General features: G+C 43.8%; 1 protein-coding gene and 1 long non-coding RNA gene across 3 annotated transcripts; one reads left to right on the forward strand and one right to left on the reverse strand.

Moving 5' to 3' along the window:
* Positions 1–27,129: 27,129 nt before the first annotated feature.
* On the reverse strand, positions 27,130–53,510 carry LOC124124593. The gene is made up of 4 exons (XR_007220545.1): positions 53,346–53,510; positions 42,493–42,651; positions 38,203–38,204; positions 27,130–27,140 (listed from the first exon to the last, which is right to left on the reverse strand). It is a non-coding gene; the product is annotated as an uncharacterized LOC124124593 (long non-coding RNA).
* A 4,370-nt stretch (positions 53,511–57,880) lies between these two features.
* LOC124124592 (sialin-like) lies at positions 57,881–92,819 on the forward strand. 2 transcript variants are annotated; one of them, XM_048394953.1, is made up of 13 exons: positions 57,881–57,959; positions 58,480–58,578; positions 59,925–60,145; positions 67,010–67,101; positions 71,159–71,252; positions 73,320–73,465; positions 75,345–75,432; positions 78,901–78,990; positions 80,212–80,345; positions 80,679–80,828; positions 86,978–87,110; positions 89,225–89,463; positions 92,654–92,819. In XM_048394953.1, the coding sequence occupies exons 3-13, from the start codon at positions 59,947–59,949 to the stop codon at positions 92,813–92,815; spliced, it is 1,527 nt and encodes a 508-aa protein (XP_048250910.1). In that variant the 5' UTR covers positions 57,881–57,959; positions 58,480–58,578; positions 59,925–59,946; the 3' UTR covers positions 92,816–92,819. The 2 variants fall into 2 exon arrangements, with proteins under 2 accessions (XP_048250910.1, XP_048250911.1); XM_048394954.1 differs by lacking the exons at positions 57,881–57,959; positions 58,480–58,578 and adding an exon at positions 58,582–58,643.
* Positions 92,820–108,342: the final 15,523 nt, after the last annotated feature.

Below are 108,342 nucleotides of genomic sequence, written 5' to 3' on the forward strand. Positions count from 1 at the left end.
ACATCTTGTACTGTATAGCCAGGGTAACATGTATAATTGCATAGCCAGGGAAATACAAAGTACTGCATACCCAGGGTACATCTACTACCACATATCGACGGTAACATGTAGTACAGTTGATAAATAAATGACAGTGTGCAGGGGGTTGGGAACAGTTGATTAAAAAGGACAGTGCTTTGGGGGTTGGAAACAGTTGATTCAAAAAGGAGAGTGTGTTCGGGGTTTGAAACATTTGATTAAAAAAAGACAGTATGTTGGGGGTTGAAACAGTTGATTCAAAAAGGACAGTGCGTAGGGGTTTGGAAACAGTTGATTCAAAAAGTACAGTGTGTTGGGGGTTGGAAACAGTTGATTCAAAAAGGACAGTGTGTTGGGGGTTGGAAACAGTTGATTTAAAAAGGACAGTGTGTTGGGGGTTGGAAACAGTTGATAAATAATTGACAGTGTTTTGGGGGTTGAAACAGTTGATTGAAAAAGGACAGTGTGTAGGGCGTTGGAAACAGTTGCTTCAAAAAGGACACTGTGCTGGGCGTTGGAAACAATTGATTAAAAAAGGACAGTGTTTTGGGGGTTGGAAACAATTGATTTAAAGTGTTAAACTTTTGTTTTAAATGGGAATGTCCTGAAAAATACAATGTAAAGGTTTGATTTTGAAGATATGAAGTGAATACTGTGACACCTCGTTGTAAACGAAAATGATCTATTTTTAGTCACGATGTGCCGAGTTAGAATGGTGGGCTGTGTGCGGTTCTCCATAAAGTACAGCAATAAATGGTAACATCTCATGGTAAAAGACATTGACTATTGTTTAAAATGGAATTCCTTGAAAACAATTTTTAAGATCATTAGTTTTCAAGATATGAAGTAAATACTGCGAAACCTCACTGCAAACCAAAATTGCCTTTTTTCAGTCAAGATGTGCTGCATTAGAATGGTGGGCTGTGTGCGGTTCTCCAAAAAGTACAGCAATAAATGGTAACATCACATATAAAAGAACTTGACTATTGTTTAAAATGGAATAACTTCAAAACAAATTTTTAAGATCATTAGTTTTCAAGATATGAAGTGAATACTGTGAAACGTTGCAAACCTAAATTGCCTTTTTTCAGCCAAGATGTGCTGCATTAGAATGGTGGGCTGTGTGCGTTTCTGCGAAAATAACAGCAATTAATGGTTGGTTGGTAAAAAAATTGTAATTTTGTTTAAAATGGAATTGCTTCAAAACGATTTTTAAGATAAGTAGTTTTCTAGATATGAAGTGCCGAATTCGAATGGTGAGCTGTGTGCGGTTCTCCAAAAGGTACAGCAATAAATGGTTACATTTACTGGTAAAAGAAATTTATTTGCGTTTAAAATGATAATGTCATGAAAAATAGAATGTAAAAGTTTAATTTTCAAGATATGAAGTGGATACTGTGACACCTCGGTGCATTGCAACTGGCTCATTTTCAGTCAAGATGTGCAGAATAAGAATGGTGGGCTGTCTGCGGTTCTGCGAAAAGAACAGCAAATAATGGTAACATCTGTTGGTAAAAGAATTTTACTTGCGCTTAAAATGATAATTTCATGAAAAAATATAATGTAAAAGTTTAATTTTGAAGATATGAAGTGGATACTGTGACACCTCGGTGCATTGCAACTAGCTCATTTTCAGTCAAGATGTGCAGAATAAGAATGGTGGGCTGTGTGCGTTTCTGTGAAAATTACAGCAATTAATGGTAACATCTGTTGGTAAAAAAATTGTAATTTTGTTTAAAATGGAATTGCTTCAATACGATTTTTAAGATTAGTAGTTTTCTAGATATGAAGTGCCAAATTCGAATGGTGAGCTGTGTGCGGTTCTCCAAAAGTTACAGCAATAAATGGTTACATTTACTGGTAAAAGAAATTTATTTGCGTTTAAAATGATAATGTCATGAAAAATAGAATGTAAAAGTTTAATTTTCAAGATATGAAGTGGATACTGTGACACCTCGGTGCATTGCAACTGGCTCATTTTCAGTCAAGATGTGCAGAATAAGAATGGTGGGCTGTGTGCGGTTCTGCGAAAAGTACAGCAAATAATGGTAACATCTGTTGGTAAAAGAATTTTACTTGCGCTTAAAATGATAATTTCATGAAAAAATATAATGTAAAAGTTTAATTTTGAAGATATGAAGTGGACACTGTGAACCTTAGTGCAAGCCAAACTGGCCTATTTTCAGTCAAGGTGTGCTGCATTAGAATGGTGGGTTGTGTGCGGTTCTGCGAAAAGTACAGCAATTAATGGTTACATCTGTTGGTAAAAGAATTGCCCTTTTGTTTAAAATGAGAATGTCCTATAAAATGTAATGTAAAGTTTTGGTTTTCAAGATATGAAGTGGACACTGTGAAACCTTAGTGCAAGCCAAACTGGCCTATTTTCAGTCAAGGTGTGCTGCATTAGAATGGTGGACTGTGTGTGGTTCTGCGAAAAGTACAGCAATTAATGGTTACATCTGTTGGTAAAAGAATTGTCATTTTGTTTAAAATGGAATTTCTTCAAAACGGTTTTTAAGATTAGTAGTTTTCAAGATATGAAGTGGCGAATTCGAATGGTGAGCAGTGTGCGGTTCTCCAAAAAGTACAGCAATAAATGGTAACATTTACTGGTAAAAGAAATTTATTTGCGTTTAAAATGATAATTTCATGAAAAATAGAATGTAAAAGTTTAATTTTCAAGATATGAAGTGGATACTGTGACACCTCGGTGCATTGCAACTGGCTCATTTTCAGTCAAGATGTGCAGAATTAGAATGGTGGACTGTGTGCGGTTCTTAAAAAAACACAGCAATAAATGGTAAATTAAAACAGGAACTTGGCTTTTGTTTGAAATTGATTTGCTTCTAAAATATTATTTAGGATATTAGTTATCAAGACATGACGTGGATATTGCAAATCTACGTTGCAAGCCCAAATGTCCTATTTTCAGTCAAGGTGTGCTGAATTAGAATATTGGGCTGTGTGTGGTTCTCCAAAAAGCACAGCAATTAATGGTAACATCTGTTGGGACAAGAATTATACTTTTGTTTAAAATGAGAATGTCCTGAAAAATGTAATGTAAAGCTTTGGTTTTCAAGATATGAAGTGGATACTGTCACACCTCATTGGAAATGTACTCATTGAGTTTGGTGGGCTGTGTTCGGTTTTCAGAAAATCACAGCAATAAATGGTAAATTCCGTTGAAGAAAAGGATTTGGGCGTTTGTTTAAAATGATAATGCCTTGAAAAGTATAATGCAAAGATCTAGTTTTCAAGATATGAATTGGATGCTGTGAAACCTCGGTGCAAGCCAAAATAGTCTATTTATAGTTAAGATGTGTTGAAATACAATACTTGGCTGTGTGCAGTTCTCCAAAAACCACAGTTTACAAATGGTAACTACTGTTGAAACATGATCTGGCTTTTGTTTAATATGGGTTTGCTTCAATACTTTAAACTTGGATATTAGTTTTCAAGATATGAAGTGGATAGTGTTCAATCACTTTGCATCTTTAGTTAAGATGTTCCAAATTAGAAGGGTGGGCGCTGTGTGGTTCTCCAGAAAGCACAGGTAACTTCTGTTTGTAAAAGAATGTTCTTTTGTTTAAAATGAGAATGTCCTTAAAAAGTTTCTAAAGTTTTGATTTTTTTATTATATTGAAGTGAATAGTGCCAAACCCATGTTGGAAGCCCAAATGGCCTGTTTTCAGTCAAGATGTGCCGAATTAAAAGGGTAGGCCGTGTGTAGTTCTACCAGAAGTACAGCAATAGATGGTAACGTCTATCAGGAAAGGAACTTGACTTTTGTTTAAAATGGGTTTGCTTCAAAAAGATTATTTAGGATATTAGTTTTCAAGATATGAAGTTGATACTTGCAAATCTGCAACAATGGCTATCCCTGATCTCAGGGTGTGCAACACTGCCTTCCCCTAATCTCTGCACGTGCAACACTGGCGTCCCCTTATCTCTGGACGTGCAACTCTGGCTCTCTTCACATGTGCACTGTCAGCTAGGGGATTAAGACGTGTTCTACAGATACTGCTAGCGTTAAGGGAGTGAAGAATTGTGTTCTACATAAACCATTAGCATCAGGGGGTTAAGAAATGTGTTCTTCATATACTACCAGCACCAAAGGGTTTAAGAAATGTGTTCTTCATGTACTACTAGCATCAAGGGGTTCAGACGTGTTGTACATGTATTACTAACAGCAAGGAGGTTAAGACGTGTTGTACATATACTACTAGCATCAAGGGGGTTCAGACGTGTTTTACATGTATTACTAGCAGCAAGAGGGTTAAGACGTGTTGTACATGTATTATTAGCATCAGGGGGGTTAAGACGTGTTGTACATGGGCTACTAGCATCAAGGAAGTTAGACGTATTCTACATGCATTCCAAGCATCAATGGGGTTAAGACGTATTTTACATGTACAACTAGCATCAAGGGAGTTAAGACGTGTTTTAGATGTACAACCAGCATCAAGGGGATTAAGACGTGTTCTACATGTACTACCAGCATCAAGGGGGTTAGGAAGTGTTGTACATGTACTATTAGCATCACAGGGGATAAAACGTGTTCCAGATGTACTATCAGTATCAAGGTGGTTAAGACTTGTTGTACATGTACTATTAGCATCAAGGGGGTTAAGACGTGTTCCAGATGTACTACCAGTATCAAGGTGGTTAAGACGTGTTGTACATGTACTATTAGCATCAAGGGGGTTAAGACGTGTTGTACATGTATTACTAGCATCAGGGGGTTAAGACGTGCTGTACATGGGCTACTAGCATCAAGGAAGTTAGACGTATTCTACATGCATTCAAAGCATCAATGGGGTTAAGCCGTATTCTACATGTACTACCAGGATCAAGGGAGTTAAGACGTGTTCTAGATGTACTATCAGTATCAAGGGGGTTTAGACGTGTTCTAGATGTACTACCAACATCAAGGATGTTAAGACGTGCTTTAGATGTACTACTAGCATCAAGGGTGTTAAGACGTGTTCTAGATGTACTACCAGCATCAAGGGTGTTAAGACGTGTTTTAGATGAACAACCAGCATCAAGGGGGTTAAGACGTGTTCTAGATGTACTACTTAGTATCAAGGGGTTTAAGACGTGTTCTAGATGTACTACCAGCATCAAGGGGGTTAGGAAGTGTTGTACATGTACTATTAGCATCAAGGGGGTTAAGACGTGTTCCAGATGTACTACTAGTATCAAGGTGGTTAAGACGTGTTGTACATGTACTACCAGTATCAAGGTGGTTAAGACGTGTTGTACATGTACTACCAGCATCAAGGGGGTTAAGACGTGTTCTAGATGTACTACCAGTATCAAGGTGGTTAAGACGTGTTGTACATGTACTATTAGCATCAAGGGGGTTAAGACGTGTTGTACATGTATTACTAGCATCAGGGGGTTAAGACGTGCTGTACATGGGCTACTAGCATCAAGGAAGTTAGACGTATTCTACATGCATTCCAAGCATCAATGGGGTTAAGCCGTATTCTACATGTACTACCAGGATCAAGGGAGTTAAGACGTGTTCTAGATGTACTATCAGTATCAAGGGGGTTTAGACGTGTTCTAGATGTACTACCAACATCAAGGATGTTAAGACGTGCTTTAGATGTACTACTAGCATCAAGGTGGTTAAGACGTGTTCTAGATGTACTACCAGCATCAAGGGTGTTAAGACGTGTTTTAGATGAACAACCAGCATCAAGGGGGTTAAGACGTGTTCTAGATGTACTACTTAGTATCAAGGGGTTTAAGACGTGTTCTAGATGTACTACCAGCATCAAGGGGGTTAGGAAGTGTTGTACATGTACTATTAGCATCAAGGGGGTTAAGACGTGTTCCAGATGTACTACTAGTATCAAGGTGGTTAAGACGTGTTGTACATGTACTACCAGTATCAAGGTGGTTAAGACGTGTTGTACATGTACTACCAGCATCAAGGGGGTTAAGACGTGTTCTAGATGTACTACCAGTATCAAGGTGGTTAAGACGTGTTGTACCTGTACTACCAGTATCAAGGTGGTTAAGACGTGTTGTACATGTACTATTAGCATCAAGGGATAAAGACGTGTTCTAGATGTACTACCTGCATCAAGGGGGTAAAGACGTGTTCTAGATGTACTACCAGCATGACGGGGGTAAGACATGTTCTAGATGTACTACCAGTATCAAGGGGGTTAAGACGTGTTCTAGATGTACTACCAGTATCAAGGTGGTTAAGACGTGATGTACATGTACTATTAGCATCAAGGGGGTTCAGACGTGTTCTAGATGTACTACCAGTATCAAGGTGGTTAAGACGTGTTGTACATGTACTATTAGCACCAAGGGGTAAAGACGTGTTCTAGATGTACTACCAGTATCAAGGTGGTTAAGACGTGTTGTACATGTACTACTAGTAACAAGGGGGTTAAGACGTGTTCTAGATGTACTACCAGTATCAAGGTGGTTAAGACGTGTTGTACATGTACTATTAGCATCAAGGGGGTTAAGACGTGTTCCAGATGTACTACTAGTATCAAGGTGGTTAAGACGTGTTGTACATGTACCTCCAGTATCAAGGTGGTTAAGACGTGTTGTACATGTACTACCAGTATCAAGGTGGTTAAGACGTGTTGTACTTGTACTACCAGCATCAAGGGAGTTAAGACGTGTTCTAGATGTACTACCAGTATCAAGGTGGTTAAGACGTGTTGTACATGTACTACCAGTATCAAGGTGGTTAAGACGTGTTGTACATGTACTATTAGCATCAAGGGGTAAAGACGTGTTCTAGATGTACTACCAGTATCAAGGGGGGTAAGACATGTTCTAGATGTACTACCAGCATCAAGGGGGTAAAGACGTGTTCTAGATGTACTACCAGCATGAAGGGGGTAAGACATGTTCTAGATGTACTACCAGTATCAAGGTGGTTAAGACGTGTTGTACATGTACTATTAGCATCAAGGGGTAAAGACGTGTTCTAGATGTACTACCAGTATCAAGGGGGGTAAGACATGTTCTAGATGTACTACCTGCATCAACGGGGTTAGGACGTGTTCTAGATGTACTACCAGTATCAAGGTGGTAAAGACGTGTTGTGCATGTACTACTAGCATCAAGGTGGTTCAGACGTGTTTTACATGTATTACTAGCAGCAAGAGGGTTAAGACGTGTTGTACATGTATTACTAGCATCAGGGGGGTTAAGACGTGTTGTACATGGGCAACTAGCATCAAGGAAGTTAGACGTATTCTACATGCATTCCAAGCATCAATGGGGTTAAGACGTATTTTACATGTACATCTAGCATCAAGGGAGTTAAGACGTGTTCTACATGTACTACCAGCATCAAGGGGGTTAGGAAGTGTTGTACATGTACTATTAGCATCAAGGGGGTTAAGACGTGTTCCAGATGTACTACCAGTATCAAGGTGGTTAAGACGTGTTGTACATGTACTATTAGCATCAAGGGGGTTAAGACGTGTTCCAGATGTACTACCAGTATCAAGGTGGTTAAGACGTGTTGTATATGTACTATTAGCATCAAGGGGGTTATTACATGTTCTAGATGTACTACCAGTATCAAGGTGGTTAAGACGTGTTGTACATGTACTATTAGCATTAAGGGGGTTAAGACGTGTTCCAGATGTACTACCAGTATCAAGGGGGTTAAGACGTGTTCTAGATGTACTACCAGTATCAAGGTGGTTAAGACGTGTTGTACGTGTACTATTAGTAACAAGGGGGTTAAGACGTGTTCTAGATGTACTACCAGTAGCAAGGTGGTTAAGACGTGTTGTACATGTACTATTAGCATCAAGGGGGTTAAGACGTGTTGTACATGGGCTACTAGCATCAAGGAAGTTAGACGTATTCTACATGCATTCCAAGCATCAATGGGGTTAAGACGTATTTTACATGTACATCTAGCATCAAGGGAGTTAAGACGTGTTCTACATGTACTACCAGCATCAAAGGGGTTAGGAAGTGTTGTACATGTACTATTAGCATCAAGGGAGTTAAGACGTGTTCCAGATGTACTACCAGTATCAAGGTGGTTAAGACGTGTTGTACATGTACTATTAGCATCAAGGGGGTTAAGACGTGTTCCAGATGTACTACCAGTATCAAGGTGGTTAAGACGTGTTGTATATGTACTATTAGCATCAAGGGGGTTAAGACATGTTCTAGATGTACTACCAGTATCAAGGTGGTTAAGACGTGTTGTACATGTACTATTAGCATCAAGGGGGTTAAGACGTGTTCTAGATGTACTACCAGTATCAAGGTGGTTAAGACGTGTTGTACGTGTACTATTAGCACCAAGGGGTAAAGACGTGTTCTAGATGTACTACCAGTATCAAGGTGGTTAAGACGTGTTGTACATGTACTACTAGTAACAAGGGGGTTAAGACGTGTTCTAGATGTACTACCAGTAGCAAGGTGGTTAAGACGTGTTGTACATGTACTATTAGCATCAAGGGGGTAAAGACGTGTTCTAGATGTACTACCAGTATCAAGGTGGTTAAGACGTGTTGTACATGTACTACTAGTAACAAGGGGGTTAAGACGTGTTCTAGATGTACTACCAGTATGAAGGTGGTTAAGACGTGTTGTACATGTACTATTAGCATCAAGGGGGTAAAGACGTGTTCTAGATGTACTACCAGTATCAAGGTGGTTAAGACGTGTTGTACATGTACTACTAGTAACAAGGGGGTTAAGACGTGTTCTAGATGTACTACCAGTATGAAGGTGGTTAAGACGTGTTGTACATGTACTATTAGCATCAAGGGGGTAAAGACGTGTTCTAGATGTACTACCAGTATCAAGGTGGTTAAGACGTGTTGTACATGTACTACTAGTAACAAGGGGGTTAAGACGTGTTCTAGATGTACTACCAGTAGCAAGGTGGTTAAGACGTGTTGTACATGTACTATTAGCATCAAGGGGGTAAAGACGTGTTCTAGATGTACTACCAGTATCAAGGTGGTTAAGACGTGTTGTACATGTACTACTAGTAACAAGGGGGTTAAGACGTGTTCTAGATGTACTACCAGTATCAAGGTGGTTAAGACGTGTTGTACATGTACTATTAGCATCAAGGGGGTTAAGACGTGTTCCAGATGTACTATTAGTATCAAGGCGGTTAAGACGTGTTGTACATGTACTACCAGTATCAAGGTGGTTAAGACGTGTTGTACATGTACTACCAGTATCAAGGTGGTTAAGACGTGTTGTACATGTACTACCAGCATCAAGGGGGTTAAGACGTGTTCTAGATGTACTACCAGTATCAAGGTGGTTAAGACGTGTTGTACATGTACTACCAGTATCAAGGTGGTTAAGACGTGTTGTACTTGTACTACCAGCATCAAGGGGGTTAAGACGTGTTCTAGATGTACTACCAGTATCAAGGTGGTTAAGACGTGTTGTACATGTACTACCAGTATCAAGGTGGTTAAGAGGTGTTGTACATGTACTATTAGCATCAAGGGGTAAAGACGTGTACTAGATGTACTACCAGTATCAAGGGGGGTAAGACATGTTCTAGATGTACTACCTGCATCAAGGGGGTAAAGACGTGTTCTAGATGTACTACCAGTATCAAGGTGGTTAAGACGTGTTGTACATGTACTATTAGCATCAAGGGGTAAAGACGTGTTCTAGATGTACTACCAGTATCAAGGGGGGTAAGACATTTTCTAGATGTACTACCTGCATCAAGGGGGTAAAGACGTGTTCTAGATGTACTACCAACATGAAGGGGGTAAGACATGTTCTAGATGTACTGCCAGTATCAAGGGGGTTAGGACGTGTTCTAGATGTACTACCAGTATCAAGGTGGTAAAGACGTGTTGTGCATGTACTACTAGCATCAAGGGGGTTCAGACGTGTTTTACATGTATTACTAGCAGCAAGAGGGTTAAGACGTGTTGTACATGTATTACTAGCATCAGGGGGGTTAAGACGTGTTGTACATGGGCTACTAGCATCAAGGAAGTTAGACGTATTCTACATGCATTCCAAGCATCAATGGGGTTAAGACGTATTTTACATGTACATCTAGCATCAAGGGAGTTAAGACGTGTTCTAGATGTACTACCAGTATCAAGGTGGTTAAGACGTGTTGTACATGTACTATTAGCACCAAGGGGTAAAGACGTGTTCTAGATGTACTACCAGTATCAAGGGGGTTAAGACGTGTTGTACATGTACTACTAGTAACAAGGGGGTTAAGACGTGTTCTAGATGTACTACCAGTATCAAGGTGGTTAAGACGTGTTGTACATGTACTATTAGCATCAAGGGGTAAAGACGTGTTCTAGATGTACTACCAGTATCAAGGGTTTTAAGACGTGTTCTAGATGTACTACCAGTAGCAAGGGGGGTAAGACATGTTCTAGATGTACTACCAGCATCAAGGGGGTTAGGACGTGTTCTAGATGTACTACCAGTATCAAGGTGGTTAAGACGTGTTGTACATGTACTATTAGCATCAAGGGGGTTAAGACGTGTTCCAGATGTACTACCAGTATCAAGGTGGTTAAGACGTGTTCTAGATGTACTACCAGTATCAAGGTGGTTAAGACGTGTTGTACATGTACTATTAGCACCAAGGGGTAAAGACGTGTTCTAGATGTACTACCAGTATCAAGGTGGTTAAGACGTGTTGTACATGTACTACTAGTAACAAGGGGGTTAAGACGTGTTCTAGATGTACTACCAGTAGGAAGGTGGTTAAGACGTGTTGTACATGTACTACTAGTAACAAGGGGGTTAAGACGTGTTCTAGATGTACTACCAGTAGCAAGGGGGATAAGACGTGTTCTAGATGTACTACCAGTATCAAGGGGGATAAGACGTGTTGTGCATGTACTACCAGCAACTATAGGACTAATTAACAAAGTAGGACACAACGTTTTTAGCCAGTGTCCTGGTGATTAGGAACGTACACCCCACGCACATCGCAGTCGAACATTCCCGAGAGCCGACTACCAGAATATCTCGTCACAACAGTCTGATTACCGCAACAAAGTGGCTTGTCTTTATTTATTGTAGTTTCACCGTATGCGTGTAACGCGCATCTTTATATATGTCTCCGTAGCAGTGCACGTGCATTAGTTATGTCTGTCCCTCATCACTGCTTCTTTTGCGACTTGCCAACACTTGGTCTGTAGAACAGCGGCTCCATCAAGGGTGATACGGAATTGCACATGTAGGCTAGTAACAGGCTAGTTACAGACTAGGTTCAAGGTTAGTACAGGCTAGATACAAGCTTAGTATAGACTAGCTACAGGCTAGGGGCAGACAAGTTACAGGCTAGTTACATGCTACGTACAAACAAGTTACATGCTAGGTACAGGCTAGGTACTACAGACTACCTACATGCTAGGTACAGGCTAGGTACAGTAAAATCTTAATAAGCTGGTTACAAGCTAGTTGAAGGCTAGTTACATACTAGTTACAGATTAGTTACATTAAAGTTACAGGCTACTTGCAGGCTTGGTACAGGCATGTAACAGGCTAGTTTAATACAGGCTAGTTACAGGCAAGGCAGAGGCAAGGCAGAGACCAGTTAGAGTCTAACTTAATTCGTGCTTACAGGCTAGTTACATGCTAGTTCCAGGCTTAGTAAAGGGAAGGTACAGGCTACTTACAGGATAGGTACAGGCTAATTACAGGCTAGGTATAGGCTAGTGATAGGAAAGGTACAGGCTAGTAACAGGCCAGATAAAAGCTACCTTTCGGTTAGGTACATGTTATTTTAATACAGGCTAGTTATAGACAAGGTAGGTGCTAGGTGCATGATTGTTTAATACAGGCTAGTTTCAGGCTATTTACATACTAGTTACAGGCTAGCTATAGGCTATCTTTAATAGTTATAGGTTTGACACACGCCAGGTGGAGACTAGTTACAGGCTAGTTTAATACATGTTACTTACATGCAACATACAGGCTAGGTACAGGGTTAGTAGAAGCTAGTTACAGGCTAGTTACAGGCCAGGTACAGGACACCTATAGGCTAGGGACAGGCTGGTAACAGGCTGGTTACAGGAAAGTAACTGTCAAATGTACAGGCTTAGTAGAGGCTAGATACAGGCCAGTAATAGGCTACTTACAGGCTAGATACAGGCTAGGTACAGGATTAGTACAAGCTAGTTACAGGCTAGTTACAGGCCAGGTACAGGACAATTGCAGTCTAGTTACAGGTCAGTTACAGGCCACCTATAGGCTAGGTACAGGCTGGTAACAGGCTGGTTACAGGAAAGTAACTGTCAAATGTACAGGATTAGTAGAGGCTAGATACAGGCCAGTAATAGGCTACTTACAGGCTAGATACAGGCTAGGTACAGGATTAGTACAAGCTAGTTACAGGCTAGTTACAGGCCACCTATAGGCTAGGTACAGGCTTGTTACAGACTGATTACAGGAAAGTTACTGTCAAATGTACAGGAATAGTACAGGCTAGTTACAGGATAGTTATAGGCTACTTACAGGCTAGATACAGGCTGGGGACAGGCTAGGTACATGCTTAGTACAGGCTAGGTACAGACTAAGTGCAGGTTAGTTACAAGAAAAGTTAGTGAGAGGCCACTTACAGGCTAAATACAGGCTAAGTACAGTCTTAGTAAAGGCTAGGTACAGTCTTAGTACAGGCTAGTTACAGGCTAGGTAAATAAGTGGTACAGGCTAGGTACAGTCTTAGTACAGGCTAGGTACAGTCTTAGTACAGGCTACTTACAGGCTGGGTATAGTATTGGTACAGGCTAGGTACAGTCTTAGTACAGGCTAGGTACAGTCTTAGTACAGGCTAGTTACAGGCTAGGTAAATAAGTGGTACAGGCTAGGTACAGTTTTAGTACAGGCTAGGTACAGTCCTAGTACAGGCTAGTTACAGGCTGGGTATAGTATTGGTACAGGCTAGGTACAGTCTTAGTACAGGCTAGGTACAGTCTTAGTACAGGCTAGGTACAGTCTTAGTACAGGCTAGTTACAGGCTGGGTATAGTATTGGTACAGGCTAGGTACAGTCTTAGTACAGGCTAGGTACAGTCTTAGTACAGGCTAGTTACAGGCTGGGTATAGTATTGGTACAGGCTAGGTACAGTCTTAGTACAGGCTAGGTACAGTCTTAGTACAGGCTAGTTACAGGCTGGGTATAGTATTGGTACTGGCTAGGTACAGTCTTAGTACAGGCTAGGTACAGTCTTATTACAGGCTAGGTAAGTCTTAGTACAGGCTAGGTACGGTCTTAGTACAGGGTAGTTACAGGTTAGTTACAGGAAAGTTAATGGCAAGGTACAGTCTTAGTACAGGCTAGGTACAGGCTTATTACAGGCTAGGTAAGTCTTTGTACAGGCTAGGTACGGTCTTAGTACAGGGTAGTTACAGGTTAGTTACAGGAAAGTTAATGGCAAGGTACAGTCTTAGTACAGGCTAGGTACAGTCTTATTACAGGCTAGGTAAGTCTTAGTACAGGCTAGGTACGGTCTTAGTACAGGGTAGTTACAGGTTAGTAACAGGAAAGTTAATGGCTAGGTACAGTCTTATTACAGGCTAGGTAAGTCTTAGTACAGGCTAGGTATAGTCTTAGTACAGGCTAGGTACAGGCTCATTACAGGCTAGGTACATGCTTAGTACAGAATAGTTACAGGCTTATTACAGGCTAGGTACAGGCCAGGTACAGGCTTAGTACAGGTTAGTGAGAGGCCAGTTACAGGCTGATTTAGTCTTGGTAAGTCTAGGTACAGGTTAGTTACAGAACATTTACAGGCTAGGTACAGACTTGGTACAGGCTAGGTACAGTCTTAGCACAGGCTAGGTAGAAGCTTATTACAGGCTAGGTTAAGTCTTGGTACAGGCTAGGTACAGTCTTGGTACAGGCTAGGTACAGTCTTATCACAGGCTAGGTACGGGCTTATTACAGGCTAGGTACAGTCTTGGTACATCCTATTGAGAGGCTACTTACAGGCTAGGTCCAGGTACAGGTTTAGTTACAGGCTAGGTACATGCTAGATACAGGCTTAGTACAGGCTAGTTGCATGCCAGTTATAGGTTACTTACAGGCTAGATATAGGGTAGATACAGGCTTAGTACAGGCTAGGTACATGCTAGATACAGGCTTAGTACAGGCTAGTTACAGGCCAGTTATAGGCTACTTACAGGCTAGATGCAGGCTAGATAAGGCTAGGTGCAGGCTTAGTGCAGGCTAGGTACAGTATTGGTACAGGCTAGGTGCATGCTTATTACAGGTTAGGTACAGTATTGGTACAGTCTTGGAACAGTGTAGGTACAGGCTTAGTACAGGCTAGGCTCAGTCTTAGAACAGGCTAGTTTCAGGAAAGTTAATGGCTAGGTGCAGTCTTCGTGCAGGCTAGTTACAGGCTAGGTACAGTCTTGTTAAGTGTAGATACATGTTAGTTACAGGAAAGCTAGGTACAGTCTTAGTACAGGCTAGGTACAGTCTTGGCACAGGCTAGGTACAGTCTTAGCACAGACTAGTTACTGGAAAGTTACAGGCAGGGTACAGGAAGTTTAATGGCTAGGTACACTCTTGGTACAGGCTAGGTACAGCTTAGTACAGGCCAGGTACAGTATTGATACAGGCTAGCTACAGTATTGGTACAGGCTAGGTTAAGTCTTGGTACAGTATTGGTACAGTCTTAGCACAGACCAGTAACTGGAAAGTTACAGTCAAGGTGCAGTCTTGGTACAGTCAAGGTACAGGTTATTTACAGTCAAGGTACAGTCTTGGTACAGGCAATATAGGAAAGTTAAAGGCGAGGCACAGTCTTGACACATGCTAGGTACAGTCTTAGCACAGACTAGTAACTGGGAAGTTACAGGCAAGGTACAGTCTTGGTACAGTCAAGTTACAGGTTATTTACAGTCAAGGTACAGCCTTGGTACAGGTTAGTTACAAGAAAGTTACAGGCGAGGTACAGTCTTGGTACAGGCTAGGTACAGTCTTAGTACAGGCTAGTTACAGTTTAGTTACAGGAAGGTTAATGACTAGGTACAGTCTTGGTACAGGCTAGGCACATCCTTATAACAGGCTAGGTGCAATCTTGGTACAGTCAAGGTACAGGCTTAGTCAGGCTAGGTAGAGCATTGATACAGGCTAGGTACAGTATTGGTACAGGCTAGGTACAGTCTTGGTACAGCCTTGGTTAAGTCTAGGTACAGGTTCGTTACAGGAAAGTTACAGGCTAGGCACAGTCTACGTACAGGCTTAAGTTCATTCCCGTAACACGCGTTGAGAACGCGTGTAACACGCATGTGACACGGGTGCTCAACGGGTTGCACACGGGTTGAGCACCCGTTGTACACGGGTGTGCAACGGGTGTGCAGCGCGTGTGCAACCCGTTGAGCACGCGTGGGTCACTCGTTGCACACGCGTGTGCTCAACACGGGACCGGGTTTCAGTTGAAGTTGACAAATTTATGAAATGAATAGTGAGATCAAACAAAACACTGAGATGTGAAATTTGAGTTAATGAACGGCCATTGAGCTGTGTTCACCAGACCATATATTTAAGGTCGGCCCTTCTTAATTAGTGTTTGGTTGCTAGACTTTTATGGCATGAACCATTCCACGAGGGTCCAGTCTAGCCATTGTGGCTAGCCGACAGTAGAACCGTAGTGAATTTAGATGCGAGTTTATTGCTAGGGGAACCCCCGTGTTGACACGATTGTCGCGGGTTGGTAAATGTTCGCCAGTAATAAAATGATCGTTTGTGGAACATATTCATTTTGCCCACATGAGCCATTCCACTTGATTGCAAATATAACGTTTCTCGTTCGACAAATTTATGCTTTAGACAGTACAATTATGATATAGCCGTCACCACTACTAATGTCTTATTATTTCACGTAGGAATATGTCCCGTTTCCCCACGCCCCACTTTCTGCTTTGTATTTTGAAAGAATTAATAAAAGAAAGTTTTGTGTGGGACACTTTTATACTAATTGACACTAAGAGGATGTTGGAAATGAATATGAACAGCCATGTTGTCTGACTGTTGATAGAATTTGAGATCTTCACAATCACCGGGTGTGACCATGTAGTCAGAAACTCGTTAGGGTTTTTGATTTTTACATTTGCCCAATGACCATAGTGAGTATTGCTGGGGATACCAAACGTAACAGTTTATGATTAGAGGTTGTGAGTACCTATACCACGTAGATAGGATATATTTAGGATTTTAATCCTTCTTTGAAACATTTAGTAGTTGGAGTACTACGTTAGGATAAGATTTATGGGTGACTGGGTGTTAATCTTCTGCAGTTTGCTGGCAAAGTGGGGATAAACCTCAGTGTCAAAGACGATCAAGCTTAGTTCGAATCCTTGTTTATATGTGACATCTCCCAAATGGGGACATGTTCATAAACTTGGCAAGTGATGATGCCTTTTAATATTAATTATTATAGTTTATGAAATTGTTAATAAAACTTTAATAAAATTGTGCTTCACACTCACGAAAAATATATTGTCTGTGAGTAAGTTTATGTCACGTTACAATTACCAGATTTTGGGACTACATGAAACATGGCTGGTTTTACATTTCTGATACAGGTGCTTGACTGACTGAGTAGTTCGTGATCAATTAGATATTTTTAAATCAGTCAAGTTTGCAACAATAGATGAATAAGTTGATACATTTGGACCTCAGTTACCGATTAAGAACTTAAGACATAGAGACAGGGAGGAGATATATAACCAAACCTATGGTCCGGTTGAGACAGTTGACAGTTGGAACGTTGGATTATATGACAGTAACTAATTTGAACATTCCCCAGTAATATCATAAAATACATCATAACTCATAACAGTCCGAGAGACAGCTACCACCTGTATACTAGTATTGAAGGGACACTCGCTTTTGACAGTTTAAGAATAAACTCACCTTAAGGTGCTTGGCAAGTCAAAACTGACCTCCCTGAATATGTTTTTTAGGTTTGACAGCAACTATGCTTGTGGATTTCAGAGATAGTCATTATCTGTTACCTAGATGTTATTACAATAAGCGAAAATGTCTTAAAAGTCCACAGTTTGTTTAATAGTACAAAAGGTGTGTTATAGATCTATGAACGTTTTCTTTTATTGAACATAATATTTGCACTATATTGCTGTAAGCTGTAAGCTGTAAATAATCTAGCCTTTCTCCATGCAACTTACATATATTTATGTATGACCAGAACAGCAAATGAAATTCTTTGGTATGACCTCTCTTATCCCTGCTGACGTTATCCTAATGTTCAATTTCAGTCTGCCTCACCAAGCGTAAGAAAGCATTGTACATGTGTTGATAAACCACACTGATTCAATTAAGCAAATGAATATTTGCTGTGGGCAAATATTTATGTTGTATATATATTTGTAGATATGAAACATTCTGGTTAATTGTGGATACACTGGGCACACATACATAACAAAAATGCTTGACAGGTGATTTGGTTCCTTGTCAACAAGACAGAATTGTGTTTATTTTCAGGCCATCCTGATCGTCGTTTACTACTATTAGGTGTATGGTTGGGGGCAAGATCAAAGGCGCCGCACAGCATTCTTTAGACAACAGGCGGGGTCGCCCGTTTCGCTTCGAATAACCACCCCACCCTGTCTGTAGGAGTTATATAATCGGTGCGCAAATAACTGTGTCAAGTCCACTGCGGGGCTGATGCGGTGTCAGTGTCTTACGATTTTGTGATAGTTATGAAAAGACATTCGTTATATATCGTATATCTTTTGTTACTAACTATCATCCTATTTGCTAAAAGAAAACGGATTTTACCAACAACAAACAAACAGACAAATAACGGCGAAAGTTCATCGGATGTCGTTATTTGGAAATACCCCTGGGCCCCGTTCCACAAAGCGATCTTAGCGCTAAGGTGATTGTAACTCCCATTCTTTAACACTGACTTACGACAGTCGTAGCGCTAAGATTGCTTTGTGGAACGGGGCCCTGGTGGTTACAGTTTAATAATAAACAAGTATCCCTGAGTGAAAGCATTTGCGAATTTCGTATTGCGTGGATGATACAATTACTACTCCCTTGTTGTCATCCACATTTTCTGGTATAACCCTACACTTGTGTATTTGTCATAATTCACTTGCTGCTCAGTTAATGAATTTATAACATGTATACTTAGTTGGAGCACCACTCAGATTACGCGATAAAGGTTCCAAGTTGGTCTTTCTTGTACCTGGGGTAATTATTCAATCTAAATCCAGGTTTGGAGTGAGGTGGAATGTGAGTTATGTGATATGCACGTGGCAGCCCACTAAGAGATGTATGATCAGTTGCTTTACTTTTTTGTAAATCAACGGATCATTCCCAGCCATCAAAGAATCAACATGAAATACGTTGATTGATTAATTACTGTTGTCTTGCACAGTGGATATGTCAAAAGTGAGTGTTTACATGTGAAGGTAGGTTTACTAAACCTAGGGAATACACTCATATCATGGCGTGAAGTGCAGATGTAAAAACAACATACTTTGTTCAAAGGGTAACCGATAATACACTGACTGGTTGTTCATTGTTATCTAACTCAATGGATTTTTTTAAGAACCGTGGACATTAAGAAAATAGTTGTCACATGGGCTTTCTCAGCTGACTTGGCACCTACATGAAACAATTGAAACAAACTAAGTGATCAGTTAAGAAACGAACACGGGTTATAATATCCCGGAACGATATATACAAATATTTGAATATATTTCATATATATTCAAATATTGTTTCCAAATAATTATTATTAAAGTATTTAATTCTCACAGAGACATTTGACATCGAATAAGTATTTTTGTACAGCTGCAGACGCGATGGATATTGTTCCTTTATGTTGATATTCACGGATACATTATAACTTTGGTAGGTTGTAATAATGATATTTGCATTTTGTTTTCATTCATTCGCTGCAGCTTTGAACAGAATCATTCTTGTTCCTTTCCGTTTGGTTGAGAAGTTCTTCGATGCGCGATAGACGTTGTTTTCACAAGTATTTTCTTTTGTAAGCGTGTATATGTTACAGTCAATGTGTAAAATATGATTCACTCAGGCAATTTATAAACTATCTAAATATTTCAGTCATTTTACAAATTGACTGAATAATATGTCCATTTATTTAACCGACTGACTAAAAATGATTAAGACGATCAAAAGAGCTTAAACACATCACAATATATTAATTATGCAAAGAAAAGAAGCCAAACAATACAGAACTGTACTTGGTGATGATGTTAAACATAAACAAATATTTGGAATTCGTTATCATATTCATAAAGATGGACATATCTTTCAGTCAATTTGTAAAATAACTGAATATTTAGGCGTTTAATAAATTTCCTTAGTTAAATATATATGTATGTATGTATGTATGACTAATTACCGTACTACAGGAAGAGACCTGTAGACGTAAGCGCGGGGTTGTGTTTTAGCTGGCCGTTCCATAATGGCTGCCAGGAGAAGTAAACAGACCAATATTGTAGACCAATATGCTGTTTAGTAAGTGGGCTCGTCCACCCAATTTTGCCACGGACTGATAAATTTGGAGTTTTGTTGTTAACCGCAAGGAAGAAACGAGCAGCTCTGTTTTGAACAGAATTAATACACCTGAATTGCTTAAGGCCCCAGATAGCAGAACCGTACGAAAGTATAGGCTGAACAAGATTATCATACAGTTTATTAAAAACTGGAAATGACATACCACCCGCTAATTTAAATTTACAGATAAGAACACCAAGAGCTCTATTTGCTGATTTTGCCAATTCCTTAACAGAATAAGTGATATCCAAATGTTCATGAAGCCAAAATCCTAAATATGTATAGGCGTTAATAATGTCAATGTGAGAAGAGCCCATAGTAAAGAACAATTCCGATCTTTTAACAGATGGCGGCCTGAAATGAACAACCTTAGTTTTTTTCACATTTACTTTTAAACGCCATTGTGCTGCCCAGCGAGAGACACAGTCTAACATACGCTGTAAGGAAATTTCGTCTGGAGCAATCAAAGCTACGTCGTCCGCGTACAGTAAAATACTTAACATATTATCGTCTACCTGAATACGAATTAGTATTATCTCCCTCAAGTCAAGTGTATCCTCAATGATACTCTCATTAATTACATGCTGCTCTTTTCCAGCCTCACGTCTTTGGAGCTGAGACAAAGAGTCCCAGTCATCATAAAGTAATTAAGGCCCAATAAAAACAATGCGCCGCCAAACCTCATACATATAATCACTGAAAGTCGTACTACAGACGGTTAATGTCAAATCACAATAAAGCATTTCAATGGCAATAACATGTTCCAGGACCATGTATTCTCTTAACACCATCGCATTTAGAAGAAATGGTCGTATAAAACAAGACAGATCTATTTAATCACAACAATATTTATGTTTTTCCCAAAAAATCACATCTAAAAAAGAGACATTAGCAAATACATGTGTATTATCATTTTTCGTCAGGATAACAAAATTTTATCTCCTTGTTACCACTTCAAGGTTCAGCTTAACACGGGTCCTCCTTTGGTCAAAAGTTCCCCCTCTAATGAGTGTGTCACGCGTTGCACACGAGTGGCGAACGGGGTGCACACCCGTGTGCAACACGTTGCACACGGGTATCACACGCGTGGCGAACGGGTTCCACATGAGTTACCAACCTGGTGCACACGGGTTGCGTAACGCGTTGCCCATGCATGTAAGGGGAATGAACTTCTAGGCAGTAGTGTAGGTACAGTATTGGTACAGGCTAGGTGCAGGCTTAGTACAGGCTGCTAGGTACATGCTTATTACAGGCTAGGTACAATCTTGGTACAGTCTTGGTGCAGGCTAGGTAGTCATGGCACAGCCTAGGTACAGTCTTGGTAGAGGCTAGGTACAGTCTTGGTAGAGGCTAGGTACAGTCTCGGCACGGGCTAGTGAAAGGCTACTTACAGGCTAGGTAAAATCTTAGTACATGCTAGTTACTGGCTAGGTACATGCTAGATACAGGCTAGGTACAGGCTTACTGCAGGCTAGTTACAGGCTTGGTACAGGTTAGTTACATGAAAGTTACTGGCTAGCTACAGGCCAGTTATTGGCTACTTTCAGGCAAGATACAGGCTAGGAATAGGCTAGGAATAGGCTAGGCACAGGCCAGGTACAGGCTAGGTACATGTTAGTCACAAAAAAAAGTAACAGGCTAGGTGCAGGCCAGGTACAGTCCAGCTACAGGCTAGGTACAGGTTAGTTAAAAGAAAGTTACAGGCTTGGTACAGGACAGGCTAGGTACAGGTTCTTTACAAAAACGTTACAGGCTAGGTACAGGCTTAGTACAGGCCAGGTACAATATTGATACAGGCTAGGTACAGTATTGGTACAGGCTAGGTACAGTATTGGTACAGACTAGCTAAAGTCTTGGTACAGTCTTGGTACAGTCTAGGTACAGGTTCGTTACAGGAAAGTTAGAGGCTAGGTACAGTCTTGGTACAGGCTAGGTTCAGTCTTGACACAGGCTAGGTACAGTCTAAGCACAGACTAGTTACTGGAATGTTACAGGCAAGGTACAGTCTTGGTACAGTCAATGTACAGGTTAGTTACAGGCTAGGTACAGTCTTGGCACAGGCTATGTACAGTCTCGGCACAGGCTATGTACAGTCTTGGTACAGGCTAGGTACAGTCTAAGCACAGACTAGTTACTGGAATGTTACAGGCAAAGTGCAGTCTTGGTACAGTCAATGTACAGGTTAGTTACAGGCTATGTACAGTCTTGGTACAGGCCAGTTACAGGAAAGTTGCAGGCTAGGTACAGTCTTGGTACAGGCTAGGTAAGTCTTAGTACAGGCTAGTTACAGTTTAGTTACAGTAAGGTTAATTGGTACAGTCTTGGTACAGGCTAGGTACAGTTTTGGTCTAGTCTAGGTACAATCTTACTACAGGCTAGTTACAGTCTTGGTACAGGCTAGTTACAGTTTAGTTACAGGAAGGTTAATTGGTACAGTCTTGGTACAGGCTAGGTACAGTTTTGGTCTAGTCTAGGTACAATCTTACTACAGGCTAGGTACAGTCTTGGTACAGGCTAGGTACAGTCTTGGTACAGGCTAGGTACAGTCTTAGTACAGGCTAGGTACAGTCTTGGTACAGGCTAGGTACAGTCTTGGTAGAGGCTAGGTACAGCCTTGGCACAGGCTATGTACAGTCTCGGCACAGGCTATGTACAGTCTTGGTACAGGCTAGGTACAGTCTAAGCACAGACTAGTTACTGGAATGTTACAGGCAAGGTACAGTCTTGGTACAGTCAATGTACAGGTTAGTTACAGGCTATTTACAGTCTTGGTACAGGCCAGTTACAGGAAAGTTGCAGGCTAGGTACAGTCTTGGTACAGGCTTGGTAAGTCTTAGTACAGGCTAGTTACAGTTTAGTTACAGTAAGGTTAATTGGTACAGTCTTGGTACAGGCTAGGTACAGTTTTGGTCTAGTCTAGGTACAATCTTACTACAGGCTAGGTACAGTCTTGGTACAGGCTAGTTACAGTTTAGTTACAGGAAGGTTAATTGGTACAGTCTTGGTACAGGCTAGGTACAGTTTTGGTCTAGTCTAGGTACAATCTTACTACAGGCTAGGTACAGTCTTGGTACATCCTTGTGGGAGGCTACGTGTCAATGTAAATCAATCTTGTGGGAGGAAAAATCAAATTATATTTTTGTTATAGCACTTTCTTAGCAAAGTACTTTTTCGGGTCCCGTCCGGGATTCGAAACCACACTTCCAGAGTAAGGCACTAAATCGACAGCTGGCGATTTGTTTCCAAACAAAGGCAGATAGCTCGAAAGGCTATAGAGTTGAGCTATGACAGTTTGGCGGTTGTGTGACGGCAACTGGCATTTCGTATTTTTTTTAAATTGTCAACTGTCGATTTCCGTTTACGTTTTATTTGGATTGCTTTGTTCTGAATATCTTCGACAAACACATAGACAAACCGGCATTTGTCCTTGTAAGTCATTTAGGTGTCGGTTTTTTATACATGTCTTTCAATGGAATGACTCCTGACTGCCTGTAAGAAGCGACCAGTGCGACTTAAATCTAGGATTGGAGACCTATTTTTTCTACTGTTAGTGTTTCTGATACGAATAGCGTCGGCACTGGGTAATGTATTGCTGTGTACTTGTTCTGGTTTACTAAATATAGGTCCTGGAACTGGTCTTCAGCAACCCATGCTTGTCGTAAGAGGCGACTCACGGAATCGGGTGGTCAGGCTCCCTGACTTGGTTTATGCATGTCATCGTGTCCAATTGAGTGGATCGATGCTCATGATGTCAATCACTGGATTGTCTGGTCTTGTCATATATCCGTAATATTTCTGAGTGCGGCGTTAAACAACAAACAAAGGAATCAAAACAACTGTCCCTGCTGCAGCTGTCATGACTAATACTCTACTGCTACTGCAGCTACAGCACCTACTACCCTTCTGCTGCTACTGCTGCTACTGCTACTCCTACTCCTACTGCTGCTGCTACTACTTCTACTACTACTACCCTACTGCTACCATTACTACTACTACTACTGCAATTGCTACTACTACTGCTGCTACAGAACCTACTATTAACGCTGCTGTTTCTACTACTACTACTACTACTACTACTACTACTACTACTACTACCCTACTGCTACTGCTACTACTACTACCCTACTGCTACTCCAACTATGGCACCTACTACTACTACCACTGCTGCAACTGCCATGACTAATACTCTACTGCTACTGCAGCTACAGCACCTACTACCCTTCTGCTGCTACTGCTGCTACTGCTACTCCTACTCCTACTGCTGCTGCTACTACTTCTACTACTACTACCCTACTGCTACCATTACTACTACTACTACTGCAATTGCTACTACTACTGCTGCTACAGAACCTACTATTAACGCTGCTGTTTCTACTACTACTACTACTACTACTACTACACTACTACCACCCTACTGCTACTTCTACTACTATTACTACTTTTACTACTACCCTACTGCTACTACTACTACTACCCTACTGCTACTCCTACTATGGCACCTACTACTACTACTACTGCTGCAACTGCCATGACTAATACTCTACTGATACTGCAGCTACAGCACGTACTACTACTACTACTACTACTACTACTGCTGCTGCTACTGTGGTTTTGCCAACATCGCACAGATAACTGTTAACTTCTGTTATGAAGGGACCTCTGCTGTTGTTTAGAATGAGCATTTCCTAACAAATATGATGTTAAGTTTTGGTTTTCAATATACTAAGCCTGTTTATAGTCGAGATGTGCCGAATTAAAGGGTGGGCTGTGTGCGGTTCTCCAAAAAAGCACAGCATTAGGTAGTCACTTCTGTTAAGGAAGGAAATTGGGTTTTGTTTAAAATGGGTTTGCTTCAAAAATATAATTTAGGATATAAGTTTTCAAGATATGAAGTGGATAGTGCAAAACCCATTTCAAGCCAAAATAGTCTATTTTCAGTCCAGATGTGGTGAATTAGATGAGTGGGCTGTGTGCGGTTCTCCAAAAAGGACAACAATAACTGGTAACTTCTCTTTGGAAAGGAACTTGGCTTTTGTGTAAAATGAGAATTTCCTGAAAAATAAAAAGTAAAGTTTTGGTTTTGAAGAAATGAAAAGGAAAGTACTAAAACACGATGCGTGCCAAAATGGTCTATTTTCAGTCGAGATGTGCTCACTTAGAATGGTGGGCTGTGTGCGGTTCTCCAAAAAAGCACAGCATTAGGCAGTAACTTCTGTTAAGGAAGGAAATTGGGTTTGTTTTATAATGGGTTTGCTTCAAAAATATAATTTAGGATATTAGTTTTCAAGATATGAAGTGGATAGTGCAAAACCCGTTTCAAGCCAAAATAGTCTATTTTCAGTCGAGATGTGGTGAATTAGATGGGTGGGCTGTGTGCTGTTCTTCAAAAAGGACAACAACAACTGGTAACTTCTCTTTGGAAAGGAACTTGGCTTTTAAGTAAAATGAGAATTTCCTGAAAAATAAAAAGTAAAGTTTTGGTTTTGAAGATATGAAATGGAAAGTACTAAAACACGATGCGTGCCAAATGGTCTATTTTCAGTCGAGATGTGCTCACTTAGAATGGTGGGCTGTGTGCGGTTCTCCAAAAAAGCACAGCATCAGGTAGTAACTTCTGTTAAGGAAGGAAATTGGGTTTTGTTTGAAATGTGTTTGCTTCAAAAATATAATTTAGTATATTAGTTTTCAAAATAAGAAGTGGATAGTGCCAAACTCGTTCAGGCCAAAATAGCCTATTTTCAGTCGAGATGTGCCGAATTAGAATGGTGGGCTGTGTGCGGTTTTAAAAAAAGCACAACTATAAATGGTAACTTCTGTTATGAAAGGAACTTGGCTTTTGTGTAAAATGAAAATTTCCTGAAAAATAAAGGAAAGTTTTGTTTTTCAAGATATGGAGTGAATAGAAATAAACCATGATGCGTGACAAAATGACATGTTTTCAGTCAAGTTGTGTCAAAATAGAATGGTGGGCTGTGTGCAGTTCTCCAAAAAGCACAACAATATCTGGCAACTTCTGTTAAGGAAGGAAAGTGGGTTTGGTTTAAAATGGCTTTGCTTCAAAAAAATAATTTAGGATATTAGTTTTCAAGATTTGAAGTGGATTATGCCAAACTATTTTCAGTCGAGATGTACTGAATTAGGAGGGTGGGCTGTGTGAGGTTATCTCAACAGCCCCCCCCCCATTAAGAACTGACGTCTGTTGGGAAAGGACCCTGACTTTCGTTTTAAATGGGTTTGCTTCAAAAATATAATTTATGATATTAGATTATAAGATCTGAAGAGGATAGTGTCAAACCCTGCTGCGTGACAAAACGGTCTGTTTTCAGTCGAGATGTGCTCAATAACACGAGTGGGCTTTTTAGGGCTCCTTAAAAAGTACAGCAATAACCGCCAACTTCTGTTTGGAAAGGACCTGTATTCTTGTTTTCAAAGAGAATTTCGTGACAAAAAACCCACATACAACTGATATCGTCATCAAGTCGAGATGGCTACCACACCAAACAAAATTAGCATACAGCGAAGTTGGCTACTCCACCCACCACTAAAATATGCATCCAGTCGAGATGGCTACCTCACCTACCACCATCAGTATACAGCGAAGTTGGCTACTCCACCCACCACTAAAATATGCATCCAGTCGAGATGGCTACCACACCTACCACCATCAGTATACAGTGAAGGTGGCTACTCCAACCGCCCCTGATATCTGCATCCAGTCGAGATGGCTACCACACCTACCACCATCAAACCTCGGCTCGAGTAGCGCACCCAAATAGCCAAAGTGAATACCCAACCCAGCACTGGAAGCTACAGTCAGTTGAGATGGCTACCACACCTAGCAACATCAGCATACAGTGAAGGTGGATACCCCGCCCACCACTGATATCTGCATCCTGTTTATGTTTCTCAGTGTTAGGGAACCTTAGCAAGGATAGGGAACCCCTTTAGGTGTCTTAAGGTTAGGGAACCTAAGCAAGGGTAGGGAACCCCTTTAGGTGTCTTAAGGTTAGGGAGCCTGGGCAAGTGTAGGGCAACCCCTTTAGGTGTTTTAAGGTTAGGGAACCTAAGCAAGTATAGGGAACCCCTTTAGGTGTCTTAAGGTTAGGGAACCTAAGCAAGTATAGGGCAACCCCTTTAGGTGTCTTAAGGTTAGGGAACCTAAGCAAGTATAGGGAACCCCTTTAGGTGTCTTAAGGTTAGGGAACCTAAGCAAGTATAGGGGACCCCTTTAGGTGTCTTAAGGTTAGGGAACCTAAGCAACGGTAGGGAACCCCTTTAGGTGTCTTAAGGTTAGGTCACCTAAACAAGGGTAGGGAACCCCTTTAGGTGTCTTAAGGTTAGGGAACCTAAGCAAGGGTAGGGAACCCCTTTAGGTGTCTTAAGGTTAGGGAGCCCGAGCAAAAGTAGGGAACCCCGTTTAGAGCTTTCGGGCAAGGGTACCTGAGCAAGGGTAGGAGCCCCTTTAAGTGTCTTAAGGTTAGGTCACCTAAGCAAGGGTAGGGAACCCCTTTAGGTGTCTTAAGGTTAGGGAACCTAAGCAAGGGTAGGGAACCCCTTTAGGTGTCTTAAGGTCAGGGTACCTGAGCAAGGGTAGGAGCCCCTTGAGTGTCTTAGGGTTTGGGAACCTGACGTGACCCCTGCAAGTGTTAGGTTAGGGACCCCAAGTAAGGGTAGAGCCCCTTTAAGTGTCTTGGGGTTAGGCAACCTAAGCAAGGTTAAGGCAGCCCTTTTAGTGTCTTAGGGTTAGGAAACCTGAGCAAGGGTAGGAACCCCTTGAGCGTCTTAGGATTAGGGCCCCCGAGTAAGGGTAGAGCCCCTTTAAGTGTCTTAGGGCTAGGGAACCTTAGCAAGGGTAAAGCAGCCCTTTTAGTGTCTTAGGGTTAGGAAACCTGAGCAAGGGTAGGAACCCCTTGAGTGTCTTAGTGTTGGGGAACCTGAGCAAGGGTAGGGCAGCCCTTTTAAGTGTCTTAGGGTCAGGGAACCTGATCAAGGGTAGGAGCCCCTTTAGGTGTCTTTGGATTAGGGACCCCGAGCAAAAGTAGGGAACCCCGTTTAGAGCTTTCGGGCAAGGGTACCTGGTCAAAGGTAGGAACCCCTTTAAGTGTCTTAGGGTCAGGTAACCTGAGCAAGGGTAGGAACCCCTTGAGTGTCTTAGGGTTTGGGAACCTGACGTGACCCCTGCAAGTGTTAGGTTAGGGACCCCAAGTAAGGGTAGAGCCCCTTTAAGTGTCTTAGGGTTAGGAAACCTGAGCAAGGGTAGGAACCCCTTGAGCGTCTTAGGATTAGGGCCACCGAGTAAGGGTAGAGCCCCTTTAAGTGTCTTAGGGCTAGGGAACCTTAGCAAGGGTAAGGCAGCCCTTTAAGAGGCTTAGGGTTTGGGAACGTGAGCAAGGGTAGGAGTCCCTTGAGTGTCTTAGGGTTTGGGAACCTGACGTGACCCCTGCAAGTGTTAGGTTAGGGACCCCAAGTAAGGGTAGAGCCCCTTTAAGTGTCTTAGGGTTAGGCAACCTAAGCAAGGTTAAGGCAGCCCTTTAAGTGTCTTAGGGTTAGGGAACCTGAACAAGGGTAGGAGCCCCTTGAGTGTCTTGGGGTTAGGGAACCTGAGCAAGGGTAGGAACCCCTTTAAGTGTCTTAGGGCTAGGGAACCTTAGCAAGGGTAAGGCAGCCCTTTAAGAGGCTTAGGGTTTGGGAACCTGAGCAAGGGTAGGAACCCCTTGAGCGTCTTAGGATTAGGGCCCCCGAGTAAGGGTAGAGCCCCTTTAAGTGTCTTAGGGCTAGGGAACCTTAGCAAGGGTAAAGCAGCCCTTTTAGTGTCTTAGGGTTAGGAAACCTGAGCAAGGGTAGGAACCCCTTGAGTGTCTTAGTGTTGGGGAACCTGAGCAAGGGTAGGGCAGCCCTTTTAAGTGTCTTAGGGTCAGGGAACCTTAGCAAGGGTAAGGCAGCCCTTTAAGAGGCTTAGGGTTTGGGAACCTGAGCAAGGGTAGGAGTCCCTTGAGTGTCTTAGGGTTTGGGAACCTGACGTGACCCCTGCAAGTGTTAGGTTAGGGACCCCAAGTAAGGGTAGAGCCCCTTTAAGTGTCTTAGGGTTAGGCAACCTAAGCAAGGTTAAGGCAGCCCTTTAAGTGTCTTAGGGTTAGGGAACCTGAACAAGGGTAGGAGCCCCTTGAGTGTCTTGGGGTTAGGGAACCTGAGCAAGGGTAGGAACCCCTTGAGTGTCTTAGGGTTAGGGAACCTTAGCAAGGGTAGGAGCCCCTTGAGTGTCTTAGGGTTAGGGAACCTTAGCAAGGGTAAGGCAGCCCTTTTAGTGTCTTAGGGTTAGGGAACCTAAACAAGGGTAGGAGCCCCTTGAGTGTCTTAGGGTTTGGGAACCTGACGTGACCCCTGCAAGTGTCTTAGGGTAGAGCCCCTTTTAAGTGTCGTAGAGTTAGGGAACCTGATCGAGAGTAGTGAACCCCTGTAAGTGTCTTAGGGTTAGAGAACATGAGTGAGGTTAGGGAAACCATTTAAGTGTCTCAGGGTTAGGGAACCCAAGAAAGGGTAAGGCATTCCTTTAAGTGTCTTATGATTGGGGACCCCGAGTAAGGGTAGAGCCCCTTTTAGTGTCTTAGGGTTAGGAAACCTGAGCAAGGGTAAGGAACACCTTTAAGTGTCTTAGGGTTAGGGAATCTAAGCAAGGGTAAGGCAGCCCTTTAAGTGTCTTAGGGTTAGGGAAGCTGAGCAAGAATAGGGAACCCCTTTAAGTGTCTTAGGGTTAGGGAACCTAAACAAGGGTAAGGCAGCCCTTGAAGTGTCTTAGGGTTAGGGAATCTTAGCAAGGGTAAGGAACACCTTTAAGTGTCTTTGGGTTAGAAAACCTGAGCAAGAGTAGGAACCCCTTTAAGTGTATTAGGGTTAGGGAACCTGGGCAAGGGTAGAGCACCCCTTTAAGTGTCTCAGGGTTGGGGAAACTGAATAAGGGTTGGCTTCCATTTTAGAGTCTTCAGATAAGGGAACCATGGCATAGATACAATTGGTAGATACAATACATTGGGTTTAAAGCACTAAACTTGGCACACTTGGCACGAAAATCCAAGATGGCCACCAACAAGGCTGAGCTCTCTAATGGTATCAACATATACTCAATATATCATACTTATCTGATCCATTTATGCATGTATCCGTACTAATGCATGCGAAATGTATTGCAGCAGAGCTGTATATAATTCAAATATAGTTTGCAGCGCCCCCTGTTGGTAGAAAATCCAAAACGGCCGCCAGCATGGCTGAAATCTCTAATGATACCAATCTATACTCAACACATCATAGTTATCTGGCCTATTTACACAATTATCATTGTAATGTATTTAGGAGTAATCACAACAATCCTGTATATAATTCAAACCTAGTATGCAGCACCCCCTGGTGGTGATAATGTTCCAAAATGGCCGGTTAAAATCTGTAATGACTTTAGTTTATACTCATTTATTGTAATTACCTGGTCAATTCATTCAAATTTAACACAGTATCATTTTTAGGATCAATTGCAACTATGCTTTATGCAATTCAAATCTGGTATGCAGTGCCCCCTGGTGATGACAAAAATCCAACATGGCCTCCAATATGTTTTAGTTTTCAGTAATTGTCTATTTCTGCAGCAGATATAAATATCATTTTATATCTTTGGACTAAGGATAAGTTGATAAGTTTTTTTATGAAAGTGAAAGTGATGAAACATTTTTAAATGACATTGTATCAATTTATATGTATTGTCAATGATCTATTCTCGGCATATTATTTTATAAATGGACTTCTGAGAAATGTTCCACCTAGTTTATTTTAGATCACCCCCAAATCACTCATCTGGGAATGGATTCATATCTTAAAAACAGGAATGAATGTAAAAGCATTATTTACATTTTTGGCATGAACCTACGACATTAACTTACTTCCTACTTAAGTAGGACGAGGAATATCAGTTCAGTGTATGTGTTTACGGTACTGTAATTCCCTTACAGTGAACACTTTCCTGCAAAGTATCCCATAGCACTGTACTCAAGACAGGCAGTGTAAAGTTTACAAAGGTTTGCAAGACTTCTTACAGGTGTAGTGTTAGTTTATAACACTTCTTTGTGCCTGACCAAGTATTGTCCACTTGGGTATCTATATATTACTGCATGGCCTCTCCTAACCCCTGACAACAAGATTCTGTAGTTTTTGGACGTTTGTCAAGCACCTGTCCCCAAATATGCATTGGTGCTGTCTCTGGGTTGAAATGTCAATTGTCTGATATCTTCATGACCAGAGATTTTGCCTTTCATTGACCTTCCAAATAAACCAGTGAGAACGACAAACCACTCAAGAATCTGCATTGTGTTGTCAGAGATATCTGCTGATGATGGGAAAGCATTAGTGACTTCAGGAAATTCTTGACACGTATCCCAAGCATATGAACCGGTGAAGGCATGAAATAGTGACAATGTCTTTGAATTCCGTGGGCCTCAAGAAGAAAACTCTCGGCTTTTTCAATCAATCTAACTGCACCTCCATCTCCTTTCATACGGCTATTGAATTGTTCATGTGTCACACAAGAGAATGTCCAACGGAACAATATTCTAAGTACAGCGGTGCTCGTCCTCTACTGTAAGAGGGACACATTTGCGAAATGCAAGCCATTAATATCACAAGTGATGCTGCAAACTTTGGGAAATCTGCTTTTTGGATTGCACACACCAGGCACAATACACAAGAACAAGGGGCCAGTAGTGAAACGGGCAGAGGAGCTTACTTCGGTGCACACCAGTTTCTGAAAGGATCTAATGTGTTCGCTTCTGTTTCCTTATATCGCACATATGTCTGATGTTGTAGTGAGATGGGTACACATGATGAAGGAATCAGCAAATCTGCCCGAGCCACTTCCAGCAGCACATATTGCAGTTTTCCATCTACTTCCTTCGGGACAGCTGCTGAGAATCCTGAAAGCAACTATTTCCATATGCACATCTACCAAACATGATAAGGAAGTTCATCCTATAATTCAGGACAGTTCCACTGTATTGTTTTAGCAATTGTGTATAGTGGTTCATCCAAGGCACGCACATGCACCTGACAAGGATTCAAATGCTCAATGCCCTTTTTTACCACATTAATTGAATGCTGTATTATAGCAACAGAGTGTGCACATTCTAGAACATTGGCATATGGGCAACTGGTTTTGTAGGCGATGTTGTCTTGTTTCCCCAGTACTTCCTTTATGTCATACCAGTTTTGATCATGGTCAGGCATTGTTTTAACACTTTATACATCCTGGGTGAAAGGTCATTTTTTTAGACACATAATTACCCTTCTTGCGAAAACAGGATGGGGGTACATTAGCATATACTGTGGGCTGTTTGGAAATGGTTTTCCTTGTGTGTGTGTGTGTGTGTGTGTGTGTGTGTGTGTGTGTGTGTGTGTGTGTGTGTGTGTGTGTGTGTGTGTGTGTGTGTGTGTGTGTGTGTGTGTGTGTGTGTGTGTGTGTGTGTGTGTGTGTATGTGTGTGTGTTTTCTTCAGCTGTTGAACCCTGCTGCAATAGTGAAATGGTGGTACCATGAAGTGGATAGGTTGCTGTTGTAGAGCAGGTATTATGATAGTTGTTATCTTTTGAGAATGTTGGTGGGTATACCACACCTTCGTCTTCATAAACACATCAAACTGTGATACATCTGTTCAAATACAACATAGTTTGAAATGTGCCAACAAGATCACGTTTTCTTGTTTTATACCAAGTAAACTGGGTCTTGTATTTCTCGGTCTCTGTGGTGACTTTGTCATGATGAGCTGGTGCACCGAAATTTCACGCTTTGAAGACAAGATGTTCTGACATACAGTAAACTACATTTATAACGAACACGCTTATAACGAACTTGCGGAACTGTTTTTTTGGTCCAAACCATTTGCTTCTATATGGTGTATAAATGTTTATAGCGAAAATTACGGTTACAACCAACTAAAATAAGGGGTCCCTTCGAGTTCGTTATAACCCTAGTTTACTGTAGTTCGGAATGCTTGAAGATTACTTTTTCATACCTGGTCCTACAAATGTCATACTGACTAGAGCTTTCAAAGAGGCAGGTACATACTGTTTATCTCAGAAGGAAATGTTCCTCTGAATGTTTGTTTCAACCTCAAATCACGTCTGTGTATAGGTTAGTTAGCCTTAATGATTTAAATTTAAAAAGGCATGTTTCAGTGCTGCTCCAATATCTTTAGCACATTCCATGTTCAGTTACAGAATCTTAACCAAGTTCATGCAGTCCAATATATCCCCCACATCAGCCTTATGGAATACATATCTTGCTTCAAATGAATGAATTTTAGTTCCAAAAGCTTATACATTCAAAGCATTACTTGTAATTGTGTTAAAGCCATATTAGATTGAAATGATTGCAATGAGCAAATGATACTGAGATAGTATACAAACATTTGACCTTTTTTAAGATTAAGTCATGTGGGCGGCCATCTTGTATTTTCTTCGCCACCAGTGGGCGCTGCATATTAGAATTATATACATTGACGCAATTGATTTTATATGAATGACTAAAATGGACCAAACAATGATGATATAGTGAATATAAATTAATATCATAAGACATTTTAACCATTTTTGCGGCCATCTTGCATTTTCTACCACCAGGTGGCGCTGCTGAGGTGACTCCATATCAAGAAATGTTCTGAATGTTTCAATGTATAAGTGTGGCAAGTTTGGTGCTTTTAACCCAAAGCGCACAATTTTGACTGAAATCGCCTTAACCACTAGCCATTGTTCTTTGTTGTATGCATGCTTACCAATGCATGATTAGCAATATTAACACAGGCACTCGGTCATTGTGAAGACTGTATTAGGGTTTACCTCAGTTTTAAATATGATATAGTACTCCGCACTTCAGACCAGCTGACAAGGCTTTGTATCCTGCACTACTTTGTCATTCTAGATGTCTGGCCCACTGAGATATGACAGAATCTGTGGCTTTGACTTTTGTCATATTATCAATCGTGTTTGTTGTTCTTTAGTGTCTTTTTATAGATAGATATTTTATTCGGTAATTTCATTGTACAGTGGACATTGTCAGTTTCATGTGTTTATTCACGTTATACACATGATACATAAAAAACTATGTGAGAGAGAATATATGTTTCAACAATATGGTTAATGAACGTATAACAGCAGCGTTGTTTCATTTTCTAATACTGATCATCAACATCTTGTTTTTATCCCTATTGTTAAACATTGGAACACATCTTTCTCAAACATGTTCATACTTATCACATACAAATAAAACATGAAATTAATCCTCAATCTCCTCTAATTTGCAGCGTTTACACATACCCATTTCAAATTCGCTTTTTTCACATCTACGTCTAAACTTTACATTGAAATTGTGTAAAGACACTCTGAATTTACATAATGCCTTGACAAGCCATTTATCATCTAACATACTTATATACTTCTCTGTATCTATAGCAGACTTGATATTGTAATGGCTGAGGAAACGTGAAGAAGACATACCATCATGCAAGTTTTCACTTAACACTTAATTGCATCTTGGCTGTGTTAGTCTGCCCCGGCATGTCAGTGAACAATATAGATCTAGTGGTTATTCCAGGGTCACTCATGTACCTATGTATTTTAATCCTGGGGTGCCTCAGGTGGCAATCAAAATAACACATATTATTTTCCCTTTTTGTCAATTATCATATCATATCATATCATATCATATCATATCATATCATATCATACCTGGAACCACAATTTGTATATTCCCGCCCATAGCCATATTAAATCGTGCTGACTCCTTTCGTGTACCTCCCAAAATGTTTAGGTATGGCTAGGAAAATGACAGACCCATTTTCAGAAATGTGTGTTGTGAACTCCTTTATCCACACAAGTTCTTTTGCCGTTCAACGGCTCTTCCGTAATATTCTGTATTTGATCCACACTCTGATAACAATGATATTTCATTTTTGGACGTGAAAGTTATTAAGCAAGCAGACCCATTGAAAACACATATTTACTACAAGCCGACGGACACAAGCCTACAATTCAATTCATGTCATTCGCGGCAGACTCAAGTTAATATTCCATATTCGATGGCAAGAAGAGTGTGTACTATTGTTTCGGATGTTGAAACCAGAAACCGGACATTGGAAGAATTAAAGACATATCTCCATCTACAAGGATATCCATGTAGAGTGGTAAAAGACGCTGTAAATAAAGCAATGAAAATTCCACGAGAAACATTAATGAAATTAAAAGAAACCCATACAGACACGGACATTCTTCCATTTGTGTGTACCTACAATCTAGAAACTGTAAAATGATGTCCCTCATAAAAGCCAATCTTCCAATTTGACAGTAAGTAAAACTATGAAACATGTGTATCTAAGTGTAAGCTACTACACAGCCTAAAAATGTCAAATAAATTCTTTGTCCATCCAAATCTTCACAAAATACCAATACCGTCAGTGTAACAAAGTGTAACACACCTCGATGTGGAACTTGCTGGATAATAATTGAAGACTGCCAGTTTCAGTTTTGCCCAGATAAACTATTGACTGTTAAAAACATCATGGACTGTCGCAGTAACGATGTTATGTCTGTTTTAACATGGACGGGATGTGGTGAGCATTATCACTGTACACAGACAAATTCGAGATCCAAATGTACGTTGTATAAATGTAAACACATTGATGAATGCGGCAGTGGTCATTTTACTGTAGGTCCGTTATATAAATTGTTTAACAATGACAAACATTTACGAATGTAGAAAGAACAGATGTTCAACTCATTTGATACATTGTCGCACTTTCCTCTCTCGTACTGGCTCAAGAAAATTAAATTGTAGAACAATTTCATGTTCAAGACCGATTGTGTCACCTCGGATACGAACGTTACACATTGTAGACATAAACGCAGCAGCGTTACCTCTCTGCTATCAAGACGTGCATGGTGACATGTGTATTTGAAGACTATTTATGTTTTAAGAAATTGGTTTTTCCGAAGGTCTTGTGCGATGCAGTTACTTTAATTCCTGTCGTATCTATACAGAGGGGTGTGGTATAACCTACTGATCATTCCGCACTTGTTGTTTTGTCCAATGCACGTACACCATTCTATAACTTTCTCGGCTGACAGCTGTTTTAGCGGCAACACAGTAGAGACGACACCGGACGTTTGAAGTTTTACAAATCGGAATATTCCTACTTGCAAACACATTTGGGACAAGACTGTGCACAAAGAGGAAAGTCCCCACATCTTTCAGCTTGTGTTTCTACAGAAAGTTAAAAAAATTCCAACCTTTCTCGTCCAATGTACTTTGAGTACATTGCAATCATAACCTGCAAAATTCTTCCTCTGAAGATCAGTGGCCATGTGGGCAAATGGGTAGCGTGTTGGGCTTACATTCCACGTTTATGGTGGAGTTTTGAGTTCGATCCCACTTGGATATTTTGTAAAACTTGTATTTTAATAAGGGTTTATTTAAAGCTTATTTAAGTTTATTTACTTGTATTCATATCACCAAAGGCTGCATGACGATAATTAAAGTCAAGCAAAGTGACACTCATCATATCGTCAGAATTAATGGAGTGAGTGAGTGAGTGAGTGAGTGAGTGAGTGGGGTTAACGTCGCTTTTAACCGTATTCCAGTTATATCACGGCGGCTCAGCTTAATGTGGGCGGAAAGCCCGAGGTGATGCAGGTCTCAGACGTTTACCACTTCGGTGAAACCCACGAGCACGGGTATGGTGCTGACAAACCTAGAAACATAATCGGGGGAACCGGTATTCGAACCCACAATCATAGGTTTCTGGCGTGTCCAAGGCACGCAACTCTGCACAGCGAATAGCGGCGCCTCACGCGACTGGGCCACCGTCCCCCCAGTTTTCGTGCACTTTGAAAGGAGCTAAAGAGAAGTGTTCCCGCCCATTATTAGTTATATATCAATATATCTCTTCATCTGTCAGTCAAGACTTTAAGGCCTGGAAACTTAAGGTCAGTCAAGGACTTTAGGTCTGATGACTTAAGGTCAGTCAAGGCTTAAGGCCTGAAGCATATTTCCAACATCAATGAAATGACGTTTTCATATGCGTTTTATTTGTAATGGCAAGACCGCTAGGAAAATTTTAATTCAAAGTCAAAATAGCTCCCTGAGAAATGGTAGAATATATATAAATATAACACACCATGTTCGAGCTAAATATTTCATAATCAACAAAAAGCTTTGCTCTTTTTGTTTTCGGTTCTATCAATCGTATTTGTCTTTGTGGTTTAGGCTTCTTTACAAAACTTGAGCTATTACGTAACCAGTGGCATGACTTCTGCCATGTTGCCAACTAATCAGTATAATGAGTATATACTCCTATGAACTCTTATACATCAACATAGGGGTACGATAGTCGGGGGGCAACGACCACTTTGTGGAAGGGCCCCTGGTAATAAACCAATCTTAGCGCCAACACTATCATAAGCCAAATTTGGAAGTATTAGGAATTTATCAAGGATCTAAACAAAGTGTCCTTGGAAGGCAATTTTGGAAAAAATTGGAATGTCTTAAAAGTTGTTATTTTCCTAAATTCTGAGGTATTTTAACATAGCAATGATGTATAAATAAGCATCTTCCTCTTTACTGGTCCTGTTATCAGTGACATACAGTCTACTCTACTATACTAACATGAAGTGGTAAATACGACATTCGAATTTGGGAATTTTTCCATACATTTGCTGCAGATTTAGAGACAAATATCGGCTTCTGAGCAGTATAGTAGTTATGATTGTCTCAACACTGATTGGCTTTTGGGAAGCAGGTAATATTACCATAATTGACTTAATCAGGGCTCTGGAAAGCAACCAAAAGGGTCACTTATTGGGATACCATCTACAATTGGTGTGACAGAGAGGATACCAGCAACAATGTCATTGAGACGGTTCATAAGACAAGAAATGACCTGTTGGACAGCAACACACTAACTTAAACAATACCAGTGTGCAAAAACTCAAATCCAGCTGTACTTTCAAGCAAGCTGGCCAACATGGATGTTTCTATACAGACAGTTATACCTTTGTCAAGACCTGTGAAGATCTGGGACGGAATAGGTCTTCAGCAACACATGTTTGCCTAAAAGGCGACTATGCTTGTTGTAAGAAGCGACTAACAGGATCGGGTGGTCAGACTCGCTGACTTGGTTGATGCATGTCATCATATCTCATTTGCCTAGATCGATGCTCATGATGTCAATCACTGGATTATCTAGTCCAGACTCGATTATTTACAGACTGCCATCATACAGCTAAAATATTGCTTAGTGGGGCATTAAACAACAAACAAACAAACCTTTGTTAAGCTATCAAAATAAGGAAGTTTGTCATCCATAAAAAGTGTCAATTTCAAAGAGATGCTTAGCAAACAATTCTAAATAATTATGCCAAAACTTTCCAATGCCCACCAAAGGGGGGGGGGGGGTCAAGATAAGTTTTCCAAAAACCAAAATTGATCATCCTCCAGAACAAAACATTTTGCATAGACACAAGGGAAACTTAAACTACATTAAAGAATCGTTCTAACTAGTTTTCTAATACTGGCACAGTTCAAACATGGCTTTGATTATTCAAGCATCTGGAAAGTAACAACTACATCTCATAAAATGCCGCACTAGTCTATCTTAATCAGCCGAAAATCAACACACTGAACCCAGCCAAGCATACACAACCACCACTCCAGTTTGATTTTGAGCCCATCACCCACCATTTATAATGTTATGATCAACTGAATTTAATCGCACTAATGGGAAAGTTATCGACAAGTTAGCCACCACATGGACATAAAGAAGGGGCATTCCTCTCAGGATCAATAACCTAGCCTTGCTGTTAGGCTGCATTGGAGTCAGAACCCATATCATTATGTTTAAGGTAACTTGGTGATGAGCAAGTCTACATTCTGTTTACGAAAATTGATAATCAGAAAGTGTATAGACCCCTCCACTTGAAACAGAATCAGGAAATATCACGAAGATTAATTAATGAAGATAGCTACATGTGTGCTTATACTTTTAAAGTGTAAAACAAGCCATTCCGGCGATAAGGAATATTACTATTATATTGTTTGTTTGTTGATTAACACAGCACTCAGCAATATTCCAGCCATACGACCCGTGGTCTGTAAATAATCAAGTCTGGACCAGACAATCCAGTGATTGACATCATGAGCATCGATCGATGCAATTGTAATCGAAGACATGCATCAACCAAGTCAGCGAGTCTGACCACCTGATCCCTTTAGTCATCTTTTACGGCAAGCATGAGTTGCTGAAGACCTATTTGATCCCGGAATCTTCACGGGTCGTTTTCAACTGTGAGGAAGATCAGGTCAGAGTTGGAAAATTCAACTGTTTGTGTCCTGTTGAGTTGCAAAGCGATTTGTATGGACTTCACTTCAGTTGAGACACCAAAGCTAAATGTGCAACAAAGCTGTACAGTTCACAGCACACTAGAAAACTTTAACTGAGCAGAGCAGCCCAAAAGAAATTTGTTTTTGTTTGTTAAAATACATTTGCATAACTCTGACTTAGTTAATAGATGCATCTAAAGTATGATGCTTTATCTGAGCAATCATTAAAGTTTGTTTTTTTCTTCTTCAACTTTGTTCAAATATTGTCCCTATTGTTAAAATCTGCCCTTTGGAGGCAAATCTCCCCCATTTCAAAGTCAAATCTCCCCCATTTTTAAGTCAAATTACCCCCAATTGTCATGATGAGGGGTTGAGAGGTCTGTAAATGGATCGGGTGGTCAGGCTCGGTAACTTGGTTGATGCATGTCATCATATCCCAATTGTGTGGATCGATGCTCATGATGCCAATCACTGGATTGTCTGGTCCAGACTTGATTACTTACAGACCGTTGTCATATAGCTGAAATATTGCTGAATATCACAACAACAATGAGGGAGGGAGTGAGTATGGTTTTACGCCCCTTTTAGCAATATTCCAGCAATATCACGGCGGGGCACACCAGAAATGGGCTTCACACATTGTACCCATGTTGGGAATCGAACCCGGGTCTTCGGTGTGACGAGCGAACGCTTAAACCACTAGGCTATCCGACCGCCCCTCACAACAACAACAAACAATAAAACATATTTCACTCACTTTGCAACGTGCATACACGTGTGTGGTTGCCTGTGTTCCAGACTTATGCTGGTCTTATACCACAAGCCCACTGAGATACCATACAACAAGAGTAACATGGATCCCCCACTCAGACACATTACACATCACCAGACTCTTGCATCATGAGTTAAATGTCATTATGTTCAATAAATTAAACCTTATTTCATTTAGGAAAAACACATTCACAAAAACAAAACCTTTTCTCGTCTTTATCCTTAGCGCTTTCAAAGAGCTTTTGTCCTTATTTTATTCAATGCTTAAAGATGTTCCTTTTTACCCAAATATTCAAAGAACTGTTTCGTCCACAAACACCATTCATCTTGGTCTTGGGGCACATGTATGTCACCATTTCATTGACAGATCACAGAGAGGGATATTATTCCTTCCGAGATCGTTGCAAAAACGAGGACGTGTTCCTTTAAGACTTGCAGCCTGTTTCATGTGTGTTGGGAGAGCTCAAGGGTGGCGGAGATTTGCATACATTGTCATTCACCGCTGGTCTGCTTACATCAGGCTTTGTGCCTCAATCATTGGATCTTAGCCAGATCTCCTAACACCAGTTACAAACTCAATCAATTTCCCAGCCATCTTATCGACTGGGTGAAAGAACTATCCCCAATATTCATGTAATTGATTTGATCGCCATAGCAACCATTGAAGTTGTTGGAATGTCTATCCAGCAGGAGGGCCAAGGCCAAGGAAACAGAGGCATTCATGACACATGGAGGGGATTCAGGGGACATGGAGGGGATTCGGGGGACATGGAGGGGATTCAGGGGACATGGAGGGGATTCAGGGGACATGGAGGGATTCAGGGGACATGGAAGAGATTCAGGGGACATGGAGGGGATTCAGGGGACATGGAGGGGATTCGGGGGACATGGAGGGGATTCGGGGGACATGGAGGGGATTCAGGAGACATGGAGGATTCAGCGGACATGGTGGGATTCAGGGGACATGGAGGGGATTCAGAGGACATGGAGGGGATTCAGGGGACATGGAAGAGATTCAGGGGACATGGAGGGATTCAGGGGACATGGAGGGAATTCGGGGGACATGGAGGGGATTCAGGAGACATGGAGGGGATTCAGGAGACATGGAGGATTCAGCGGACATAGTGGGATTCAGGGGACATGGAGGGGATTCAGGGGACATGGAGGGGACATGGAGGGGACATGGAGGGATTCAGGGGACATGGAGGAGATTCAGGAGACATGGAGGGATTCAGGGGACATGGAGGGGATTCAGGGGACATGGAGGGGATTCAGGGGACATGGAGGGAATTCAGGGAACATGGAGGAGATTCAGGAGACATGGAGGGAATTCAGGAGACATGGAGGGGATTCAGGAGACATGGAGGGGATTAAGGGGACAGAGGGGCTCTCGTCCTTTAGTCCTTGCCAAACTGCCCAATAGTCAAGGTATCATTATAAGGACGAGTGGACTAGAACTGTTTGTTTCTAAGCTGTCTAGACATGCAAATGTAACAAAACTTGCTTGCATATTTTGATATTTTTGTTTAGAGACAGGTCTCCTGATCAATGTTTGAACCAAGGAGTATTTACTCACGTTATTATTCACATTGGGTATTGACAGTCCTCTCTTGGTATTCAATCTACTTTTACTCCCTGCGAGCCAGTCTATTGGGCTCTTTTCAACAATGGTAAACATTATTGTAATTAATTTGGCTTGAAATGCTGTTTCAGGTGACATCTAATTCGTATCTGTTCGTGTGCTGTCCCAAGTGGGTAACATAGCGTTGCATAATCTCACAACAGCGATGTCCACTTAACAATACGTAGAGCCTTTTCTGTGCATTATTCACTGCAGCAGAGTCCATGCATGTGTGATGACTACACTTGATCAGTAAATAAAGATCTCTCAAGACATACATCATGTAGGCAAGTAGAAAAAGATACACTGTTGTCACAACACTGCTCGGTATTACCAGCTTACAACAACACGGTTTTCTTTGTTACACCATACTGGGTAAAAAATATACACCACGCTTCGTTATTATTCGCATCATTTACACTGAAATTTATTTTCAAATGATTTTTCTCTCACATGATTTGTTTGTTCGAGGCTGGACCAGACAATCCAGTGATTGACATCATGAGCATCGATCCACGCAATTGGGATACTATGACATGCATCAACCAAGTCAGTGAGTCTGACTACCTGATCCCGCCTCTTACGACAAGCATAGTCGCCGCTTACGGCATGCAGGGTTGCTGAAGACCTTTTCTGCCCTGGATCTTCACTGTCAGTTACTGTCAACCACATTAGCTCCAAACATATCGCAACACTTATTGCAATAAATATATCTGTATCACAAAGTACCGTATTCGACGTAGTAAGCGCCCAGGGCGCTCTCAAAATTAGAAATAGGGGGCTCTTATTAAAATATTATTGTGGTGAAATAAAACAGAGTTGAAAGATAAATTTCGTGTTCATGTACGACAGATATATTTTTCCAGAATTTACGCGAAGAAATAAATCTTGTGAACATTGATCAATCGGAAGGGGTGCTAATTGGGATTGTTCACTAGCCAATATATTCGCAAATATCGCCGTGGGCGCTTATTAGAGCGGGGCGCTTATTACGTCGAATACGGTATTGCAATAAAAAAACAATTGCCAATATACAGCCCTAGTGCTGTTAAACAAAGTGTACAGCTCAAACAGGAATTGGGTAATGGTGACATATTGTGCATATTTGATGCAAATAAAAGGTCTGATGAGAGACATACCTGTTGGCAGTACTTGAGGATAGCAGGCTTCTTCTCTAGACAGTCGGTAGTGGTGTCGTACTCCCAGCCGTTCAGGACACGGTGCATGGCCGGCTTGTTGCACATGAATGCAACCATTGGCTCATACTTCTCGTCAACATTCACGGTTGCAGTCAAGGTCTGAAAGAAATCATTTTAATTATTGCATAATTTCAATCATGCACATGTGAACTTAATGTCTGTAACTTATTTCAAAACGACCGCCTCCGTGGTCTAGTGGTAGAGCGTCCGCCCTGAGAACGGAAGGTCCGGGGTTCGATCCCCAGCCACATCATACCAATAGACGTTAAAAGATGGTACTTGTTGTTACCCTGTCTGGTGCTCGGCATTCAGGGGCTAAAACAAGGACTGGTCGGCTCGGAGTCAGTATCAGAGTGGGGTATTCATGTTAAACTGTGGCATGGTATCTCAGTGACATAGCACTATAAATCGGCCTCAGGCCGGAATAGTACAAGCAGCCACACAAACACACACACGTACATGCACGTCGCTGTATAAGTACAATAATCTTGGACGCGATGTTAAACCCAATTTCAACTCACCTCACTTATTTCAAATATATTTAAAGTAAGGGATCATGAATATTTTGGGAATATTTTTTCGCAGAGAAGACTGAGAACAGAATTTCATGAAAATATCCCAAAAATATTTGGTCTCTAACTGTTTTTGTTTTGCACATGTGATATGGGGTGTCTCTGTAAGACGAGAAATCTTCTCCACACAGCTGTAATCTAAAGACAGTATGGTTCAGAGTTCTTCAGTTTCAACATGTTCAATGTACAAATTGGCTACATGTATGTACCGTAATCACCATGTTAAGCACTCCCCCAATCAACTTCTAGACCAATCTGTACGAAGTCTTAGAAGCACGAAAATTCACATATCAATCCATATTTTCTTGTGTTTATTACAGATCTTTGAACAGTAAACATGGCAGTATAGAAATGTGAATGTGAATGAGAGTGAGTGAGTGAGTCAGTGAGTCAGTGAGTGAGTGAGTGAGTGAGTGAGTGAGTGAGTGAGTGAGTTTATGCTTTACGTCACATCGGCAATATTTCAGCCATATCATGACGAAATGTGAATGTGAATGCCTAGTAACTTATCCAAACAGTTTAGTTTCACGGATGTTTAAAAGTCTGTTCTCTACTGCTCGATCTATGACAACAAATTTAACTTGTTTATAGATATGTTATTTATTACATTTTTTTTGGTCAAATTTGTTAGAGCCCAGGGCGCTTATTACAGTAAATATGGCAAGTCACTAATGACATGAATATAATGAGTTATTGCTGCTGGGTGTAATCTTTGTACAGCCTAATTAATTGGATCTGGTTTCATAACAAGGAAGGGAATTACGCTGCTTTCAACATAATTATGTGAATATCATGAATGGGAGAACTATGGTTTCAAGCAGCACCAGAGCAACTGAGTGAAAACTTCAACACCTTGTCATGCAGCATGAGCAATGATCCATGTCTCCCTGGAAGGAACACGCATCGTCAGGCATTTTAGCCGCTTGTTCTCCCTATCAGTGGACTACACTACTACAACAAGTATGAAGTACTGTCCACCTATTCTGCACAGGTGTAAGTCAGTTCAGCCAGTGTAACCATCTGATCCCCAATTTAGTACACCAGCATGACATACTGTCAACCTATTCTGCACACAGTAGATCATGGCATGCAGACGTCCAATCACATCAAGGGAGGTAACTCTGAATCTCCAATCACATCAAGGGAGGTAACTCTACACCTTCAATCACATCAAGGGGGGTAACTCTGCGCCTTCAATCACATCAAGGGGGGTAACTCTGCGCCTTCAATCACATCAACGGAAAAACCTCTGCACCTCCAATCACATCAAGGGAGGTAACTCTGCACCTTCAATCACATCAAGGGGGTAACTCTGCGCCTTCAATCACATCAAGGGAAAAACCTCTGCACCTTCAACTGAGGACACTTAAATTGCTAATACAACAAATCATGAACTCCCAACAAGCAAAGAAAACCCCACCTCAAGAAAATCAGAATGAAGACACATTACAAGCTGAAAAGACCTGTTATACTTCAACACAAATCAAACACTCAATAACAGGACTAGCAATCAAATCGGACAGCTATCATGAAATAGAGCTTGTTTGCCAGACTCAAGATATCAAATACTTGGCATAAACGTACGTTAACAAATGTTCCTATCCCAGTTGTAATTACAAAGCTATTTTCTCAGATGTTGATATATGTCCTGGGCGAGCTCCAAATTGACATTGAACAAACTGAACATGTCAGTGGAAAGGCCATAGCAATTTACTCAGAAACTGTACTCCTTCCCAGCCCGGAAATGTCAAATTTGCAGATTGATAATGCTTCAATTATGATATTATCTTTCTGTGTGTGGTGCATAAGTGCTTCAGATGCCTGAGAGCTGCTGGAACAAGGCCTTCTTCCACAAAATGATATCAGCACGATGACGAAATGGCCAAGTTGAAGGAAAGAAGTTACAATAGTTAGCTCATCTTGAAAGGAGCTTATTGTAATTTTTCAGCCACTGTTTGTTTGTTGTTTAACGCCCCACTCAGCAATATTACAGCTATATGACGACGGTCTGTATATAATCAAGTCTGGACCAGACATTCCAGTGATTGACATCATAAGCATCAATTCATACAATTGGGATATGACATGCATCAACCAAATCAGCGATTCAGACAACCCTATCCCGTTAATCGACTTTTATGACAAGCACAGTCGCCTTTGGTTGCTAAAGACATGGTCATTTAGAGATGTATTTAGAGTTTCAAGGCCCAAAGACTGTTATATTACAAGATACGGAACACATAGGAATGACCACCCGATCCTGTTAGGCGCCTCTTATGGCAAGCATTTCATATTCTTCCCTGGATCTTCACAGTTGTTTAGCCACTCACATATTATTCAGTTTTCTGTAGATATTAATATATTTTTACTACCTGCCAGGTGTGAAGTGAGGTGAATGGATTTTATTGTCACGTTCCAAGCTTATTGCATTTAGTGATGTGCATGCACGTGTTTGTGCGGATGCTTGTACTTGTCCTGACTGGTGCCTGTTTTATAGTGCTAGCCTTGACCGGTCGACTCAAAGTCAGTTTTCTGTGGCTGAGTGGAGTATCCATGGAAACAGGCAGGGTAACAACAGGTACCATGTTTTAACATCTTTGGACCATGGAGACAGTCCTCCCTGCATGGGGCCCAAAATCATAACATGGAGTGAGTGAGTGAGTGAGTGAGTTGGGTTTAACGCCGCTTTTAACTGAGTATTCCAGCCATATCAAGGTGTTAGCTTAATTTGGGAGGAAAGCCCGAAGTGATGCAGGTCTCAGACGTTTACCACTTCGGTGAAACCCACGAGTATGGTGGTGACAAACCTAGAAACATAATCGGGGTGAACCGGGATTCGAACTCACGACATGGGGAGTCCACACGACAAACCAACGGAGGCTCCAAGGTAAATCCTTACTCCATTGGTTCAAGTAATGCAGGGAAATGAAATGCATACCGAGTGTGTCACCTGGCACTCTTAAAGATAGTTCATTGTTTCCTTTGGAATGCAAGTGTGATCCATCTGCAAACTTGTGTGAATATCATGTCGCTGAGGCTAGATAATACTAGTGGTGGGACGATCCACCGATACATTGGGGATTGCAATATTTTACTTCCCGATACATGTATCCATCTTAGTCGCGCACTAAGTACAAATTATCGATTCATACCTTAAATGTTTACTTTAATGGCTGTTACATCAAATACTAATTAGTAGTGAAAATTAGCAGTATAAAAGTTATACTTGACACTGCCAGCTGTAAATCGTCAGTGTGCCAGGTATTTGACTATCCTGTCTATGAAAAAGAGGGCTAATACACCACAGATAAGAGCACTTCCAAGTATTGTGATACGTATCGGATCGTGAACAAGGTATCGTGATACGTATCAGATCACACAGTTGGTATATCGTCCCAGCCCGAGATAAAAAGCAGTCATAGAGTCAGTTAACTCCCTTGCCTCGGGAAAGATGTGTTATGCATGCACAACAGTGTAATCATTGATCTTGAGGCAACAGATGTGTGACACTGAAGATGTTATGTCTTATCTCAAAGCAAGGGATCAACGTATTCCTTATTGACTTTATTGATTAACTGACTAATGAATGTAGTATGATTTAACAGTACAATACTATGAACTAGATCTACAGATGACGAGTGAGTGAGTGAGTGAGTAAGTGAGTGAGTGAGTGAGTGAGTTAGTGAGTGAGTGAGGGAAGCAGGAGTGTGGCTGCATTTATGTGTGGGGTTTCATGCTCCCATGGGGGCAGTCGGGTAGCCTAGTGGTTAAAGCGTTTGCTCGTCACGGCGAAGACCCTGGTTCGATTCCCGACATGGGTACAATGTGTGAAGCCCATTTCTGGTGTCCCACGCCGTGATATTGCTGGAATATTGCTAAAAGCGGCGTACAACCACTCACTCGTGCTCCTTTGAACAGTATTCCAGTCATATCACTGCGTGTCACATAAATGAATATGGGAGGAAAGCCCGAAGTGATTTGGTGAAACCAACAAGGATGCTAACAAATGAAGAATCACAATGAGGGTGAACCGGGATTCGAGGCCACAATCATAGGTTCCTGTCTCCGAACCTCTTGTACAAAAATATGTATGGCAGGAAAATATATGTCCAACCACAATATCCTGTATGCAATATAACAAAATGAACAGTAATTACAGCCAAATCAATCGTGACACCAGCGGAAATTACACTTAAATCCTTTGACAATGAATGCTACCTGTTACAGCACAACACATTCCTCCTTCACCATGTTCACCTTCAGCCTTCACTGCACCAGTGGGAGCACATTATGGTAATTCTACACAAGGACCACTGGAACGCTACAATGGTCTCATTGTCCGGAATGACTAAGCGAGGAATTACACCATTCCATGTCAGAGTGGTATATTAGTGCTATGTTTAAAGGGTGGAAGTGCACAAGTATGGTATATCGGTGCTATGTTTAAAGGGTGTAAGTGTACAAGTATGGTATATCAGTGCTATGTTTAAAGGGTGTAAGTGTACAAGTATGGTATATCAGTGCTATGTTTAAAGGGTGTAAGTGTACAAGTATGGTATATCAGTGCTATGTTTAAAGGGTGTAAGTGTACAAGTATGGTATATCAGTGCTATGTTTAAAGGGTGTAAGTGTACAAGTATGGTATATCAGTGCTATGTTTAAAGGGTGTAAGTGTACAAGTATGGTATATCAGTGCTATGTTTAAAGGGTGGAAGTGCACAAGTATGGTATATCGGTGCTATGTTTAAAGGGTGTAAGTGTACAAGTATGGTATATCAGTGCTATGTTTAAAGGGTGTAAGTGTACAAGTATGGTATATCAGTGCTATGTTTAAAGGGTGTAAGTGTACAAGTATGGTATATCAGTGCTATGTTTAAAGGGTGTAAGTGCACAAGTATGGTATATCAGTGCTATGTTTAAAGGGTGTAAGTGCACAAGTATGGTATATCAGTGCTGTAGTTATCGCTTAATGTCAGCAGTTAAATATGAATTTAATACACAGAAAAGAAAAATAACATATAACACCAATTCTCGAACTCAGTAAGCTAACTTCAGTAGTTTCTGAGAAAACTTTCATAAAACCTATGGCCATGCATGGTGCTGACAGAGATAGAGTTAAAATCAGGGTGATCCAGGATTCAAACCCACTATCACACCAAATGGACACAACCCTGCACAGAGAACTGTGGCTCCGTAGACGAGCTCAGGCAACCTGTACCTGCCTAGTTTACAGACAGTAGGGCTAGGATGGGTAACTCAGGTACCTGGGTACTCGGGTCGGGTGGGTCCTGAGTAGGACCCGGGAACCCACAAGACTACCCGGACCCCTGGTAAGTCACATGATATACTGTTTGATGACAAAAACTCACTCTAGCTCAGTGGTTACACAAGTCCCTAATGTTCTTTCTGACGATGCACACATTCCTTTTGACTTGTATATGCTTGAGTAAAGATGAAGCTTCAGTCAACTTCTGTGTACACATGATCTGGGCCCACTTGCACAAAGCGATCTTAGCGCTAAGATGATCTTAACTCACATACTTTAACATAGGCTTACAATAGTCTTAGCGCTAATATCGTTTTGTGCAAGTGGGCCCTGATCATTAGATTCATGTATCTAAAATAGTTTTTGCCAGGGCTGCGATAAAACAATTCTCAGACATCTTGTTCACAACTCTTGATACCTTCAGTGGATTCTAAATACGTTTTGCCAGGGCTATGCTAAAAATGGTCCCAATCGGACATTATGAGACATCTCCTGAGACCTACAGTGGGTACCCGGGTTGGGTCGGGTTATTGGGGGCTGGGTGCCCGGATAGTAAATTTGGACTCTTCCCAGCCCTAACAGACAGGTAGGTTATTGTTGTCTCCATCCCAGCACCTAACAACTGCAGTGAAGGGGTCATTAAACCCACACACTACATTATGCAGCCTAACCTTTACTGCCATTGTAATCCAGTCAGATTGACAGGCTGGTGACACCGAGCCACACAGTGAAGATCGCTCACTGTGAAATTATGCCCCGCTAGCTAAACTACAATTACAAACACTGGTTAGCATGTGGATAGCAAAGGCAAGTTTCTGAAATGGTTAAGCATGTTTAAGGCAATTTGTTCTTCTGGGTTTGTTCTGTTCAAAGGTGTTTTCCTTGGTTGTTTGTTGTTTAACGCCGCGCTCAGCAACATTCCAGCTGTATGACGGCGAACTGTAAATAATCGAGTCTGGACCAGACAATCCAGTGATTGCGGTAGGAGCATCGATTTACGCAAATGGGATACGATGACATGCATTAACCAAGTCAGCGAGCCTGACCACCCGATCCCGTTAGTCGCCTTTTACGACAAGCACAGTCGCCTTTGGTTGCTGAAGACATGGTCGTTTAGAGATGTATTTAGAGTTTCAAGGCCCAAAGACTGTTATATTACAAGATACGGAACACATAGGAATGATTTCAAAGTCAAGTTAAAAGGTTCAGCAATAAACTGTTAGATCATTTTAATATTAGAATGGCAACCGGAGTTTCACATTAACGAGTGATTGAGTTTTATTCTGCTTTGCATTTCCACGGTTTGTACATACCAAAAGCTTATGAAGCTCGTTTCAAGAATTTATTTATTGCATAAACAGGCATTGCTCTTTCTGCTTCACTTCTAAAGAAATCATACACATTCAACATCAACTGTTTAACATCTGCTGAGTCGCGCATCTTGTCATTGAATGAACATGGTCACTGTGTAGCATGTGCAGACCGTGCTTGCGCTGTTCCTTCCACGGTTTGTCCCCCTACGTGTCATGTACACATTTCTATACAAAATTACATGATAGTTTCTTAAAGAACTTGATCCGTCATGGGTCTTAAATTAAACAAAATTCAGATTTTGTTGAGTACAGGGTATTCATGGTCAAGTACCGTATTGATGTTTCATACACTTTTCTGGATTTCGAGTTATTTTGCAATTCATCGTTCTCATTTGGAGTCAAACGGACTGTAGTTGCTGAAGATCAATTCTAACCCGGATCTTTACAGGTTTACTAATTCAGACACCACCTCTGTATACAACATAGGGGCGCGGAAAATCAATGTCTGACTTGCCCAACTCATTACACGAGATCGCCAGACGAGTAAAAACATCAGTTGCCATTGCCCACGGACTATCTTAGAATATAGAAGTCCTTCAGTCAATTTGGATAAAATATTCATAACAAGTACTTTCATTCATAACAAGTACTAAAAATAGCTTTAAAATATAGCAACAATTTGCTGTATATTTCATCAAGGACTGTGACATAACTTGTTTATACACCGGTAAGGGTTGATAAACACAAACATGATCGGCAGCAGCTGCATGAACAGATTCTGAATGAGTACCGACATGAACAGCAACACCAGGGATTAATCAGGCTTGATTATCTGCTGAAACAGATTTCATTGGGCAAAAAGGCAAAAAAGGAGTAAAAATTACAAGAATGGATCACTGAAAATCAGTGATGACAGCAGTTCCCATACAATGTACTTAAAAAAATTTAACGTCTCTTTGAACATGTTGAAAGGTTTTGTATCACATCACATTGTGCGGGAGGAAGATAAACGTTTACCATCCCGGTGAAACCTATGGGTTATTACTGCTGAAACTTCAAGATCTTACGCAGCAATTCTGTTCATAATCAAGTCTGGACCAGAATTTTAGAGATTGACATGAGCATCAATCCCACAATAACAAGAGTCTGACCACCTGCCTGTAAGCATAGGTTGCCGGGAACATATATTCTTAACAGGAATCACAAGACAGACATGACCTGTATCATAATGTTTATTCGGTAGGAAACCCAAGTCTGAGCATGCTGAGAGTGTATTTTACTTCAGTCATAGTTTTGAGTACAACGTACTGTGAGTTGGAATGTTGTGTCAAGGAAATATTTTTGGGTATTTCCAGTTTCACAAATAACCCTACCTGCAGAACCTGACCCCCAACCTTTTTTATTGCTTTTCTCATGTTATCCACAACTTGGTATCGTCTGTATTTTAATTATGCCACATTTGTCATGCTTCACTAGTACATAGTCATTATCACCTGAACACCGCACGTTTCAGAACAAAACACATGACGTCACACCAGACATCACAGTGGTCGTGTTGTAAACATTCCAACAAAACAACGATCCCACCGGACATCATGATCCTTCATTATGCGACCGCCTCCGTGGTCTAGTGGTAGAGCGTCCGCCCTGACAGTTGAAGGTTCGTGGGTTTGATCCCCGACCGCGTCATACCAAAAGACGTTAAAAGATGGTACTTCTTGTTACCCTGTCTGTTGCTAGGCATTAAGGGGCTACAACAAGGACTAGTCGGCTCAGAGTCCATATACTGTGTCTGAGTGGGGTATTCATGTTAAACTGCGGCATGGTATCTCAATGGGCTAGCACTATAAATCAGCTTCAGTTCCCGCTAGTACAAGCAGCCACACACAACACATGCATGCCATCAGTATATAAGTGCAATAACCTTGGACCTCACCTCATTATCATCTGAAAGCAGACTTTTTAGGACATGCTGCAAATTAGAGTTTTTTCAAAGGAAAAAAACTGGAGAAAAAAAGAAAAACATGACCTACCTCAGACTTTAGAAAAAATCATTTTTGTAAAGGCTTGTCCCGAGGACAACCTTATTTCACGAGTCCTGAAAGTGTGCAGCTAGACCTGCTTCCTTCTAAATGACTTATCACAGCATTATTAATTGTCAGCCAGCAGACAAGCATGAATTTCGAAGGCCGCTACCTGCCCCATTATGGGATGGGCCAAAACCGGAAAGACAGATTTGTTTCTTGTCCTAAAAACAGAGACAGCATCATCTCCAAATATTTCCCCATAAGGCTCTTCATTGGTTAGGAAAAACTATTCATCATCCACTTGCTATAAATAGACATTACTTTCAATTCCTTGGATAATTCAAGATGATGAAACTGTAAAAGCCGCAGGCTATTGTAGCAAAAACAATGACCACTGGATTCCCTATCTATCGTCTTGAATGTAGATGGACAGATAACAAGCCTGGTGTGCATCGCTTATCTATACAATACATCAGATGTGTCTAATCAACCTATTCAGTAAGATAGAATAACCATTAACATCTAATTAACTGTTACAGTGTCATATTATGTGCTCGTCTCACTCCAGTCTGTACAACACTTACAGTATTATGTTAATACGAAAACATATTACTCACTCTCGGTGACTAACAGTTGTATTGATTTTCTTATAGTTTATTGTCAACTTAGCTCAATAATGCATGGCCAATCCTATAGCTACATAACTCCGCTGATGACGAACCATTAACAAACACTATTTCTTATAACAACAATGTACACAAGAAAACGTCCATACTTTCTGAGAACCCATACCTACACAATAGCTAATTATATATATGATATAAAACATATTATCCATTATGACAAATATATTATTTTTTAAAGTGAAATAGGTGATGTACGATAGGCACTTTTGAGACAAAACATCTTATAGGAAGGGCCAATGAATACCTGAAAGGAGGGGCGCTAGAAGACGGGGACATTCATAAAACTGACAAAGAGCGACTATCCTCTGTTGTTTCGGCCATTTGGGGTCTTGGGGAAAAGGTCTCAACGGATGGTATTTCTTTTAAAAGGCAAATATGTCACCTGTTCAAAAAACTTGTCAGACACCATATATCTTGACCCAAATTCTTTATGTGGGACATTTTCCATGTGAATGTCCTTTCGAAGAGACACTGTACTAAGTGCGGGACAGGGGTACATCTTGCTGTTGGTAGTGTCATCAGGTCCATATCGTGATTCAGTTAGACGATTCAGTTGAATTGTAATGATTCATTATGTTAATTCATCCACTGAATCTTCGATACAGGTAACACAGAAGATGGAATTTGATATTCCACTGCAACACATTATCATGGCTGCTGACTGGGTATTCTTAAATGATTTCAGTCTCGACTTCGTTTAATAAACAAAACACATTATCAACCTATATGCAATGGCCCAAAGCTCGTGGCGCCGGAGAAAGGCACTGCATTTAGCTATTCGCCATGCAAAATTCAGGTCTCGATCGACAATGACGATCCTTGCGGGGAGTTTACACGGCAAGGTGAAACAGACCATACCCAAGCTCACCCCGACTGTCAAATTGTAGCGTTCGCCATGTTAATACCTGTATCTGCGAGCGTTAACGTACCTGTATCAGTCCAACCAGGACGGTTATCACCAACGGCCCGAACGATGGCCCCATCTTGAATAGACAATAATTCCGTGGACGCGAAATGGAAGCAATAGCACCTGAGATGAAGTGGTGAATACTACTAATATATCCAATATGTCCGTAGCTGACGTCACAGAGGGTTTGTTATAGCACAGGGGATTGGGCAGACAATTGGGTTTGGAATGTCCGAACACTACTTCCCTAGTAACTACTTCTGTATAATGCTTTCAACTGTCGATGGTAGTCCGACAGCATACGAAAGTAACGTACAGTCGAAACGCTCGATAAACTATGAACAGTAATGCAAACGTATTGATTACACTGCAATATGTAATACTGGTGAAATTCCCAATTTGAGAAAATGACATAGGTTTTAGAAACGTCTGGTTATTCAAATGTGACACGCAATAATAATTAGTGTATACCTTAAATAGCCATGTTACAGTGGTTATCGTTTGTATATTGGGGGACCCAAATTGGTCAACGCGTCTCACTGTAATTTGTACCACGGAGTATATTAAATTGTGATAGATAACGTTTATAACATTAACATACAGGAAACTACGTTTATAACGAACTTATTTTTGGCCCCAGACATTTGCTGTGCATATGCTTAAAATATGCTTTTTACGAACTACGGTTATAAGGAACTAAAATTAGTTTATTGTACATCTAAAAATTTTTTTTATTTATCAAGGCTCTATACAATATTGACAAGGAACATTCTGCTTCGGCATTCATCAAGCCCATTGGAGCCCGGGGGTGGGGGTGGGGGTGGGGGTGGGGGTAGGGGTGGGGGTAGGGGTAGGGGTAGGGGTAGGGTGTTCCCACCGATTTGTCTTAATTTCTATTTTTGTATTGTTTGTCAACATATTTTCACAAGGAGAATGTTTACTCACCCCCTTCAACATCCTCGAACATATTTGTGTATTTGCTGGGAGGGAAACCGAATTTAGAATCCATATTATTTTATATACACATGTTTAAATTTTGAAAATCATGCCTTTTAGTCTTGATTTTGTACTTGTCTCTCGTGAAGATTCTGAAAGGGGCATCGATGACCTCACACACACACACACACACACACACACACACACACACACACACACACACACACACACACACACACACACACACACACTGGCCTATTCGTCATTCACTGGATGATTTGTGTTTAATAATAATAGCGAAAGAATGTTTAAAAAAGAAATTGTGTTGTTTTTTTCTTTTCTGTTGAGACAACGCTGTCACTAAAGTCTTGTAACAACCCGGAGAGGGAAGTGTGTGTACTGTTAACGTTACTCGCTCTGTCATATGCGGTTAACCGACTAATCTCACTGTGTACACGAGTCAGGCTGATTTGAGGTGACAACAACAAACAGCTATTATAGATTAAGATACAGGCTGATTTGAGGTGACAACAATAAACAGCTATTATAGATTAAGATACAGGCTGATTTGAGGTGACAACAACAAACAGCTATTATAGATTAAGATACAGGCTGATTTGAGGTGACAACAATAAACAGCTATTATAGATTAAGATACAGGCTGATTTGAGGTGACAACAACAAACAGCTATTATAGATTAAGATACAGGCTGATTTGAGGTGACAACAATAAACAGCTATTATAGATTAAGATACAGGCTGATTTGAGGTGACAACAATAAACAGCTATTATAGATTAAGATACAGGCTGATTTGCGGTGACAACAATAAACAGCTATTATAGATTAAGATACAGGCTGATTTGCGGTGACAACAATAAACAGCTATTATAGATTAAGATACAGGCTGATTTGAGGTGACAACAATAAACAGCTATTATAGATTAAGATACAGGCTGATTTGCGGTGACAACAATAAACAGCTATTATAGATTAAGATACAGGCTGATTTGAGGTGACAACAATAAACAGCTATTATAGATTAAGATACAGGCTGATTTGAGGTGACAACAATAAACAGCTATTGTAGTTTAAGATATGGATAATAAATGTGTGAGAAAGCAGAAAAGAACCTGGCGAGGAAAGAAAATATAATATGTAAATAGTTCATGCATGGCACAGCCTTTTTGTGATGAGCGCGCAAGTCTGCCCCTAGATGGGATAACCAAAACATACTGCATTTCGAATTTTTGATTTCCACTTTCCATTTTTGGGGTCGACAAATTCCGTAAACCAATTGAGAACATGTCTGATTGATGACAGACGCCACATTCACCCCTTAAAATGACAACCATTTGGAGGGTATGTTTCGTTGTCACTCATGGGTGAAAAAAACACATGAATTTTAGTACGTTACGATTACTTTCGAAATAATTACTGCTTCAGCTTCCTTTATTAAACATGGGACCTTCCCGAAACATATATCTGTGTTCATCAGCGCGTGTGGCCATTTTCCTTGGCGAGGTGCCATAACAATCAACCTCAAGGTACGATAAACACTGTCGAGGTACGATGACAATCGTCCCTCTCGAGGTACGCTTACGATCAACGCTGTCGAGACACGCTGACAATATACACTGTCGAGGTACGATGACAATCAACACAGTCGAGACACGCTGACAATCAACCATCTGGAGGTACAATGCCAATCAACACTGTCGAGGTATGCTGACAATCAACCATTTCGAGCTATGCATACAATCAACCATGTCGAGATACGCTGAAAATTAACCATGTCGAAGTACGACAACAAGCAACCATATCGAAAGTACGATGACAAGCAACCATGTCGAAAGTACGATGACAAGCAACCATGTCGAAAGTACGATGACAAGCAACCATGTCGACAGTACGATGACAAACAACCATATCGAAAGTACGATGACAAGCAACCATATCGAAAGTACGATGACAAACAACCATGTCGACTGTACGATGACAAGCAACCATATCGAAAGTACGATGACAAACAACCATGTCGACTGTACGATGACAAGCAACCATGTCGAAAGTACGATGACAAACAACCATGTCGACAGTACGATGACAAGCAACCATGTCGAAAGTACGATGAAAAGGACCGTCCCCATGGTCTAGTGGTAGAACGTCCGCCCGGAGAGCGGAAGGTCCAGGTTCGATCCCCGGCCGCATCATTCCAGAGATTGTACTTGTTGTTACCCTGTCTGGCGCTCGGCATTAAGGAGCTAAAACAAGGACTGGTCGACTCGGAGTCAGTATACTGTGTCTGAGTGGGGTATTCATGTTAAATCTCAGTGACATAGCACTATAAATCGGCATCAGCCCGGACTAGTACAAGCAGCCACACAAACACAAACACATACACGTACATGCACGTCGCTATATAAGTGCAATAATCTTGGACGCGAAGTTCACCTCACGATGACAAGCAACACTGACAGGTAACAATATAAGGCTGGTGTTATTTACTTGTGATCACAACATATTCGACTGGGAAACCATATGAAGCACTTTCACGCCCTTGAGGCCATTCTGACTTCCGAATTCCCATTTTGTTGCCTCTAAAGTGAATGGATTATATTAATCTTCATATTTGGGGTTTTGTTTTCCATGTCATTTTCACTAAGAGAAGTATATTTATTGTGATCGTACGTAATAGGGCTGGGACGAGTCAAAATTTACTGCCCGGGTACCGCCCCGCTATTACCCGCCCCTACCCGGGTACCCGTTATAGGTCTTAGGAGATAGCTACAAACTGTCCGATTGGGAAAAGTTTGACCGTAGTCCTGGCAATATGTATTTAGATACACTTATAAAACGATCTGGTCAAGCATATGCACTGATGTTAACTGCGTGAAGTTTTATCCTTTTTTTTAAAAAAATGCGAACATTAGTGACTTGTAGTGTGACCACAGAGTCTGAGATAAGTGTTATCATTAAACAATATAGCACGTGACTAACCACGGGTCCAGGTAGTCCTGTATGTACCCGGGTCCTGCTCAGTATACCCACCCGGCCCGAGTACCCGAGTTACCCGTCCCAGCCCTAGTACGTATATATACCATGAATCACTCACGACCCCTTGACCTCCGTTACTATGCGGGAATTAGTATGGCTCGTGCCGCTTTTAACAATGTTTCAGCAATATCACGGAGGTGACCACCAGAAATGGGCCTCACACATTGCACCAATGTCGGGAATCGAACCCGGGCCTTCAGTGTAACAAGCGAACGATTTAACCATTGGACTTAACTCCCAAACACCCGCTTCGCGAAAAGAGGGATACTTTTTGTTTTATATTTTAGTATACATGTTGTAAAGTGTTAAATACACGCACGTGATTCACAACAACCGACATTTAGTAAATCATGCAGTCTCAATTCCATGGGGAAGGTTATGATTCTGTAATCTATAATCCTCAGACCAAGTTGGGTTATAACTATAAAAACCGCCCTGACCCTCCACCTCCGTCTTATATTGTTTTATACTACGGATCAAATCAAGAGCGTGATTCCTCACATGTTAATTCGTCCTTCACCAGACGTATTCGGTAAGTGTTATTAGTTGTAGGAAAATACCACCGCGGAAATGCAAAGGCACCAAACATTATGTTGATGTGCGAGGCGTCAGTGTGTCGAATAGTTTCCGATGTAGTTAAAACGGTAAACTTGGATTCAGTCTAGTCATCTTTTCGCAACACTTTCCAACCCCAAAGGCATGTGTGCTATGTGTGCATTTCGAAAATTTGGGGAAAACCGATTTATTCTTCAGCAGATGGCCGAAATAACACCAACCAATCAAAATTATTGTTACAACATGGTGGAATGCTGAAAGAATTAGGGTCGCGCTGTCGCGTCAGTCATCAGTCGATCTAATTATGCTCGTCATGGAAGGATACACATTACACGTCATGATATGTTTTTAAAAAAAATAATCCCAACGAGTACATTCATTAGGTTGTAAAACATACATATTTATTTCCCAAGCTATTATAATATTATCCAGTTTCCTGTTAACCACACTGAAATGATCCTAGCAACACGCACGTTTGTTGAACATATTTCTGTACGTGTGAATACTTTATCAAACATTTCGCAGAAAATACTATTTTTTTCCCCGTGTACACTTTATGTAATGCAACAGTTCATCATGTATGCTATTTTCTTTTAAATACATTCCCAGCAAGACGGCGGTGATAGGATCTATTATGCATGAGTAGCTATTTCTATCGACACCGTTTCTTGGCGAGTCTCCAAATTCGCGAGGAGTTGCGTTTGACAGGTGAGACAACATATTGAGCGTGTGTGCCCCTCCCGTCCCCAGTGTGCGCAGCTGTTTTTGAGACGGTCTGTTTTGATAATGTGCAAATTTAGTGCATGTTAAAATTGAAATGATATCGCAATATGATCTTTGATTTCGTGAACAGCTGCTTGCTTGCAGGTTTGATCTAATATATTACAAACGTCGCTTCGAATATGACTTTTCACGTTGTCGTCACTAGTATTCTGGCGTTCGCTTTACACAGAGACGATATACCGGTATATGGTCTCTGATTAACAGTTTCGTAACATTACACGTGATTTCAAGTTATAAAATACATTTTGTTAAAATTTACTGAAATTGTTCAGTTTTAAACTGTATTAAACTGAAAAACCTGCTTGTGACAAGCAATTTTCGTTTATAAGAGAGAAGTGACAAATCAACTTTGAATTTGCAAAAAGCAAACATATTATTAAATATATAGTTTTTAAGGATAATAGGCTTCTAAGTATTTGTTAAAATAAAATCCATATTGTGGGAATATTTGTAAAAGTTAGCTATGGCCACACTTAGTTAATTTTATGTTTCATGGATTTATTTCAGCTTTTTCACATGAGGTCGGTCAAAATATAAATTAGACTTATTAGCTAGGTCAATCATTTATTTATTTGTATGAAAGTACTTCTGTCGTCGAGTTGAAACTGCAGCTGACTTCTTGAATCACTGATGTAGACATGGATTTTATATGTAACATGTTATATTGTATAAGAAGATCTATTTTACTATGTTTACTATGTTTTGGGAGACATTACATCAAATCTGTTTATGTTTAATTTATTTCTTTTCCAGCTGCTTTTTAGTAGGGGCGGCGGGTCTGTGAAACAAAAAATAAAAAAAGTGTGACTCTTAAGTTGCATAACTTCGTCCAATCCCATTGATTTTTTTTGTCCCAAAAATATGTTTAAAAAAACCAAACTCAAACATTGTAATGGTAAGACTTAGGGCCTTTAATACAGCCAAACTCAAAATTAACCTTAGTTCTTGTGACCCCTCCGAAGCCAACACACTTTTGCAAACAATGCTGAAGTGCATCCCACTGGTATCGAAGATTTCCTCCTGGTTCAGAAGAACCCCCACCCCCTGAATATCACAATGTCAGTCCCTTAGAGGCGACCAAGTCCAACTTGTTAGATTTACACAAAGTGTGCACATCAGTCTTTCGTTTATACCTCATAAAAACAAAATAACGTTGAAGTCAGTTCTTGTTAATAAATAAGTCAATAATAACTGCTTGTTGAATCATTAACTTAAAAAAGACCCTGTAGACAATACTAACTCACCCACTTTCTCACTCCATATGTTCCAAGGAGACAACTGCTGTAGGAAGGTATGGAAAGTGAACACCAGCCCATCGCGGCAGACTCTCCGTCCTCCGAGTTATACGATGAACGAGCAGCCATCAAACCAGCGTTCCACCACGAGTACAGTGAGAGTGGTGGAGGCACCAGTAGACAGGGCAAACAAGGATGGATGGGCTTCTCTGTACCCAAACGCTACGTTCTTGCTTTCATGGCTTTCCTAGGCTTTGGTAAGATTGGTTCCAGGGGGCAATATTTGGAGCATGCTGTGTTTTCAATGTAGAGCGAGGTTTCTTATAAATTTACTGTGCTAAATCCAATTTGGAACCGAATTTCCAAATGCCTTCGCAGCATAACTGAAAAAGGAGTTCTTTTAAATAAATATTAGCTTCCGAGGTGATGCGGTTGTCAAATCATCTGTTCCAATCAGAGGTGGTTATGATGATTTGAAACCTCTGATTTACAAATGAGAATCGAGTTATTTCAAACTCTAAGATAGAAATAAGTATTTGATCCCTGGAAATTTCATTTCAACGCAAATACTCAAGATCACACGTTATATTTTGGTTGTATTTTGGCTGGACTAAAAGGTCTATACATAGTCCAATCAAAATCGCGTAATGAAATCGACATCCGATTCATAAACTGCAGTGCAGATTTCGGTCGATTGCAGGATTTGCAAAGGAAACATGCCGTCAACAGGAATTTTCCAAATCCTTTCAGATTTTTAGTCAAGGTGCTCACATGATTTAAGGCACTTCGTAAGAAAGACCCGTTATATTACGATATAGATCTTGATTATTGATCAGCTCGTCGTCACTAGGCACCGCCATTTTGTTTGAAGCTATTATATGATAGGTTGAATATGATTGGTCCATAGGACTCTTTAGGAGATTTATTGAAGGGACATACAGTGTTCCCGTTTACCGGTAATTACCAGTTTTTTACCGGTAAAATTAGACTTGGACCGGTAATTCATGTGACTGTCAGTCCCTGTGGACCGTCAAATAAAGTACCTTATACATCTTTGTTGTTGAACAAAAACATCAGCGATATTCAGATAAGTACATTTTTCAAATGAAGTCAGCTTGTCTGTTCCCCTTGTCAATTTTAGTGCAAGGAAATAACAGAGGTTGCTTTGAGGTTAAAATATGCATTTTTAGCGACTTAGTGTAAAAATAGTTTCAAAAAGGAGAAATTTGTGACTTGTGTCAATGACGTGTAGATCTAACTAAGTAACTGCAAAGATGACGTCATTGCATTGCATTGAACATGATGTTGGAGGAATTAAAACCAGGTAATTTTCATGCGTTTTTTTATTTTTTGAAAGTTGGCACTGACAAAAATTAGGTTAGACTGGTAATTTTTAGAGTTTCCAGTCCACCAGGCCTGGCAATTTCCAAAGCCAGCAGGAACACTGACATAACTCATAATAACTAACCACTGGTGGCACTACACTTGAGCCAAGAAATTGCAACTTAGTTTGGCAAGGGTTGAAACTGGATTTTTATAGTCACCTTGGTATACATCCACCACTGCAGTAGAGTCCAAGCATGTGTGGTGCTTGCAGTAGAGTCCAAGCATGTGTGGTGCCTGCAGTAGAGTCCAAGCATGTGTGGTGCCTGCAGTAGAGTCCAAGCATGTGTGGTGCCTGCAGTAGAGTCCAAGCATGTGTGGTGCCTGCAGTAGAGTCCAAGCATGTGTGGTGCCTGCAGTAGAGTCCAAGCATGTGTGGTGCCTGCAGTAGAGTCCAAGCATGTGTGGTGCTTGCAGTAGAGTCCAAGCATGTGTGGTGCCTGCAGTAGAGTCCAAGCATGTGTGGTGCCTGCAGTAGAGTCCAAGCATGTGTGGTGCTTGCAGTAGAGTCCAAGCATGTGTGGTGCCTGCAGTAGAGTCCAAGCATGTGTGGTGCCTGCAGTAGAGTCCAAGCATGTGTGGTGCCTGCAGTAGAGTCCAAGCATGTGTGGTGCCTGCAGTAGAGTCCAAGCATGTGTGGTGCCTGCAGTAGAGTCCAAGCATGTGTGGTGCCTGCAGTAGAGTTCAAGCATGTGTGGTGCTTGCAGGAGAGTCCAAGCATGTGTGGTGCCTGCAGTAGAGTCCAAGCATGTGTGGTGCCTGCAGTAGAGTCCAAGCATGTGTGGTGCCTGCAGTAGAGTCCAAGCATGTGTGGTGCCTGCAGTAGAGTCCAAGCATGTGTGGTGCCTGCAGTAGAGTCCAAGCATGTGTGGTGCCTGCAGTAGAGTCCAAGCATGTGTGGTGCCTGCAGTAGAGTCCAAGCATGTGTGGTGCCTGCAGTAGAGTCCAAGCATGTGTGGTGCCTGCAGTAGAGTCCAAGCATGTGTGGTGCCTGCAGTAGAGTCCAAGCATGTGTGGTGCCTGCAGTAGAGTCCAAGCATGTGTGGTGCCTGCAGTAGAGTCCAAGCATGTGTGGTGCCTGCAGTAGAGTCCAAGCATGTGTGGTGCCTGCAGTAGAGTCCAAGCATGTGTGGTGCCTGCAGTAGAGTCCAAGCATGTGTGGTGCCTGCAGTAGAGTCCAAGCATGTGTGGTGCCTGCAGTAGAGTCCAAGCATGTGTGGTGCTTGCAGGAGAGTCCAAGCATGTGTGGTGCCTGCAGTAGAGTCCAAGCATGTGTGGTGCTTGCAGGAGAGTCCAAGCATGTGTGGTGCCTGCAGTAGAGTCCAAGCATGTGTGGTGCCTGCAGTAGAGTCCAAGTATGTGTGGTGCCTGCAGTAGAGTCCAAGCATGTGTGGTGCTTGCAGGAGAGTCCAAGCATGTGTGGTGCCTGCAGTAGAGTCCAAGCATGTGTGGTGCTTGCAGTAGAGTCCAAGCATGTGTGGTGCCTGCAGTAGAGTCCAAGCATGTGTGGTGCCTGCAGTAGAGTCCAAGCATGTGTGGTGCCTGCAGTAGAGTCCAAGCATGTGTGGTGCCTGCAGTAGAGTCCAAGCATGTGTGGTGCTTGCAGGAGAGTCCAAGCATGTGTGGTGCCTGCAGTAGAGTCCAAGCATGTGTGGTGCCTGCAGTAGAGTCCAAGCATGTGTGGTGCTTGCAGTAGAGTCCAAGCATGTGTGGTGCCTGCAGTAGAGTCCAAGCATGTGTGGTGCCGGCAGTAGAGTCCAAGCATGTGTGGTGCCTGCAGTAGAGTTCAAGCATGTGTGGTGCCTGCAGTAGAGTCCAAGCATGTGTGGTGCCTGCAGTAGAGTCCAAGCATGTGTGGTGCCTGCAGTAGAGTCCAAGCATGTGTGGTGCCTGCAGTAGAGTCCAAGCATGTGTGGTGCCTGCAGTAGAGTCCAAGCATGTGTGGTGCCTGCAGTAGAGTCCAAGCATGTGTGGTGCCTGCAGTAGAGTTCAAGCATGTGTGGTGCCTGCAGTAGAGTCCAAGCATGTGTGGTGCTTGCAGTAGAGTCCAAGCATGTGTGGTGCCTGCAGTAGAGTCCAAGCATGTGTGGTGCCTGCAGTAGAGTCCAAGCATGTGTGGTGCCTGCAGTAGAGTCCAAGCATGTGTGGTGCCTGCAGTAGAGTCCAAGCATGTGTGGTGCTTGCAGGAGAGTCCAAGCATGTGTGGTGCCTGCAGTAGAGTCCAAGCATGTGTGGTGCCTGCAGTAGAGTCCAAGCATGTGTGGTGCTTGCAGTAGAGTCCAAGCATGTGTGGTGCCTGCAGTAGAGTCCAAGCATGTGTGGTGCCGGCAGTAGAGTCCAAGCATGTGTGGTGCCTGCAGTAGAGTTCAAGCATGTGTGGTGCCTGCAGTAGAGTCCAAGCATGTGTGGTGCCTGCAGTAGAGTCCAAGCATGTGTGGTGCCTGCAGTAGAGTCCAAGCATGTGTGGTGCCTGCAGTAGAGTCCAAGCATGTGTGGTGCCTGCAGTAGAGTCCAAGCATGTGTGGTGCCTGCAGGAGAGTCCAAGCATGTGTGGTGCCTGCAGTAGAGTCCAAGCATGTGTGGTGCCTGCAGTAGAGTCCAAGCATGTGTGGTGCCGGCAGTAGAGTCCAAGCATGTGTGGTGCCTGCAGTAGAGTCCAAGCATGTGTGGTGCTTGCAGTAGAGTCCAAGCATGTGTGGTGCCTGCAGTAGAGTCCAAGCATGTGTGGTGCCTGCAGTAGAGTCCAAGCATGTGTGGTGCCTGCAGTAGAGTCCAAGCATGTGTGGTGCCTGCAGTAGAGTCCAAGCATGTGTGGTGCCTGCAGTAGAGTCCAAGCATGTGTGGTGCCTGCAGTAGAGTCCAAGCATGTGTGGTGCCTGCAGTAGAGTCCAAGCATGTGTGGTGCCTGCAGTAGAGTCCAAGCATGTGTGGTGCCTGCAGTAGAGTCCAAGCATGTGTGGTGCCTGCAGTAGAGTCCAAGCATGTGTGGTGCCTGCAGTAGAGTCCAAGCATGTGTGGTGCCTGCAGTAGAGTCCAAGCATGTGTGGTGCCTGCAGTAGAGTCCAAGCATGTGTGGTGCCTGCAGTAGAGTCCAAGCATGTGTGGTGCCTGCAGTAGAGTCCAAGCATGTGTGGTGCCTGCAGTAGAGTCCAAGCATGTGTGGTGCCTGCAGTAGAGTCCAAGCATGTGTGGTGCCTGCAGTAGAGTCCAAGCATGTGTGGTGCCTGCAGTAGAGTCCAAGCATGTGTGGTGCCTGCAGTAGAGTCCAAGCATGTGTGGTGCCTGCAGTAGAGTCCAAGCATGTGTGGTGCTTGCAGTAGAGTCCAAGCATGTGTGGTGCCTGCAGTAGAGTCCAAGCATGTGTGGTGCCTGCAGTAGAGTCCAAGCATGTGTGGTGCCTGCAGTAGAGTCCAAGCATGTGTGGTGCCTGCAGTAGAGTCCAAGCATGTGTGGTGCCTGCAGTAGAGTCCAAGCATGTGTGGTGCCTGCAGTAGAGTCCAAGCATGTGTGGTGCCTGCAGTAGAGTCCAAGCATGTGTGGTGCCTGCAGTAGAGTCCAAGCATGTGTGGTGCCTGCAGTAGAGTCCAAGCATGTGTGGTGCCTGCAGTAGAGTCCAAGCATGTGTGGTGCCTGCAGTAGAGTCCAAGCATGTGTTGTGCCTGCAGTAGAGTCCAAGCATGTGTGGTGCCTGCAGTAGAGTCCAAGCATGTGTGGTGCCTGCAGTAGAGTCCAAGCATGTGTGGTGCCTGCAGTAGAGTCCAAGCATGTGTGGTGCCTGCAGTAGAGTCCAAGCATGTGTGGTGCCTGCAGTAGAGTCCAAGCATGTGTTGTGCCTGCAGTAGAGTCCAAGCATGTGTGGTGCCTGCAGTAGAGTCCAAGCATGTGTGGTGCCTGCAGTAGAGTCCAAGCATGTGTGGTGCCTGCAGTAGAGTCCAAGCATGTGTTGTGCCTGCAGTAGAGTCCAAGCATGTGTGGTGCCTGCAGTAGAGTCCAAGCATGTGTGGTGCTTGCAGTAGAGTCCAAGCATGTGTGGTGCCTGCAGTAGAGTCCAAGCATGTGTGGTGCCTGCAGTAGAGTCCAAGCATGTGTGGTGCCTGCAGTAGAGTCCAAGCATGTGTGGTGCCTGCAGTAGAGTCCAAGCATGTGTGGTGCCTGCAGTAGAGTCCAAGCATGTGTGGTGCCTGCAGTAGAGTCCAAGCATGTGTGGTGCCTGCAGTAGAGTCCAAGCATGTGTGGTGCCTGCAGTAGAGTCCAAGCATGTGTGGTGCCTGCAGTAGAGTCCAAGCATGTGTGGTGCCTGCAGTAGAGTCCAAGCATGTGTGGTGCCTGCAGTAGAGTCCAAGCATGTGTGGTGCCTGCAGTAGAGTCCAAGCATGTGTGGTGCCTGCAGTAGAGTCCAAGCATGTGTGGTGCCTGCAGTAGAGTCCAAGCATGTGTGGTGCCTGCAGTAGAGTCCAAGCATGTGTGGTGCCTGCAGTAGAGTCCAAGCATGTGTGGTGCCTGCAGTAGAGTCCAAGCATGTGTGGTGCCTGCAGTAGAGTCCAAGCATGTGTGGTGCCTGCAGTAGAGTCCAAGCATGTGTGGTGCCTGCAGTAGAGTCCAAGCATGTGTGGTGCCTGCAGTAGAGTCCAAGCATGTGTGGTGCCTGCAGTAGAGTCCAAGCATGTGTGGTGCCTGCACATGATCAGTAAATAAACATTTGTAAAGAAATACAGGTATGCACGTTGAAAAGGATTCATTTAGGAGATAAACATGCTGTGTTTTCAATGTAGAGCTAGGTTACCTGTAGATTTAACCCCGCTAAATTGAATTTGGAACCAAACGCGCAGCGTGAGGTTTCAAATGTTAAATTTAGCGGGGTTAAATCTACAGGTAACCTAGTTCTATATTGAAAACACAGTATGTTTATCTCCATTCTACCATGACTAAATAAAACGCAAACTCTTTGGTGCAAGCACTTATACTGAGTGAAGTGGCATGGGTTGAGTCAAGTGTTTTGAGTGGGTTATCGATCTGAATTACGGAATCACCGAACTAAATATGGCGCTGTATATACTCAAGCAGTTTGTTGACACCGTAATACTTCACTCGAACGTATGACAGGCATTGAAAGCATTTAAGCACGGCAACTTGGTAAGCTAACATGAGGTGGGCATCCCTCAAGTAAAAAAACCAAGCTTTGCCAGGCTTTCGCACGTCACCATTATGAAGTCATATCGCTCAATGTGACGCAAAAGATATGACGTCACAGTCGTATACAGAAAAGCGCCAAAATTCCAAGCTTTCTGTTGTCTCATAAACGTAAATACATTCCCTGTGTAGATTTCTATCATGTTTTCTGCATGAAATGTATTGCCACACATCCTTTGAATATTGAAGTAACCGCATCTGTGCATTTTGTAACCTGTAATTGTAGATATAATTATTTAAATATGCCTACCGACAATGAAAATAGTACTATTCTATGAATATTAGCTTCCTCGGTGAAGCGGTAGTCAAACCAGCTGTTTCAATCAGTGGGGGTTTATTGTGATTTAATCAGAATTGAGTAAAATCCAAATTCATGGTAGAATGGGTGATTATTACAGTTCTCATGTCTTTTATGTGTATTTATGTGCAACCAAGTCAAAATTAATTGATTTTGTTATACATAATTTATGCAAATAAGCAGCTTATCTGGAGCTCTGCCCAGTGCTGAAGGGTCCTCCATATCTGAGTTGAGTCTTCTGTTGTTTCAGGCAATGTCTATGCCCTGAGAGTGAATCTGAGTGTCGCCATTGTTGCGATGACCAAGAACAGAACAGTTCTTCTGAATGGAAATGATACTGTGGTGAGTTGAACAGCTTGATGCTTAGTGTAGACTTAGTGTAGACTTAGTGTAGACCGTCCCCGTGGTGAGTTGAACGGCTTGATGCTTAGTGTAGACTAAGTGTAGACTTAGTGTAGACCGTCCCCGTGGTGAGTTGAACAGCTTGATGCTTAGTGTAGACTTAGTGTAGACCGTCCCCGTGGTGAGTTGAACAGCTTGATGCTTAGTGTAGACATAGTGTAGACTTAGTGTAGACCGTCCCCGTGGTGAGTTGAACGGCTTGATGCTTAGTGTAGACTTAGTGTAGACTTAGTGTAGACCGTCCCCGTGGTGAGTTGAACGGCTTGATGCTTAGTGTAGACCGTCCCCGTGGTGAGTTGAACGGCTTAATGCTTAGTGTAGACTTAGTGTAGACTTTGGGTAGACCGTCCCGGTGGTGAGTTGAACAGCTTGATGCTTAGTGTAGACCTAGTGTAGATCGCCTCCGTGGTGAGTTGAACAGCTTGATGCTTAGTGTAGACTTAGTGTAGACTTAGTGTAGACCGTCCCCGTGGTGAGTTGAACAGCTTGATGCTTAGTGTAGACTTAGTGTAGACCATCCCCGTGGTGAGTTGAACAGCTTGATGCTTAGTGTAGACTTAGTGTAGACTTAGTGTAGACCGTCCCCGTGGTGTGTTGAACGGCTTGATGCTTAGTGGAGACTTAGTGTAGACTTAGTGTAGACCGTCCCAGTGGTGAGTTGAACAGCTTGATGCTTAGTGTAGACCGTCCCCGTGGTGAGTTGAACAGCTTGATGCTTAGTGTAGACTTAGTGTAGACTTAGTGTAGACCGTCCCCGTGGTGAGTTGAACAGCTTGATGCTTAGTGTAGACATAGTGTAGACTTTTGGTAGACTGTCCCCGTGGTGAGTTGAACAGCTTGATGCTTAGTGTAGACTTAGTGTAGACCGCCTCCGTGGTGAGTTGAACGGCTTGTTGCTTAGTGTAGACTTAGTTTGGACTGTATCCTTGGTGAGTTGAACGGCTTGATGCTTAGTGTAGACTTAGTTTAGACCGCCTCTGTGGTGAGTTGAAGAACGGCTTGATACTTAGTGTCGACTGCCTCTGTGGTGAGTTGAACGTTTTGATACTTAGTGTAGACTTAATGTAGAGCTCCTCCGTAGTGAGTTGAACAGCTTGATGCTTAGTGTAGACATAGTGTAGACTTAGTGTAGACCGTCCCCGTGGTGAGTTGAACGGCTTGATGCTTAGTGTAGACATAGTGTAGACTTAGTGTAGACCGTCCCCGTGGTGAGTTGAACGGCTTGATGCTTAGTGTAGACTTAGTGTAGACTTAGTGTAGACCGCCTCCGTGGTGAGTTGAACAGCTTGATGCTTAGTGTAGACTTAGTGTAGACTTAGTGTAGACCGTCCCCGTGGTGAGTTGAACAGCTTGATGCTTAGTGTAGACTTAGTGTAGACTTAGTGTAGACCATCCCCGTGATGAGTTGAACAGCTTGATGCTTAGTGTAGACTTAGTGTAGACTTAGTGTAGACTTAGTGTAGACCGTCCCCGTGGTGAGTTGAACGGCTTGATGCTTAGTGTAGACCGTCCCCGTGGTGAGTTGAACGGCTTGATGCTTAGTGTAGACTTAGTGTAGACTTAGTGTAGACCGTCCCCGTGGTGAGTTGAACGGCTTGATGCTTAGTGTAGACCGTCCCCGTGGTGAGTTGAACGGCTTGATGCTTAGTGTAGACTTAGTGTAGACCGTCCCCGTGGTGAGTTGAACAGCTTGATGCTTAGTGTAGACTTAGTGTAGACCGTCCCGTGGTGAGTTGAACAGCTTGATGCTTAGTGTAGACATAGTGTAGACTTTTGGTAGACTGTCCCCGTGGTGAGTTGAACAGCTTGATGCTTAGTGTAGACTTAGTGTAGACCGCCTCCGTGGTGAGTTGAACGGCTTGTTGCTTAGTGTAGACTTAGTTTGGACTGTATCCTTGGTGAGTTGAACGGCTTGATGCTTAGTGTAGACTTAGTTTAGACCGCCTCTGTGGTGAGTTGAAGAACGGCTTGATACTTAGTGTCGACTGCCTCTGTGGTGAGTTGAACGTTTTGATGCTTAGTGTAGACTTAGTGTAGACCATCCCCGTGGTGAGTTGAACAGCTTGATGCTTAGTGTAGACTTAGTGTAGACTTAGTGTAGACCGTCCCCGTGGTGTGTTGAACGGCTTGATGCTTAGTGGAGACTTAGTGTAGACTTAGTGTAGACCGTCCCAGTGGTGAGTTGAACAGCTTGATGCTTAGTGTAGACCGTCCCCGTGGTGAGTTGAACAGCTTGATGCTTAGTGTAGACTTAGTGTAGACTTAGTGTAGACCGTCCCCGTGGTGAGTTGAACAGCTTGATGCTTAGTGTAGACATAGTGTAGACTTTTGGTAGACTGTCCCCGTGGTGAGTTGAACAGCTTGATGCTTAGTGTAGACTTAGTGTAGACCGCCTCCGTGGTGAGTTGAACGGCTTGTTGCTTAGTGTAGACTTAGTTTGGACTGTATCCTTGGTGAGTTGAACGGCTTGATGCTTAGTGTAGACTTAGTTTAGACCGCCTCTGTGGTGAGTTGAAGAACGGCTTGATACTTAGTGTCGACTGCCTCTGTGGTGAGTTGAACGTTTTGATACTTAGTGTAGACTTAATGTAGAGCTCCTCCGTAGTGAGTTGAACAGCTTGATGCTCTGTGTAGGCTCAGTGTAGATTTAGTGTAGACGGCCTTCATGGTGAGTTGAACGGCATGATGCTTAGTCTAGACTGTCTCCATGGTGAGTTGAACGGCTTGTTGCTTAGTGTAGACTTAGTGTAGACCGCATTCATGGTGAGTTGAACAGCTTGATGCTTAATGCAGAGCTCCTCCATGGTGAGTTGAACAGCTTGATACTAAGTTTTGACTTCCTCCATGGTGAGTTGAACGGCTTGATACTAAGTTTTGACTTCCTCCATGGTTAGTTGAACTGCTTGACACTAAGTTTTGGCTGCCTCCGTGGTTAGTTGAACGGCTTGATGCTTAGTGTAGATATAGTGTAGACTTAGTGTAGACCACCTCCGTGGTGAGTTTAGCAGCTTGATGCTTCAATTTGTGGACTATGTACATGTTTTGTTTGTCCGTGATATAACACATCAGAATTATTTATTGAGAAGAACTGGTAAAAGTAAATAATTTTTAGAACAAAATAGAATATGAGAGTAGCTGGAACACAAAACAAGTTATATCTGTGATGTAGCACTCGCAAACTGTTATCTTTTTGAAACTAATCAACAAACAGACAAACTGATCCCCGTGGGGATGCCAGGTTAGAAAAGTTCCGCAGCAGCCAATGGATTAGGTGGTCAGACTTAGTGACCTGCTGGATTTGCGTGTCATCGTCAACCAAAGAAGTGGATTGTTGCTCACAATATCAATCACTGGATAGTCTGGAACCAGATTGATTATTGATGGGCAGCTTCATATTGCTAGAAGATTGCTGTGGCGTTGAACAACAAGCAAACAATTCTTATTATGTGCAACGGCGGGAAGGGTGGTCCAGTCGTCTAAGGCGCCATGATTGGCTGTGCAGAGTTGCGTCCCTTGGGCACGCCAGAAGCCTATGATTGTTGGTTTGAATCCCGGTTCGGCTCGATTATGGTTATAGGTTTGTCAGCACCATACCCATGCTCGTGGGTTTCACCGAAGTGGTAAACGTCTGAGACCTGCATCACTTTGGGCTTTCCTCCCACATTAAACGGACACGCTGTGATATAACTATAATACTGTTAAAAGCGGCGTTAAACCCAACTCACTCACTATTGTGAGCTACATTCAAACCCATTAGGGTACTAGCATACATTGATTTAGTCACCCGGTCTGACACTTGATCTAATACGTTGCCTTATATGGGGTACTGATGAGAAGTTCTAACCAGGAATCCCCACAGGGCAATGCATGTGAATGCTGCTCCTTCTTCTGAAAAAACTGTGTAGATTGTAATTAAAAAAGGGAGGTATTGTTGAAAGCAAGCCTTGGGTTGAGGAAGTAGGTGTTGATATGCAGCTAAGTCCTCTCCAAACTCCAGGAGTCGCCGGCTGACTTTGACTGGGACAACAACCTCCAGGGAGCAGTGCTGGCCTCCTTCTTCTACGGATACATCTTAACCCAGTTGCCTGGAGGTGAGTTGGTGGTCGCGAGGCGGTGGGGGTGAGACTGTTGGGTGAGGCGGTGGGGTGAGGTGGTCGTCATGAGAGGTGGTTGTGAGTCGGTGGTCGTGAGGCGGTGGGGGTGAGGCGGTGGTCATGAAGGGTGGTTGTGAGTCGATGGGGGTGAGACTGGGGGGGTGGGGTGGTCATGAGGGGTGGGGGTGATTCTGTGGGGGTGAGGCGGTGGGGGTGAGATGGTCGTAATGAGGGGTGGTCATGAGGAGTGGTTGTGAGCCGGTGGTCATGAGGCGGTGGTCATGAGGAGTGGTTGTGAGCCGGTGGTCATGAGGCGGTGGTCATGAGGAGTGGTTGTGAGAAGGTGGTCATGAGGCGGTGGTCATGAGGAGTGGTTGTGAGCCGGTGGTCATGAGCCGGTGGTCATGAGGCGGTGGTCATGAGGCGGTGGTCATGAGGAGTGGTTGTGAGCAGATGGTCATGAGGCGGTGGTCATGAGGTGGTGGTCATGAGGGGTGGTCATGAGGCGGTGGTCATGAGGGGTGGTCATGAGGGGTGGTCATGAGGCGGTGGTCATGAGGGGTGGTCATGAGGGGTGGTCATGAGGAGTGGTTGTGAGCCGGTGGTCATGAGGCGGTGGTCATGAGGAGTGGTTGTGAGCCGGTGGTCATGAGGCGGTGGTCATGAGGAGTGGTTGTGAGCCGGTGGTCATGAGCCGGTGGTCATGAGGCGGTGGTCATGAGGCGGTGGTCATGAGGAGTGGTTGTGAGCAGGTGGTCATGAGGCGGTGGTCATGAGGTGGTGGTCATGAGGGGTGGTCATGAGGCGGTGGTCATGAGAGGTGGTCATGAGGGGTGGTCATGAGGCGGTGGTCATGAGGGATGGTCATGAGGGGTGGTCATGAGGCGGTGGTCATGAGGGGTGGTCATGAGGGGTGGTCATGAGGCGGTGGTCATGAGGAGTGGTTGTGAGCCGGTGGTCATGAGCCGGTGGTCATGAGGCGGTGGTCATGAGGAGTGGTTGTGAGCCGGTGGTCATGAGCCGGTGGTCATGAGGGGTGGTCATGAGGAGTGGTTGTGGGCCGGTGGGGCTGAGGCGGTAGTCGTGAGGCGGTGGTCGTGAGGCGGTGGTCGTGAGGCGGTGGTCGTGAGGCGGTGGTCGTGAGGGGTGGTTGTGAGGCGGTGGTCGTGAGGCGGTGGTCGTGAGGCGGTGGTCGTGAGGCGGTGGTCATGAGGTGGTGGTTCTGAGGCGGTGGGGGTGAGTCGGTTTGGAAGAGGTGGTGGTCATGAGGAGTGGTTGTGGGCCGGTGGGGCTGAGGCGGTGGTCGTGAGGCGGTGGTCATGAGGCGGTGGTCGTGAGGCGGTGGGGGTGAGTCGGTTTGGATGAGGTTGTGGTTGTGAATTGATGTTTGTGAGTGGATGGGTGAGTCAGTTGGGGTGAGTTGGTTGGTTTGATTTGGTTTGGATGAAGCGGTTGTCGTGAGGCGGTGGTTGTGAGTCAGTGATCATGGGTCTTTGGGGATGTAAATTTTGATATGTGTTAATTATATCATTGCGAAAAAGCTGTAACATTTTTTTTTAATCCTCACTCACTTCAGAATGCACACTACGAGTCACAATGTCATGCATGAACACAAACACCAATATCTATGCAGTTAAATGTGTATATTTTACTTATCCTGCATTACATAAGGCACAATGGTCTGACCACCAGGGGCTGTGAGGTAGCCTAGTGGTTAAAGTGTTCGCCCGTCACGCCAAAGACCTGGGTTCGATTCCCCACATGGGTACAATGTGTGAAGCCCATTTCTGGTGTTCCCCTGTCGTGATATTGCTCACTCACTCACTCACACTTACCACCAAAGTCCTTACTGGAAATGAATGACAATCTGTCAGCGTCTTCAGTGTCGGTGTCGGAATACACGCGCCAAATATGTCATTACTGCCTTCGAACGTTCCTCAGGGCTGATGGTACAGTGCTGCTAAGTTAGCGAAGGAGAGAAGAATGATTTGGGGGCATGGTGCAATATGTAATGCAGGATCAGTATATAAAATAAGCATCAACCTCTGATGATGGAATTCCCAGGGTTCCTGGCCACGAGGTATGGAGGGAAGTATCTGTTTGGAGGAGGAATCTTTGTCACAGCCGTCCTCACCATTCTTACGCCGGTGTTCGCCACCTGGAGTGTGTATCTCCTCATCGCTGTCAGGGTCATCGAGGGACTGTTTGAGGTGGGTATCTCCTCATCGCTGTCAGGGTCATTGAGGGAGGGACTGTTTGAGGTGGGTATCTCCTCATAGCTGTCAGGGTAATCGAGGGACTGTTTGAGGTGGGTATCTCCTCATCGCTGTCAGGGTCATTGAGGGAGGGACTGTTTGAGGTGGGTATCTCCTCATCGCTGTCAGGGTCATTGAGGGAGGGACTGTTTGAGGTGGGTATCTCCTCATCACTGTCAGGGTCATCGAGGGAGGACCTGTTTGAGGTGGGTATCTCCTCATCTCTGTCAGAGTCATCGAGGGACTGTTTGAGGTGGGTATCTCCTCATCACTGTCAGGGTCATCGAGGGAGGACCTGTTTGAGGTGGGTATCTCCTCATCTCTGTCAGAGTCATCGAGGGACTGTTTGAGGTGGGTATCTCCTCATCACTGTCAGGGTCATCGAGGGAGGACCTGTTTGAGGTGGGTATCTCCTCATCTCTGTCAGGGTCATCGAGGGACTGTTTGAGGTGGGTATCTCCTCATCACTGTCAGGGTCATCGAGGGACTGTTTGAGGTGGGTATCTCCTCATCTCTGTCAGGGTCATCGAGGGACTGTTTGAGGTGGGTATCTCCTCATCACTGTCAGGGTCATCGAGGGAGGACCTGTTTGAGGTGGGTATCTCCTCATCTCTGTCAGGGTCATCGAGGGACTGTTTGAGGTGGGTATCTCCTCATCACTGTCAGGGTCATCGAGGGACTGTTTGAGGTGGGTATCTCCTCATCGCTGTCAGGGTCATCGAGGGACTGTTTGAGGTGGGTATCTCCTCATCGCTGTCAGGGTCATTGAGGGAGGGACTGTTTGAGGTGGGTATCTCCTCATCGCTGTCAGAGTCATCAAGGGAGGGACTGTTTAAAGTGGGTATCTCCTCATCGCTGTCAGGTCATCGAGGGACTGTTTGAGGTGGGTATCTCCTCATCGCTGTCAGGGTCATCGAGGGACTGTTTGAGGTGGGTATCTCCTCATCGCTCTCAGGGTCATCGAGGGACTGTTTGAGGTGGGTATCTCCTCATCGCTCTCAGGGTCATTGATGGAGGGACTGTTTGAGGTGGGTATCTCCTCATCGCTCTCAGGGTCATCGAGGGACTGTTTGAGGTGGGTATCTCCTCATCGCTCTCAGGGTCATTGAGGGAGGGACTGTTTGAGGTGGGTATCTCCTCATCGCTGTCAGGGTCATCGAGGGAGGGACTGTTTGAGGTGGGTATCTCCTCATCGCTCTCAGGGTCATCGAGGGACTGTTTGAGGTGGGTATCTCCTCATCGCTGTCAGAGTCACCAAGGGAGGGACTGTTTGAGGTGGGTATCTCCTCATCGCTGTCAGGGTCATTGAGGGAGGGACTGTTTAAAGTGGGTATCTCCTCATCGCTGTCAGGTCATCGAGGGACTGTTTGAGGTGGGTATCTCCTCATCGCTGTCAGGGTCATCGAGGGAGGGACTGTTTGAGGTGGGTATCTCCTCATCGCTGTCAGGGTCATCGAGGGACTGTTTGAGGTGTGTAAAAAGGGGATTGGTCATGGTCCTTCTGTCTGTGATGGCAATAGTTTGTGTGCATCGTTCACTTATCAGTCACTTATTAGTCTGATCCAGATTGTTTATTATTCATGGGCTGCTGTTATAGCTGGAATATTGCTGAGTGAGACGTTAAACAACAAACACACCAACAGAAAACTTAGCGAGCAGTCTCAGATAGCAGATCAAAAGTGGCTGCCTGGGCACAGGACACTTGTTTGTTCACCTTCCAATACAACACTGCTGAAGGATGATAACAGGCCTATTCACTCACTCAAATATGTGAATTTACACTATCTGTTGCGCCGAAGATGTTTTGAACCAATCACTCACTGTCTTGTTCCAGGGGGTGACGTACCCAGCCATCCATGCAATGTGGTCCAAGTGGGCTCCACCCCAGGAAAAGACCAAACTGGCCACATTTGCCTTCTCAGGTAGGTTTACAAATATCTAGTGTTCCAGCATCTTTACATGTGGCTGTTGTGTGGGTGTCTACCTGGGGACTGTGTTGGTGATGCCTGTGTGTGTGGTTCCCTTGCTGCGAGTTCAGTATCTATACATGTGTCTGTTGTTGTGCAGGTGCCTACTTAGGGACTGTTGGTGATGTCTGCATGTGTGGCTCCCTTGCTGCGAGTTCAGTATCTATAGATGTGTCTGTTGTGCAGCTGCCTACTTGGAGACTGTTGACGATACCTGTGTGTGGCTCCCTTGCTGCGAGTTTAGTGTCCATAAATGTGTCTGTTCTTGTGTGGGTGCCTACTTGGGGACTGTGTTGGCGATGCCTGCGTGTGTGGCTCCCTTGCTGCGAGTTTAGTATCTACACATGTGTCTGATGTTGTGCAGGTGCCTACTTAGGGACTGTTGGCGATGCCTGCCTGTGTGGCTCCCTTGCTGTGAGTTTAGTATCTATAGATGTGTCTGTTGTTGTGCAAGTGCCTACTTGGGGACTGTGTTGACGATGCCTGTGTGTGGCTCAGTTGCTGCGAGATCAGTGTCTATAGATGGGTCTGTTGTTGTGCAGCTGCCTACTTGGGGACTGTGTTGACGATGCCTGTGTGTGGCTCAGTTGCTGCGAGATCAGTGTCTATAAATGGGTCTGTTGTTGTGCAGCTGCCTACTTGGGGACTGTGTTGACGATGCCTGTGTGTGGCTCAGTTGCTGCGAGATCAGTGTCTATAGATGGGTCTGTTGTTGTGCAGCTGCCTACTTGGGGACTGTGTTGACGATGCCTGTGTGTGGCTCCCTTGCTGTGATTTCAGTATCTATACATGTGTCTGTTGTTGGTTGGGTGTCTACTTGGGGACTGTGTTGGCGATGCCTGTGTGTGGCCCCCTTGCTGCGAGTTCAGTATCTATACATGTGTCTGTTGTTGTGCAGCTGCCTACTTGGGGACTGTGTTGACGATGCCTGTGTGTGTGGCTCCCTTGCTGTGATTTCAGTATCTATACATGTGTCTGTTGTTGGTTGGGTGTCTACTTGGGGACTGTGTTGACGATGCCTGTGTGTGTGGCTCCCTTGCTGTGATTTCAGTATCTATACATGTGTCTGTTGTTGGTTGGGTGTCTACTTGGGGACTGTGTTGGCGATGCCTGTGTGTGGCCCCCTTGCTGCGAGTTCAGTATCTATACATGTGTCTGTTGTTGTGCAGCTGCCTACTTGGGGACTGTGTTGGCGATGCCTGTGTGTGGCCCCCTTGCTGCGAGTTCAGTATCTATACATGGGTCTGTTGTTGTGTGGGTGTCTACTTGGGGACTGTGTTGACGATGCCTGTGTGTGTGGCTCCCTTGCTGCGAGTTCAGTATCTTTACATTGGTCTGTTGTTGTGTGGGTGTCTACTTGGGGACTGTGTTGGTGATGTCTGCATGTGTGGCTCCCTTGCTGTGAGTTCAGTATCTATGCATGTGTCTGTTGTTGTACAGCTGCCTACTTAGGGACTGTTGGCGATGCCTGTGTGTGTGGCTCCCTTGCTGCGAGTTCAGTGTCCATAGATGGGTCTGTTGTTGTGCAGGTGTCTACTTGGGGACTGTGTTGACAATGCCTGTGTGTGGCCCCCTTGCTGCGAGTTCAGTATCTATACATGGGTCTGTTGTTGTGTGGGTGTCTACTTGGGGACTGTGTTGGCGATGCCTGTGTGTGGCTCCCTTGCTGTGAGTTTAGTATCTATACATGGGTCTGTTGTTGTGCAAGTGCCTACTTGGGGACTGTGTTGGCGATGCCTGTGTGTGTGGCTCCCTTGCTGCGAGTTCAGTATCTATACATGTGTCTGTTGTTGTGTTGGTGTCTACCTGGGAACTGTATTGGCGATGCCTGTGTGTGTGGCTCCCTTGCTGCGAGTTCAGTATCTATACATGGGTCTGTTGTTGTGCAAGTGCCTACTTGGGAACTGTATTGGCGATGCCTGTGTGTGTGGGTCCCTTGCTGCGAGTTCAGTGTCCATAGATGGGTCTGTTGTTGTGCAGGTGTCTACTTGGGGACTGTGTTGACAATGCCTGTGTGTGGCCCCCTTGCTGCGAGTTCAGTATCTATACATGTGTCTGTTGTTGTGTGGGTGTCTACTTGGGGACTGTGTTGACAATGCCTGTGTGTGGCCCCCTTGCTGCGAGTTCAGTATCTATAAATGTGTCTGTTCTTGTGTGGGTGCTTACTTGGGGACTGTGTTGGCGATGCCTGTGTGTGTGTCTCCCTTGCTGTGAGTTCAGTATCTATACATGGGTCTGTTGTTGTGTGGGTGTCTACTTGGGGACTGTGTTGACAATGCCTGTGTGTGGCCCCCTTGCTGCGAGTTCAGTATCTATACATGTGTCTGTTGTTGTGTGGGTGCTTACTTGGGGACTGTATTGGCGATGCCTGTGTGTGTGGCTCCCTTGCTGCGAGTTCAGTATCTATACATGGGTCTGTTGTTGTGCAAGTGCCTACTTGGGAACTGTATTGGCGATGCCTGTGTGTGTGGCTCCCTTGCTGCGAGTTCAGTGTCCATAGATGGGTCTGTTGTTGTGCAGGTGTCTACTTGGGGACTGTGTTGACAATGCCTGTGTGTGGCCCCCTTGCTGCGAGTTCAGTATCTATAAATGTGTCTGTTGTTGTGTGGGTGTCTACTTGGGGACTGTGTTGACAATGCCTGTGTGTGGCCCCCTTGCTGCGAGTTCAGTATCTATAAATGTGTCTGTTCTTGTGTGGGTGCTTACTTGGGGACTGTGTTGGCGATGCCTGTGTGTGTGACTCCCTTGCTGTGAGTTCAGTATCTATACATGTGTCTGTTGTTGTGCAGCTGCCTACTTGGGGACTGTGTTGACGATGCCTGTGTGTGGCCCCCTTGCTGCGAGTTCAGTATCTATACATGTGTCTGTTGTTGTGCAGCTGCCTACTTGGGGACTGTGTTGGCGATGCCTGTGTGTGTGGCTCCCTTGCTGTGAGTTTAGTATCTATACATGTGTCTGTTGTTGTGCAGCTGCCTACTTGGGGACTGTGTTGACGATGCCTGTGTGTGGCCCCCTTGCTGCGAGTTCAGTATCTATACATGTGTCTGTTGTTGTGTGGGTGTCTACTTGGGGACTGTGTTGACAATGCCTGTGTGTGTGGCCCCCTTGCTGCGAGTTCAGTATCTATAAATGTGTCTGTTCTTGGTTGGGTGTCTACTTGGGGACTGTGTTGGCGATGCCTGTGTGTGTGGCTCCCTTGCTGCGATTTCAGTATCTATACATGGGTCTGTTGTTGTGTGGGTGTCTACTTGGGGACTGTGTTGGCGATGCCTGTGTGTGTGGCTCCCTTGCTGCGAGTTTAGTATCTATACATGGGTCTGTTGTTGTGCAGCTGCCTACTTTGGGACTGTGTTGGCGATGCCTGTGTGTGTGGCTCCCTTGCTGCGAGTTCAGTATCTATACATTGGTCTGTTGTTTGTGCAGGTGCCTACTTTGGGACTGTGTTGGCGATGCCTGCATGTGGCTCCCTTGCTGCGAGTTCAGGGGGCTGGCAATCCATCTTCTATGTGTTTGGTAAGTATGTGTTCCCTGGGTTTCAGTGTGTGGCCATTAAACATGAATGTTAAGTTTCAAATCAAATCTGCTCTTGATGCTTGAAGGAAATCAGAGAAAGAAATTGCAGATGAATTTGATGCCCCTAAATCCACTTTTAGTACGATCATCAAGCAAGGAGAGTCTATCATTGCCAAGTGTCAGTCATCAGAGTACGGGGCAGCTAGAAAACGATTCCGATCGTCAACTTCCAAAGATGTAGAAAATGCGCTGTTCAAGTGGTTTAAAGCTGCACCAAGTGACACCATTCCATTGAGTGGTCCCATCATAATTTCTAAGGCAAATGAATTTGCTGAGTGGCTGAGACATCGATGATGAACTTGAGACAGAACCATCGATCGAATGGGAACTTCTCACACCATCTGAAACAGCCACGCGATATGACACCATTCGTCTGTTCTTTCAAAGTTGCCCTGTTCATCATTGAAAGTGTTCAATAATATTGATGACATAGAGAATCTCACCTGAGTGTCTTTTGATATCAAATATATCAACACGAGTTGATAAAAGTGGAAAAACTCTGAGGCTTGCCGAGGATTTTATCCACTTTTATCAACAAGTGTTGATATATTTGATATCAAAAGACACGAGGGTGAGATTTTATTTATCATCCGACATCATTCTTCTAATTTTTTCAGTTTGTAGACAGTAATAAGCAGTGTCTAAAGTGTAAAAAGTACTGCTTACAGCTTCAGTAGCAGAGCCATTAGTGATGTCATTTGATTGTGACGTCATGGTAACAATGACATCACAATGGTCTGCAAAGCATTGTGATGCCATTTCACGGCAGCTATATCTAGTGTAGATATCGCTTGAACTTACCAAGTGATATCTCCTGTGGGAGCCGGTTTTGGATGATAAATTGAGGTTACACCTGCCCAAATCTGTCTTTCAACAAGCGTTCAAAGTAAAACCACAGACTTCCTGAATGAAGGCAAGTGACCCTTGTGTCTGTATGTCATTGAAAAATGTTTTATTTATGTTCTGTTATATATGAATGAACATAGTACATGTACAGTGCACACTTATTATCGAGTTATTTATTGATGAACATGATGTGCGCACATGACTTGATTCAAGATGTCTGACAGTCGAAATGTGTATAACGAACGGCGGATATGGCGAGCTAAAATTAGGTGTCCCTATAACCATAGTTTATTGTATGATTATATTTGTTTTCAGGGTCGGTGGGAGTTCTGTGGTTCCTCTTCTGGTGCATCTTTATCTCGGAGAGTCCAGCCAAACACCCGACCATCAGTAACGCTGAGCTGGAGTACATCCAACAGGCTATAGGCTACACAGATGAGCAGACAAAGGTACGAACGCACGGTTCCAAATTATAATAAGAAGTATATATTTAAGGTGGGACTACATCAAATTTCAAAGCACAGTAGGTTTATCTCCTAAGTATTCTGGATTTAGAAAAAAATATTGACAGACGTTAGCTAATATCCCATCTCAAAAAGTCTGAAAAAGGACTGTTTAAAGTTTAGAAAAGGCCTTGAATTTTAGTGTTCCATATCGGTATGAACCTTGGAATCAGAAGGATAAAGAGATCACAAAATTCCTGTGTTTTGTAGTCACATAATATTCTAAAGTGGGGACAGTGCTGGCGCGAGTGTTCCATCCATCTGTTGTCTTGTTGACAGAGGATTCACCCACCTTGGCTGTCCATGTTGACGTCACTGCCGGTGTGGGCGATCGTGGTGGCCCACTTTGCCGAGAACTGGGGCTTCTACACCTGGCTTACAGAACTGCCCACATTCCTGAACTCAGTGCTGCACTTTAAGCTGGATCAGGTGAGTTGTTAGCTCACCTTACCTACTTGATGAGTGTTGTTAGCTTATCTGACCTAGGAGGTTAGTACTACATGAACCACATTCCTGAACTCACTGCTGCACTTTAAGCTGGATCAGGTGAGTTGTTAGCTCACCTTACCTACTTGATGAGTGTTGTTAGCTTATCTGACCTAGGAGGTTAGTACTACATGAACCACATTCCTGAACTCAGTGCTGCACTTTAAGCTGGATCAGGTGAGTTGTTAGCTCACCTTACCTACTTGATGAGTGTTGTTAGCTTATCTGACCTAGGAGGTTAGTACTACATGAACCACATTCCTGAACTCACTGCTGCACTTTAAGCTGGATCAGGTGAGTTGTTAGCTCACCTTACCTACTTGATGAGTGTTGTTAGCTTATCTGACCTAGGAGGTTAGTACTACATGAACCACATTCCTGAACTCACTGCTGCACTTTAAGCTGGATCAGGTGAGTTGTTAGCTCACCTTACCTACTTGATGAGTGTTGTTAGCTTATCTGACCTAGGAGGTTAGTACTACATGAACCACATTCCTGAACTCACTGCTGCACTTTTAGATGGATCAGGTGAGTTGTTAGCTCACCTTACCTACTTGATGCATATTGTAAGTTTATCTTACCTAGGGGATATTATACCACATACCACATATACCACAATATACCATCTTTCTCAAATTAGTGGTGCCCTTTGACATGTTTAAACTGGAACAAGTTAGATGTTACCTCACCTTACCTAGTTGATTATCTCACCCACCTAGTTGGAGGTTCCTGGCTGCGTTGCCCTACCTGGTGCTGGGCCTGGTTGTGCTGACCGGTGGTCATCTAATCTGTTGTGCTTCTGTTCCAGGGAGGGTTCCTGGCTGCGTTGCCCTACCTGGTGCTGGCCTGGTTGTGCTGACCAGTGGTCATCTAATCTGTTGTGCTTCTGTTACAGAGGTGGTTCCTGGCTGCTCTGCCCTACCTGGTGCTGGGCCTGGTTGTGCTGACCAGTGTCATCTAATCTGTTGTGCTTCTGTTCCAGGGAGGGTCCTGGCTGCACTGCCCTACCTGGTGATGGGCCTGGTTGTGCTGACCAGTGTCATCTAATCTGTTGTGCTTCTGTTCCAGGGAGGGTTCCTGGCTGCTCTGCCCTACATAGTGATGGGCCTGGTTGTGCTGACCAGTGTCATCTAATCTGTTGTGCTTCTGTTCCAGGGAGGGTTCCTGGCTGCTCTGCCCTACATAGTGATGGGCCTGGTTGTGCTGACCAGTGTCATCTAATCTGTTGTGCTTCTGTTACAGAGGTGGTTCCTGGCTGCTCTGCCCTACCTGGTGCTGGGCCTGGTTGTGCTGACCAGTGTCATCTAATCTGTTGTGCTTCTGTTCCAGGGAGGGTCCTGGCTGCACTGCCCTACCTGGTGATGGGCCTGGTTGTGCTGACCAGTGTCATCTAATCTGTTGTGCTTCTGTTCCAGGGAGGGTTCCTGGCTGCTCTGCCCTACATAGTGATGGGCCTGGTTGTGCTGACCAGTGTCATCTAATCTGTTGTGCTTCTGTTACAGAGGTGGTTCCTGGCTGCTCTGCCCTACCTGGTGATGGGCCTGGTTGTGCTGACCAGTGTCATCTAATCTGTTGTGCTTCTGTTCCAGGGAGGGTTCCTGGCTGCTCTGCCCTACATAGTGATGGGCCTGGTTGTGCTGACCAGTGTCATCTAATCTGTTGTGCTTCTGTTCCAGGGAGGGTTCCTGGCTGTGTTGCCCTACCTGGTGCTGGCCTGGTTGTGCTGACCAGTGTCATCTAATCTGTTGTGCTTCTGTTCCAGGGAGGGTTCCTGGCTGCTCTGCCCTACATAGTGATGGGCCTGGTTGTGCTGACCAGTGTCATCTAATCTGTTGTGCTTCTGTTCCAGGGAGGGTTCCTGGCTGCTCTGCCCTACATAGTGATGGGCCTGGTTGTGCTGACCAGTGTCATCTAATCTGTTGTGCTTCTGTTCCAGGGAGGGTTCCTGGCTGCTCTGCCCTACATAGTGATGGGCCTGGTTGTGCTGACCAGTGTCATCTAATCTGTTGTGCTTCTGTTCCAGGGAGGGTTCCTGGCTGCTCTGCCCTACATAGTGATGGGCCTGGTTGTGCTGACCAGTGTCATCTAATCTGTTGTGCTTCTGTTCCAGGGAGGGTTCCTGGCTGCTCTGCCCTACATAGTGATGGGCCTGGTTGTGCTGACCAGTGTCATCTAATCTGTTGTGCTTCTGTTCCAGGGAGGGTCCCTGGCTGCTCTGCCCTACATAGTGATGGGCCTGGTTGTGCTGACCAGTGTCATCTAATCTGTTGTGCTTCTGTTCCAGGGAGGGTTCCTGGCTGCACTGCCCTACATAGTGATGGGCCTGGTTGTGCTGACCAGTGTCATCTAATCTGTTGTGCTTCTGTTCCAGGGAGGGTTCCTGGCTGCACTGCCCTACATAGTGATGGGCCTGGTTGTGCTGACCGGTGTCATCTAATCTGTTGTGCTTCTGTTCCAGGGAGGGTTCCTGGCTGCACTGCCCTACCTGGTGCTGGCCTGGTTGTGCTGACCAGTGGTCATCTAATCTGTTGTGCTTCTGTTACAGAGGTGGTTCCTGGCTGCTCTGCCCTACCTGGTGCTGGGCCTGGTTGTGCTGACCGGTGTCATCTAATCTGTTGTGCTTCTGTTCCAGGGAGGGTTCCTGGCTGCTCTGCCCTACATAGTGATGGGCCTGGTTGTGCTGACCAGTGTCATCTAATCTGTTGTGCTTCTGTTCCAGGGAGGGTTCCTGGCTGCTCTGCCCTACCTGGTGATGGGCCTGGTTGTGCTGACCAGTGTCATCTAATCTGTTGTGCTTCTGTTCCAGGGAGGGTTCCTGGCTGCACTGCCCTACCTGGTGATGGGCCTGGTTGTGCTGACCAGTGGCATCTAATCTGTTGTGCTTCTGTTCCAGGGAGGGTTCCTGGCTGCTCTGCCCTACATAGTGATGGGCCTGGTTGTGCTGACCAGTGTCATCTAATCTGTTGTGCTTCTGTTCCAGGGAGGGTTCCTGGCTGCGTTGCCCTACCTGGTGATGGGCCTGGTTGTGCTGACCAGTGTCATCTAATCTGTTGTGCTTCTGTTCCAGGGAGGGTTCCTGGCTGTGTTGCCCTACCTGGTGCTGGCCTGGTTGTGCTGACCAGTGTCATCTAATCTGTTGTGCTTCTGTTCCAGGGAGGGTTCCTGGCTGCTCTGCCCTACATAGTGATGGGCCTGGTTGTGCTGACCAGTGTCATCTAATCTGTTGTGCTTCTGTTCCAGGGAGGGTTCCTGGCTGCTCTGCCCTACATAGTGATGGGCCTGGTTGTGCTGACCAGTGTCATCTAATCTGTTGTGCTTCTGTTCCAGGGAGGGTTCCTGGCTGCTCTGCCCTACATAGTGATGGGCCTGGTTGTGCTGACCAGTGTCATCTAATCTGTTGTGCTTCTGTTCCAGGGAGGGTTCCTGGCTGCTCTGCCCTACATAGTGATGGGCCTGGTTGTGCTGACCAGTGTCATCTAATCTGTTGTGCTTCTGTTCCAGGGAGGGTTCCTGGCTGCTCTGCCCTACATAGTGATGGGCCTGGTTGTGCTGACCAGTGTCATCTAATCTGTTGTGCTTCTGTTCCAGGGAGGGTTCCTGGCTGTGTTGCCCTACCTGGTGCTGGCCTGGTTGTGCTGACCAGTGTCATCTAATCTGTTGTGCTTCTGTTCCAGGGAGGGTTCCTGGCTGCTCTGCCCTACATAGTGATGGGCCTGGTTGTGCTGACCAGTGTCATCTAATCTGTTGTGCTTCTGTTCCAGGGAGGGTTCCTGGCTGCTCTGCCCTACATAGTGATGGGCCTGGTTGTGCTGACCAGTGTCATCTAATCTGTTGTGCTTCTGTTCCAGGGAGGGTTCCTGGCTGCTCTGCCCTACATAGTGATGGGCCTGGTTGTGCTGACCAGTGTCATCTAATCTGTTGTGCTTCTGTTCCAGGGAGGGTTCCTGGCTGTGTTGCCCTACCTGGTGCTGGCCTGGTTGTGCTGACCAGTGTCATCTAATCTGTTGTGCTTCTGTTCCAGGGAGGGTTCCTGGCTGCTCTGCCCTACCTGGTGCTGGCCTGGTTGTGCTGACCAGTGTCATCTAATCTGTTGTGCTTCTGTTCCAGGGAGGGTTCCTGGCTGCTCTGCCCTACATAGTGATGGGCCTGGTTGTGCTGACCAGTGTCATCTAATCTGTTGTGCTTCTGTTCCAGGGAGGGTTCCTGGCTGCTCTGCCCTACATAGTGATGGGCCTGGTTGTGCTGACCAGTGTCATCTAATCTGTTGTGCTTCTGTTCCAGGGAGGGTTCCTGGCTGCTCTGCCCTACATAGTGATGGGCCTGGTTGTGCTGACCAGTGTCATCTAATCTGTTGTGCTTCTGTTCCAGGGAGGGTTCCTGGCTGTGTTGCCCTACCTGGTGCTGGCCTGGTTGTGCTGACCAGTGTCATCTAATCTGTTGTGCTTCTGTTCCAGGGAGGGTTCCTGGCTGCTCTGCCCTACATAGTGATGGGCCTGGTTGTGCTGACCAGTGTCATCTAATCTGTTGTGCTTCTGTTCCAGGGAGGGTTCCTGGCTGCTCTGCCCTACATAGTGATGGGCCTGGTTGTGCTGACCAGTGTCATCTAATCTGTTGTGCTTCTGTTCCAGGGAGGTTCCTGGCTGCTCTGCCCTACATAGTGATGGGCCTGGTTGTGCTGACCAGTGTCATCTAATCTGTTGTGCTTCTGTTCCAGGGAGGGTTCCTGGCTGTGTTGCCCTACCTGGTGCTGGCCTGGTTGTGCTGACCAGTGTCATCTAATCTGTTGTGCTTCTGTTCCAGGGAGGGTTCCTGGCTGCTCTGCCCTACATAGTGATGGGCCTGGTTGTGCTGACCAGTGTCATCTAATCTGTTGTGCTTCTGTTCCAGGGAGGGTTCCTGGCTGCACTGCCCTACATAGGGATGGGCCTGGTTGTGCTGACCAGTGTCATCTAATCTGTTGTGCTTCTGTTCCAGGGAGGGTTCCTGGCTGCTCTGCCCTACATAGTGATGGGCCTGGTTGTGCTGACCAGTGTCATCTAATCTGTTGTGCTTCTGTTCCAGGGAGGGTTCCTGGCTGCACTGCCCTACATAGGGATGGGCCTGGTTGTGCTGACCAGTGTCATCTAATCTGTTGTGCTTCTGTTCCAGGGAGGGTTCCTGGCTGCTCTGCCCTACATAGTGATGGGCCTGGTTGTGCTGACCAGTGTCATCTAATCTGTTGTGCTTCTGTTCCAGGGAGGGTTCCTGGCTGCACTGCCCTACCTGGTGATGGGCCTGGTTGTGCTGACCAGTGTCATCTAATCTGTTGTGCTTCTGTTCCAGGGAGGGTTCCTGGCTGCACTGCCCTACCTGGTGCTGGCCTGGTTGTGCTGACCAGTGTCATCTAATCTGTTGTGCTTCTGTTCCAGGGAGGGTTCCTGGCTGCACTGCCCTACCTGGTGATGGGCCTGGTTGTGCTGACCAGTGTCATCTAATCTGTTGTGCTTCTGTTCCAGGGAGGGTTCCTGGCTGCACTGCCCTACCTGGTGCTGGCCTGGTTGTGCTGACCAGTGTCATCTAATCTGTTGTGCTTCTGTTCCAGGGAGAGTTCCTGGCTGCGTTGCCCTGGTGATGGGCCTGGTTGTGCTGACCAGTGTCATCTAATCTGTTGTGCTTCTGTTCCAGGGAGGGTTCCTGGCTGCACTGCCCTACCTGGTGATGGCCTGGTTGTGCTGACCAGTGTCATCTAATCTGTTGTGCTTCTGTTCCAGGGAGGGTTCCTGGCTGCACTGCCCTACCATGTGATGGCCTGGTTGTGCTGACCAGTGTCATCTAATCTGTTGTGCTTCTGTTCCAGGGAGAGTTCCTGGCTGCGTTGCCCTGGTGATGGGCCTGGTTGTGCTGACCAGTGTCATCTAATCTGTTGTGCTTCTGTTCCAGGGAGGGTTCCTGGCTGCGTTGCCCTACCATGTGATGGCCTGGTTGTGCTTACCAGTGTCATCTAATCTGTTGTGCTTCTGTTCCAGGGAGGGTTCCTGGCTGCTCTGCCCTACATAGTGATGGGCCTGGTTGTGCCGACCATTGTCATCTTATCTGTTGTGCTTCTTTTCCAGGGAGGGTTCCTGGCTGCTCTGCCCTACCTGGTGATGGGCCTGGTTGTGCTGACCAGTGGTCATCTTGCAGACATTATGCGTGGGCCACTCGGGGTCTCCACTGGCATTGTCAGAAGGATATTTACCTGTGGAGGTAAGCTTGGGACAGTAGTTTAGCAGCCCTGTGTAAGATGGAGCACCTGAGTGTGTTTTTCACCACATTTAAGCTCCTCTGCCTCCACAACTGGTTTTCCCAACCTCTTGCTTATGATGGACAAAGACTTTGTTCCTGATTTACCTCCTCTATACCCCTGAGGTTTTTTTCTGACATGATTGGATGATAGTGAGGTGAGGTGAGGTGAAATTGGGTTTAACGTCGCGTCCAAGATTATTGCACTTCTATAGCGACGTGCATGCACGTGTGTGTGTGGCTGCTTGTACTAGTCTGGACTAATGCCGATTTATAGTGCTAGCCCACTGAGATACCATGCCGCAGTTTAACATGAATACCCCACTCAGACACAGTATACTGACTCCGAGCCGACCAGTCCTTGTTTTTGCCCCTTAATGCTGAGCGCCAGACAGGGTAACAACAAGTACCATCTTTTAACGTCTGTGGGTATGACGCGGCCGGGGATCGAACTCAGGACCTTCCGCTCTCCGGGTGGACGCTCTACCCCTATGCCACGGAGGCGGTCGGATGATAGTGAAGGCAAAGGTCACTCTGTATGAACTGAGGCAGGAGAACAGCTTGTGTAAAAGGCTACATAAGTGTTTGGAATTTGATTAAACATGGTATACATGATCTCTAATGTGGGGTCTCGATCGCATGAATGTTTGGGTGACCTCAAGAGTAGGTAAAGGTCACTAGGGGTCAAATTATAAAACAGGGGTTTAAATTTCATGACATTTTGGATTAATTGATGAAAAGTCAGTGTTATCATTTAAAATTAACTCTAAGTAGCTAATTCAACGCATATGATATGTCATGATTGTGCCAAATGCCAAGGTCAAGTACATTGTAGTCACGTTTTATTTACCCAGCAGTTAAGAACGGACTATCGCGATGGCGTTCGTACAATGTTTGCCCCTCACTCTATGAAGATTCATACTCCAGTGAACTCACACAAAAGTGAAAGTCAGTGCGTGTATTTTTTTTAATCACACAATGGGTAGGTTTCTCTGCAGGATAAAGCCAACGGATAAAAACGATATCCGTTGGGGTCATATGCGGATAGAGATGCAAATATCAAAGGTCAAGTAGGGACTACTTTCAGTGTTTATAAACAAACATGGCGTCCCCCTCGTAATTCGGCAATCGAGTCAGAATTAACCGTTGGGAATCTGGATTAACTACGAGGATAATTGCTATCATTATCAAAAGAACAGTCTAATATACTGAAAATCAGTGTCTAACTGTGACGTAGCTAAGGCATTTTATAAATTTTGGTAATTTTGGAGATATAAATTTCGAAACAATTTTGCGAGGGCACGAGGCCTAGTCAAGCGGGATCAGTAGCCATATCTGTGCTTGTAGACCTGCGGCTTGAAACCTTCTCCATAAATTAAAATAGTTGGATTTGGCCGAAAGATGTTTGAATTGTTACCTTGTTTCGTTTTGTCGCTGTGTGTACATCTGACTACACTTCTTAACGTTATGACAGGACAGACCGACAGTCAACAACGTCTGACCGTGGCCGTGACGTCTCATAGACTAGGGTTAGAGTAGCTTCCCTTTGACAAAGGGCAGTTACTCTAGCGGACAGACTGATGGATTGCCACTAAAGACAAATAAAAACTATTGTTGTTTTGCGTATATGTTGCTTCGCCACTGTATAAGAAACAGATTTCAGTTGGAACTATATTGGCTACTGTCACTGTCCGACTGACACATCACTTACCCTTTGACGTAATAAATATTATTGAGCGCATTCCAGAAAAACTCGCAATGTTTCGGTAATGTGTGAGAGAGGGAAAGTGATTTTGAAGCACAGAATTAAAGAATGACATTATATGATAAAGAGGTTTATCACGCTTGTGTGTTTGGGGATGGTAAATATCCTGTATTAGGAATAAACACTAGGCTCGCTAAATACAAAGTTTATTTACCATCCCCAAACACACTCGCGTGATAACCTTTATATATCACTATTTTTGTACCTCAAAAGGACGTAGACCATACACAAGTTCATGTTCTCACAGACAGCCACACAACGACCAGCTGTGTCGCGGAATAAAATAGTTGATACCTTGATGCCTTTTTTGCAGCATTTGCTATCCAGGCTGTGTTTATGATAGCGGCTGGCTATCTGATGACACCAGTGGCTGGGATGACGTGTCTGACCATCGCAGTTGGTCTAGGGGGATTCGCCTGGTCTGGGTTCAGTGTCAACCATCTTGACCTTGCCCCACAGTATGCCAGCATCCTAATGGGGCTCTCCAACACCTTCGCCACCATCCCGGGAATTGTCAGCCCCAGCCTCACCAGTGCCATTGTGACCAGCAAGGTAGGTGCAGTTGTCTCCCTTTGTCGAAATACATGATTGTCTCACTGGCATGCATTGCCAAGCTCAACAGTCAAAGTGAGATGATGGCATGGCAGGTTGCCCGTTATTGTTATACATTCGTCTTCTTCTCCAGACTTCTGAATGATCCGCAGGGTGGTCGGGTAGCCTAGTGGTTAGTCCGTCAAGCTGAAGACCCGGGTTCATTTCCCGATATGGGTAAAATGTGTGAAGCCCATTTCTGGTGTCCCCCGCCGTGTTATTGCTGGAATATTGCAAAATGCAGCATAAAACCAAAACTCACTCACTCTGAATGAAGAAAAAAAAACGTAAAGATTTATTAACTACATGAAACCTGAAAAAAATATTTTTTGTTATATATTTTAATGTGAAAGAGTTTTTTCGAAGTTGAGATAAGTGATATTTCATTGCAGTGAACATAACACTTGATATTGCACTGCAGTGAACTAGGGCTGGGACGAGTCCAAATTTACTACCCGGGTACGCACCACGCTATTACCCGACCCTACCTGGATACCCGCTATATGTCTCGAGACTTGGGTGTAAAAAGTCCGATTGGGAATAGCTTGACTGTAACCCTGGTAAAATGTATTTAGATACACGTATTAAACGATCTGGTCATGCATACACTGAAGTTTTATCTTTATTCAAACCTAAGTTTAGAAGCTAAGGAATGGGTGCATAGGCAGGAAGAAATGCGAACATTAGCGACTTGTATTGTAACCATAGGGTTTTAGATATATCACGTGACTAATTTCATGACGATAATGTTTTTTAAAACTTTTGTTGATATTTTTAAAGATTTTCCTCCACCTGCCCAACCGTCTCGCAGATACATTTTATTCAGTTTTATTTTAACACCTTATAGATTCTCAAGTAATTGTTTGCATTATTTCAATTTGTCTCTTATTTTTCATGATTGTTCAATATTTATAATGTCTGAATGCGGGCAGGTAATTTTGAAGATGGGCTGGCAACATTTATGGGTCACCTGCCCAACTGTCTTGTTGGGTTTCAAAATTATTTCAGACACTGATTTGAGTAGCATTATCTTTAGAAGTGGTCTACTCGTTAAGTTAGGATGAGATATTTGGATGAACAACTTCTTTATTACAATTAGGAGCGACGTTTCAGTGTAGGTTCTAACACTGCATCAAGCAAGTGATATACAGAGTGTGGTTAACAAGCATATACAGGTATGACGCAGTGTTTATACAGCTGAGTAGATTGGGATGGGGGTGCACGGGTGGCCCAGTCGTCTAAGGCGGCGTGATTCGCTGTGCAGAGTTGCGTCCCTTGGGCACGCCACAAACCTATGATTGTGGGTTCGAATCCTGGTTCGCCCCAATTATGTTTCTAGGTTTGTCAGCACCATACCCGTGCTCGTGGGCTTCACTGAAGTGGTAAACGTCTGAGACCTGCATCACTTCGGGCTTTCCTCCCACATTAAGCTGACACGCCGCGATATAACTGGAATAATGTTAAAAGCGGCGTTAAACCCAACTCCCTAACTCACTCACTCACCCCCTTTTGTGTATATTACAGGCTTCCCCACTACACCCCAATCTCCTCAACCGTATAAACATTGCCTCCTACCTGTATATAGAGAATCTCACCACAGTGTCTTTTGATATCTAATATATCAACACGAGTTGATAAAAGTAGAAAAACTCTAGACTTGTTGAGGAGTTTTTCCACTTTTATCAACGAGTCTGGATATATTTGATATCAAAAGGCACGAGGGTGAGATTTTATTTATAATCCAACATTCCTCCAACCTTTTCAGTTTGTAGACAGTAATAAGCAGTGTCTTGAGTGTAAAAAGTGATGGTCATTTGATTGTGACGTCATGGTTACCAGTGACATCACAATGGCCTGCAAAGCATTGTGATGCAATTTCATTGCAGTGATATCTACAATGTAGATACCGCTTGATCTCACTCATTTTTTTGCGGTTCAGTATATATTGTAAAACCTGCAACTCAAGTTGATTGTCTTGAAGTCAACATATCCAAAAGATCTATGTACAGCCCAGCCATCGATAAAAGTACTGGTATTGTTAGTTTTCTACATTAATCGTAATATGGTGAGGTGAGGTGAAATTGGGTTTAACGTCGCGTCCAAGATTATTGCACTTATATAGCGATGTGCATGTAAGTGTGTGTGTATGTGTGGCTGCTTGTACTAGTCCGGACTGATGCCGATTTATAGTGCTAGCTCACTGAGATACCATGCCGCAGTTTAACATGAATACCCCACTCAGACACAGTATACTGACTCCGAGCCGACCAGTCCTTGTTTTAGCCCCTTAATGCTGAGCGCCAGACAGGGTAACAACAAGTACAATCTTTTAACGTCTTTTTGTATGACGCGGCCCGGGATCGAACCCTGGACCTTCCGCTCTCCGGGCGGACGCTCTACCACAAGACCACGGAGGCGGTCAATCGTAATATGGAAGCATGAGAATGTGAAAAGTGTCTTTTGATATCAAGTTGATTAAAGTAGAAAAACTCTGAGGCTTGCTGAGGAGTTTTTTATCACTTTTATCAAAAAGTGTTGATATATTTTATAACAAAAGACACGAGGGAGAGCTTTTATTTATAATCCAACATCATTCCTCCAAACTTTTCAGTTTGTAGACAGTAATAAGCAGTGTCTTAAGTGTAAAAAGTCCTGCCAACAGTTTGAGTAGCAGAGCCATTAGTGATGTCATTTGAGTGTGACGTCATGGTAACCAATGGCGTCACAATGGTCTGCAAAGCATTGTGATGCAATTTCATTGCAGCGATCTCACCCAAGCATATCACCTGTGGGAGCCAGTTTTGTTTGATAAATATGCTTGTCAACCATACTCTGTTCGTCACTTGCTCGATAGAGGTGTTAGAAGAAACACCGACACGTCGCTCCTAATTGCAATAAAAAAGTTGTTCATCCATATATCTTATCCTTACTTAGTACTCCAACTTCTAAATGCCTCTCAAAGAAGTTTGAAGGTCTACTCATTGGTTTGAAAATACTCCACTATACTGGACCGAAGAAAGTAAAACAATAAATGCCTAAAGAAAACTGTCTCTGCCCATGATGACATGGAGTAAATACTCAATGGCTGGAAACCTTGTCTGGAACCGTGCATGCTGATGAAGTAATATATAATCACTGAAATGGTTTCCAGGACAACGCTGGCCAGTGGCAGATCATCTTCTATCTGGCGGCTGCTGTGTATGGCGGCGGCGCTATCATATATGGAATCCTGGCAGGCGGGGAGAGGCAGAAGTGGGCGGAGCTTCCCCTGGGGTACCAGCCTCATCTTGATGACCCAGAGAAGGACCAGTAGGCGGCAGTAGTCAGAACCAGGTATCGGTCCTGGGTATTGGTTGGCAGAAGTCAGAGCCAGGAATCCATTCCAGGAATCAGTTCCAAGTATTGGTGGCAAGAACTGGTGCCAGGAATCCAGCCTAGGAATTGGTTCCAAGTATCGGTGCCAAGAACTGGTGTCAAGAATCCATTCCAGGAATCAGTTCAAAGTATCGGTGCCAGAAACTGGTGCCAGGAATCCATTACAGAAATCGGTTCCAAGTCTTGGTGCCAAGAACTTGTGCCAGGAATCAATTCCAGGAATCGGTTACAAGTCTTGGTGCCAAGAACTGGTACCAGGAATCCATTCCAGGAATTGGTTCCAAGTCTTGGTGCCAAGAACTGGTGCCAGGAAACCATTCCAGGAATCAATTCAAAGTCTTGGTGCCAAGAACTGGTGCCAGGAATCCATTCCAGGAATTGGTTCCAAGTATCAGTGCCAAGAACTGGTGTCAGTAATCAATTCCAGGAATCAGTTCCAAGTATCAGTGCCAGAAACTGATACCAGGAAACCATTCCAGGAATCAGTTCCAAGTATCGGTGCCAGAAACTGGTGCCAGGAATCCATTCCAGGAATCTGTTCCAAGTCTTGGTGCCAAGAACTGGTGCCAGGAAACCATTCCAGGAATCAGTTCCAAGTCTTTGTGCCAAGAACTGGTGCAAGGAAACCATTCCAGGAATCAGTTCCAAGTATCGGTGCCAGAAACTGGTGCCAGGAATCCATTCCAGGAATCGGTTCCAAGTCATGGTGCCAAGAACTGGTGCCTGGAATCCATTCCAGGAATGGGTTCAAAGTCTTGGTGCCAAGAACTGGTGCCTGGAATCCATTCCAGGAATCGGTTCCAAGTATCAGGCCAAGAACTGGTGCCAGGAAACCATTCCAGGAATCAGTTCAAAGTATCGGTGGCAGGAACTGGTGCCAGGAATCCATTTGGGAATCAGTTCCAAGTCTTGGTGCCAGGAAACCATTCCAGGAATCAGTTCCAAGTATCGGTGCCAGGAACTGGTGCCAGGAATCCATTCCAGGAATCGGTGCCAGGAATTGGTTCCAAGTATCTGTGCCAGGAATCCATTCCAGGAATCAGTTCCAAGTATCGGTGCCAGGAACTGGTGCCAGGAATCCATTCCAGGAATCGGTTCCAAGTATCGGTGCCAAGAATTGGTGCCAGGAAACCGTTCCAGGAATATGTGCCTTGAATCAGTTCCAGGAATGGGTTCCAAGTATACACTTCCTTCTTTGAAAACAGTGGACTGAAATGTGATAAGCTAATCCACAATTTGGTACGCTACCTTATACACAATGCCTGGAGTGTTTCTTTGAGTGACAAATCAAAGCGTTGCTTCCCTTGCATTGTCTTCGTACTGTGTAAACTATGGATATGTTTTATTTTTGTTTAGTTTAAAATTAGAAAAAGGAAAGAACAAGATGTAATGAGGTCCCTTTTGGTTCATCGAGATCTGCATAAAAGTTGAATTTGTTGATTATTTGTTGATTCTGCAGAAAACAGAACATAGGCTCACCGTCAGCCATTAGAACATGTGTGAAAAACTTCATGTCTGTAATTCAATTTGACATGTCCCATGGGCCCACCTATGTTGTCCTTTACCCGTTCTTCAGTGATTCATTCTACTGCTGTGAAATACTGGTATCTGTCAAGCAAGAAGTTGGACTCCTCCTGCTGATCCAATATTTTCTGGAACAAAAATTCTTTAAAAAAAAAATATCAAACCCACCTGTCACATCCACAGACACCTGTCATATCCAGACCCTCGTCACCTCCACCGACACCTGTCATATCCACAGACCCACCTGTCACATCCACAGACACCTGTCATATCCAGACCCTTGTCATATCCACAGACACCTGTCACATCCACAGACACCTGTCATATCCACAGACCCTTGTCATATCCACAGACACCTATTGGACCCACAGACCCTCGTCATATCCACAGACACCTGTCATATCCACAGACCCACCTGTCACATCCACAGACACCTGTCATATCCAGACCCTTGTCATATCCACAGACACATGTCACATCCACAGACACCTGTCATATCCACAGACCCTTGTCATATCCACAGACACCTATTGGACCCACAGACCCTTGTCATATCCACAGACACCTGTCATATCCACAGACACCTGTCATATCCACAGACACCTATTGGACCCACAGACCTACCTGTCACATCCACAGACACCTGTCATATCCACAGACACTTGTCAGATCCAGACCCTCGTCATATCCACAGACAAATGCCATATCCAGAAACCTATCATGTCCAGAAACTTGTCATATCAAGAAACTTGTCATATCCTGATTCTTGGCATATCCACGGACTCCTATCATATCCACACACAACTGTCGTATCTAGAAACCTTTCATATCCACTAACACCTGTCATTTCCACTGACATCTGTCATATCCACAGACACTTCCGTCACATTCCACATATTCCACATTCCACAGGTTCAACATTCATCAGGTTTCACATCACATTCCACAGGTTCCAAATTACATTCCACAGGTTCCACATTCCACAAGTTCCACATTCCACAGGTTCCACATTCCACAAGTTCCACATTCCACAAATTCCACAGGTTCAACATTCATCAGGGTTTCACATCACATTCCACAGGTTCCACAGTTCCCATGTCCACAATCCACATTCCACAGGTTCCACATCACAGTCCACAGGTTCCACATTCCCCAGGTTCCCCAGTTCCCATGTCCACATTCCACAGGTTCCACATTCCACAGTTGCTCCAGTATTATTACAAGTCAGCTTGTGATGGCCAAGGAATTTGCTTGGCAGCATTGTGTCCCAGGGCGTGCCAGGACCCTGATTATGTTTTAGGTTTTTAAGCACCATACTCATGCTAATTCGTTTGCCGATATGTTAAATACGGACATTAGACTGACAGGCTGTGATGTACTGCTCAAAGCAGTATTAAACTGAACTCACTCACTCACCCACTGCTGCATCATGTCTGCTGTGGTGGTCCGGTTTTCGGGGAAGCTGCAATTAGTTCTGCAGAAATGTGTCCCTTAAGCACTTTGGAATCCATGAGTATCGACCTACGCAATTGGGATATACTGACATACATTAACCAGGTCAGCGAGTCTGAACACCCGATCCCGTGAGTCGCTTCTCATGACAAGCATAGTCGCCATTTACAACAAGCATAGTCGCCATTTACAACAAGCAGAGTCGCCTTTTACAACACGCATAGTCGCCATTTACAACACGCATAGTCGCCATTTACAAGCATAGTCGCCATTTAAAACAAGCAGAGTCGCCTTTTACAACAAGCATAGTCGCCATTTACAACAAGCATAGTCACTTTTTATGAGGTCTTTGGAATGAGTGTTTGTCACATTCTAAAATCTAGTCATGTTACTTCAACTACTAGTTTGAAATGAGATGTTGTCAAGTTGGATTTAACTCTTTGTCTGCAAATGTGCTGCATGGAGAAGTACCCGAAAACTTGACCATAATTCAAATGTGATCTATATGATGCTAATATAACTATTTTTGAACTGGTTGTCAACATTAACTGCCATTATTTTTTTGTGATATATATTTAGTCCCCTCTGGTGCAGATATGTCTAGTCACCCAGTGCTCAAGGTTATTGCATATTGTATTCTAATAACAGTCACTTGTTGTTATATTGTATTTGTTGTTTATTATTACTCAGTATTTTGAATAAAAAATGTTTGACTTTTGTGGCTGTTCATGAATGTTGGTGTTGTGTGGTAAGTCTGTAAGAAAGATCAAATATATGTACATGTATATTTTACACTTATAATGCATTTGAGATTTCTACTGGAGAATTCTCTTTTTTGTTTACATGAGTATATAAATTGCAAGTGATTCTGTGCCTAATCAAGCAATTTGTTTTCCGTTTATGTCCCCATATACAAAAAAGGCCACACGTCAACAGACAACAGTTCTGTTTCCTGATTGGCTGACAACCGAATGGGCGGGGCTTGTGTTGCATTGTTGCCTTGAACGATGTCACTGATTTCGTATCGTTGTCTACCGTCTTTTGTGTATTTATGATTATGTAATCTGTCTGTGAAGTTATTGTTGACATATTTATAAGAATTGACTTTTATATGTTTTTGCGTTTATGGAAGTATAACTATTAAACCCAGTGTGTGGATTTACACAATAAACAACTTTTTACATTTATGGCTTTATAAACGCGGAAAATATTGAAGTCAGTTTTTAATTAAAACAATCACATTTTTGGTGGAACAAAACCAGTGGAGCAAAACTGTATATAAAACTCAGAAGTTGGCCATTAAATGGAGCACATTCTTTAAGTCATTTGAATTTTAATCATGTCAAGATTTATTGTTTTCAACCTTCTTAATTTACGAAAAAAATTACCAAATGATTATTTTTGTGGCCTAATGTTGATTTTTTTAAAGTCAATATTTCAGTTAAGTACTCAAATGGACCATCACTCAAGTGCATGAACTAATATTTAATTATTTTTTAATGAAATGTTCTATTTGAACGATATATGAAAAACCCTCTAAATTCCATGTAGTGTCTGAGTAAGAACACCATCAATACCTGCACTAGTGTTTACACTGTATTGTACCCAGTCATCTCCCCCTTGTCTGACGTGTTCTGTCAGTATGGCCTTGACCAGATGGAAAGTCATAAAGAGTTGGAATGTTCCAATCTCTTTTCATTTGGGGGGCACGGGTGGCCAAGTCGTCTAAGTCGCTCTTCCCTGTGCAGAGTTGCGTCCCTTGGGCACGCCAGAAACCTATGATTTGGGGTTCGAATCCCGGTTCGCCCTGACTATGTTTGTCAGCACCATACCCGTGTTCGTTGGTTTCACCGAAGTGGTAAAAGTCCGAGACCTGCATCACTTCGGGCTTTCCTCCCACATTAAGCTGACACGCCGCGATATAACTGGAATACTGTTAAAAGCGGCGTTAAACCAAACTCACTCACTCACTTTTCATTTGAGGTATTTATCTTATCTCTGGATGGTTTCACTGGTGGGGCATAAATAATTAGTCTTCTCCAGGCCACACCATGACATGGACAGGTTATTTGAAATGACCAGCCAAAATACCTCTACATATTGTTCAAAGGATTCTCATTTGTAAAGAAATTATATCCACGTTCTATACGAGTACAATGTTTTATTGGTGTAATAATGTGATTTGAATCCAGGAGATATAGTATTTATGATATACTTTCTATGTGTATTTTGATCAATATTTATCAGTTATTGACCATTCAGGAGGGCAATATCATGTGTGTTAGGCTCCTAAGGAATTGATATTGACATGGCCAGTTTCTTCAGTCCATAAAACATGATATTGCCTGAATTGTGGTGAATAATTTCTTTATTACTTAATATAAGAAATAGGAATATTTAAAATTCAACAATAATTGAATCAGATGTCACATGAAATCACAGGAGATGATGCACAACAAGCCTGTGTTACGCTCTCCCTGATTGGCTGAAACTATTTCTTTCCTTGGAGTTCATTGGCTTAATCATGCAGGGCAATACCACTTTTGATCGCTGCAATGCTGGGTGGGTCTCAGGGCAATACCTGTTATAAAGAAGGGCATGTGACCCTTTCTTAACCAATGAAAATACAGATAATATTTGTGAGTAATAATATTTATGAGTGTTTTAGATATTGTTATTGTTTTAATATGCATATATATTTAAAGATGTAACTGTTGCTGGAGATATATCAATTTAGTTTTTCTTCTTTAACTGTTTTGTGAATGTTAAAATCTGAATAAAACTTCAGTTAAATTCTGTGGAATGTTCCTTTTTTACTTCAAAAGATGAATATTATGTGGTCTATGGAGGAGGAGCACCAGAAGGACCAGTCATCTGAGGCACCGCAACGTGCTGTGCTGAGTTACTCCCCTTAGGTGCTCCAGGATCCTGTGATCGGATCCCAGGTACTCCATGATTATGTTTCTTGATTTGTCAGCAACATTCCTGTGCTGATGGGTTTCATCAAGGTGGTAAACATCCCAGCCCTCCACATCAAGTTGTCATGGTGTGACATAACTGAAACACTGTTCAAAGCAACCTGTGAAGATCACGGGTAGAATAGATCTTCAGCAACCCATGCTTGCCGTAAAAAGTGACTTTGCTTGTCGTAAGAGGCGACTAACGGGATCAGGTAGTCAGACTCACTGACTCGGTTGATGCATGTCGTATCCCAATTGCGTGGATCAATGCTCATGATGTCAATCATTGGATTGTCTGGTCGAGACTTCACAGACCGTCATATAGCTGGAATATTGCTGAGTGCGGCGTTAAACAACAATCAAACAAACAAACAAACAAACAAGCTGTTCAAGGCTGCCGTAAAAGAAACTCACTCCAAATCATAAATATTTGACCTAAACAATATCATTTTACATTTTTTTATTATAATACAGATATTACACTGCTAAATTAATCTGATTGGATTCCAGGATAAGTCTGGTCGCCAGTATTCGATGCCTTTGTTTAGTTTGTTTGTTTCTTGTTTAATGCTGCACTCCGTATGGGAAGCATGGTTTGCTGAAGACCTATTCTCTGCCCAGATCTCCAGGGGTCCCATGCCTTTGGTAAGGGCTCAGTAATGAGCCTCAGTCTAACCCAAAGACGGTCAGAACGTTGCTCATGGTCCAGACGTTATTTACAGACCCCTGTGGATTTCCAGTTGCAGAGTAGCGTTTCAGACTTACACGACAATACAGACACACACCATTGTGTCAAAGAACCCACTGGATGCCCAGTTAGTATTTTCACCTCAAGTAAATTACCAAATATGTACAACAATGTTTATTTTCGTATGACATCACCGGTGACTGAGTTTGATCATTGGTGCGTTGCAAAGCGCCAATCGCTTGCAAGCGATGTACAGCGATTCGCCTTACAACAGTGCGCTAACTTTCAGCCCCTTGCAAGCGAAACAATCGCTGGCTGAGGTCGCTTCGTTCTCAAACCAAAATGGCGGCTTACTTTGACAGCGGAACAAGAATTTCTTGACTGGATCAACGAGGAAATCAGCAAAGGCAGCGAAGACCCCATCATCCTCAGCCTGCTCTACATCTTCAAAGTAGTCATAAATTCAATCAGCTCGTCATCGAGTTTCTTCTATTACGTTCTTCATTACGTCAAGGCAACCAAGCGCTAGTTGCGCCGCCATTTTGGAAGAGTGGGCAAGCGCTTCGAACTGTTGCAGACACCAGGGGTGCGTTGCAAAACGCCAATCGCTTGTAAGCGATGTACAGCGATTCGCCTTACAACAGTACGCTAACTTTCAGCCGCTTGCAAGCGGAACAATCGCTGACTGAGGTCGCTTCGTTCTCAAACCAAAATGGCGGCTTACTTTGACAGCGGAACAATGAATTCTTGACTGGATCAACGAGAAAATGAGCAAAGGTAGCTAACACCCCATCATCCTCAGTCTGCTCCACATCTTCAAAGTAGTAATAAATTTCATCGAGCCCCTTTTATTACGTTCATTACGCGGATGGTCAGGCTCGCTGGCATGTCATCGTATCACAATTACGTGGATATATAGATGCTCATGATGTCAATCACAGGATTGTCTGGTCCACTACTCGATTATTTACAAACCGCCGTCATATAGCTGGAAGATTGCTGAGTGCGGCGTTAAACAACAAACAAACGTCAAGGCAACCAAGCGGTAGTTGCGCCGCCATTTTGGAAGAGTGCGCAACCGCTTCGAACTGTTGCAGACCCCGTGTTGAGCGATGAATTTGCTTTCTCTCAGCGATTCGTGGCTTGCAACGCACCCCAGGATGAGCGATTAATTTGCTTTCTCTGAGCGATTCGTGGCTTGCAACGCGCCCCAGGATGAGCGATTAATTTGCTTTCTCTGAGCGATTCGTGGCTTGCAACGCTCCCCAGGATGAGCGATTAATTTGCTTTCTCTGAGCGATTCGTGGCTTGCAACGCGCCCCAGGATGAGCGATTAATTTGCTTTCTCTGAGCGATTCGTGGCTTGCAACGCGCCCCAGGATGAGCGATTAATTTGAAAATTTTATTATAAATTGTATATTTATATACTTATCCTATCTCACACTATGCATCTCTCTTTCTTCTTTCGATTCTGAGTGGAAACGTATCTGAAATAAAAGTTTCCAGCTTCTAAAGTTAATTAACCCTGTCATACCTCACATCGTCACGGTCACCTCCCAGATCTGGGTCATGCGCGCTATGCATGCTGGTTGACCTTCTTGCACTGATCACGTGTCTATCCCAGTCAACTCATTCTCTTTCAAGAGCATATAGACTAAGGAATTGCGATGTGGGGATGGACGGGTGGGCATATAACGTGTGAGATAGGATAAGTATATAAATATACAATTTATAATAAAATTTTCAAATTTTTAAACTCATCCTATCTCACACTATGCATTTTATCCCACGGTTGGATGGTGGGGCGCAACTCCCTTGTCTATAGATCACAACCGTAGGATATTTACGAGGAAGCTGGAACTTAACAGTGGTACAATACTTAATACAGTAACACAGTTAAGTGTCGTAAGACAAAAAACAAAAAAACAAAAAACAACACACAAAAACAACAACTCGTAGACAGGATAAGAAGAACACTCTCAAAGAATGTTGAGATCCTGATACGTGAACAACTGAAACACAATAAGTCGGGTACAACATGTGTAACATGTTCAAACGTAATCAAGCGTAATCGCATGTCTAAAACGAACGAGTACGACTTGTATTCGAGAGAGTATACATCCAGTCGTCGAATCTACAAGACGGGGTATTCCTATCTCCAGAGGACGATAGGTTGGACCCGCTCGGCATCTCTTTTATCGCTTCGTCAAACCCTCAATCATGTCAGTGATTGAATCAATGGGTAAAAAACGAGAAGAGGAAACGATCAACAATATCCACAAAAGGATCATCGATCCGTTACTCAACACACATACCTAAAGTAGAGGTGTTTGAAATAAGGGATCGGGACACCGAAATCGGCCGCGTCTAATGACGACTTCAAGTTGAAGACCAAGGTCTCTACAGACGAGTGATTATACCCTCCAACCGGATACTCAGTCTGGGAAGCCGGAATGAATACAATAAACACCAATAATCATGACAAATGTTTATTATAATTAGAGATGGATGTAATGTAATGAAAATCTGGTTATACATCTCCCTATCTGCGCAGGTGTGTCTTGGAGATCTGTTGTGCGAGTACCAAGGGTCCAAACTGGTGAAGGCCTTGAACGTCCGTCACTGAGATGTCTCGGAGGTAATGGGATGCGAACACGGTATCGGATTTCCAAAAACATCCCTCCATAATTGCGGTCAAGGAGCAATTACTGTGAAGTGCCATGGTGGAAGCGACAGCACGGGTTTCGTGAGGATTAGATGCGACTGGAGCAGGTAGGCCAGCGAAGGTGTAGGCTCGAAGGATCACTGAGCGTATCCAAAACGAGATTGTGGTACGGGATACCTCCGTAGTAGCTGCCGCAGAGAGCGGGATGAATAACCTCTTACGTAATCGACGAAGTGGTTTCGCCGCTTCCAGATAGATTTTAAGTGCGCGTACCGGAGACAACGATATGTCTTCGTCAGGGTTTAAGAGGGCAGTCAATGGTGGGATACTGAATAGTCGATCGGGTTGACCAGGGAGTTGATTTTTGGTGATGAGATCCCATCGTAGTCTCAAAAATACTTTCCCATGTGCAGTTCGTTCGAAACGCACTCTGTTGACGTCTAAAGCGTGAATTTCACTCACTCGAGCCGCCGTTGCAAGGGCAAGGGGGAAACTGTCTTCAAAGAAATGTGTTCGAAATCTTTCTCGGCGAGAGGTTCGTACTCGGCCGACGTTAGATGGCGAAGTATGATGTTTAGATCCCAAGTTGGTGGTCGAAAACGTGATGTTTGGTCTTCCAACTTGTACGATCTGATCAATGATTGTAATTCGGCGATTGTTGAAATCTTAGTGCCCGTTGTAGTTGCGATGACAGAATTGATCGCAGCTAAATAGGTAGCTAGAGTCGAACCTTTTAGTTTACGAGATGATCGAAGATAGTGAAGGTATTCAGCAATTTTATTGCGGGGATGCCGTGGCAGGTGTGGAAATGTCATGTGAATGACAAAACGATTCAAATGCCTTCCATTTATGGTCATATAGTGCTTTAGTAGATGACCTGTGCGCCCCCGCAATGGTCTTGGCCACTCGTTCAGAATAACCCTTAGCTATCAATGATTTCTGTAAATGCGCCAAACGCATAGATTGAGGGTTGTTGGCAACGGATGACGGAGCTGAGAGTGTGGTTGATGCAGAAGATCGTCCCTTAGAGGTAGATGGTAAAACTTTCTGTCTGCGAGACGAATGAGCGTTATGAACCAACTGCGTGTTGGCCAGTAGGGTGCGACCAAAAGTAGAGTGAGGCGATTGGTCGTTGATATCTTCTGTAGAACCCGATGTAGAATGCCGGTTGGGGGAAAGGCGTAAGCATGTAGTCCTTCCCATGGGATTGCTAACGCATCGTGGTCCCAGGCTAGGGGGTCTGGGATAGGAGATACGAACCGGGATAGCTGAGTATTGAAGCGGGTTGCGAAGAGGTCGACATCTGGGCACGGAAATAACTGGCAAATCCACTGAAAAATCACGGGATGTAGACGCCATTCCGTGGGAGATGGTTTGTCGGGTCGGGACAGGGAGTCGGCTATGACGTTGGCGATGCCGGGAATATGTCTCGCTCGAACTTGAATGTTGAGTGAGTCGATCAGTTTGAAGAAGTCGAATGCTAGAGATAGAAGTGACGTTGACTTGGTGGATCCCATCTTGTTTATGTACCACACGACCGATAGGTTGTCTGACTGAATCATTAGTGTGGAGGACTGAAGGAGTGTTGACCAATGAGACACTGCCAGAATCACTGCTTTGAATTCTAGATTGTTGATGTGAAGCTGGCTTTCTTCTAATGACCACCGCCCTGCCACTTGTAGGTCTTGGCAATGAGCTCCCCATCCGACGGTTGAGGCGTCGACGAACAGGTGGAGGGTCGGGCTGAATGGTTGCAAGGAGACTCCTTCGCAGTTTAAGTGCCAATGGAACGAGGCGTTGGATTTTCTCCCAACGATCTTGTGGTACAAACATCTTGCCCAGACTCGTGTCGAAGAGGGCTCCGATGAACTGGAGACGTTGTGTTGGAATAGTTTCGGACTTTTTTGGGTTGATGATCCAACCTAGTTGATGAAGTAGGCGTTGAGAGAAATCGAGGTGATGAAGTAGAGTGTTCGAATCCTTGTTGGCTTGAATGCAGTCGTCGATGTACGTTTCGAAGACGATGCCTCGAGTGTGTAGGAACTTGACGATGGGTTTTGTGAGGCGAGTAAATAGCCACGAGGCCGAAAAAATTCCAAATGGGAGCACTCGCCATTGGTAGTGTTGGCCTAGGAACACAAACCGAAGAAAATGGCGGTGCTCTGGCAGGATAGGGACGTGTAAGTACGCGTCTTGTATATCTAGGCTGATCATGAAGTCGCCGGGATGAATAATCGTTCGTAGTAGAGCGATTGATGTCATGCGAAAGTGTGGAGGAGTCTCTAGGTATAGTTTGTTGAAGGTTTTCATGTTGAAGATGAGACGTAGTTGAGGACTGTTTTTCTTGGGAACCAGAAAAATTGGAGAATAGAACCCTGGTTTCATTGGCTGAGTGCCCAGACACTCTATTGCGTTTTTTACAAGTAACGTGTTTATGGTGTCTATGAGAACTGGAAGTTGTTTGGCTGGATAGAGATGTTGAGGCGGTTTGCACGTCGTCGGAGGTGTGGTGGCAAGAGGTAGAGGATAACCTGTTTGTAGGAGACGAGACACATATGGGTCGTCTAGGATGGTCCAGTTTAAAGCGAACGTGCCTAGTCTTCCACCTACAGGAGACGAGAAAATCGGAATGGCTGGAGTCGGAAGGTCCCAGTCGTCCTGCTGTTGTAGTGAGTCATTTGTGGTTAGTGTCTCCTGGCTTAGGAGAGTTAGTGTTTCCTTTAGTCCCTGAAAAGGAGACGGTGCGTCCGCCTGATTTCCCTCCTCGCTGATGTTGGCGTGCTCGGCCACGGCCACGAAAAGAAGCAGACCTATTACTCAAAACTTCTTGTTGAGAAGGAGTAAAGGTTGGTCGTCTTAGGTCTTTCCTTTGTTCTTCCAGTTGATTTTTCTGGAGACGAAGTAAGTCAACAGTGACTTGCAGGGAAGTGTCTCTTTGGACTTCATGGGCGACCTCCTGTATGCGCCCAGCAAAAAGGGAGGGTGTTGACCATGGCATTTGGTACAGCCTGTTCTTGAATTGATCATCCCATGAGCAATGTTGTAACACCCCCTGTCTACGAAGAGAAGTGATAGATCCCGCATGGTGAGCAAGGAGGTCTAGTATAGCTGTCGTTTTATCCTGGATGAGGGTCACAGCACCTCGAATACAGGATTTTTCTGAGGAAGATGCATGAGCTAGAGCCGACGAAAGTGCTTCAGTTGCTGATAAAAAAGTGGAGACCAACGGGAGGGTCCTTCGAACAGTGGTGTCGAGGTGAACGAGGTCCCTGTCATCCACTGAAGAAGCTGAGTACGGACGCTTAGGAGCTAATGTTGCGATGTCACCATCTAGTTCCAGAGAAATCGTAGACAAGCCATGAGTCCCTGCATCCGCCAATACAAAGCGTGGAGATTGAAGCCGATCACGAAGACGGCGAAAGGATCCAAATGCTTTGTCTAAATTGGTGGCCATATCCTGTAGGACTGGTCTCGGAGGGAGTGTGATGTTCGGCGACGAGGCTGAAGGCACAACAAATGATGATAAAGTGTCCTCCGTTGAAGTGCTTTTTAACAATTGTAACTTATCTGCTATCCAGATAAGTACAGTGATCGGATCCGCTATGTCGAAGCTCCCAGAAGACGAAGCTGGGGAGGTATAGTGGTCTGATGACTCTGATTCTGGTGGTTGATCCACTGAAAGGGATGTAGTGGGTGTCGATGCAAATAGAGGTACCGTAGTTGGTACAGCAGGTGCCTGTTGGGGAAGACATACTGCTGTTACAGCCTGTAACAGAGAACGAATCTGTTCTGCTGGAATAGCAGAAAGTTCGCTAGGGATCCATGATGTAGGGATAGCTTGAGATGGAGCTTGTGATGTTGCAGGAGTCTGTGATTCAGAGGAAACAGGAGGGCGTCGAACCGGAGGTGGCGATGGGGAGCCGGTACGACGAGTAGGTGAAGTAGAACTCTGCCTATCTTTAGGTGAAGGACATCTACTAACGGTAGCTGATCTGAGTGGTCTATCTCTATGTCGCCGAGGAGAATCCTCATGACGAGAAGAGGAAATGTAGCTTGACCGATAAGGTCTGTAATCTGGATCATGAGGATACCCATGCCATGGAGGGTGGGGATCCCTGTAGTGTGGGTGTCGTTCCAACTCATGTGCGTAGGCACTATATGAAGTAGTGTTCCATGGGTAATCACCACGTTGATGAAAATCAAAAGTGTGAGGGTAATCTCTTAGTCGAAACTCCGGATGGGTGAGTGAAGGAGAAGATCGAGACATGTAGGATGAATGGCTAATAGACTCGTTCATCCTCCGAGCCTAGACGTGATGGGTCTGAATAGTCTCTTCGTGAGACATGATAAGGGGATGAGCGATAATCCGCTCGCCTGTCATAAGACGAGTAACGATCTGTAGGTGAACGTCGCATATTCGAGTCTCTCGAATGTCTCTGTTCCTTTGAGGTTTTATGAACTCTCGTGTCCCGTTGAACCTCCTTTGAAGTGTGTCGATACTTAGGAGTCCGTATGTCCTTCGAAGTTCGGTTCGATGATGTTCGTTGAACCTTAGAGGTTCGACGAGGCTCGAATCTCTTTTGTTTGTCCGAAGATGTACGATTCGAACGTGACTGTCGCACCTCGGGAGTACAGCAACGTTCTGAGGTTCGACGATGTTCGAATGTTCGACGAGGTTCGGATGTTTGACGAGGTTCGGAGGGTCGGTTATGTTCGGAGGTTCGATGAGGTTCGGAGGTTCGAGGTTCGGAGGTTCGAGGTTCGGAGGTTCGAGGTTCGGAGGTTCGAGGTTTGGAGGTTCGAAGTTCGGAGGATCGAGGTTCGGAGGCCCGATGTTCGTAGGTTCGAGGTTCGGAGGTTCGGAGGTTCGGGGGTCCAAGTTCGGAGGTTCGGTGTTCGGAAGTACGAGGAACCTTAGATGGTTGGATGTTCGGTGAATCATCTCGGTGTCGAGGGTGAGAAGTCCGTTGGTCCCAGTCTGAATGCCGATCCCCCGATGATTGCACTGAATAAAGTGCACTGACTGTCGATGCTAGTCGATCCCGGGACGAATGTCTATCGTCTTGTGAATCCTCTCGGGAATGGGAGGTTCGTGAACCTTGATCCGATGAGTTGTCATACGACTCCTGGTCTTGAGAGGATCGATCCTGCGAAGATCGTCGTATGGGAGATTTCGAACGACGGACCAAACTTATAGGGTCGACCGAGGTACCAGTACCATGCGTACCCTCCGAAGGTAAAACAGGAGCGAGCTCCATGTTAGTCGTAGAACACGACGAGTCGAAAGTACGAACCTCGGTCGGGTTGGATACGTTGGCTGACGAAAGCCGGTCATCCACACTCGTGTCTAACGAGAGGACTCGTCGAATGTCCGAGTCTCGGGATGTGGAGGGTAGGTTCGACTTTGAAGGTGGATTCGTGGATACCTTAGACATGTCGTCTGTGAGAAAAGAGTCAGAGACCCCCTCATCGTCTAACGAGATCATGGGACCAGTTTGATCCCTAATATTCTGGCCCGCCTGTGAGGGTGATCGGGCCGATCTCGCTTTCTTGACCGGTGTTTTCTTGGCTTTCGTGGATTTTTTCTGCAGTCTTAGAGAGACGATCTGACACCCGACGCCGACATTTATGCAGGTACAGTTTGAAGGATTCATCTGGTAGATCGGAGCAGAGCTCGCAACGCTCTAAAAAACTGCATAATCCACGACAATCCGAACATTGGGCATGAGGGTCAGACGGAGAGAAAACACGTCGGCACAAAGTGCAGACAGGTCTCCGTGTGGACTGCTCGTCCATTATGATGAATAACTATCCCAAACAGGGATATAAGTAAAATTGCAGGCAATTAGACGACAAAAATATAAAGATCGCTTGCAAGCGAAAAGAAAAACCCAAAATGGATTCCTGTAATAACAATACGTCACCACTGCGTGGCGATTTGAAAGAGAATGAGTTGACTGGGATAGACACGTGATCAGTGCAAGAAGGTCAACCAGCATGCATAGCGCGCATGACCCAGATCTGGGAGGTGACCGTGACGATGTGAGGTATGACAGGGTTAATTAACTTTAGAAGCTGGAAACTTTTATTTCAGATACGTTTCCACTCAGAATCGAAAGAAGAAAAAGAGATGCATAGTGTGAGATAGGAAAAGGTTTAAAAATTGCTTTCTTTGA

Source organism: Haliotis rufescens, unplaced genomic scaffold, assembly GCF_023055435.1.
Source record: "Haliotis rufescens isolate VD_foot unplaced genomic scaffold, xgHalRufe1.0.p SCAF_135, whole genome shotgun sequence".
Taxonomy (NCBI): Eukaryota; Metazoa; Mollusca; class Gastropoda; order Lepetellida; family Haliotidae; genus Haliotis; species Haliotis rufescens.

Coding starts and splice junctions, on each gene's coding strand:
- LOC124124592 (XM_048394953.1), top strand. CDS start 59,947: ATGGAAAGTGAACACCAGCCCATCGCGGCAGACTCTCCGTCCTCCGAG. Junction 67,102..71,158: donor TGAATGGAAATGATACTGTG/GTGAGTTGAACA, acceptor TCCAAACTCCAG/GAGTCGCCGGCTGACTTTGA. Junction 80,346..80,678: donor ACACAGATGAGCAGACAAAG/GTACGAACGCAC, acceptor TCTTGTTGACAG/AGGATTCACCCACCTTGGCT.